This window comes from Dromaius novaehollandiae, chromosome 1 (assembly GCF_036370855.1).
Source record: "Dromaius novaehollandiae isolate bDroNov1 chromosome 1, bDroNov1.hap1, whole genome shotgun sequence".
Taxonomy (NCBI): Eukaryota; Metazoa; Chordata; class Aves; order Casuariiformes; family Dromaiidae; genus Dromaius; species Dromaius novaehollandiae.
The window spans coordinates 48,518,007-48,639,775 of record NC_088098.1 but is presented as its reverse complement, the minus strand read 5'-3'; the positions used below and the strand labels follow the sequence as shown (position 1 = coordinate 48,639,775).

At 40.5% G+C, this 121,769-nt stretch overlaps 1 protein-coding gene, 2 long non-coding RNA genes and 3 other non-coding genes across 9 annotated transcripts; 3 read left to right on the top strand and 3 right to left on the bottom strand.

The window, feature by feature from the left end:
- Positions 1 to 893: 893 nt before the first annotated feature.
- On the bottom strand, positions 894 to 23,819 carry TMPO (thymopoietin). 3 transcript variants are annotated; one of them, XM_064510547.1, is made up of 11 exons: positions 23,414 to 23,818; positions 13,509 to 13,635; positions 11,907 to 12,065; positions 10,653 to 10,753; positions 6,273 to 6,392; positions 6,075 to 6,170; positions 5,403 to 5,513; positions 4,462 to 4,551; positions 4,312 to 4,377; positions 4,057 to 4,151; positions 894 to 2,719 (listed from the first exon to the last, which is right to left on the bottom strand). In XM_064510547.1, exons 1-11 carry the CDS (start codon positions 23,657 to 23,659, stop codon positions 2,416 to 2,418), a joined length of 1,515 nt encoding a protein of 504 aa, XP_064366617.1. In that variant the 5' UTR covers positions 23,660 to 23,818; the 3' UTR covers positions 894 to 2,415. The 3 variants fall into 3 exon arrangements, with proteins under 3 accessions (XP_064366617.1, XP_064366630.1, XP_064366622.1); XM_064510560.1 differs by lacking the exons at positions 6,075 to 6,170; positions 6,273 to 6,392 and having other exon boundaries at positions 23,414 to 23,819; XM_064510552.1 differs by lacking the exons at positions 4,312 to 4,377; positions 4,462 to 4,551 and having other exon boundaries at positions 23,414 to 23,817.
- Positions 23,820 to 23,901: 82 nt separating this feature from the next.
- Positions 23,902 to 35,651, top strand: LOC112997213 (uncharacterized). 2 transcript variants are annotated; one of them, XR_010388923.1, is made up of 5 exons: positions 23,902 to 24,488; positions 26,538 to 26,678; positions 32,993 to 33,433; positions 34,955 to 35,091; positions 35,174 to 35,651. It is a non-coding gene; the product is annotated as an uncharacterized LOC112997213 (long non-coding RNA). The 2 variants fall into 2 exon arrangements; XR_010388922.1 differs by having other exon boundaries at positions 32,993 to 33,494.
- Positions 33,238 to 33,309, bottom strand: TRNAW-CCA (transfer RNA tryptophan (anticodon CCA)). Its single transcript has one exon. It is a non-coding gene; the product is annotated as a tRNA-Trp (tRNA).
- Positions 33,757 to 33,828, top strand: TRNAD-GUC (transfer RNA aspartic acid (anticodon GUC)). Its single transcript has one exon. It is a non-coding gene; the product is annotated as a tRNA-Asp (tRNA).
- TRNAD-GUC (transfer RNA aspartic acid (anticodon GUC)) lies at positions 34,009 to 34,080 on the bottom strand. The gene has a single exon. It is a non-coding gene; the product is annotated as a tRNA-Asp (tRNA).
- A 6,945-nt stretch (positions 35,652 to 42,596) lies between the features above and the next one.
- On the top strand, positions 42,597 to 106,567 carry LOC112997208 (uncharacterized). The gene is made up of 4 exons (XR_003262641.2): positions 42,597 to 42,664; positions 72,755 to 72,858; positions 73,478 to 73,654; positions 104,143 to 106,567. It is a non-coding gene; the product is annotated as an uncharacterized LOC112997208 (long non-coding RNA).
- The last annotated feature ends 15,202 nt before the right edge of the window (positions 106,568 to 121,769 follow it).

Sequence of the window (121,769 nt, the reverse complement as noted above, 5' to 3'; positions counted from 1 at the left end):
AGACTTTTTAAAAAGAAATACCGGTTCCTATAGATTCATCACCTTGACACAAAAACTACAGTACTCTTCAGCAGAATTAAGAGAGCAGTATTTAGAAGACTTTAATCACATGCACTCTTTAAATATCATCTAGTAGTACTATTACATGTGTTGTTCCTTTAAAGTAATTTGAGTAGCTTCAGAAATGTTGATAAATCCACACTGGGTGGGTAAGGGGAAGAGATTACTCTCAGGGCTAGCTCCCAACATTAAATGATTCAAGTACAAGAAGCTCATTCATTTTTTGTAATTACACTGTCTCCAACTACAACTGAACTGTATGTAGATTACTTTGAGGACTTATGTGGAAAAAGTCTTTACCTTAAGTGAAGTAACACTGAAGTTGAGAAGTTTCTGTAGGAGAATCTCCAAAACAGTGCATAAATGAAAGAATGTTGACATTTAATTGCATTGTAGTTCTGTTTTTTGCTTAAGATGCAAAATAGTATTCCTGAAGGAAGTCAATAGAAAGTATTTCATGTAACTAGAAGAGAAAAATATACATTATATTAATATAGCAATGGAAGTGGAATGAAAATAACTTAAGATGAAAAGAAAAAGCCTTAAGCACAGAAAAGCTAATGAAGACTAGCTTCTCTCCCCACTCAAAATAAAGACCTGATATATGTTAAAGGATTACAGGGCAAAGGTATTATTTTTATTATAGTGCATGTATAATAAATATTTTTCCCCTACAAGCTTTGATTAGATGAACCACTTTTTTTTTTAAACTATCAGATTCCCCCCCCATCACGTTAGATTATAGTAGCACAAAAAAGACACCACTGATCCATCAGTTGTCCTGCTTTTACTGTTTTTCAGCAAAGTGTTTATTTTAATAAGGAAAGCCCACACACATTAATATCACTTTTATTTTTCTGCATTTTGACAACAAAAGTGAATGTCGTTACAATTTTCTACAGGATGGACACAGATTTTAGCTATTTAGATTACTCAAAAGACAGGTTTAAAAGAGGGAAAAAAAGTTTCTTAACAGAAAGAAAAACTATTGCTTTGCTACCAGTTACCATGTTAGCCCCAAAGTTCACGGAAAGGAAAGCTTCCCCATGGCTATGGTCTAAGCATTAATGTTGCACCTAGAGCAAAAAGGTACAGACTATGTTAACTAATGTCCTCAGCTTTTCATAAGTAGCACTTTAAGAGTAAAAAGTGTGATTTATTGCAATTTTGTACTAAGCAATGAGACCAAATATCTGTATGCTGCAGACTTAAGCACATTGAAATGTATACATTCACTTTAAGTTGTGGCTTATCACTCTTCATTGGTAGTAGTAAAGCCAACTGCTCACTCAACTAATTATACAGTGTAGAGTATTTCAGCATGCTTCCACTGAGGAAAAATATTCAACTGCATGAAAGAGTAGTAAATCTCACCTCAAAAGATGAAACTGCAGCAGAAAATGCAGCAATGCCCTCTTCATATAAGAATAAGACTTCATATGGAATTTTCACACTTTGACAAATACCTCTCTACATGTCAAAGATAATCATATAAAGCTGTGATGGAAAGACCTTGCTTTTAAACAAAAACTGCTAAATTCAGAATTTAGAATTATTTCAGACAACAACCTTGACCCAAAAAGTATTTTAGTAGCAAATTATATTTGATGCAAAATTTATTTTCCACACATATTGCTAATAAATAAGTTCCTCTAAGACATCTCTTGCCAATTAGATTTGTTTTCAGCTCCTACAACACTATATAAGCACTAAAATGAAGTGATACATTTAAAAAAATGTTACGCTTAAACAGAGTTACTCATATGATACTAAGACTTTTACAGAAATGCAAACAGGTTTACAGTTACATTTACTAAAAAGTTACAGTAATCTACAGAAAGGGTTATCGCTGTACTCTCCCTACATGCTAAAAGAGATCAAATGCAGTTATACTGTTGCTGCAAAAATGTATTTCCCTTTATTACCTGCATTAAGATGATCCTCCACTATACTCTATAGAGACAAAAGTACAACCTCTTTTCTGTACAAAGAAAAAGCTTTAAAAAAACAGCTTCACATTTTACTACAATTTTGCCCTTCTCAGCTTCAAAGTTCTTGCAAAAACAAATATACAGTTTCTCAAAAATGAATTTAAAGGATGTCCACATTAAAAAAATAAAGCCTACAAAAAGTTCAAGATCTAAAAAAGTGTTACTCCTATGGCAAAGTGATCTCCTACTAGTCCAAAGTCCAGAAAGTTACTGATGTCCATTCATATTATCTTGCTTCATTTATCCAATTTATCAGGGTCCAATCATATTATCTGTAAGTAGTCCTTGAGCCGATGAGAGGGCAGAAGAGTTCTCTACAATTAAAAACAGGAGATCAAATCGGGCGTGCCTTTCTGAAAGATACTCATTTGGCATCTTTGGCATCTTCCCCAGAGACAATATTCAGATATTTAGAGAAAGGATTTCCTTGATTAGTTTCCATAGACTGATAGACTGAAAACAAGAAGACTGAAACAACAACAAACAGAAGAATTTTTATCCACAGGGGAATGGAGTGTTCCTTTTTTACTGGCGGCTTCTCTGACTTGATGTCTGTTGAGGTACCATATTTTGGAACATACTTTGAAGAGAAACTTTCCTCCATTCTGAAGTCACTGAGCTCTATAGGCCGGCTAGCAGCTCCTTTGATTGGTCTACGGCAGCTAGCACTGTTAATTAAAAAAAATAATTAATTGCATATATAAGGAAGCAAACTAAGATATATAGGAAAATCTTAGTATTGCCATTTCCAGCAACTGGAGTGCCTGAAATATGTTTCTTAATAACCTATCAGTTGTAATGGCATACATGTTGAAATTAATCATTTAGTGCCCACCTCCTTCCTTCCCCCCCCCCCCCCAACCCAACACACCACACCTAGAAGATGCCCCAAACCCCATCATCTTTAAAAGCCTCAGGTGCCACTTTACTTCATCCTGTCCACATACTTACTGGATCACGAACGGGAATAAACTCTCAAATGTCTGCATTTTTACTCATTACAGACCTAGTCATTTCAGGATTTCTGAACTTGTTTATATTGGCCCAGGCCCTTAAAAACACTTATCTATCAATAATCAAGTCAGTATACAAACCCAGAAGACAAAGCAATAAGGGTTAAGAATTCCATATAAGTTGCCTAGTCCTTATGTGCAAAGAACACACATGTACGATTATTAGATACAAAAAAGTGGCATGGATTTAACTACTGATAAACCTAAGACAAAAGAGAAAGCTGAGTGGTGAGAAGATACTCCACAGAAGCAGTAACTGTTTCCATATATTCTTATTGTTAACACTTTATGCAATTGCAGATTACATTGAAAGAAGAATGCTAACTAGCATGCCAGAAGTGACTTAGAGTTGATTTCCCATTATCTAACCATTGGGAAGTGACAAGTCAAGGCTTTGTGAAACAAGCTACAGTAGAAAAATAAAATGCTTAACTATCCAGAGGGTCATCAATCGAGTGCTGTTTCGTTTTTTGTTTAAATACAAAGGTGTAAAGAGCAACTTAATAGCCCTTCCTATGTGCCATCCTTATTCACATTAAGAGTAGTCCTTAACTGGAATAGGACTATTACTTAGAGAAGAAAGGTACTTGAAAAATCCTGAAATCCATGCTGGAAGACACTTCCTTAATCGATGAGTAGGTGTAAAGCAGTTGTGTCTAGCTTGAAAACTTAAATATTGTGAAACATTACTACATAGAAAACCCCTTTCCATTCAACTTCCAGCATCCAGAAGTTCCAGTAATTACTACTAGAATACTACCCTGCTTCTCCCTGCCCCAAATTTAAATAAAGTGCTGTTTTGGCTAACAAAACTACATGCCTAAAACAAAACAGAAGAGCTAGGTGGTTGTCTCAACTGTAGCTGAGCCAGAATGCAAAAACGGTTACTTATAAATCTAGCAAGATAATCAAAAACACTTTCCAGCTTAAATAGGTTTACAAGAACTGATCAAATAACTCCAACCCCCCACCCTGAAAAGTCTCATTAATACCTAATCCCTGTAGGTGTTGATACTTCATAAGGGAACATTTCCTTAAGAATATCCCTTTCAACTCTTCTTTCTTCTGTATGAGTTCTCTCCAGCACCTAGAAAGACAAAGAGTTACAGGCATAATAAACCTCAAAACAAAAAGCTCCTGCATAGCTATCTCAGTAACCTTAACCAGGTGCAATTTGTAAAGAAGAAATTGAGTCACCCAGTGGTATTTAGTAAGTTTATTACTTGGGTTTTAAAAGTGGGTTTAACCTTTGTTACTGGCAGCTGTCTGGTCACTTTTGGTATCATAATGCATTCAGTGCTCTCCTCAGTTTCCTTTAAGATAAAGAATATTTTGTATAAATAATGAATACACCTGACAGCCAATGATCTAGATGATCAAAAAAACTTAACCATCACCTCTATCATGGCTGTGTTGAGCAGATCACAGGATTGTTTGTGGCCAACATGATTAAAAAAACATTGATGGTGGCAGTCTCTCTCTTCTTGCTGTAATAAATAATGCTGCAGTAAAATACTAACTGAAAAGACTTATGCATTGTAAAATAGAACACCAAGTTTTCCCACACGCTTTTGTCTGACAGCTAAGTCACAACTGCAGTCGCTCACTTTTTAAATGAATGTAGCCCATTTCATAAGGCTGTAAGATCTACTAGTAAAGTGGCCTTCACAAATGTTTTATCTATCATAACTATATGAAGCACTGAACTCCATTTAAATTCAGCCAAGCATGGTTTTGCATAATGCCATAATACTATAGTATTACATGTAATACAATTACATATATTTGCAAGTGTTTTAGACAGTTTTCCAGGGGATGAATAATTTTGAGAGCTTGAAGAAGAATTATTCTACTTTCTTGATAACTGACAGGAATCTACTTGCATGCTTTTTAAATTCAGGCTTTTAGTCTAAAGTAATCCTGTTATTTGATTCCCTAAATTAAGCCAGATTACAGTTTTTCAGGATAGGCTGATTTACAAGATCAAAGCCATACAACCTAGTTCTGCTCTGTCTTTGAACTATTTAAACAATTTAAAAGAAAACATGGCATTCTGTATAGAAAAAGAGCAGCACAAGCAGACAAAACACTCCAAAACATACTTGGCTTGAAACAAAGCAAGACCCCCCCACCCCTTCACAAGTTATAAAATCTGAAAGTTTAAAAATAAAGTTTACACTCTCCATTTATGCCATATGATAACATAGTTCAGCTTGACTACCATGCCACCTGGCCAGTGACACCCTCCACCCCTTCTGTTCTAATCAGTAAAAGCATACACACAAAAACCTTGATCACAGAGAGTAAGCAACAGCAATCTAAGTTTTAGTTTATTTACTTCAGCTGTCATCAGTGGTTTCTTTGGTGTTCTTCTGGGCATGTCTGAGAACTCACTGATTGATAGTGTAGGAGCTGCATGCTTGAAATTTCCGGACACCCTATTGACAACCTGCCGAGATTCAAAATTGTTCAGACTCAGAATTAGCCAAAACACAAAATGGGGGAGAGGGGGGAAGGAGGGAGAAGAACCAAACAACAAGACCTTTATGTGCATTGAATATATGCATGTTAGGAGCTAACTCAAGAACATTCTGTAATAGATACTCCGAAATAAACACAGTAAGCACATTGCTTGTCATTCCAAACAGTTTCTTTTAAGCCATTTAGAACCGCAAAAGCTATTTAGTTCACAAGAAAGCCAAGCTTAAAAGCAGATGTTTGGCACATAATTAAACAAAAAGATCTAAGCTTTTACAATAGTTCTCCTCAACCCTCCCCCCCAAAAGGAGACACTAGATAAACACCTAGGTCCCATCTAGTCCCTTATCTCAAAGTGAGCAACATTAGGCACTAATATGGATACTGAATAAGTAGGTTCAAAGACTAATGAATACAAGAGTGTTTTAAAGAAAGACTTTATCTGTTTAAAACAGAACGATTCTGTCAGTAGATGTGTACTACAGAAGAATACCATTTGCATACTTTAAGTATATTTACTAAGCATATTTACTAGGGTCTCGTTGCTTGCAGTCAGTATAGTTTCAGCTATGGGAGTACTCTCTGACATTACAGCATCATCTACAGGCAATTGTGCTGTAGCGTCCACCTGTTTATTTAAAAAAAACAGAAGAAAATAATTGAATAAAATAGCCACTCGGACCGAATAGTGAGGGGGGGAAAGTGTCTATTATAATAAGCCTCTCATCACCCTTTTCCTTGGTGTTCTTCTTGATACTCTTGTAGACTCCCTAGAAAATGCCTGCAGAGGTCCACTTTTTGAAGATCCACTTGTCCAGATAGTCTCAGTAACTCCATCTTGAGAATAGGTCTATTCAAGCATCAAACACATTATCAAACACATGAAAGCCACGTCTCAACATCTTATACCCATAACCAAAAGCGAAGTAGCATGCATATTCCAGCAGTGTATGCAAGCCAAAAAAAAAACTTGGATCCTAATGCATTCAGTAGTGTACAGCTACCTAGATCAGTACTGTTGAGCACAATACTTGAGAGCATTATTTTCCTCAATACAAAATTGAGCTGATAATGCCCAACAGTAAAAACAGAACTGACAGTCTGCTCATAGGAGTAGAATGAAATAACTTGTGTTACAAGTAGTTGCATCAAAATCTTGGATAGTGGATATGCCAACTTTCAGTCCCATTACATCACCTGTCTACACATACACACACACACACACACAAAGTAAATCTATAAGCATGCGCTGAAAGCATCAACACATTCCCTACCCAGATAAGAGTCTATTCTCACAAGCAGAGATGGGAATGGTTTAGATGGCTTAGGTACAGCCATCTGCATTTCAACAGGACCTAATTTCCAGTCGGCTTAGGGGGAGGAAAGGAGAAGACACATGGCATGGACACCTTTTATAGTCTTAAAAGTTTCCACACAGAGTTAAGATCATACAAGTTTCACTTCACTGTGGGTTTTCACAAGTGATCAAGTCAAAAAACAGATCACTATAAATCTAAAAACCAATATGAACTGTGAAATTAGAATGAAAGAAACATCTAATAGAGCCTTGTTTTGAGTTCCTCACTTGTATCTTCCAGTTTATTCTGATTAAACTAGAAGTTGAGCAACTAAGATTCTATACACAAATTCCAGATCACAGCTGCTACATATCCAGCAGAGGGAGCACAAGTGTTTTGCTTTGCTTTCAAGTCACTGAAATATCTTGAAAACCAAATGATATACATTTATACACAGACCACAATTCCAAACAGATTCTGATGTTTCATACAGAATTTTAGACATCAACCTAGGCCTCCAGTATTTCTTTAAAGAGACTTCTGGTGAAAAGCCTCCCATTCCCAATTTACATTTTCAGACATTGGCTTCTCAACCTTCCCTGTTAAAAAAAGCTTTACCTGCAACCTCAAAACACACCCCACTTCCCCAATTTCTGTTGGCAGGCACTTAACCTTAGAGACTTAGAAAAACCACTAACTTCAGAATAGTTCCACTCAAACATTCTGAAGTGTCAAACAAGTAGTAAGGCAATTCCTTCATTCTACTAACAGGGAATTCTCCTGCCCAAAGCTGTTTGACTAAGAATCAATTTTCTTTTAGCTAAAATCACTTCAGTAAATCAGCTCCTATATCCTTCGTTCTCTAGATGTTTGTCAGTCATATTTTAAGTCCCAGGGAAATCTTGCATGAGAAGTCTAGAAACACAGAATCCACTGCATGAGACTCATCCAAACTTCAGTAGGGTGCATTTAAGGGACAAAAGTATTGCAGTCTTCTACTGTGGTTATCTTCACTTTCAACTGAGCAGACATTTTCTGCCTATCCCAGAAACATCCAAACTAAATAAACCCCATTAAAATGCAATACTCAGGTTTAGATACACCAGCAGCACTGTATATAATCAGAGCAAAAGCTACAATGGCGTGCTACAAAAGTATTATTCTGCATGTGCTTTTAACTGTCACATTACTCATGAGCAGTGAGGCTATGGATTATGACATTACCTCAGCTATCATCTACCATTTCCGTTCTATGCTTTTATCAGGTGTATGTCACAGAACATTTATATTTCAAAAGCCATAACGCTCCATGTTTTAATACCCGTAAGTCCAGTTTATATAGGTAGCCAGAAAAACAGGTGAGAGAATGGGAATATAGAACATCTAGAAAGTATGCCTGCATTGCAGGACTCTCTAGCATTTAAGTAGTTTAGCCCTCCTCTTTCCCCCACATGCCATCTATCATGAGACCGTAAGCTCATGGTTTTGCTCTCTTAATTTATATTCACCTGCATGATTTGAAGGGGACATTCAAATAAAGTTTTCATTCCAGCTTTTCCAGTTCACTCTGAGGCAGCAACTAATGCACAAACAGCTGAGCTCACACTCATCCAGCCCTCTACCGCTACCTGACTGATAAGACCAATACAACTGTTCAGTCTCCCAAGCCCCCAGGCACCAGCCTGTTTAAAGCCTTTCTATCTGCACTCTTAAGAGAACAGCAATATTCATCAGTGCCAAATCTATAGTTAAGAACCAGGTGACATGGACAGAATCCTTTCAGCTATGTGTGTCCAGACTAAGGAGCAACACGCTGGTCTGCCCACACCACAGTACCAACCAAGTCAGCCCCGCCACTGTTCAGAGCCTTATAACCTTTCAGCCGATGCCGCACAGTGGAACAGCATACAATAGAGAAATGTAGAACGAGTACAGTCACCTGACACATTAGGTGTCATCTTAAGATCTGATGACACACACAGAGAGACACACACACACACACAGAGACACACAGTATTGTCTTCCCCATCTTTCACCTTTCATCTCAGCAAAATATATGTATATTAATATATGTATATTATATACAAAATATATATATAACAAATAAGCCAATTTTGGCACATTTGTTAGACAAAAACGTTTGAGGTTTGTGCTTTCTAGGTCCATGCAGTTGTAAAATTTACACAGTGATCGGGGTTGAAAAGTAGGTTTTGCAAGCTGGGGAATTCTTGAAGAATTTGACATTAATCTGATAAGTTCTTATTTCAGAGTGAACAACTGACACTCCTTTAATTAACTACTTGCGTATTACAGATGTAATATTTTGGAACTTATGTATTCTAATTACATGTAAAATGTTGCAAGAGAAAAATAGAATAATGACTTAATGTTATTACAGTGAAATCAGATAAAAGAGAAATTGACTAATCATTGATCACTTAAAAACACCACAAAAATACCACAGAGAGGGGGGCACATGGAAGGAGTGGCTGTGGTGATCTAAGTATGTACCTGAAGATTAGGAAGCCTAATTTATTGATGTCTAAATTAAATACCTCTATCATACTGTTGACAGGGACTTCTGGATGAATGGTAATTTAGAAAAAAGTAATCCTTAAACTATGAGACTCTTAAGATTCAGCTGCCCATTATAAAGACTATCTTGGACAGAAGTTGCTTCAATAAGTTAAAGAATACAATGTGTTCTATGAACCATGCCTTTTGGTAGAAGTGAAATCAGTTCAGTTTGTACTGCTAAGAATTCAATTAAAAATAAGCAGAACCACTGAGAGTTCCATAACTTTGTGTTTATTACTCAAACTCACACAGCAGAATGCTGCCAGCTTTAAGAGACATTCATAGCATGTGCAGGCTTGTACAAACACACCTCCTAAGTAGGAAGGATTTAGCATTTACCATACTACAAAGTAGTGACAAAAGTTGCTGAGCTGCTGAGATACCTCAAACTATTAGCAGGTCAGATTTTGTGTCCCTCAAAGGCTTTCTAGGCAAGTCCGTACTGCAGCACAATTCCACAACTTATTTGTCAGATTGTGAAAAATACTGTAGCGATATTAGTAATCTAAGCTGAGCAATGTGATATTTAGTGACACTGTTACATCATAAGGACAGATCAACAACCAACTGCTGAATACAATATTCAGTCAGCACTTCAAATATTTGAGGTGCTTCTGCAAGATTCCTCCTTCACCAGGACAAGGCAACTAATAACATTATTTATAAGTTAAAGGCAAAGGGTACAGAGAGTGAGACTCTTATTTTTCATCTAAGAGCAACCTTTCCAACAGCTTAAAAGGTCTACTCCAAGTACCATTGCTACCAGTGTGATTGGGGATGAAGGACACAGGGGAAGGGGAGAGATGCTGATTTTTCTCCAGCCTTGCTTTGAGAAACTCTTGAGTTACTTCTGCTGAATTAACTTGTTTACAAACATATAACAGGACATCAGTTCTCTTGGCTTAAAAATCTGCCAGATTTCCAAAACTTAAGGTGTTAAGTTTACCTAGAGTTTTCCTGTAGGAGCTGCTACAGAGGCTAGCAAGCCAGACAATTTTCAACATTCAGAGAGTTATGGTCTGCTATCATACAGGCAACATTAGACAAACAGCAGCTACAGAGTTAGTTCACAAATTTTTCATGCTGCATTAAAACAAGCTTTCTGAAAAAAAAAAAAACTTGTTATGAACAGCATAGCCCACTTAGTCAAATTTGATTATATTAAAAGAGGTAAGGTTCTTAGCAAGTATACCTGCAGTTACTAGCTGTTCTGGAAGCCACTAAAATAAACATACCTGGTTGTGTTCAACAACTCTTCTCTGTTTGAGTCCTACTGGAGCCTTTGTCTTGGCTTTTAGTGGTTCTCTCCTCTCAAGCCTCAGTTCAGTCTTTGGATCTGGGAAGAAAATAACCATTATTCGGACAGCTGAAAATACCAAAATAACCCCAGGAAGAGAACCTGCTTGCCTTTTTATCCTAAGCTTTCATGTAATTCATTTTAATATAACTGGTTTCTACGATACTACTGGTGGTTGTATTAATGTAAACCAACCTGTACTTTAATAAAATTCATTTTAAAAGCCAACATTACTTTGGTATGAGTAAGTGTTTCTTTAAAAAAAGAATGTGAAATACAGGTGAGTTCTTCCACTGAATGGGCAAAAATAAAGTCTTCTGAAGAATAATCTTAAGAATTACTTTAAAATACTGACTTAAATATTTCAGTTTTGTCCTAAAAAACAAAAAAGTCAGAACACCCCCATACATTTCTGATAAGTTTTGACCAACCCAGCAGCCACATTTAGAAATTGTTATCAAGTTGTAATTACTTTAACCAAAGTGCCATTACACTATTTAATTTTGGTAATAGGAGTAAAAGCTTCCAACATCATGCATCTAGGCTTTCAGTTTCCTTTCCTTCTAACATAGGTGCTTACACATTAAACTCCTTTTTAAATCAAAGGAAGAGCAAGTGGTCAGCAGTCATATTACCAGTAAGAAGATACATTATTGCCACCACCCCCTTCTAAAACTCTAATAGCATTACACCAAGAGATTTAAACTTTAGTTATTAAGGTCTCTTAGCTTCTTAAACACTGTTATATAGAACCTGTTCCTGTTTTTTCCTTCAGTATTTGAATAGTTTGATAATTAGCTGAAGCATGCTTCATTCATTCTGGGATAGTATATGAATAACTACTGTAGACATTAGACAAAATTCACTAAAAGATGAAATGCAAAGAACATTCAAACACTTATGGATTGGAGAACTGTCTTATCTGTTCAGATTTACAGGCTCAAGTCTATGGGGAAAAACAGTCAAAATAAGGAAATTTTTTACTAGTGTTTCCTTTCACAGAACAGGTTCCTGATGGATCACTGTGCCAACACTCTGAAGTGAAGCATATGAACATGTGGTCTACTGCAATATTTTCTGAAAGTCTCAACTAACAGTAGCTTATGTCCCCTTTAGATTTTAGAATCCCTTCTACTCCAAATACTACTGATATATCAACTTGAATAGCTCACATTCACCACTTCAGTCTTACCTTCTTCATTGTCACTGTACTGGTCAGAATCATTATTTCCATTCTGTCCAGTGTTCTCAGCAGATGAAGTGATTGTTGGGAGAGGCACAGTGGACTTCAGCTCTGGACCATGCTCCATCAGTTTCAACAGCTTCTTCTCATAAAGTTTCCTGGTAGTAGCTGCAAAAAGGAAGGATATACACTAAAGATACACACTAAAGCCATCCTTCCTGACTTAACTGCTTGATCTTTGCTTTTTTTTCTTGGGGAATCTCCAAGAGCCATCACCTATGCTATGTTTCCAGGCAGATTCCACTGCTGTTCTCTTATATTCTCTATCCTTTATCCTGGAATTACCTTCTCCTCCACCCCCCACTGCCCCCATTAGTTCAACCTTTGCCATGTTAGCAAATTCAGTCCAACAAACAGAGTTAGTGCAAGTGAGCAGCAATAACAGAACTTTATGTCTGCAGCAACTAGCTGTTACATTGCTTCACTTGATCTAATGGGACACCTGTTTAAGGTTAGAAGGTATGAGGTCTAGCACATAATTCCACCTGAGGACTACTCTAGTAACTTCTACAGATTTTTGCTAATGTCTGAATTATCTACAAAGAAGTCTAACCTTATCTGAAATATTCCAAGAGGAAATCTTCCTTTAAAAGGAGTGCCAGTCTCTCAAGAAAGACTCCATACCCTGTAAGAACTAGGTCTTTTACTTATCCCCAAATTTGGGCATCTTTCCAGTGATCTGTATAGGTGTTTGAATTTTTCAGAAGACTTATTCAAACGCTATCCAAGAGAACCTGGCTGAATGGGAAGACATACAGAAACAGCTAACAGAAAATATTATGCATAAGTCTATCATAGGACTCCAGACTCCACCACTGGCACTTTCATCCACTCAGGATTTGGAGTACACTCCACAGAAGGTTCAGCATGCTACAGGAAACCATCATCTGCTGAAGAGTTGCGAAAGCAACGTATCTTGCCATCAGGTTACTGCACAATCTGAAAGGTGAGGAGCTCTGATCCCACATTACAGGAGAGTGCCTAAGGCAAGAGGCTAAGCTGGAGGCAGGTCTTCTCCCTACCCCACCTGCTAAAGTTGGCCAGTATGTAAGACGGAGCACAAGATTCAGTAGGCCAGAAAGAATAAGTAAAGGAAAACATTACTGCACAGTGTAGCAAGTAAGCGACATTCCAGGAAAGTTCCCAATCTATTCTCAATGCTATTAAGTTATTAGGTAAGATTTATTTTCTACTTAGGCAGGCCCCAGATCTCAAACTCTGTATCAGAAGGCCATATTGCCACAGCACTGAACTTCAACAGCTATACAGCTTCAGAACAGAAGTCGGAACACGTCCAGCTGGCCCAGAACACAAGAGGAACAAACTGTGCACTTGCCTACACAGCAATGCTTCAAGTCTTTTCAGTGTAAATAGTCCAATGAAAAAAATATAAGTGGGAAATAAAACTGCAATGGTATTGATTCTAAACTTAATAAGCAACCATATCAGAGAAGCTCAGAGTACTCAGAGCTGAAGTTTAGAGATATATATATACAATATATATACACAATATATTGAAGTGATGAACATCTGCTAGTTCAGTTGACCTACCTACAACTGGGCCAGGATTTATCCCATACTTCACAAGTTGCTCTTGAAGATCTTCATTACTGAGCTCTGTTACATCTAGGTTATCCTTCTCCTCTGGCCTGGGTTTGTCAGTTTTCTTTGTGGCTTTCTGTGTGGGAGGGAGGAGAAACAAAACAAAAAACACAAAATACAAAACTGTTTCTCATTAATACAGAACCCTTATATGTCTCTTCTGAGGTCACAGGAAGGAATGAAAGTCCTAACCATAGAAGAATAACAGAAGAAAAGTTACTTTCTCCCCCTGCTGCACCATAGTGAAGCCTATGTGAAACAATGCAAATATTTATATCTAATATGCAAATATGCACAAGTTTCATACTTCTAAAAAAGAAGCACCTATTACAAGCCTCCTCTATAGCAAAAGTCTCACCGATTATTCTGATCCTATGTTTAAATTTAAACTTCAAGCGTGCAACAGGAGAGGATTTCTTTCCTCTGACTGGAGAGAGAGAAGGTTTTAGAAGTTTCTCTAGAAATTTTCTGAGGACCACACCTGAAGTCCAAACAAAGCATCATGCCTGTACTCTGAGCCAGTAATGGCAAATCCCTTGCCACAACTGCCAAGTTTGACACCAGCAGATTTGGACTGACACCGATTAAATACATTTTTCCAAACACCAGAAAGGTTTACCATTGCTACTCTGAACTATAAAATATGTTCTATTTGCATTTCTTCATCTACCTAGTAGGTCAACACTTCTTCCTCCAACACTACTGAACAGTATCCGCATCCTCACAAGTTCCCATTGTTCCCTCTTTTACCCTAGCGTTCTCTGCAAGATTATGTGAAACTACAAATGGGGTACAGAAAAGGCAAAAACCAAAACCATCCTCAAATACTCACAATCCTGTCTGTTTGCTCAGGCCACTGCTACTGTAGCTCTACAAATCCTAAACCCAACTGGCAACACTACTAGAACAGTTGGCAACACACCACCACCATCTACAGACTGTCATCAACAGGATCTGCCAAGATGCTATTCCTGAATTAGCAGTTTCCGCTACATCTGAACAGAGTGATCATAACATTTGTTCAACTTGGGAAGGCTTTGTTACTACAATAGACATTTCCAAGCTCCAAAGTCTGCAAGAGAATGAGGAAAGACAGAAGAAATATGCTTAGGGAACTGCTTGTTCCCAGCCAAGAACAATCTTGATACAGATATGACTTATTTCAAAGCCGTATCTCACAGTTGTAGGATATAAACAGATACAAGGTATACACCTAATTACACCTCAGCTTGGTTGCCCAGAAGAGTGGTAGGGTCTTCTGCTACTTACTGAAGATACTTATAGAAGTTTCAGATACCTTACCACAGTCCCTCACTACTAACAGTTTTTTATGGTTCTGTTTAGCACTAAAAGACTATTAGAAGACTGGCTGATGCAAGTCAACAGTAGCTAGCCACAGTGACAGGTCAATATTTAATTGATATGCAAGCTTGGTCTTGCCTTGAATGTCTTGGTAATTTTAAAGCTAAACAAGGATTATACAAGGATCTCTCAAAATTGGCTGTTATATAGTTCAAATAAAATAGATTTTCTTGAACTCTTGGACTGAGAAAACTCCAGAATAATGGACTTAAAGAAAATTAGCTGTTGAAAAAGCAAGAGTCTCCAAGAGTTCATGCCACTTATTAAGAAACAGACTCCAAGCAGTCCAAAGAAAGGATATGATCACTAAAGTGTCTTATTTACACCTCACCTAATCATTCTATTGCTTTATCATAAGAATCTAATTAGTTTTTGAAACAACTGAAACCAAGTATCTAGTATACAAAAATCAACCAACCTGTAGCTATATAGAAGACTTTTACACTGTGTTTACTTTTGAATCTGTTGGTCATTCTTAGCTTTAAATAGACATATTCATTTTAACATACCTTTCATATTCTGTGCATTTTTTCTGGACTACTAAACCATCCAAACAGTGGAAAAAAATTCTAAAACATATGCTAGGTTTTCTTGTTTGGATCTGTTGAGGCTATTGACAGCTCCACAGTGTGTATATATATAGATCACCAATCAGATCAACTAAGATACTTCCATATTTCAGAAGAAAATAACTTGCAGGGTGTGGGAAATCAACATTCCAATGACACTTTTAAGTAACTGGAAACCTGATTTAATATATTGTTGCACTGGTATCACTTACAGACCACAGAAGAGGCTATACTCTAACAGCATGTGCCAGAAAAACTACTCAGCATTTTACTGGATGTTTTACAGGAATCTTACTAACTGCACCTAATGAGTAACATGGTCCTCCAACGTAAATGAGCTCTAACATCTCATATCTTTTCTTCTTTCAAGCACTGCCTTACTTTTCCCTACAGTCTTACCAGAAATAGAGATCATGAGAACAGTCAGTTTCAGCAGAGTGAGAGAGGAGGGATGAAAAGTTGAAGATAATCCATGTTTTTCAATAATACAGCCAGATGCATTGATTACCTAGTGTTCTGTGAGACCTTCAGTTTCTACTTTTGAACACCTGTTCTCCTTAAAGTTGAAGCAAATTACTTCATCTGTGCAAGCAGTAAGCAACTATTTAAAACACTCACTGGAGCACAGGATCAGTCTCTAGCAGCACAAGGAAAGAAGAAATTCATACCTTGGTTGTGGTATGACAGCATTAAGCTCTGCAGTAACACTAGCTCAAAAAGTTCCTACTATTATGCTATAAAGCACCACCACACTTTCTGTGCATCATCACAGCTTATCCATGGGACTACACTGTGAATCAGATCGAAGATCTGGCTTTAAAATTCATCTTTGCAAATTAAGACAAAAACAGTTTCCTGTTCTAGTCACAATGCAGAACGAGGAACACTTCTGTTAGTGCAACTAAAGTTGTCATATTACGGTGCAGAGGTGAAGCATTTAAAATTGAAGCAAATGCTAGGGTTTGCCAAGTGGTGTAGCTGGTCACCTTGCCTATAATCTTATAAGTATTCTTGCAACACTATCCCTAGACCAACAAAATCCTATCTGAGTATCTTGCAATCCCAACCAGAACTAGCAGAATAAGTATGCATGTATATATCCATATTTCCATAATCATTGCCATTTGCTAGAAAACAGGAGATGAAAGAGATCTGCATACACTTGAGAGATTTGTTCATATTACATCAGTGGCAATTTTGTAGTGACATCTGTCAGGTTCAGTCTCAGATAATGAGGACCCAATCTTTCAAACAACTATTGAACTGAATTACAAGCACAGGCCTCCCACTCAGCATTCTCAGTTTTAAAGCAATAGAAAAACCAAGAACACAGGAGTTCTCCTCGGCCATGGAACACCAACGTTGCTCCACAGCAAAAAAAGCTTTCACCTCTCACTAATAGAAAGAGAAGATGCAAGTCATGAGAACTCAGACCTGGAAGCTATCCTTCACCTCATCTTTGATCTTCCTGCTGAATAGGAATCCAAAAGCCACAGAGCAGGTTATCAGAGACTTTCTGCTGCTGCGTTTACTAGTTCAGCACTACTCCACCAAACCCAAATAGAACTGAAGTAACACCTTGAAGAAGCCATTAAATAATATAACAGACAACTACAGAACATCATACAAAAGAAGCATTTTCAAAACCCAACAGTCAAACAGCACCTAAACTAGGATACTTGAGGGTTTTAATCCTAAGCAGGTGCAGCTTCATCACTAGGAGCAGATAGGCTCAGGGCTTCTTTACTATTTCTCTGAATGAGGTTAAGACAGGCTAAGAAAGCCCAAATTGTGTCAACAGAAGGCACTTCAGTTCTGCAGAGTGTACAGTGTCAACAAATATCTGTATTTCTAAGAAGGCAGGGGAAGAGATAAGGAACTGCACATGCCAAGTATCAATAGACTTATCCTTTGAAGTATAAGGGTCTGTATTTTTTACTCTCTCATACACAAACATTTTCTGTAGGAGAATAATCTTTTACCAAGTCTGCCGAACCTTTTGACCTCAAATGCTTTGAAAAAAACATTTATGAAAAGCTTCATGACAGACAAAATAAACAATGGAAAGAAAACTATGGATCGATAATTCGGAGATGCTAATACACTGAACTTCAAGAATTTTACCTTCCCCCCCATTTCCATTCCCCCCACCCCCAATTCTGCTTTATCTAGCGAAGGGAATGTATCTGCTCCGGAAACAGATGAATGGTGCATGGGTGAAAAGTTGTTTCCAGAGAATGTGGTGAAACAGTGAAAATTCAGAACAAAAAGCAAAACAAGAAACCAAATCAACAGATGGTCCTGTGGTTCAATCAACCAAACGCTGACATGGAGATCTGGCTTGTGTATGCATCCTTGATGAACAGCTGACATGCAGTGCTTGACTAAATTACTTCAACAGGACATTTGGGTCTACCTTATTAGAATATGACTGCTGTTATACCAGCACATTAATGAGGAGCATTGTAAGCTCAAGAGTCTAGAACTGCAGAAAGTCTGACATCGCAGTGAGAAGTTCTGCCACACAAAAGCTATCCTGCAATGGGAATTACTCAGTCACCTCACCCCTACTGACCACAGCCGACAATGCTGTCAAGCACTGAAACAGCAGATGATCACCATTTAAAAGCCCACAAAGGTGTTAATTTATGTTCCACATTGTGTTTGAACAGTTGACCATAATTAAGAGACATAACCACACAGCCCACATTGAACATTCTCTTCCTTCATTGGGTAATACATATATTTTACATTCTCTCACCTATCTCAGCATCCAGTTTCACCTTCTGCACACTCAATCTTCGTAAGCTTCTAGTCTTACTATTATCTTCCCTCCTCCAACATGGAAGCAGTTCAGACCATACAGTTACAGTAGCTACAGATATCACTCCTATCACACTACTCTGACCATGAAGAACTGAGGCTAGCTTTTCATTTACTTTGCTGTTTGATTTTTAAAAAAGCCATCTTTAGCTGGTAAGTCTAGCCATCTTTAGCTGGTAAGTCTCTCCTGTAAAGTTTCAAATAGGCCTTTCAATTCCAGGTGTCCTCATTACACTTTCATGAAAAGAAGTGAGATGGAGACTTCTGATGGATCCTTTTCAAATCACAAGTCTAAAGGTCCAAAATATCACAATTTTTCAGGAAAGATTCTTCCAGAAGTACATGAAAAGCACTGGTAAGCTAGGTCATATGAAGCTAAGCATTTTGAGCTCTGTTTGGTAACAGTATGAAGATGACAACATTTTTGGTGTCTGCTGTAAAACAACACTTTTAAAGAGGCAAAAGTGCCCTTTGAGCTATTTGTCCTGAAATGAAAAAGCTGGCACTGCAGACAGTATTATCAGGGCAAGGCCCAAGCAAGCAGAACTTGAAAAGGCTCTCCCTCTCCCAGTAAATGTTATAGACACAATGAGAGTCTTTTTTGGTAACTGAGACCACTAATATCACATTTAAGCATTTCAGCATCCAGGAAAGTGTCCATATTTAAAAGGATACTTTTAAATACTTCACAGGAAAGCTCTCTTAAAAAAATGTATTTGTAAAAACACTTAATTTTACTTTAAATTAGGGGACTTTACATATTTGACAGCATTTGAAGTCAAGTCATCTCATGCTGATCAGTCTGCACCTTATATAAAAGGAGGGCTTTATTTTTTCTTGTTATATCACACCACAAAACAAAGACTGAGTTTCAGAGGGGGGAGAGAGGATATTACTACATTCAAGAGTTTACTTTTGAACGCCAAGTGTCAAAAAAATGCTAACTGCTAAAGACGTTGTTGTTCCAAAGCATGATACTTTTGAGGCCTGAAACCAGTATCTCAACAGGAACAAAACCCCTTTGAGGTCTGCTCTGCTCATACATGCATGTTAATCATCTGTACATTCGTCACTATATCAGAACAAAAACAGAGGTCAAAGTAAGCCCAAATCAATAAAAATTAAACACTAACAGCATCACTAGGAAAGCATGACACTTGCCATTATCCCATAATACATCAACTTTACATCACTAGCATATTGCTTTTCTCATTTGTCTTGAGACTGATAGGTTGGATGCAGTATTGACAGAACTGTGCGGGAACAGTGTAAGTACTTAAAGATCTACCCATTTGTGATAAAAGAATGAAAATTAAGGAGGGTTTTTTTTTTTTTTTTTTGCCTCATTGCTGCACAGATCTTTCATCTGTAAAAATAAGTGCCCATTTGATAATGCACTTATGGGCATTATTAAATGCCCAGAACTGAAAGAAAAAGAACCTTAATTTTAAACTGTCTACACTGTCATTTGAATGACTGCAACAGTGTCAAAATAGCAACTTTTAGTGTCAAGAGACCCAGTTTAGCTTTAGTCCCCTTTCAGCAATTGCAACATGGACATATTCAGAGTATTCCTTTGAACTTGTTTCTCATACCTATTTTAAGAAAAACACTTTTCTTCCCTCAGCGTTCGCAAGTCAGCCGACAGATCAAGTAACGTACCGATTCAAACACGGCACAAGCACCCGCCACTTCCCCCGGGGCGGGGCCGGGGCAGCAGCGGCCCCGGCGGCGCTCCCTGGCGGCCGCCCAAGCCGCGGCGCGGCCCTTCCCCCGCGCGGCGCTCCTCCTCGGGCCGCCAGCAGGGCCGTAACCCCCCTCTCCCACGCTGGTCTAAACTCGGACCACCCTTACCGCGGACGCAATCAGTGCAACTTCGACAGGCCGCATGTTCAGGGAGCATCACATGGGTTTGCACCCACCGAAGGGGGAAAAAAAAAAAGTGAGTGGGCCCAGCAAGGTGGGGGGAGGCACAGTGACCAGCAATTTCCTCCAGGATTTCAGTTTGAACCATCCTTACTCAGGCCAATATAGAGTCTTGATTGTATTCAATTTTCTGGGTTAAAAAACATATTAAACAATGTATTTCATACCTCTTTGATTGCTTATTCCCATAAAGAACAAGCTGATTTATGACTACGATCCCAACCCTTTCAAAGCGCTCAAGTAACAGATACATCATTGCTCACTCAAAAGAATTGGGACTTCAGCAGCAAGACTCATAGACACAGGAAAAGGCAAGTACTCACAACTACTGGGTTGGCATTACTAAGGAATAAGCACAAAGTTCAGAAGAAAGTTAAGGTCTCTGCTGTGCTGCTCTCCTGTAGTTACAGGAGAGCAAAGTTTGGTCATCTCTTTGCTCCCAGAGCAATTCTGGCCCTTTTCTACCTCTCCCTCTATGCATCAGGCATCCATCCCAAATAATGGGGGATGAGCCTTCTTTCCTGAGGACTTTTTTTTTTTTTTTAATGAGTGCACAAAATTAAGCTATGTCCAAAGAAATACCAAAAATTAGAATCACAGAAAGCACAGTGGGCCAGAACCCTCTGAAACTGAAAGCTACACAAGTGTTCTTTCAAATGCTTTTACAAGTTAATACTAGCCTGGATTGAGTCATCTTGATTGAAGAGACTCTTGCAATTTTCTAATTAAACAGCATTCAAATTTAAGAATGATATGGGAACCACAGAACAGAGCAGACCAATTTAAAAAAAAAAATCCTACAGAAGATTTTAGTAGTTTGTTTCTATAACACCAAAATACTTGATTATATTAAATGGCTGATTGCCTTAAAATTTAAAACAGCTGGTTTCATTTTCCTCTCAATATACACAAGTCAGTGCTATCACTTTTCATTTAGGTATGTAATATAGATAAAAATGGAGCTAATAAAGCATTGCAATTTTGTTACTCATATCTTAGCCTAATAACAAAAAAAGCAATCTTATTACACCTATGCAAGTTACAAAGCATAGGTAGTTCCATATGTACCCACTGCAAGACTCTTCTAGTCTTAAAAAAAAGCATAAGACAAATACCCAAGATAAAAAAAGAAGTTACACAGAGGAATATATGTCCCAGTTTCCTTTTCCCTATATTCTTAGTTTCCTCTCAGAGAGGTTTAAACAGGGACAGGAGGGAAAGCAATCAATCATAACAACATCTTTCATTTTGTCTCCATACCAGAGTCCTACTCCTCTGCATGTCAGACCTTCTTCACTCTTCTACCTCCCAAACATTTTGGGGACATATCACTCTGGAGGCCTGTATGTTATTCTATTGGAAGGACAGCAAATCAAAGCAGCACTGTTATGCAAGAAGGCATTAACAGGTACAACAGCTAATCAAGCTACAAGCAGGTTCAGAACTGCCTAAGCTGTACTATACATACAATTAAGCTATGGGGGGGGAGGAGGAGACAAGAGAAGCAAAACCCACCAAATTTCAACTGTTGCCACTACAGTAGTCTCTGAAGTTTAATATCAAGGTGCAGTGCTCAAAAATTAATACACAAGACTAGCACAACTAGCATTGTAATTTAGTAATGCAGACATTACTAAAAGTGCAAGAGTACCACCCATTCTGTAAACAATAAAAAAAGTCACCTATAATTGTTTAAGTTAAAGCACTGGGGAAAGGAGAGGGAAAAAATTTTCAAAAATCAAGTACAGGGACTTCAGAAGGTGAGACTTCCCTTCTCCTACAAGCCCAAATTCAAGCTCATTCCCTTTTACTTGAAAGCACCTTAAAATGCTACAGGCAGACACCTCTGAGTTAAAGAAATGCCTAATCCACAGTAAATTTTCCTCCAGTGAATATCAATTAAGTCTTTGAATTAGGCATACATTAAAAAGAGGTAAGTAATTTAGCAAAAAAATCTCTTCCTCTTTTAGTTACAATTTTCAGTTTCTTAATTTAAGAACTGTCAGTTGTTTGGGTTTTAATATGGTGGAAGTATGAAAAACCTCTGAGAAAGTCTGGTTCTCTGCACCCTCTTTACAGACAAGCTTTGAAAAATAATTTTTTTTCAGATAAGTCTTCTATATGAATTACAGCTTTAGTAGCTGGCAATCACTGTACAAACCTTTACATGAAATGAGTCAGTGTATTCAGCTTTGGACTGTGAAAAGATTGCTTTTTTAATATATGCAGATTTACAGTGCACTTACTAAAATAAAATTTTAAGAAAATCTTATTATACCTTTTCTGTATGGAATAAGTGTCATGAGCTACCCCTTTTGTTCTTGCACACGTGCTAGTAGAAAGTCTAGGAGCGCAAGTAACAGTCAACCAGCTGAAGCCTTGCAGCAGAGGCATTTTGCTTTAAAACACGTGCTCAGAGGTATGAGAAAGCCAACTATATTAAGCAGACACTCTTTACACTAAAACAGTCCACTTCATTAAACAAAACAAACAAGCTGTTCCACCACGGTTTCATCCTCTCATCTGGGAGAGACACAGACCAGGGTCATTTCAGTGCGACTGAGCCAGTTTACGGGAGGCTTCTAATGCCAGCGAGGGGAAGCCCCGTGCACGGTTTCTCTTGCTTTGTTTCTCCAGCCCCTCTCCACGAGTATTTTAGCAACGAGACCCCCCCCCCTCCCCCGTCGAAGCGACGTCGGGGCGCCCCACATTAACCGCCCGGGGACCTCATGCCCCGCATGCTGGGCGCCAGCGGCCTGCCCCTCCGCTGCCGCTGGGTCCCCGCAGCCGAGGGGCGCACACGCGGGACACGACGCGCGGGAGAAGCCGGCGGGCTGCCGGCAGCGCCACCGCAGGCCCCGCTTAGCGGTTACGCCGGGAAGAAACCCGCCGGCACGACACGGCGTGGCGCGGCCGCCTGGCAGCGCGCCCCGGCCCCGCTCCCTGCCGCGACGGGCACCGTCCCCGCCGGGCACGATCACGCCCTCGGCCCGGCCGCGCCTCGCCGGAACCGCCCCGGCGGGAGGCGCGCGGGGGGCCGGGGCGCCGCGCGGCAGCCCCCGAGCCGCGGGGCCGGTGGGGAGCGGCAGGGGCCGGCGGCCCCGCTCGGGCGGGAAACCGGGCCAGGGCCGCGGCGAAGCGCGGGGAGCGCGGGAGGGGGACGGCTGCGCTCACCCGGCCGGCGGCGGCGGCGCCCCGGTTCCTGGCCGCGACGGGCGTGGGCTCCCGCTCCTCGTCGCTGGAGAAGTCGGGCTGCGCGGCGGCGGCGGGCGGGTTGCGGGCGGTGAGGTGCTGCAGGTAGAGCTGCACGTAGACGTCCTTGCGCTGCTCGCCGCCCGGCAGGCTCACATTGTTAGCGATCAGCTCGCTCTTCAGCTTCTCCTTGGTCAGCACCGACGGGTCCGCCAGGAACTCGGGCATCGCCGCCGGCTGCCGCCCGCCCGGGAGAGGCACCAACAAAGCGCGGTGGAGGGGGCGGGGAGGGGGAGGACTCGCCTGCCCCGCGCCAGCGACCCAGCTCCACTGCGGGCGGGCGCGCGCACCGAGCGCTTCTCCCAGCCGGCAACAAGGCGCGCCCCGATTGGCGGACAGGGGAACGAAACGGCCCCGCTATTGGCTGCCGGACGGAAAGGGGCAGCGGTGCGCGGATTCTCTCGGCGTTAGTGCTTTGCGCGAGGAATGGTAACGCAGTTTAAATTCGGCTCAGGCGGGAGAGGCGCGCGAGGCGACGCTGCCGCGGGGGGAGGGGGCGCTGCCCGCCGCCGCCCTGCCCCCCTGCCCACCCCCCCCCCCGCGGGGGCGGACCCGCTCCGCCCGGGCTCCCCTGTGGCGAGGGGGGAGCAGGTTTCTCCCTCCCCCGTGGCCGCTGCCGTGGCGCCTCGGGACCGGCCCCGCGGGGGAGGCCTGGCGCGGTGCCCACCGCCTGCTGTTGTAGGGACCGGGCAGCTGGCAGCGTCCCTGCCGCGGCTCCCCCGGCACCGGCTTCCCCGGCGCGATCGGCTTGCAGGGCTTGTCACACGCTCGTCCGCAGTTGGCTCAAGCGGCTGCCTTACAAATACATTTAAAGCGTCTTCTCCCACAGGAAGCGAATTTTTTGTTACCGGTAGCGAAGTGCTCAACTTCACCAGCCTGGAGAAGAAACCCAGCCAGGACAGCGTAGCGAACCTCTTACTGTAACTGCTGCGCTTGCGATGAATGTTAGGTTAAAAAAATGCTGGAATCCTTTCTAACGTATTGAAAAATGTGAAAGGTGCGTAGTCGCTGCATCGAGCTGACTTCAAAAATTTCACAATAGTCTCTCCCTGCTGAGGAAGTGGTAGGACTGAAGCCTAAGACTCAAAGTCGTGAGGATGAGTGATTTAAATCTTTCTGCATTTACGTAGTGCTTGCTGGCAACATACACTGCTATAAACCTTTAATGAATTGTACGGCGTGAGGTTTAAAATGTAGATCTGAATATACATCTTATGTTCGTGAGAACTATTTTGCAGTATCATAGCTAAGAAGAATTGAAATGTGAATCTATTTTAATTTGTCCATAAAACATGGATGTGAAACCAGATGGGTAGCGGTAGCGCCCCCTCCTTTATGTCCCCAAAAGTGAATGGTTTTAAACTGCCGCTGAAAAAAAGAACTTCCTCTATTATTTGGTTTGTTCAATCACTTACAACAGTGGTTGTCATTTGTGTTTAGCTAGCCATTGCTAACCTCTTGGCTAGATGAAGCTGCTGAGGGTCATTTTTGTGAAAGGGAATTTGCAGGAGAATCAGGGACTCATCCACAGAAAGTCTGATGCTACTGATGAATCAGTGTAGTTTAAGAAAGCCATTAATGCAAGGGAGAAGCTTAGCTTGGGGAATTTAATTTACCTCCTAGTGCAAATAATGATACACTGTGGCCATTGTCTACATTCTTAATAATATATATATAAAATGAAGAAACCATTTAGTCCTTACTATTCTATATATTTAATCTGTTCAGTTTGTTAGACAATGAGTCTGAGCTGTGGGTAGGAACATTTTCCTTCCATTAATAGCATACATGGAGCAAATGCTCCTACACCAATGTGTTTTGACTACTATCACTTATTTTTAAGCCCAAATGGAACAAATTAGATGGCCCTATTTATTTTTCAGCATATCTTACCCAAACTTTTTCCTGGAACATGAGCATCGCATAAGAAGTGTTTTGGAAATGCTCTGTGAAAGTTGAATTCCTCTCCAAATCCGACAGTAGTAATGTGTAGATCATATGTTTCATCTTGAAAAGCCTCTTTGGTCTTTTGGAAAACAGATCCTTCCCTCATCTCTAAGTATTTGCATCCAATTCAGATAATAAGCCAGTTGCAGACTAATACAGAGCACACTTCAGACAGGTAGTAGGTGAGAGATTCTTCAGCTATCACCCTATTGTAAACCAAAAAACTCCATTGGCGTGAAGTCACAAATGTTTTAAAGCAGTGTAAGGGGGAACTGGATCTGGGAAATTTTAACCAAAGTTAGCAGTGAAAATGCAATCTAAAAAAATGGTGTGGGTACCACCTAACAACCCCACAGATAACAGATCATTCTATATTTTAGACCTGAAGCTTGTTTTCTGCTGGTGCTTCTTAGTGGAGTTCAGCCACTGTTGGCAACTTACTGTACAGTTCAGAATATGCAATACAGTTGGTGCTCACTTTTATTATGAGTGACCCTCAGCAGTGGAAGGAATGAAAAATGTTGATCTTCAGGTCACTTCACACCTTTCAATCTAAGTATTTTGATGGTAAGCCTGCTTTTAAAGCATTTAGTGTAGCATAAAAAATGCAATAATAAGATATGGAGCAGTAAATCACTACAAAGCTACACTCCCAGTTCAGATTTGTTCAAAATAAATAGATGGGTTAACTGGCTTTATGCTGGATCTGTATTTTTGTCCTTCTAGAATCAGGCAACGCTGGCTTAGGAGAATAAAACTAGCAGAAACTCAGCCTCATATGCTTTGGCTAATTGTTCAAAAACCAGTATTAGTGATTACAGAACCACAGCCTCACGTTAACATTACTTACAGTTCATATCTATATTCCATTTATGTTTTGAAAGTTATTTCCTCAACCATAGAAATAGGTATTTTTCATGAATGATTTTCTTAGTTATAGTGTTAAACTTATGTTGACGCAACTCCCTTGCATGGACGCTGGACTCTTTTATTGGCTCACTGTTAGCTGCTTCCAAAGTGACATAAGCTAAATGGGAGATGGGCACCTGTTTCCTCCTCATAGAAAGTTATATTACATTTTAATTTTACTCTATTTCAGACCAGCAGATTTCTGTGAAGCAGGGTCCATAAAAAATCCTTCGCACAAAACTGTCCTTTATTCCCTGGATGGTATGAAGTTGGCGTACCCAGCTCTACACTTTTCATTTTTGCTCCTTGGGAACAGCATTCTCCAGACAAGGTAAAGATAAAGTATTGGAGAGGTAGCCAAAATGTGTACTTACATTATGGTTAACACTGGAAACTGCAAACTTGCAGCTATCCCCACAACTAAATCTCAGTACATTTGAGCATCTGCACTTTTCTTGTTCCGTGTGAATGAAAGGAATATTAAATTTTGTAGCATAAGATAGCAGCCAGAAGGAAAAAGGGAATTAGTTCATTACGAACCAGCTCAAAAGATCTTCCTAATGTTCTTACAGAAAAAGAAAAAGAAACCCTAAGTGATCTGTATGCCATTTAGCTGATTTGCATCTTAAAGGTTGAAATACAAAACTATTGCTTTGTGAAACATTCCAGTACTTTAAATTAATGTGTATGCCTGACATCAAATTCTGCTTTTCAAAGGCTGGAACACCTGCTTCTACCTGAGAAACATATAGTCAAGTGTTACCTCCTATCAGTATAAATGCAGATGACAAAAAGGTTTAGGAGAAAAGTGAAAATTAGAAGTGCAAGACTTTGACTATTTTCATTGGTTGAAAAATTACTGTAGGCTTGCCTAAAAATGTGAAATATGCTGAAAGTGAAAGCCAAAAATACTTCCTATGTAGGACCCTCCCAAATGTCTGGAATTTTTTGCTTTTCTGAGCATGAGAAAGAGATTTTCAGTCATTCAGACTTTTTTGATATGAAAAGACTGAATGCCTTCTAAATTACCACAGGTTTTTAGCTTAGAGTTTTGCCTGCTTTACCGTTCTTAACCTCTAATGCCACATGTAAATATGAGACACGTTATGTCGCACTACACTATAAATTTTAATTTTCTATGTCTGTGTGTTCAAAGATTATCCTGAGTTCAGTAGTTTTTGGATAACATTTAATCCATAATAAAATATACCTTTATAATTTGCATTCATGTTTAATCTTTGCCTCATAATACATGATAAAATTGTAAAAACTGTAAATCCATTAATGACAAAGACATTTAATGAAGTGCTGGAGACCTGCTCTTGTCTTAAACTGAGTTGATACAGAAATCTTCCTATCTAAAGGAAATTTAAATCCCTGTTTGAAATATTAATTCAGTCTGGGTGCACAGCAAGTTTGACAATGAAAATAATAGTCCCTTTCAGAAAGGCAATAGAAACTGGAAAACACATTACTATAAATAAAAGAACTAGTTCCTAATCATTAAGGCATAGTGTAACTATACTTTCTAGAATTACTCACTGCTTTTCCACATTCTTGATCAATTTAGAAAACTGAGACTAAATAAGTGGCTTTTTTAAAGAACTCTACCTTTCTTATTAGAAGTGTCTTTTTAAGCATAATTCCAGCGTGAATGGCAAAGCGATAAGAAAAAAGCATGCCTTATTATAATGGAGCAAAGGACTTACAGAGTAACTCTCTTGGTGAAAAAGTTACACCTGTTGCTGAATTTGCCAGTGGACATAGTTTTTACCAGGCAGATAGGACAGGCTACCCTCATTAGCACTCACAGGGGAATACACTTGGTGGTAAACAGGCAGGTGTTTGCTCATGTTTTCAATACAGAGGAATCCAGCTCTGTGGGTGTTCTGTAGGACTCTGTCCCCGTGCAGGGAAACAAATGTGTACAACTGAACGGTAAGACAGTTTTAAAGCTTCATGCTACTGACGTTGTGATAGACAAAGGCTTATATGAATGAAGACTTCAAGTATACTGAGAAATGAAGTAAAAATGACAAGTTACAGTTTCCCACACTGAATTATTTCCAAACAAGAAATATTCACATATATATTTTTATCATGTATCAGCAGAGATAGTGCAGACACTGTATTTACCATATATAAGCCATTATCTCAGCTCCAAGATTCTTGAACCTGGCGTGGATTTAAGTTATTGTCTATATTTAACTAGTAGTAATTTCATTACAAAAAACCCGAGTGCCTCAAAAATATTAATAGGTTCAACTCAACAATACAGCTATGAGATTAAAGAGATCTTATAGATAGCAAATTGAGAGGGAAAAACAACTATCATAAAAGCTCAAACATTTCAGAATTTGCACAGAGCTAAGGTTCATTTAATTCTTTCATTTAATTCTGAAACATCACTAGGTTATTTTAATTTAGGGAGAGTAGGTTCTCCCTCCAAAGAGCAACTGACAAAAAATTAAGCCTAATTACTGGTAATTGTGGGTTGTTGTTGAAAGGGATGATCCTGCTTTCTGTCCTGGCCCAGGTCATAAACTCCTGACACTCTCCTTTGTTGGATCCTGCAATTGTGCAGCCAGATCTGTGTGATGGACAGTGGGAGCTGTACAGTTGCAAAATTTGATGCACACGGAAAGGGCAAGGATGGACAGGACAGGGCAGAGCAAGACCAACAGTTTTGTAACAACCTGCAGTCACACTAGATTAGGTAGAATATGAAACCACACCATGAAAGCAGCGACTCTAACAGATTTTCTGTATGTCATTAGATGAACTCCTTATTGCAAGCCAGAGGATATTATCTGGTGATAATCTGGAACACTTAGAACAGCACACCTGTTTTCACAGTGGTAAAGGGATGCGAGCAGATCGCCCCTACTTCTGACATCTGCCTCCTTCTGACTGCTAAAGTGGAGGCGTAGGACATTTTGTAGACAGGGAAACATGTGACAGACCATGCATCCAATCTAGTTTTCCTCACCTTTTCTGAAGCAGATCTCTCTATCTTAAAATGTTTATGAAAAACCTGCATAGTTATTTTCAAGGGATACATGGACTGGTTTAATGAGATGCATTCAAGTAGCTTAATTTTTGAATTACCTTTTAACTGATGCGGATTTAGATTCAAGCTTTTCTAAATTATTTGATAGCAGTTTACCCTTTAACACAGCTAGCCCCAAAAGAGAAAGAACCCAGGCTCCTATGGGGAAAGAACAAGTCAGAAAGTAGTCAGGTAAGTTAGGTTTTTCCAGACTGGCAAATTCGCCATATGGTGCTGAGAAACTAAGCAGCTGCAACATTTTTAGTGGTTATCTTCAGAAACTTGGAAAGAACAGGGAACATTCTGGAAAAAAGGTAAATAAAAAATGCTCATCTTTAAAACAGAGTTCATCTTTCATTCCTGGGAAAAAATATTGCTAGAAATAATCAAAGAATTTGTAAGCATTTAGAAGGTAAGATGATGATTAACAGTGTACCCAGAAGAAATGATGTAAAGCCAATTGCATTCTGTGATTAAGGGCCTTGTAGATTGTGGAGAAAGAACAGGAGTCATATACCCTGACTGTACCAATGTCTTTCAAATGATGTCACATAATATTCTCAAAAGCAAGTCAGGAGAACATGGAAGAGATTAAATTGGTAAGGGGTAGGTACATAGTTTCTGCAGAAACTATCAATGATTAACTAACAAACTGGAATAATATGGAGAGCAGGATTCCCCATAAAGATGTATGGGGTCTCATTCTATTCTGTACGGTATTTCCATTTAAAATCTGGGCGGTGGAATAGAGCACATACTTCTTATATTTGCAGATGCTATGAAGCTAGCAGGGACTGCAAGTATATTAGAGAACAGAATTCAAATCCCAATTAACTCTAACAAACTGGGAAGTGATCTGGAAAAAGCAGAATGAAATTAAGTAGGGTCAAGCACAAAATACTGAGGCAGGAGTAATCAAGTGAACAAACATAAAATGGGGAACAGCTGGTGAGGTATCAGCCCTGCAGAAGAGGTGCTGGCTGCCATGGTGAATCACAAGCTGACCCTTAGTAACAATGTCATGTTATGCGAAAAAAAAGTACTAATTATACTCAGCAAGGCATGTGAAGCAGTTCTATTCTATTCAGAATGGGTAAAATCTGAGTCAGCTGAAATACTGTGTCCAGCTCTGGGCACTTAAAAATGCAACTCATTTGGAAAGACTCCAGAGGTAAGCAATACAAATAATCAGAGACCTAGCAAACACAGTCTATTACTCTAGAACGGAAAGCAATGGATAGACATAATGAATTTCAAATATGTAAGAAGTAGCTATAAACAGGAAGGGAATAAACTGTTCTCCATAGCCGCTGGCAATAGCACAAGGAGTACTGGCCTTAAGTTACAACAAAAGAGACATCAGGGTCAGACTACGTATATTACCTTCCTAACAGTAAGAATAGCAAAGCAATGGAATAGCACAGTTAAGGAGGCACTTCTATATTTGAAATGTTTTAAAGATATATGGAACAAGTATTACCTGTAAAAAAACAATGACATTTATCTTCAAAAAATGTATTTTGATTCTGCTGGCTCTAGTTTTCTAAGACTTCTTTATTTTCTTCATTCTCTGCTATGTTTTACAACTCTAATAAATGATTCTTATAAACTTAGAATGTTATCTGTGACATGTTTCTCTCTTTCCCTAAATTCAGGCCCTTGACAAACTTTTCTGTTTCCTTCTTAATGAAATGTCATTAATCTAAAAGTTTCCAGTCCACCTGAATCACTAACATACTGGTTCTTGGACTTGCTATCTTATATCTAGATCAATGTAATGTATTTTCTGTGGCCTTTTGGTTTCGGCACTTCAGTCTGTGGCTACTTTGAGAACATTCTTCTATTCTATGGCTTGAAACCATCATCTTCTGAAATACTTTTTCTGGCACCCCCCTCTCCATTCCCACCAAATCAGGTTTTTGTTTGCCTTCAGAGTTTTTAACACAAAACCTTTCCTAGCTCGTGGTTTGTCTTGTACTGCTTGCTTCCCCTGCCTTTACTTTCATCCTTTTCATATGAGCTTTTGTACTGAAAATAGGGTCTTCCTGCCAAACTTTCTGCTTCTCTCCTATTTAAAATTTAAATCTACCTACTCCTTTTGCCTTTTTCTCACCACTTCCACATACTTGTATAGTGTTTTTTCAGTTGTCTTTGTAAAATTAAAGGTGTAAAATCTTTGGCACATTTTTAGCTTTTAAGTGTGATATTAGAAAGTCTGATATACACAAACATTCTAAATTAAAAAATGGCTTTTTTATACAACAGGATCTTTATTATGTTGACATGGTAATAATCATGCACCATGAGTCCAGTTTAGCTACATACTTAAACTTACTTTTAGTTGCAGCACTTGTGCTGTATTCCTTAAGGAACAGATGCATGTATTTAAATGGTTAATTACGAATGTTCCTAACTGTTTTGGTAAATCAGAATGCTGTTAGTGGTTTCCGAAATTCAAGTTAGCTGCAAGAAAATTCTCTGAGTCATTCATGCATCCCAATTGTGTTATGCTCCAGAACCTGAGAAACCTGAAAGGTTTATTTTTTTTAAAAAAAGATAATATGCAGGTTTAAATAATTGCTTGTCTCCTTATTGCTTTGCTGTCAAGTTCAATTTTTATATCATGCCTGCTGTCCAGGGATGCTGAAATCTAGCAATAACAATGACTGCACATATTTATTATTCTTTCTGTACAAGGAACAATTCTGGACCTTCCCACTTCTCTTTATTAAGAAATGAAAAGACAAATAATCTGAAATCATGATGTTGACCTGAACAGTGTATCATGAGCCAATATATTTGAGGACTCACTGATGAGTTTATTATATAAGTAGCAGATGTATTGCATACAGAAACAAATAATTAAATACATGTATTTTGAACAATGTTTATTTGTGGTTCAGCAAAACCTTTATGATACTGAAATGGCTAATGCAGCATAGCATTTACAGATATCACTCTCCACCAGATGGTTTGCACAGAAAAAGTATTAGGGCAGCCTGAACTTTTTCTAGGTTATTTTAGGAATTTTCTGAACAGACTTTTGCAATTTAGGCCTTCAAAGTACTGAATAGAAATCAGCTATGAATCATAAAAGTTTATTCCCTTCATTTTTCCCATTCTATCTAGGCGTTCTGCAATAAAGTCTTGGAAGATCTGACTTCAAGTACATATGAAAAGCTAAGTTAGCTAACTATGCAAATTGTAAAATGTGCTTCACTATTTTAATGGACTAAATAAGATAATGAAAATTAATATTTAGACAATGGAACAAACATTTTTAATCTTGTCGCTTACGCTTGATACTAGCCTAGTCCTTGCAAAAGGGTCCATGGAAAAATGGGATTTGCACTCCCTGAGATCCCAGTTCTTCCTGGGCTCTTTGAAGGCAGGCCTCACCCTTTCAATTCGGAGCAGCCTGTGGTGCCCTACTGCCCTAATATCTGGGAAGGAAAAACAGTTTCCTTGTTTCCTTTCTCCCCTTTATACTTTCTGGCTGAAACAGACCCACCATTCCTCCCAAATCCTTGTTGAAGACATCCTGAATGCCAGATGTTTTCCAAACACCTGTTTCTTGTGTTTGTTTCTCTCTTCAGGCTGCCTGGTCAGTACTGCTGGCACACTTTCACCCATTTGGAGAGCCCCCATTTTACACTTCCGCTCTCCTTGTCTGACTCGAGCAAAAGGACAAGCCCCTGAAAGTCTTACCTATTTAAAGCAATTAGGCCCCCCTTTAAAATTAAAAAAAAAAAAAATTCACGTCCTCCGTTTCCTCCGAGATAACAAGTTAAGGCAAAGGAAGAAGAAAAAAGAGAAAACGAAGGGAAAACAAAAAAAAAAATGACCCCGACGTGATTCGAACACGCAGCCTTCTGATCTGGAGTCAGACGCGCTACCGTTGCGCCACGAGGTCCTGCTGGGCAGGGGCGCGCAGAGCCTTAGAACGCGCCCATCACAGACCGCCAGCGGGACACGGGCCGGGCGGGCCTCGGGGGCCGGCGAAGACCCTTTCTCACCCACCTGTGGCGACCTCACAGGTAACAACCGCAGGGCCTCTGCGGCCCCTCTCCTCCGCCACTGCTTCCGTTCCCGCCGCAGGTACGTTAACGCCCCTCGCCCTCACAGCCGCTCCCGGCCCCTAGCAGCAAGGGCCTCTCGCTCCCTCGGTTGTGCCGCGCTCACCTGCCGCCATCCACAGGCGCGCGGGGTCCCGGCTCCCCCTCCACAGTCCTTGGCCCGGTTCCCGCCGCCCAGACCTTGCTCCCCCGATGAGTCCCCGCCGCCGCGACCGTTACCCCCCAGCAGGGAGCGGTTGTTGTTTGCATAAAGAGTGCTCGGCGAAAAGGCCGAATAAGGTAGCTCCTCGTTAGTATAGTGGTGAGTATCCCCGCCTGTCACGCGGGAGACCGGGGTTCGATTCCCCGACGGGGAGATGCAACCGCGCTTTTTGCTGACTGCGCCGCGTCATTCGCTGCGAGCAGCGCGCGGCCCGGCCGTTAGCCCTCCCCCACCTCCCCCCGAGGCGAAGTTTTCTTTCGCGCGCTTTTTTGGCGGGGGGAGGGGGAGCTAAAGCGGTAGAGAGGGAAAGAAAAAAAAAAAACCGCATCGTGGCCTCCCCGTCGGGGAATCGAACCCCGGTCTCCCGCGTGACAGGCGGGGATACTCACCACTATACTAACGAGGAACTGCGGAGCACTCCATTGACTCCCGCGCTGCCGAGGCGGCTCCGCCCGCCGCGGGCCCGAGCTGCCCCCCGGGCGGGGCGGGAGCGGGGATGGAGGCGCCCATAGGGCTCTTGTTTTCCTGGCTCGGTTAGGCTCGTGTTTGCTGGGGCGGGGAGGCAGATGTACGGCGGTGTCCTGCCCCTAGCTCGTCTTCCTTCCTGTCCCATGACTGAATGCTCTGGGGACCTACAGGCACAAATCCATGAGAACAACTGTGGAAGGAAACTAGCAGGCTCAAGGCACTGAGGAGTGAAGCAGCAGCTCGGATATCTTTGCATTTGTATTTTTGCGTCTGATTCATGTAGACCATCTTTTTTTTTTTTTGTTTTTTTCTGGGAACTTGAGAAGCCCTCGGGTCAGCAGTCCTTGGGGTGAAAGGACTCAAGCACCTACTTCTTACCTACCCAAAAAGGGAATGAGAGAAATGGAAACCAATTACTCTGGGATTTGAGAGTAAAAGGCTGAAGGACACATACTGACTATATGGCCTGATACTGATTCAGTCAGCAGTAACATGACTGGAAGTTTGCATCATGGTGACATTATACAGGGAACTATATTTAATTTACCAGCTTGTTAGATGAAGAATTAACCCCATGCATAAAGGGGTGATGAGAACAGCCAGTGTTCTTGTTTGATGGTCTCTGCTACTGCTAGGATTTCTTTGGGTAAAAAGACCCCGGGCTAGCTTTTTCAGATGAACATGGCTAAAGAAAAAAATTCAATCTATATGTAGATGTCTAAATATAAGTGACCTGTAGCTGAAGCATTTCTAAAAATTGGGCTACTCATTTAAGTTTCTGGGTATAAATATGTGTTCCTCACTGCATGCAGCAAATTTGAAACGTACAAGAGGACTCTGCAGAGCCAAAGCCAAGGATCTGAAGAGACTCTAAAAGAAGAACAAGGGGTCTAATGGCCACTGCAGTCCAAGGAGGACATCTTGCAAAACTATGAGGAGCTTAAGCAAGGTATATAGTTCTCATGGCACTGAGAATATAATTCTCATGGCACTGGCAATTCTATACCAGAGCACTAATACCTCTTCTGCAGTTCACCATTTTAGGGAAGCACTAAGATGAATGTAAGTGTGATGGCTACTCTGCACTGATGGAGGAATTTTGCAAGAAGAGAAGCAGAGCTGTTGACAACCAGGACCTCTTCATTTCCCAGGTATCCTCTGCAAGGCCCCAGGATCAAGTGAGACAAAGTTTGCAACAGCCCACTTAAGATGGTCTCTCCCTATATATTCTTTGTTATGTTTTTCCACATTTTCAATTTCTTAACGTATCGCTAAGGGTGTTTTATCAGAAAAGCAGCTTGGTATTGACAGGCCCTGGCCATACCTTAACCCCCTGTCCTGCTCCTGCATGCCCACTCCAGCCTGTCATACTTCCTTCCATGCTGTCCTAGGATTTTTGCCACATATCAGTGGTCTTGCTCACTCCATGGCCTGGCACTTATGTTGTATTAGCTTAAGTTGTTGTAAACATATGCTGGTAATTAAAATAAAGCGCTGATCACAGGCACACCTAATTGATTCTGTCCTTGAAAAAGTGCTTGGTGGAGAGAAGCAGAACTAGGTTCACATGTGCTCCTTCTCTTATATGATCAGTACATGCATGTCCTTAGCTAGCATGTCCTCCACACATCCTACCAACTAGGGCAACCCTCAACCAAGACTGCTAGCCAATATGCAGTCTCACACTCTTTCACAATGTTGTCCCACTCCCTATGTAGTGGAGAACAAGCATATCTACTAAAAGTACCTACCACGACCTGAGCTGGTGATGGTGATCCTTAATTAGCCCTGAAGAAGGGTTAGCCAGCTGTCCTGCTGAAATGTGAAAATGACGACCACCTTTGTTTTCTTACTAAGTTTATAGGCATTTCTGAAGCCAGACTTTCCAAGTCATTATTGTGTGCTCCAAGTTAGAAGATGACATCTACAGCTGTGTAAGAATGGGAATTGGAAGAGACATAGAGGTATGAGTCAGTGAATCAGAAGGATTGTTTTGAAGTGGATTGGCTATTATAGTGCTGCTATGACTCAGAGTTAGGCAGCAAATTCCTTCCCTGTTGATCTGTCACAGAGATATACTAGCATAAAGCAGGACAGGTACTAGGAGCTGGTAGCAATGAGTCTGTGGAGGATCTGCCTCCTTTTCAGGACCTGTATCAGCTATTTGTCCAGTGCTAGCAACCTTGTTCCATGCTTTCCTCATCATTGCACCAGTTTTGTACTCAGAAGTCACTGGAAACCTGCTCAGTGGAGTAACAGGCATCTGCAAGAGGCCTTTTATGACCATTAGCAGGACTTGGGCTGGGATTTAGCTCAGCATTGTGACTGGAAGCTACTTACGTCCTCTTCAGCTTCCTTAGGGCCTCGTGCAGTTGAGTTTTGAATACCATCAAGAACAGGAGATTTCACAACCTGGAACAGGTTGCCCATCCTCATGGTGAAGAGTTTTTTCCTTATATTTACTTGAAATTTCCCATGTTGCAATTTGCATCAGTTTCCCCTTGTCATTTTGCTGTGCAACTCCAAGAAACGTCTGGTGCCATCTTCTCTATACCCTCCCATTAGGTAGTGGAAGACAACAGTTAGATCACCACTGGCAGCCCATTTCTCCAGCCTGTCACGGTCCCACAGAATGGCAGCCCCGCCCTTGAGCATATCGAGTGCCCCCTGTCAGTTCAGTGTCATCCATGTGTCACTTGCTGGTGGTTGTTTGCCATGACAGCAAACATACATTGTTAGTGGCACAAAGAGGTTCAGCACAGCTGACATCAGCTCTAGCAGTGTGATCTGACAAGGATCTATACTGTTAAACTGCTCATACTTTACTGCCATGCAGACCTGGCCCTACTTCTAGCGCTGCGGTTGCCCAAGTGCGACACTGGACTCCTTTTGCAGGTCTGAAACACAAATTGCCAAGTGCAGCACTGCTGCTTTCTAACTGGGGGTGCTGCCTGGACCCCTGGCAGAAGACTGGACTGCCCCAAATATCCTCACAGTGCAATGTGGGATACCAGGCAACATATTCACGGCTAACGCTGGTACAAAATCAAGGTACTCTGTGCTATCACTAATTTGAAGTAGCCATTCAAAATTTGGCCATGCAATGGTATCTTGAACTAGATCAAACCCATTACACCAGGACATTCTCTAGTATAATCTGCTCGTTCAACCACACTCAAAAATGATGCCTTAATTAAATACATTAAGCTTTATACTAACATGGTTTTGTCTCTTCTGCAGTATGTGGAGCTGTGTGGAAAGTTTTTACTAGGGCTGCTCTGTACTAAGGGTAGGACAAAATGTAGTTAGGGCAGCTCCTTGCACCAGCAGTTCTCATCTAGGTGTAGTTCCCACAATGATCCAGGCAGCCTGGAGCAAATAAAGGTAGTCCTCAGATCCAACAGTTGCTGACAACCTAAATTTTGTGAGACAGGGCTTCATCTCCTTGACAGATTGTACAATGACACAAGTAATTTCATCCCATTTACTGTAATTCTATGTTCAATGGGAAAAAAGGGCCTTCTATAGTTGCATAAATTAGTACTTCTAAATCAGTGTAAAACACAAACCCTAGATGAGAAACCAAGCCCTTCACTAATGTGGTCTTTAGGAGTTCCCATCCAGAAGAGCTGCTTTGAACTGAATGCATTAGATTCTGATTACTCTTCACATGCATTTTTATGCTCTTATTGCTGCCCATTCACACCTATCCGTCACTCTGCTCTTTGTGTTCTATTTTCCATTTCATTTTAGCCTGTGCCCTCATTCTGTGAAGTTCACAGCACAGGACTTAATGAGCTTTTTGGTAAGAAATTTTTAGTTGGACAATGGCATATTCAATTATGGGACGTATTTCTGTACAGATTTTGGCCTTAAACAATTTCTGTCTAGTGTAATGCGTGTTTGTTATGCTGTCTCTATGACTTAAGGACCTTTTTCTGTTCTAATGGATTTTGATCAAGCTAAAAAACCAAGGTTTTAGAAATTATTAGAAAAGTTAATTTACATCACTTAGGGGAATGAGTGACCAGACATCCCATGTATAATCAACAGGTGAAGTGCTGAAGAAATTCTAAGTAAAGGGGACTGCCAATGCCAGGTATATCACTGGGAGGAGGGAATTCAGGGGTTTTCCTCTATTAGCATGCCTAGTGTAGTTTGTGCAGTACTAAATGCAGCCACACAGCTGGGCAGCTTCCTCTCTGTTTTGTGCCCTGTAAACTCGCTAATAAATGGAGCCTTTTAAAAACTTGTTGGAAGAATCTCGAGGCTTGAAAATTTATTTCCTAAGAGTTGTGAAATAAAACAGGCAAAAAGTGCCCATGTGGAACTGCGTTTTCTATTTAGGTGAAAAACACTCTGAAGGAAGAGTTGAAATAAGAATCTAGCCATTTATGTTCTTATAACAGGGTTTACATCTAATGGATACTCCCAATAACACCAAACACCTTACCAAAGGCATTCTGTATTCTGATCACTTAGGCTCTCAAAAGGGGTTGCCAAGTAAATGTACTGAAGAGATGCCATAAGGAACCGGAAAATTCAATTAAACAAAGAAAAAGTGGAGGCCAGCTGATAGTAATGAATGAATTTGGCCTTAAAATAGCAAAAAATTGAGAGAAGACCTGCTTAGAAATCAAGGGATAGGACTCAATAATTAAAGGGAAGAAGGTTGATCAAATTTGTGTAGAGAATACACCTAATTTGATTTACAGGTTAAATAGTTTCAGTATCATCCCGAAAGAGCATTTGTGCAGCAAAGCACTGAGGAACAAATCAGGACACTACAAAACCAAAAACTGAATAGTACTAATATTAGTGTATCTTGTGTAATGCAATTTTGGATACTAGAATATCTCTATCGTATGACTACAAGAATAGTCATAACTTTCTAACTATGATATTAAGATGGAAGTCTGCACTGGATCCGAACAATTACACTATTGGTCTGACTTGGTCTGACAGAGGACTTTTTCTTTTGAATAATAGGTGTTCACACCTAGAACAGATACGATGTGACAGCTGGACATGATAATAAATATTACAGTCGCGTATGACAGTATTTGATTTTTTTTCAAATGTTTATCTCTAGAATTTTCCTTCTGAGGCACTACATCATTGGTCTATTTTTGAAGCAAATTACAAGTTTCAAGATCATAAGAAAAGTCCTATGTCAGACCAAGTCAGACCAATAGTGTAATTATTTGGATTGGTTAGTAATACTAAAGGAATCATGAATCTAACAAAGCCAAATAAAGACAGAAAAAGCAAGGGATAGCAAAATTCACAGACAGAAATCCAGTAACAAGCATAATAGATTAAAGAAAGATACCTGAAACAAGTTGTCATGAAATAGAAGCTTCATATGGAGAAATGAGTGGTACTGTGAAGAGGATGGAAAGACATCTGAAGCTCTCAGTTTTACAAATCTGTGAATGAGAGAACATGCAGGGAATGTAACTCTTAGGAAGGTGGTTGTCAGAAACTCCTTTCCTGCATTTTGCTGCTCAGTAGGCATAGACACCATGCAGAAGTGCAGGCCAAATAATTATGATGGGAAAACTGGAAAGTCTAAAACAAAGATGAGCATCTGGAGGAAGTGTTATTAAAACCAAAAGTGCTTCAGCATCTTCATGAAAACTCTGTGCCTGCTTAAGATATAAAATTAGAAATATGCAAAAGACCCTGCAGGAGGCTTGAGAAAGGTCTTCGCTTCCATATCAGAACTTTCTAATGCCACAGACTTTGACTAGCACAGTTTGGCAGGCTATACTGCTATAGTACTGAAAAATCACTAGGTAAAAAATATGTCAACGTATTTATCAGTTTAATGCAGTAGTTGACACAAGGGAAACTGACCTCGCCTTGAAAATACTACAAGAATCTGTATTGGAAGTATAAAGGGAAATGTATATGTGGTTTGCTGATTTTGAGAAGGCTTTGAGAAGTTTCAAAATGACAGCTGTGTACCACTGACAAATGTAACGATGACTCACAGAAGCCAGAGTTTAGAAAACTCAGTATCTTAGAAAAAAAGGAGCCCTGTGAACTGATAAAAAAGCATCAAACTGCATCATCAAGGTACATTTTGTCTGTGAAGACATTTGGTCTAAGTAGAAAGCGTAACATATGAAGGTTTGGAATCATCTTAATGCTATCTGACTTAATAGAGTTTTTGCAAAGAATATAATGCATGCTAGCAATCTTTTTCTATGAGTTCAATTAGAGAAGAACTGCAGATCTGGATGAATGTTTTGAACAAAATTATGATAAATGTTAAGAAAACTTAAATAATAAGAGCAGTCTCAGCAAAGGACAAAGTTGACAACTCTTTTTTTTTTTACCAACGAAGCACTCCATCAAAACTACCAGCACAGTAGCAATTTATTGTAGTACTGGCTTCGCTGTGGGTTCCTGATGCTTCAGATGTCCCCATTTACTACTTCATTGTGTGTTTTGCATGAGGAATAGAAGAGCTTCCTTTCTAGACAAAATCATGGCTTGATTAGGTAATAGATTCCTCCCTTCTCCTTTCCTTAGGATACAGGGGTGACGTGGCGTGGAAAGTGCTCTAATGATTTCCACTAATACATATGCACCCTGAGAGAAACCCTGAGAAACCCCAAGAAGGCCTCATGGCTTACAAAAACCAGTCAGGCTTAAGTGTCATTTCAGTATCTGATTTTTATCTTTTCCATGCACAGTACTATTACTCCTATGTCAAGGTTCTCCACTTTGCAGTCCTTCTTTTTTTTTGCCTTTTCTTCTCCATATCTGCTATTCTTTTTCCCTTTTCTGGTCTTCTGCTCTTTCTCGCCAAGAAAAAAAGAGATGTTCCAGGTCTTGCCTGAGCCACAGGGATGCAAAAGAGTGACCTGGAGGCTGGAGGAAATTGCTGTTCTTGTTCAGCTGGGTCAGGAGAGGATACTGGGACTGGCCTTTTTTGCTGCTGAGGCAATTTTCAGGGGGTGAATGAGCAATAGAAGGAAGTGGTCGGTTTTTAGATTTAGCAGATGGAAGAAGGAAAATTGTATAATATAAAACATTAAAAATTCCTTAGAAAAATTAATCGCCATTTCCAAATGTTAGTCATGATAGGGAAAAGCAAATGTGCACATTCACCAGAGATTGCTTAAGACGTGGTGGATGGTTAACCATCCTGCTCAACTGTAAAAGCCTGACACTTAGGAAAGATGCAGAAATGCATCAGAGTGCGCTTTAATTTTGAAACGAGATGAATAGTTAAAATCAGTTGAATAGCCAAAACCACAAATGAGGAACTGTTGAGAACGATGTACTTAGAGCACAGCTGCTTGAAATGAGTGTACCACTACCGTGTATCTGCTATACACTGCCTGACAATCACCAGGTTACTCTAATTCTAATACAATCGAAGAAAGAGCAACAAGAGCAAAAAAAGATCAGAGGCATTGCTAGGAAGGGTGAAGTTCAGAGAAGATTTGACATTTTGTAGCACTCTCACAGCGGACAAGGATGGGAGATGGTGATCTGCAATAACTGGCTTGGAGATGTCACTTCAGAGAGATGAGAGAAAGGCTGAGGAATTTGTGAGTGGCAATATCTGAAGGGAGACATCATCATGATGACAGTAAACGATTAAAATAATGGGTGTTTGAATTGCAGTGCAATGCAAAATAATCTATTCCTGGAAGAAAAATTTAAGAGAAGTTGTTTGTTTTTTTCATTTACATTAGTGTTCCTCATCATGTGTGATCAGAATGGGGAGGATATTTGTACTTCAAAAAGAACAAACACTGTGTTAAATAGTAATCTTTATTTCTTCCTGCTGTTTCGCAGGATAATAATCTTTCCTTGAGTTTGCTTGGGAAAGACTAGACTTTCAAGTCTGCGGTTGCGTTGGCTCCCTCTGGTGGCATTCAGAGATGCTCTACAGTCTAGTAGAACGATTCAAAATCAGTTAGAAATCAGAAAATGAGGTTATTATTTTATTTTAATTGTTGTATTAAAAATAGAAGACATAAATAAATCTCTCAAATCTAATTGAGCTTACACATAATCAGCTTGTAAAATGAAATTCTAACAGTCTGGGCCAAAAGGGCTCATGAAACATCACTTGTTTCCCTACCTTCACAGTCTCTTTACTGAATTTGTGGACAGCATGTTGCTATTTTGTGTTCGGAAAGGAGAGGAGTTACAATAGTGCCTTTACTTCGGGACTAGCCTGTTTCACTTGGCAGCGAAAAGCAATCGGTCTCTTACAGAAAGTTTTAATGGAAAAATTTTCATTTTGAAATTAATGTGCTTGGCAGTTGTTGCAATTTGCGTCCTAGGAGTTCCTGCCAGAACTAAAACAGATGTGCAGTAAATGCCAGTTTTTGTCCATATGTTTTTAATAATGAATGTAGAGAAGAGAGGAAGGGAAGGATAGAGAGGAGCAGGAAATGAGGAAGTTAGATCATTTCCTCTGCTTATGCACGCAGGAAGGACCCACATTTCTGGATTTTTTAAAGGATGAAAGTAAAAGTTTCATCTAGAGTTAGGTAAGTCCGCAGTTACCCTTTCTCTGCCCAGTAAGACTGACTGAGGGGAACAAAATACGTAAAGTTACATCATCAGTGCATCCCAGTCCCCTACCTCTGCTGTCTAAGCCCTCGTTACTGAACTTGAGGTTTCCCAAATGACTGAAAACTCCTGCCCCTTCTATTTTTTTTTTAATAATACCTGAGAGTTGAAGGAGCACTGCCTGGAGGCCTGGAGAGAATGAGAACAGTTTCTGGTCGAAGTAACTCTGCTTACTACTGCCTGTATTAACATTCTTAGATTGATACACTGATATACTTTTAACAGTAGCATGTTAGAAACTCTGAAAAGAAGACCAGGGAAAAAGTCAAATTTTTCTGGAGAATAGCTGCTCATATTGGAAGAAATGTTGTAGGTTCTTCTGTTTAAATGGATGAGGGGGACACGATCTTTTCTGAGATAGTTTAAGAAAAGTAAAAAGGGAAATGCTCAAAGTAAAATGTTTAAAATTTTTCAGAACAATCTGTTTTGAAATGATGTTAGGACTATGCTTTTTCAAAGCAACTTCAGTGCTAAATAGCAGTAATACTTTGCACTTCTGTCACAGTTCAGCTGAAAACATCAAATCGTCTGATCCTTCAAAGTCCTGATGTTACAAACTCTTAAGCATAAGCAAAACAATTCAAGCAAAGTTATTAAATAAATTTTTAATGAAGTTATTAGGCCAGTGACTCTGAATTTTCAGCTTTTTAGAAGTACTTCAGACAGGTTATTTCAGGTTTCGCCGTCTCCCCCAGAATCTGTACTAACTTTGAGCTGTAAATCTGTGGACAGTATATACGTTTGTCACAGAATGAAGAATTCTCTATGATTCATTTACTAGCATAGTTAAGCATAATAGCTTGGACTTCTTAAGGTTTATTTACATCATCCTGCACACCTGCAAGTTGTTGGGACATTTCTTTAAGCTTTGAGACACACACCATCAGATGAGCAATATATTGCACGTGTCAGCGTGTTATTCCAAAACATCTAATGTGAACTTTACTATTTCTACATGTTATTTCTTAATACAACAAAGTCTCATGTTATTCAGCAAGTTCTTTACCTGACATTTCCACAGTGTGTGTTTGTTTTTCACCTACAAAACTTACTAGCTTTGGACAATGCCTTTGTGTTTTCACCTAACAAAAATCAATTCAATCAGTGATAAGTTATCAAATTTTAAATAAAGTTTGCTTCAGAGCCAAGAAAGAGTAAGAAATTTCAGTCAAAAGGCGCTTGTTTAAAAGGCAGAAATGATTGAAACTGTGCATTAGGAACGGAAAGTCATTCATAACTACATCATATGATTAAAAGCTGAGCTAGACTATTAATAGCTAAGTGCTGTCAAGAGCAATATGTGTTGATGAGAGAACCTGACTGTTAGTACATTCCTAGATTAGGCACATGCTAATGAGGCCTTTACACAGCAGCAAAATAGGTAGAGTAGAGATGATGTTTAGAAGTAGGCAAACATGTTTGGATTGCCTAGATACATAGAATTGATCAGAGCAAAAAAGAGCTAAAGTAGGTAAAATTTTCACTTTCTGTTTTGTAAAGCAACCCTGCTCTCTCTAAAGACTTCACAAAACATACTCACATCTAATTGTAATACTTAATAAATTTGCTTGTAATGAATAATATTAATTTGAAATATTTTATAACAGTAATTAATTACTATTAGTAAATAAAAAAAGTAAATAAATAATTAATACTTTTTTTCCCTGAAGGCATTTTTTTAAAACAAAGGAAAGAAAACAAGCGCTTTCCAAAGGTGCTCAGTTCCAACATGACCGTGAAACCAGGCTTTTTAGTTTTGCTTCTGTCTTAATCTGGCTTGTATGAAGACTGATTTCAGGACAATTGGCAAGCACCAAGGCAGTCCCCTCTTAGGGATGTGTCAGTCCTTAAAACCAGGTACTGAATCACTTCTGTGGTAATCATCGTGTGCTACAGTTTGACAGAAAGATCCAAAGGTAATGGGATGCAGCTTTGCTAGATTATACAGACCAGTCTGGGAATCTGTGCATCTATGTGGAAGACAAATCTTCTGGTCACCACATTTACTCAGAAGAACTCCTTAGCATGCACTGGAAGGAGTTTCTAAATTTTGAGCATCCCTGTGGAATAATACCTTATTTCCATAGAAAGACAGATTAAAATACATACAAAAATGATACTTTTTTTAGGTAAATGGATTCTGGAAATAACAGTATTCTTTGCATATTGCAACAGGCATCCTTATCATACACTACCTCCTGTAACTGCACATTACAGCAATCCATTTAGCCTGTATTTGGGAGTGAAAGAACATCACTACTGAAAAATTGGCACTACAGGGCCAATTAATAATATCATTGTTCTCTTAATTCAAGCCAAGCTTGCCTGCAAACTTTAGATCTAGATCTCAATTTACAATTTAGGGAGGGACAGAAAAGTGTTCTAGTTCTGCAGACCGGATACAGAACTTCAGCTTAGATATCTGGGAGACGGGTGTTGTGGGTAGAGACAAAGTTCACTTTCAGATACCCTTGTGTTCCAGCAGGCATTCAGAATTTGGGCGTTGCCTTGTGCTGGTTTCATTTTTAAACTTCCTCTGTGGGAAAACAATAACTTAGTCTGAGATTTTGGTGAGTGTAATAAAGCGACTGCGTGACTATTGAACAGACAAGGTAGTGAAAGCTGTTTATGGAGAAGAAAACATGCATAGAGTGATGGAAAGAGGATATGAAATTTAGAAGGCTGTTGCTGGAGTTTCTGCAGCCCATAAGCCACAACATTTTCTTCATGTGAAGAAATCATCATTTGTTCGCAAATGGTACAGCCAGGGGACCATCGCTGTGCACTGTTCCCTCCTCCTGAGCCAGGTCGCTTTCTGAAAAACAGCATGAAGTTATGCATCAAGAACCAATAGTTTCATGGCTATATAGAAAAGACTGGGTAAGGTACCAAGAAAGGTGTGCCGTGCCATGCACGTTGTCCAAAGTTTGCAGGCAGGCTTCTGAGCAGCTCAGCGGGCTCTTGTGCCTTGATTCATGCTCTCAGACTGTAGGCATGTAACAGTCATGCCTGATTTAGGACCATGAATCTCTAAGCTCCTTACTGCAAAAGTTATGAGCATACTATGAATGATACTTCCCGTGTAGTTAGTACAGAGAGAGAGACTTTCAGTGCTAGGCCACTAGAGCGTTATTGCAGACTGCCTACAGTATCCAAAGCTGGGTGGGATAAAGACAAGCTTGTTTGACTAGGAAACTATTGTTCCTGCCTGTTTCATATCCCCTTCCTCGTCCCAAGAAGTTAGTTCCCAAGGTTTTCCAATCACTTCAGCAACACAGAAATATTTTTTCCCTTACTCTTTTTTTAAATTTTTTTTCACTAAGTTTGTCTATAGGAAGATGGTGAAGCAAAAAAGCTTTGATTTATAATCCTGATGTTTTATTACTAAAGAGATGGCCCAGTTACACTGGGAATGAAGATTAAAATGTGTTTCATTAGGTGATTTAACTGATAGGTTTAGTGCTACCACAAGGAAACTCGCAAGAAAAGGGAATATCTTAATATACTATATATAAACACTTTCCAAGCCTGATACGGCAATTGCTTGTCTGAAGCAATAGGCTTTTGGCAGAAACTTCGTGATTGTTAGTGATGTGCAGAAGAAAAGGAAATTAGTCGTTCATCTGCTGTATTTCTTAACTGGACAGTTCAATGACAGCAGGACTGTGGAGTCAGCTGAGGGGTAATCCCTGCACCAGAGATCAGCAGCTGTATTTGATGGGATATTGTCAGGGAGCCGCAAGGACCAGCTGAGGGAGGGGAGCTGGGAGCTGCGGGGGCTCCCAGCGGCGGCAGGGCTGGGCCTGGCCGCCAGGGCCATCCCACCGCCCGGAGGGAGCAGGGTGCCGGGGGCAGCCCCAGCCCTGGGGAGGCGGCGGGCACTGCTGCGGGGACGGGGACAGGCCAAGGCCGGGCTGGGTGGGCGCCCACTCATCATGGGGCCCACCGGCTGCGCTGGCTTGGGGCTGACCCTCAGCCCTGGCTGCCGAACCCCCAGGAGAGGGAGGGCGCATTCAAGATCCGCAGAGATATATTCAATAAAGGCACTCTAAAACAAGCAGGGAAATGTAGACTATCAGCAGGAAAAGTAAGGCTATCACAGGATTTATATTAACTGATCATCCTCTACACAGGTTATGAAGGCTCCATCAGAGGTATAAAGCAGGTGAGGAGATATTGTCAGGCCAATGTAAGCACATGCTTCTATGTTGTGAGCATGAATCTGTAACACTTCCCTTCTTCTGTGCAACACAGACATCTGAAACAGAGTTTCTGTTAGCCCATTTGAGCCACTGGAGGAGGGAACACTGAGGCTGCAAAGAAGCAGCAGTGTTAGGGTGGCTGAAGCTAGCACAGGGTTGGTCAAAGTTTGGAGAAAGCAAGGAAGCCAAGACTGGGGTGTAGCATGTTCTGCTCCTCAGACTGTCCAGCCACTCCTCTTTGGTGAATACTGCTGGGTCTGAGCGACTGTGTCATGTTCTGATGTAAATTCTTGGCCATCAGATATAACTGATGACATTCTTCCCATAGGAGGAAGAGATATTAAGGAAGGAGTGATTTAAGAACATGACTGTAAGATTCAATTATTCCTGAACAGCGATATTACAAAATGTTAACTAAATGCAGAGAGACTGAGGAGGTCTGAAACCTGAATGTCAAATGTCAAAGACGTGAGTGAAATACACTTGACTCATCATTAAATACAAACACCTACATCAGGAAACAATGGGGAGTCTTCTGCCTACGCTGTCCTGACAGTTTCACATCTATTGCAGACCGAAAGGCTTGCATGCCTGAAAACTTACCTGTTTTTGCCAGCTGTATGAATTACAAAAATAAAAGATGTTACCTCTTGTTACAAATGATGATACTCTGAGGCCTCACAAGAAAATTCTCCATGGTGTTTGGCTGAAAAATCAGTTAAGTACATTTTGTGAAATGTTTTCTGTTGCTAGTGATTGAAAGCCATTTCCTTTTGGCTGCACTGAGTATCAGATTCTTTTATTAAATGACTAAATTGCTGCATATAGTAAGATAATAGAGAGAATTCCTCTGTTTATTTTTGTAGGCAGAGGAATGTGACCACCTTCCTTTATTTTTTAAATAAGAAAGGGAATTTAGCAATACATCTCTAGACATGGGCATCCTTACATCATCTTCTGTGCACAAGACCCCTTCTTCATGGTTTAGCAACTGGCAGTCTCTTGTTAAGGAATATCTTATAAAGGAATATTGACTCTTGAATAAATGCAGAAAAAAATCAGGCAAATAAAACTGGTGGATCTCAGTAATTCTTGCCTCTTATGAGGCAAAAAGTACAGGAAGGTTACAGTGCTATTCCAATCACTTTCTTTTTTGATTTATAATTGTATTGCCACAATAGTTATGAAATTAAAATGTTAGAGAGAGAGTTCTCTGCAAACATTAATGTCAGCTCCCTGAATCTTGCTATAGCTCCTCACCTTAGAGAAACCAGCAGGTGAGCCTCCATCCCACGCAGAGATCCCCCCTTCTCAGCCTTCTGGCTCCGGCTTGCTAACACAGCGCTCTGCTGCCCTTGTGTACGCTGGGTCTCCTAGCTCTGCAACACGAGGAAATCCAAACGCTACTCTCTCTGCCTTCACCTTTCCATGAAAGCCTTGCGGATATGTATCGGTCCCCACTTTCTTTTTTACTCATTAGAAACCACCACTTGGTTTTAATCATGTCCTAGTAGGAAAGGTCCTGCTCTGCCTTATCTGAAGGGCCTGTGATGCCTTGAAACATCTTGAAACAAAAGTGCAGCCACTGTATCTGAATTTTCCAGACTTCTAATGGCAAATAATGCCTACTAACAAGAACTGAGTGTCTGATCCACCACCTCATAGTCACACCAATATCTTTGCAAGGCGACTCACTATCAATCAGTGTAAAAGGTGCCCAGAGAAGTTGTGCAGTCTCCGTCCTTGGAGGTTTTCAAGATCTGATTGAACAAAGCCCTGAACAACTTGATCTGGTCTCGTAGCTTACCTTGCTGTGAGCAGGAGAGTGGACTAGAGACCTGATGGTCCCTTCCAACCTCCATTATCTTGTGATCCTATGAAATTATTTCTGAAATCTCTCCACTCTCCTACCCTCCTTGAGGTAACTCATGTACGTTTAAGGGGATGCAAAGAGAGCTGTGGCATAGGAAGAAATGGGTATTTTATTTTAGTAAATGACATTAAAATTTTTATTCAGATTAGGAAGAAGAGAAGTAAATAGCAGAAACCACAAAAAAAGAAAGGATGCGACAAAGTATTTTGGAATAGGGCCTGTAAACAGTTATTCATGTGAGCAAAAGCTGACAGATAGCTATGATTAGTGTACACTTTTAATGGGACTTCGTGGTCTACAAGTTCAAAATAGTACAGTGCTACATTATTGCAATTATCTCTCAAAGGGTGAAAGCATAATAGCTGAAGTTGCTAAAATACTTTTGTGTTCATTAGCCTCATAATGTTGCAAATGTGCTATAGGGCACTCTATGCTAATGCTGTACCTGACAAACGATGTTAATGGAAATAATAAAAAAGTTGGATTATGGGGAAGCCGGTCCATGTTCAGCCATTACAAATCTAAGTGCATATTCAGTCTACAATGTCAAATATCTGCCTATACTGTAGCAGTGGGTTTCCAATCACATTCCAAAACACTTTCATCTGTTCAAAGTATGAGGGGATTGAGGTCTCGCAGGATCTTTCTTATGACAAATCAATAAATTTCCACTCAGAGTCAAGACTGAGCAATTTAGATTTTGTAACTTAGTGGAACAGGAATACAGCTCTGCATTTGGCCCTGAAGTTTATTGGAAGGCAAATGAATGATCAGCTTACACTTTGTCAACTGGTCTTTGGTGGAAAGCTCTTTGTAATCAATATCTGTAAACGGAAAGATCAAAATGACTTGGGCCAAACTAAGATGAAGCCTTTTAGCAAGGAAATGAAATAACACCACCTATTTACAGGACTGTAGGTCCTTGCTTTCTATTTTAAGCTTCTGTTAGGGTTTTACGTTTAGTTACTTTTTGATTCTGGTCAGGAAAGAGAAAAGACCTTTAACTCATCAGTGGCCAGCGGATTCAGACATGTTTTAAGAATTTCGGCATTCCCCTGTGAGCCAAAATTTCAATATTTGCCAGTGTATCTGGGGCAGAACAGAGGAGATGTATGGATCTTTATCAGGGAGTAATATATTCATTCCACAGTGGAAGTAGTTAACCAGATAAAGGGAGGGAAGACTATTCCCCTGCTCTTTTTCAGCTCCTTTCAGGCAGGTATGGCCATCCAAAACTTTAAAGAGTCCTTCAACATTTACATTCAGAAGACCTAAGGATTCTAATTATAACCAGTTCTTCAACATTGATATATATGAGGAGAAAATGAGATCTCAGTGTGTTTCTTGTGTTTTTTATTCACCTGCAGCGAGTGTTAGAGAGATAACTGACCTCCGTTGATTACATATGGCACCACTCCCTCTGGATAGTAGGAAAAAGTTGTATGAATGGCTGATTTGTGTAACTCATGCGTTCTAATTTTGGTGCTCATTTCTAGACTGAAGCCTCAGAAGACAAATCTGCATGTGCAAACTCTCTGGAGTTATTACACTTATGTCAAGAATTAAGCCTGTGTATTGCTGGTGCTCAGGAAAAATTACATAGTAGCTGGAGAGGAATAAAAACACAACAGGATAGCAGTGCATAATAACAGGAAAACTGGAGACACAAAAAAGGATTGCTTGTTTGTAAGGTTAAGGGAATGGGGGTTCTATGGCTAAACCCAGCCGGCCTGGGGAAAGAGAAAAATAGGATAAATAAAAATACGTAGAAAAGAAGCATTGCCAATTAACTTTTAATGTGATTTGGGCAAGAAAGTAGAAAGGTTTAATAAGGATCTAATTAAACTTGAGTGTACTAATAGGCAGTGGCAAAGGGGGATTTTTTAAAGAGCTAGCACATACATTTGTTGTTCTCCACAATGTATTTTTCCAGGGGAACTTCAAAACATGACATTGTAGTTCCACCAGCCCTCCCATTTCCTGAACCAGATTTTCTTCCTCTATTTAAATATCTGCATGCTTTAATAGCTTCAAAAATGTTGCAGAGGGATAGTTAAATTGTTCAGTAGTTACACTTGCAGACAGTAGTTAGATTTGCAACCTGGGAGAAAGAGAGAGAAACAGAAAGTTCTGAAAAAAAAACCTAAAGGAAAAATAGTAACAGAAAGAGATCAAAGTGTGCTTCAGGGAAGCATCATGGACTGCCCAGCCATAGCTTACAGGGTTTGGAAGAAGATGGTCTTGTGAGCAACTTGCAGATGATGGGGGCCAGAAAGTAACGCTTATCAAATTTGGTTGTGTTTTCACTAAAGGAAGGATGGCATCAAAGTGACTACTCCAGTCTTCAGACCAGGGCAGATCCTGTGGGTAGGCTGAACTACAGGATGCGTTGGGACAGAAAATTTCTCCTCCAGTCCTTCAGTTAGTTCACCTAGTGCTCAGCTGGGAAGTTGCTCATTAGAGAGTACTGACACTGGCTTAAGCTCCCAAACCTTAATTAATAGCCTTCATCCTGATGTCCACTTGTGATTTTTGAGCTGTGTGCCACTCCTGAGCTATTCAAGTGCAGTTGCTCTGGTGCTAGGTCGTGTGGCCAGCTACGAGGTAGCACTGCCAGCTGATCTGAACCCTCAGCCATGGGATCAATGTGCTGGTGAAGGCAATCCTGGGTCACAGAAGGATTTGGTTGTCCATCTAACCTAGCCTCCACTGAGAGAGGAGCAGTGGGACCTTGTGGCTGCACTGTTACCACCCTTCTATGAAGCAGTCCTGGACATCTCTTCTCTTCAGCTGTTGTGGGGATTGCTGTCTGCAATATGTAGATTTTGGTATACAGCTTGTAGGCTCCAAAAGATTAACCATACTCAATAATGTTGATAATGGATGTTGCATTTGATTAAAAAAACCTAATACAATATTGCCAAACTAAATTTTAATTGCATTCCTTTCAACATTAAAAAAGAAGGTGTTGGATGATTGGATGCACTTTGTAGGGTAGAATTTGGCAGTGAAGACTGGTAAAGCATATCATTGAAGCAGAAAATGCCAGCCCTTGGATATGTAGCCAGTCAACTTAGCTGCACAACTCACAGTGTGGGATCAGAACAGTTCATAAAAATATGTCACAGTTTATAAATCAGTATTGCAACCACTGCCGCAGAAGCAGTGCCCCTATGTTCACAGTCATAGGGCCAGATATACCTAATCTAAAATTTCTGAGACAATACGATGCCAGTGCAGTCTGACACACTGTTAGCACTCACATCTGTTGGAGCCAAGGATTGCAGTGGTTTTGACCATGCCCCCTGTTCTGGGCAGGGTTGCGTAAAGCTGGGGGGATGATGATCAGACCATTCAGCCACTATTGATGCAACGTCTGAGAATTCACATACACAAGGGTAATGTTAGTCCCCTTTGTTTATATTTCTGTCCTTTTTGACTCAGAGGAGCACAGCAATATCTCCCTTGTACTTATCTTACACTGAGGAGGGATTTAGTGTCTTCTGAACAAACTTTTCCTAAGCAATTTGATTCTAAGCCCTTTTTGAGCTGTTTACCTTTCCCATCTTATACTCCTGATGGTAAGAATATAATCCACACCGTGGCCAGCTGGCATGAGCTCTAAACCTTCTAGCTGCCATTTTAACTGTTTTTAAGACAAATAGTTAAGTCGATGTTTCCCATATGACAGCATATGGCATGAAAACTGCTCAGAGAAGGCATAGGAAGAAGCCATTCCGTTTGAAATAGGACAGGAAGATGGCTATGAAAGTTAGAGTTCACTTTTAGGAGGCAAAACAGTGTGAGAAAAGCATTTATAATGTAATTTGTGAAGTGAATGCAAGTGAGGGGATATTCTTTGGGGAAAGAACTCCAAAGCATTGCTCTAGCTTATTACACTGGACACATTGCTAACCTTTTTAGTGTGACATTTTTGCACTGTAACATGTCCTTTGTTATTAGGATACACATGTGCAGGGTATGAACACCTCAGCCTGGGAGATAATTAACAAGAACAGAAAACAACATAAGCAAAAGCTGGTCCCTCTCTGCTCTGTGCTATTGTCCCCTCTGGGAGGCATAGGATGCAGTAATATCAACAAGCAATAGGCTGTGGCTTAAACTCAAGCCTCAAGCTCCTCCAGCCTCTGCATTGTTCTATAAATCATCCTTTCTTCTTAGCAGAGCTTGATTGGCTATCAAGGATGGATTTATATATAAGCTTCAAAGTCAGCACTTGTTGATACAGTTAGCTCATCTACATCTCTCAGAGCTGGAGCTGGTTGTTTATTTTCAGGTAGAACCATTTTTCATCTGAAAGTGCTGATTTATCAACACCAAAATGTTTTGTGGGAAGACGTTTTAGCAAAAATTGAATAGAGCTGTCTGCTGAAGAGGCATCGGTGAGGACCTGCCAGTTTGACTACTCCAGGGACCAATGGCAAGCTGAGATCATGCAGCCCTGGAGTCAGGCATGCGGCTCCTCCTAGCTCGGCTCCTCTGCTACCAGTTTTTAAATAGCTCATCTCAAGGCTGCCAGGAGCCAGGAACTGGGAAATCCTTGGTCTTGAGCCCTAAGCTCCCTGCTACCCCCACGCTGGTTTAGCAAGGCTTGGGGAATATGAGGGAACTCTGTGGGAGGACATTTAGAAAGGTAAAAACACAGGGATGTCTGAACTTCTGAAAATGATGATTTCATAATTTCTTTGCTGTAACTTGAGTTTTTATTCTGATAGGGAAGGGGCTTTTCTACATTCCCTCAGGAGAAAAAAATCCTGTTTCTAGACAATAGTTCCTGCAGAAGTATATATACAGCCTTAGCTTCACATTTCATAAGCTGACTTCACAAGCTTGAGGTTCCTTAAACCCCACCTGTTTCAAACATGAAGGTATAGGCTGTGAGACACACAGCAGCAGTCACCAAAAGAAAAGGCTAAGACAGCAGCATGGTATGTTAGCCAGATAAAAATCCCACACTGCAATTACATTGGTTTGTGAAAGGAGTCTAAGAGTGCATGCATAAGTAAAAGCCATTTTCAGGAATTTGGAGGTAAATATGGGCAGAATTTCCCATCCCACTCTCTCCAGCTCTGGGTTGCTGCATTAAGGACTTACAGTTTCATCTCATTGCATTTGCTTTTGGACAAAGCACAAACAGAGAATCCACTTTGGCCCCCCGAACTGTGGCTGTAAAGATCTAGGGTCAGAAGCTGTGAAATAACTACTCTCAGGTCCCTGAGCAAGCTTGCTATTGAACTGACTTCCTTTGTTCTTACCCAGACAGAGTACTCATCTCTAATTTGCCTGGCAGCCAAACCTCGACCTTCTGCTATTCAATATACTCTGAAAGCATAAAGCATTGGTTTGAATAGTGTTTTACAGTGAGGAGCTGTATAATAGAGGACAGGCACTGACAAAAGGCAAGCTAAGCAATCGTCTACATGTCTAAATTTACCAACTTGATTACACTGGTATAATTATACCGCAAAGGTAATACTTGTATAACTTACCCAGGATGAGTGTCTTTCCTTTCCCCTTTAGCTTTATACCTCTTTTAAAGCAATATGATGATGATGTAAGTCTTGGCTAGACTACAGCATTGTGTTCGCTAGGCCTTGAAGCTTTCAGTATTTAGGTACTCTAATCAGTACAGAATGAAATTTCAATTAATACAGAATGGATCAATGCCTCCATCAAACCTGTCCTCCTGTCTCAGCAGGGATGTCCCATAGCATTCAGTGAAGTGAGCTGTCTTGGTGCTTATATGCAAGATGGTTGAGGGTCTGGCCCCCATTTATCTAAGGGATCCTATGAAGAGCCAGGAGGAAGACCACAGTGGGTAATCTCAGGAGAGGAGCAACAAGAATAGGAGAGAGCTGCTCACTTTCCTAAGGCTTCTGGTCATCAGTTTGCTCCAGCCTCATATTGCTTTCCCAGTCATCACACATAGATATCAAAAAGCCTCCCATGACTATCAGCCATGCCTTGAAGTACACTGGAAAATAACATATGAACCTTCATTCTTGAGTGGCCTAGATATGCTGTTTTTTATGGTGACAAACTGGGTAAGAATGTGAGAAAAGGCCATGTGAAAAACTGTACTGCCTAGTACACACTCCTGGCTTCTGATAACCTACAGTTTTAGGGATATCTAAATCCAGAGTTTGCATGATCACCGTGTTTAAAATGAGCAGTATTCACTTCTGTTTAGGAACCTAAAAGCCTGTTTGGAGGAGCAGAAGAATACATAGGGGTTCGTCATTCACCCTGAGGTAATTTTGAAATCCCATACCTGAATGCCATCATAGTCTAAATTATTCATGATACAGGCGAGATGGGTATAGCTATAATAAATCATCCATAGTCAGCGGTTATTACTGATGTGAATCTGTTTCCCTTATGTCCTTCCTGGAGTGAGATATATCAGAAGGTGATGGCTGTAATGTCAATCTTGCATTATCTTAAAAAAGCTAAATTAGTTCCTTAAAGAATAAACATTGCTTAGAAACCAGGTACCGCCAAGCTGAGCAACGTCTTCAGAGTATTATAAACAGCATTTATGTCCTGGTACAGTTCTATGAATGAAACACATTATTTCAGAATTTTTTACCTGGAAGATTTGCAGTCTCAAGAGGAAGTCCGTAGCAAAACTTGCTCAATATTTGAAAAATAGTTATGAATTTTAAACCATATTGCTGGTACCTTCAACCATCTTGCTTTTATATATCCCTTTTTTCTATTTATTTAAGAAAAAAAATCATAATTCCTTAATTTTTTTGGTAAAATGTATTGTAAGATAGTCTGGTTAAAAGATCAAGAAACAGTTCCTTCCTACTTAAATTATTATGACAAAAATGGAGGATAACTTATGGTAGAGTAGCTGTTGGTTATATTTGTCTTTGGCTGATTTTGGTGAAAATCAAAATCTGCTTCTGTAAGAGATTGGATGATTTTTCATACATATTTTATAAACCTGTCAGCCAACTTACAGTTTTTCAAATGGTGATTGAATTTCTATATTTCAGAATTCCAGCTGCTATAACTTTGCATTGCTCGTTGAGGCTGATAGTAATGCACTTTGTTTTCATTCAGCAAAGATCTGACTTTATTATTGATTGATCCCATTTTGGGCCTAGATTTTGTTTCTTTACTAGGAATCAAAACTTCCAAAGTCCCTATCAGGTCATGAGATTTTGCTCTCAGCCTGGGTTTTGGAGAGCACTTATCTAAGAAATGTCTTGTAGTCCTTTAAGGTTAGTCATACATACATTTGTTTAATGCTGACATAGCAGGAGCTGGAATGAATTTTAAGTTTCTTAACTTCTGTTTGTACCTGTAATTGAATGATTCATTTTTATCTTGTCCAGGGTACTCTTACATCTGTGTAAGCTGTAAAAGTAAGGCTTTTACAGCTGAAATACTGTCAAATTGTATATAAATTTGTGTTTAGATTTGGGATAATGAACCCACCTGTTTCTGCATTTTTCTCAGTGGTGAAAGATATTTGGCTCTGAAATTATAAAGTAGTTGGGAATATTGTACTATGTTATTATCACCTATCTTCCCTCTTCCTTCCTTGAATGCAAATAACTTAAAAAAAAAGAAAGCCAACACCATGAATGTCATGTAACAAAACATGCAGTCTTTGAACTAGAGCTGTAGCCTAATGTGAAGGTAGTTTCGTAGCTGCAGGAGAAGCATCTAAAAAGCTTAGATGGAAGGATCATCCTCTGGGTTTGCATACATAAATTTGATCAGTTCACAGTGAGTTTTGTCCATTTTGGAACTGGACTCCTTGGACCATAGCCAGAAAAAATGCATAAATTGGCACACTGTCTTCCACCCGCTTGTACCTGCCTACCCAAGCAGAAGAGCCAAGCTGCCGAGGTGCCTGGCAGTTTTAGTTTAAAACTCCTCGCCACGAAGAACTGGAAGTTAAAGCAGATGGTGGCCAACTTGAACACCGACCTTCCAACACTCTCTTAATACTTTTCTTGCCACTGCGAGGTTGTGGCTGTGGTATGACCTAGCGTACAGGGCAGTGCGGTTCCTTTGCTGCTTCGCCCTTCCGTGTGCCCGTCACCTGCTGTCTCTCGTTTCATGCCGAGGAGCCGGTGTCCGGGTAGCGCCAGCGCTGTCTGTCAGCGTGGAGGGACCGCGAAGGAGGCAGCGGGTGCAGCGTGCCTGGGACTGCCTGCAGCCTTTGTAGGTGAGCTCTGGGGATGCATGGAAATAGGTTTTAATCCTACAGCTAATTAATGATTAATGTTTTGCTCCAACGCTTGTCCTACAACTACACTGTGTGCTTTTCGTTCTTTTGTTACTTTTAGTATAAAATCCTTTTTTTGTCCCATTAAGTGTTCAAAACCATGTCATACAGTTTAAGTGAAGAGCGATGCATCGGATGTGTGAAGAGCACATAACCCAGAAGAAAGGTCTGCGCGACCTATCCGCTAAAAGTTGCTCGTGTTTTCAGTGTATAAAAACAAACTGGATTCATTCTGAGTGACGGTGTTGGGGAGAAAAATATGAAATCTATTAAACTGAAAAAGTAATCTAACTCTAACTCTGTTTGGAGAGCCCCCACGCCTCTGTGCAACAGCTGCATTCAAACTGTCGCTTTCCGCAGTGGTAGCGGGGCTTGTGTTGGAAGAGGGAGGACATCTTGTGGTCAGTCTGAAAAACTCCCGGGCTCACAGCACACAGCAAATTTTGACTCCTTTGGATGTTTTCAACCAGATTTTACAGAGAGGTAAAGGTTTCAGGGAGGTGGTGATTTGATGGGTTTTGTGTGAGGAAGCCGCTGGGGAGAGGAGAGCGGTCTGAAGAGGAGGCCAAACTGAGCTTGCACCTTCGCCTCGAGTGTCTCCTGGTCCCTGCTGGGGAGCTGCCGGGGCTCAGGACTTCTGAAAATCGTGTTTCTGCGATCATCATTCATTGCTGGGGGATTTATTCTTTCCTTAACACACAGCTGAGAGTCCCATCCCTCCGCGCAAATGAAATATATCCGCGAGGGGAAGGCTTTGTGTCAATAGCAAAGCACAGCGCTGCGGCTGGCAGTGGGAAAGGGGGTAAAAACCTGCCCCGAAAACGCAGCTGGAGCAAGGGAGTGAGACAAAGCCGCTGAAGTTGGACACTGTTAACGTTCATTAATCAAAGTCTAATTAGTGGGTTTATGATCCTGAACCACAAGCGGGGCCGGCAGTGTGGGACTGCAGTAAATACGGGCTTTGTTCCCGGCCTGGGCCTCGCGGGGAGCTGGGGAGGGGGCCGCGAGCCTCGAGCCTGAGCAGGGACCAAGCCGAATGGCGCGCGGCTAAATAGGCCCATTCAAACGCCGGGGGAGCTACCGGGGGCAGGAGGTGGCTTGGATGTGCTGAAAAATAATGCTATTTGGTGGCCTAATCCGGGAGCGTTGCACTGCAGCACACCTGGGAAGGGCTGCGCGGCAAAGCCCTGGGGCTGTCTGGCTGCAAAACGAGATCGGGGCTAATTGTGCCAGCCGTCTTTTGTGTTTTCCCTGCTGGCCTGCAGCAGGCATTTGGCAATGTCAGCAGCAAGAGAAAAAAAACCGCTAATAATATATCAGGGTTAAGTATCAACAATAATATATCAGGGTTAGGGTTGTTGTGTGTCTGCCTGGGAAATGTGCAGAAATATGTTTGCGAGTACTGTTGCTTGTCATGTCAGATGTACCCACCATGTGCTGCACTGACACAGCGTAGGTATAGCCACAGTACAAATACGCTGTGGGAAAGACCGAGATTTCTGTTCACGGCTTTCTTTTCCAACCATGCGCAATAGTGTGCCACCAACTCTGTCTGCCCAGATACACAGAAATCCCCCCAAAATAATCAAAATCCCCAATATTCACCTGGAAAACGTTTGCAACCCAAAAGGAGAATCTGGGGAAAGTCAGATGTCTGGCAGTGTTCATCAGGGCTGTAGAAGGATGGAGGGAAAGAGCCAAATAGAGAGAAAGTAATGAAAAGCATACCGGGCTTTTCTGGGAGTAGACTAGAAAGCCTAGATTTTTGTAGAAGGTGTTTGCTAATCTGCACTTAACTTTCTCTATGCTTTTTCCCCATTCTTGATCTACCCTCTTGGGTCAAGAAGTGTTCATGTTTGCAGAAAGTCTGCCACAAAGAGGATGATTTTTATACATTTCTTAAAATAGATTGAGAATGATCAGCTGCCACAATTTCAAACTCTAGTGTACAGAGGTGAGATCAGCCATGTGGAGGATTTGCCTTCCGAGCTGTGTAAATCCTGCCTTCAATGGATCTGACAAAAACAAGCAGGAGAAGAAAAAACAGAGAATCATGTGTTTTATCTCAGTTTAATTCTGTGTATGGATTACCAGACACACACTTGACTGTTTTAATCACTGCGCTCAAACTTTTGATAAATCAGCTCTTTACAATAGAGGTAAATCTGCTGGGACAATGCTACATTAGGTCATTTGTTGTCCAAAGGTATTTATTTTGTGTCAGCTTCTACCTCATAATCCTGCTTTAAGTTCTAGTAGCAAACCTCAAGACTGGGTGGACATCAACTTGCAGTGCCCACCTTTCATTTCCGCAAGTACTACCATCTCAGTGTTTCCTTGCACTCTCTTGTGCCACCTGCTATATTAACATCTTACACTGTAAATGTCTGACCATCTAATCTTCGTATGCTTATACCTAACGCAATGAATGTCCTGAGGATATTGGTATTTTCACAGTAGGGCAGAGATAATTATGGAATAGTTGCCCACAAATTTTGCTGACATGATGCACCCTCAGCAGCACGTCGAGCTCCTGCTGAATTGTGCAGCAGAGGATTGTGGACAGAAATTGGAAGCCAGACTTCTGATACAGATTGCTTCTGCCTAAGAGACCACCAATCTTCCTCCTTTCTGTTTAAAATAACTTGAGAATTTCTTTAGAGTTCTATGCAATTGTAACTCAGCTGCTGAAGAAATTGGAACAGTTATTAATCTGTCTGGAAGGATATGCACAATAATACACATGAACAGAAAAATTCTGCTCAGCCTACTTCTATCAAAGATTCAGTTTCACTAAATAGATCTAGCTTAAGGGAAACAAGATTTGCCTCTGATATTGGTACGCATGCAGGAACATGGACAGGTTTTTTTCATTATTGCATTTTCTTTTATTTCCTATTTCTGTTCTTTTTTCTGCTTTACCCATCTTCCCGTCTTAGAATTCGTCATATTACACTGAAATGACCATTTTCTTGTTTTCTGTCTTTGATCTTTAATAGTAAGGTTTTTTTTTTTTTTATTAGAATCTTTTTGCTCATTACGCAAGTGGAAAGACTATTCTACTAACAAGCCGTTTGGCCTTATTTCAATTCTAGTCCTCAATATTTATCATTAAGTAGGCTCCTGAAAACCATGTATATTTTCCCCCATAATCAGAAACGATTTAAATTCTGGGATTATTTTAGCTTCTTCTTTTGACATAAATATTGTAAACCATTTTGTTTCAGTCTGCACGGTTTGCTTCTAGAACGGGCTGTATACATATCTTCTTCAGAGTGAGGTGTTGAATATTTCATTATGAGACAAAATAAGAGTAATCCACAGGTAATCTTTTGTCAAGACAAGAAGGGTAAACCACAGTTATTAGAAAAGCAAATGTGAAAACAGAACCAAACTGCAATGAAAACAACATTCTTTCAGGTGAAGGGAACCATAGTGTTTCCAGAAGTCTGTTATTGCTGTACAGAGCATATCTATCAATATCCACGTTTTTAACAAATATTTAATCATATTTGCAACAGAAAACAGACTTATTTTTCCACAGTCTTGGCCCTGACTGCATCTTCAGGTATATCTGATATCCCACTAAGTTCAAGGATAGCTTTCTTTCCATCTTCCAGATTTGCACCAAAGGCAACACATGCATTTTGACAGTTCTGGCACAAGCACTGTATCACACATTCTGTGTATTTTGTAATATATTTTGGCCTATAAATCAAAACTAGACAGTATTCAAATTTCTGCAGTGTTCGATCACATGTGCTTTGAGTCTGTGTGGTTTCACAGAAAAAATGGTGTTTCATACTGTAGTACTAATCCCCTACAGATGAGGAAATAACTACACTGATTTACTTCACCTTTAAACTGATCTCTCTTATTTCCATGCTATAGCTTTTCCCAGCCCTTATGAACCTAATTGTACAAGAGTTTTAAGCATAAAGAAGTATTAATGTTGTGGCAGATGTAGCTGCTGTAGGTGTTTTTGAAGCATTGCCAGTGGCTGTCCACAGTTTTAGCTGAACAAAGGGGATAGTTTAAGCTACTATACCAGACTCTGAACTGCAGCATCTGGGAGCCAGCACACATCTGGTTCTGCTGCCCCTCCTCATGGGCAATGATCTCCAACAAAGCCGTGGGTAAAGATCTGGGAGAACGAAACTCCCCATGCTCTGACTGCAAATCAGAGCCTCTCGTACATCTGGGTCTGCGCAATGATTTTTTGGAAAATGTTTCCCACTGCTGCTGATCCCAGAGTACTGCCTGTATGGGTAATGACAGCTGGAGCTGACCACTGACCAGGCTCTTGTCATCCATTGGTGGGTTAATGATATATCATCAAAACTGTTTGAGACAGTTTTGTAACAAGCCACTGCGCTTTAATGCATTTGTTGTATTTCTCAATCTAAAAATATAGCTTTTTGAAATCAAAGCTTGCAGCCTATTCTCCCATAACGTAAATGAATCACTCTGGCATTCCCTTTTAGATGAATCCAGCAGTTGTGATAATGACATTTTTGCAAGTGGCTGCTGTGTAATGCTGTGTAATTATTTTTAATAACGATTGATCCATAAAATAAAAGTCATACTGTTCTTAATATGCATTCTAACTAGAAAGAAGTGATGGTGTGTGTGCAGAGCATGCATATCAAGCAGTGGCTGAGTCCTAGTTTCATTTGACTGGTGCAGGTGCAAAAATAGGTGTTCTCCTTTGGCTGCAGTGGAATTTCAATTGCCATCATCTGCTTTAGTCTATGAATAAGATTTAGTTTATGAACTTTAGTTTATTTAGTTTATGAATTTAATCTATGAACAAGAGTCAAAGTCCAGGGCATGCTACAGAAAACAAAGAGGAAGATAGTATTATATATGTCCTAGACAGTGAATGGAAGGAGGTCATGAGGAACAGAGATAGTTTTGGGAATGAGAAAATGCTTATACCAGGGATCTTCTCAGCTGTTCTGGACAGTTTATCATTTGTAGGATCTTAGATATTGGCATGTAGCAGAGCAATATATTCAGGCACTGGCAGGCCAGTGTAACACACTGTAAAAGACTTTAAATTGTGACATATTTTGTAACTGAAAGGGAATGTATAATTTTTCATGTCTCTAAGTTGTCTTCACAAAATGCATACTTTACCCACTTGGTCAAACCATATGGCTCAAGTACTTACATACAAGGACATGCCTGAATGTAGCTATTATTAAGACAATACAAAGAGGTTAGGATGAGGTAGAAGAGGAAAAAGACTTCTCTTTGGTCCCAAGGGAACATGGTTCTTATGTAATGAATGCCTAAGTAAGCAAGTATCTTTCTTCCTAGGGGATGGAGGAAAAGAACATTCCTTTTGGGCACAAAGAAATATTCATGTCATCTGCTATGACATGGTATCCAGTTAGGCATCTCTGTTAAGCAGCATCGCTTGGCCACTGGGACATTAATCGAGCCCGTTTCCTGCCTATTACTATATTATTCTAGTTGTGTCTTTCCACAAAGTCCTAGAATATCTTTTCTCTGTTTTTGCTCTTTGATGATAGTTCCATTCTCCTAGGATCCAAAAATGTGCTGAACACAGGCTTAGATATCATTTTTAATTTATCTAGCTGCTGTTTTATACTCCTTTTAAAAGTATCCTAAGTTAACTCTAACATGATATCTACCATCCTTAACAATAGCTGTATTTTTAAAGCACCCCGTGCTATCCAGTACACTAAACTGTGCTTTAGAGAGCTGGCAAATCATTAGATTAAAAAGACTTTCCTGGATTAAAAGACTTTCCTGGATTATAACATTCTCTTGCATTAGTGTATGAACTGATTTCAGACAGCTACTGGTTAAAAGGGAATCGGTTCGTCTGTGACCTCCTGCATATGCACAGGACCCAGCCTTTGTCAGCAGGCAGATGCTAATATTTGAAAGACCAAAGTGCCTGAGGGACATTACCAGTGGAAGAAAGGAGGAGTTTTCTTTTGCTGTTAAAGGTAACAGAAAAGGAAAATGACACAATGGATGGAAAAGGCTGTATCTCTGACATTACTGCTATTTCTCCTCTGCTTGGCTCTGTGGAGGCCTTCCTTAAGCAGGGGCCATAATCCTGGAGAGCTCCACTCCCGTCTTGGTACTGCTTAGCTGGGATGCTTCCTTACCAGCAAAGTCTCTATGGGTGAAAACAGTGCCTGCAACTGTAGTTGGTGGCTTGCTACCTGACTGAAGCCAGCCTGACTTGGGGAAACTAAAATATCTGAAATCAAAATGATGACATTTAGTAGAAATAAACACAGAGGATGATATCAAGGAGAAATGAAGCACAGAATGGCCAATGCCCAGCAAGACAGCAGTCTGTAGAACAGGGTCTGGCTCTTATACAGGTTCACAAACTGAAAAAAATCAGTCAGATGCTGTTGCATAGAAAATCAGTCTCCCTCTGGGATATATTAACAGGAATGCTATAAAACTGAGAGGAACTTACGCTTTACAGAGATGGTGTGACATCATTTGGAAGACTGTATCCAGTTCAGAGCATCACACTTTAAAAAGAAGACATTCCAAAAAGAGAGCAATGAGAATAGTAAGAGATGTGTAAAAAAACATTGTTTGTGATGAAAGAAAGAGAGAAGGATTTGTCTCCTCTAGAAAAGAGAAAAATGCTATTGAGGAGAGGAAGTTACAACAACCTTTCAACCTGTGATATTTAAAATATTATTGTAAAGAGGACAGTGATCAATCATTCTCGCTGCCCATCAGCACAGACCAAGGAAAATATCAGCTGAAGTTTTAGCAAACACTACTTTGCTTAAATGTCAGAAAAAAATGGAAGCTATAAAGATGTTAATGTCCTGGAACAAGATATTTAGGGACGTTACACTTTCTACCAAAATTTTTCAAAGTAGGCTAGCTAAATGCCTGTCTCTTCATAACAGGAGGCTGTACTGAATGAGATCTTCAAATCCTTTCCAAGCCTCCAGTAGGAATGCCGGTAAGAACTGCAGGGTTACCTGTGGGACAAAATCCTCTCCAGACTGTGAAGCGACATCAATGCATGATATTATCAGGTCCTCATGGACCATCGTGTGGGTTGCTGTGCTGGGTGCAGGAATACCTTCTTGTCATGAAACTCTAATATCTTTGGCAGTTGTAAATATTCTTGGAGCTACCAGGGCCGTTCCTGCATTAACACAGCACGACTGGCACAGACCGTACTGTTTGCTTGAAGTCCTACTCCTCTCTCAGACACAGCAATGCTCCCCCATATCATTTTTTCTAGCATCGGGATGCAGGCCTGTGGGATCTGACACAGGCCTGTGAAAACTGGGACTGCTGGTGAGTGTAACCAGTGTTTCTCCAGTGCATCTGCAGCCTGACTCCTTTTGGAAAGCCTGCATCTACTTCCCTACCTGCTGGGTTCTGTCTGAAGTAAATAGAGATGAGCTGAAGGACTTAATGCTGGCAGCCTGGAAGGCAAATAATTCTGTGCCTGGGACTGTAACCAGGCAGCTAGCCAGTATCAACTTCAGTAAATCAGCAACACTCACTGCCCTCAGCAAAAATCACTTCTTTCTGTAAAAGTGCACATTCTTGGAAATGTACTCTCAAAAACCCACTTAGGAACTTTCCAGACAATTAATTCACATCTCTTTGGCTTTTAAAACCCCCCAATTGGTTACAAAGTCTGGGCTGCTCAAATGACTGCTGCAGCAATCTCAGCAGGAAAACTCAGCACCACTAGAAATCTGCACATGTAGCTCTATTTAGATTATTATTTTTTTCTTTTTTTGAGCTGGGGACAGGAGAATATGCAGTAATGTTTTGATGGGACGTAGTTTATATGGGAATAATTTACATGTAGTGACAGAGTCTCAAATCTGTTCTTACTCCTTTGTCTTCGGCAGGCATAAGAGCATGCTGGGTGCTGTACAAGCAAGGATGCCTATTCCAAAGGTGTGTTGAAAATACCAGGAACCCCAAAGCCTTGGTACTGCAGGGGCTCTGCGCAGGCGAAAGCTGATCTTTTAAAAGCACTTGTTCACACTTTTGCTGTTACCTGAGGATCCCAGGGAAACCAAACCCTATAATCTTTGACTGACTCTTTAAAAGATATCTCTAGAAACTGAAACACACTATTTCATGCAAGAAAGGTTTCCTGCATTTTGGATTTACAGAGTTCGATTGCTGAAATACTGCTTTAATGTGGCCTTCTCCTCTAAAAATTGGTTTTCCCAAAATGATCCCGAACTTTCTGAAATAACTTGGCAAATCCTAATTCCTGTTGAACTTTTTTTCTTACTTTGTGGTGTTATCATTGGCAAACATACCTCTAGGCTGGTATTAAGTGGTAAATTTTTGATGTACTTCTAATAACTTTCACACCTGTCCTTTTTAAGAGCAAAGTAAATCCCACTGAAAAAGGATTTGTAATGAGCATCATTTCAGATGCTTTTACAACAAGTCTAGGGGACTTAAAAAAAAGTGTTGATCTTTTCTGTGGGCTGCCGTAACTGCAGTGAAATAAGTCACAGTTCCCAAAGGGACTTTGATTATATAGATTCACATGCAGAGAGAGCAGAGATAAGTCCAGTAGCTGAAAAGCACTGAATCCTGCCTTAAAATTAGCAATCACAAAAGCTTTGCCTATTTAGAGCTTTGATTTGAGTAAGTCCCTCAAAGCACAGATCAATCACACACGGTGTAAAGAAGCCAATCACCATAATGTCGAAGTGATGATGGTTATCCCAGTCTCATTGTTCTCTGCATTAGTCTAGAGATACCATAAGATGAAGCTCTCTTCTTAGACTCTCAGCCTGTCTTCCATTTATATTTATAAATGACAGACAAGGGGCAGAAGCAGACGTGTCTTGCAGTCCACAACAGCATATCAATATCCCAATCTGCATAGCACAGCATAGGGGTCACCTTGCAGATGGATTAGTGTGCATGCTCCCTGTCGCAGCTAGGTACTACAATGAGTTACATAAAAGTCAATTAGCAAAGCAAAGAAAGCTGAGCGCCTAGGAAGGCTCTGACGATTTGTTTAAAGACTGTAATCCCCTGATGTTCTGGAGATTTACAGTAAGGCTCCCAGATTCCTCTTCTTTAAGGCAGCAATAGGGGTTGGGGAGTTGCTTGGTGAATTTGACTCTTCAGGTGTGTGGCTGAATAATCTGTAAGGCATACTTCTAAGACAGGGTAATGCTGCATGAATCAGTCCCAGAGCTACATGCTATTTAGTGTCCCTTTGATTGATTACACAACAATAGCATTTAATAGGACAGTCAGACTGCTCCTCAGTTTGGCTATTCGAGGCAAATCTCCACAAAGAAAAACTTGAAGGAGTTTAGGAGTACAGGACTGTTGCAAAGCCTTCCTTTGTTTTACTTACCTGAGTATTGCAACCCTATAGTTACCTTTATTGTAACAAAACAAACTACATTTTTGTACTAACCCTTCTGTCTTTCATAATAAGTGTGCCCTTTAACTTAGTTGTCACATACAGTTTGTCCTTATCCCACAGATAGAGCAAATCTTTACCCTGGAAGGTCTTGTGTCCTTTGGGATGTCTACCATCCAGTACAAATGATGGAGCTCTCCAGAGCTGGGGGACAAGCCTTAACCTTACACTGCAAGGGTCGCTCCTCAGTTTGGTAAGATGATGGCCATATTTGCGGGCACCAGTTTCCCTTAATAGGGATCAGGACTTTCTTGGTTGGCAGCATGTGAGGGTCTAATTTACTGTGGCATACGATGCACTTGGGTTTGATGGCATGTATGCTCTTGTACAATGGCCAAAGGATAATTCCAACCTTGTCGTCATGGGATTGCAGCCATAACAGCATAATGATTGCCTGTGTGGGATGAGAAACTGGATCTACACAGCCTAGTGGAGGTCAGATGAATGTGGTGATGAGAAGAAAGTAGAACCATATGGCTCATGAACCTGGGAGACAGGCAGAACTTCTGAACTTCTGCCCAAGGTGGGCCATGACTCAAAGGAAATGAGTCATAATAATAGCTAATACAGCTACTCTCAATCTCATTTCCTATGGATTAGCACCTCCATTGCAAAGATGCATCACTGCTGATGCTTTTATTAACAACTGGCAGTGTTCTCAATGGAAATTAAGTCCCAAAGTTGAATTTCTGCAGCTGTACATCTAACCTCCCTTGGCCATCTGAAAATCTCAGTATAGCTTCAGAGAGGGACAGAGGACTTATTAGAGACAGAGATGAAATGTGGTGCCTCCAGATCAGTGCTGAGTCTGGGTGAAAAGGCAGTGAAAGGAAGATCACTATCGCTGCCCATGCTGTAGATATCCTTTGGCAAAACAGAAAAATTAGTTCCCAGGGGCAGCATGTGGTGCTTTTAAAAGTTTCAATCTCCTAAAAGAGTGAAAAATCAGTGGTGGAATGGTTGGGAGGGAGGCAATACCAGAGGACTAGCAGGATGGGATAAGGGGAGTGAGCAGTGACATTCAGCTAGAAAGATGCTGCTGTTTCATTATGACTTTGGGACCCGACCTGCGTAACACTGAGAAGAGATATAAGTTCGCATGGCCTTTGGCTTGCCACTTCCCTCCTTGGTGCTTTCACCCTCCACTGCAAACTCCCCTCCTGGAGGAAACAACCTCAGATCCAGGAGTGAAAATTTTTGTCTGAGAGTTAAATGCTAGTACAATACATTACTATAAGAAACGAATATTTATTTCAAAAACACACAGCTTGAAAGAACTGCAGACCTTCAGTATTTCAGCTTGCTGTCCAGAGATCCTGTGCTAATGCAGAGACCACTATAGTTTCATAAAACAGAAGAGGAGGAATGCCATAATCCCCAGCACTTTTCTCTTCCACCGCTGTTTTTGCGGTAAGGCTGGAAATTGTACAGGCAGCCACTGGGTGGCAATGTTTCACACACAATTTCAATCTCAACAGTTTAATAAGACTTGGAGTGCAGGTGCTCATCTGATTAAAACTTTCATCCAAATACTAGTCGAACACTTATTTCAATTCCGTGTTTATACCTCTGACAAAAATTGAACTGACAGTTGTATTATGGAGAGGCTACTGGCTCTGCATAGCTAAAGTCGAAACTTGCTTTCCATTATAAACTCAATCTTGAGTTTATAGTCTTACCTCTGAAATTCTCAGTAAAGACCAATTCTTTCACATGCCAGGCCCACAATGAGTAGCAAAGAGAGATGTTTTGTTCACATTTCAGGTAACTCAGGCAAGGTATCCATTTAATTCAGGTCTCTAAACACCTGTGTGTTAAAATATCTGTGAGCTTTGCTGCCACTCTTTGCAGGGTGTCCTCTGTGAAACCTGCTGTGAAACCCAAGGCCCCTAGGACATCATGTGCTTGGGCTTAACGACCCACTGGGTAAAACTGGAAGTGAAGTTGCTCCAGCTGAATTCATGCCTCTTTTCTTACGTTTGCCTGCAGTGGATATTCACCTAGCCAAGTTTTCCTGAAAATTTTCAGAAAATGAAAACCTAGTGACAAGTAACACCGTGACAGGTGCAAGTATTCACAGGAAGCAATTTTTTACGCTCATCTCTCAGTATTCATGCTGGAAGCACTCACACCTGGATTCATTTCAGAAACAAGTACAACGCACATCGGCTGCCTTGCTTGGCAAATCACAGCTGACCACCAGGGCTCAAAAAGAAAATGCTGAATCCTTAGAGAACTAACATGGCATCCATCCACTAAGCTTTTTTTCTCTTTTAAAGAAGAACACTATAACACTCAGAAGACAATTTCAAATACGAATGTTAAAGAAGCCTGATCATTAGAAGCAGGTATTGTGAGAAAGTAAAACACTAAAAATCACTGACTATATGATTTACTTTGTTGCACTTACCATATTGCAAAAAGCCTCCTCTCTTTACACCTGCTCTTGTTAGCTATTGCTAACCAGCACATACCTGACAGGTATGCTGTATGCCAGGCAAGAAAACAGGAAATTGCCATTCCCAGAAAATTATTTGCAAATCTTTGCTTATGGTTTCAGTAGGAGTTATGGGAATCATGTTTCCTGTACGTTCCTTCCTGTCTGGGCCTGTTTAACTGCTTACCAGGTCTGAGGAAACCAGCTGCTTTGGAGGACGATTGTCTCTTGAGATATTTCTTGATGCTAAGGTCATTGAGGAATGGATGCACTTTCTGATCTACCACTGATTTTGACCAACAAGCTTTTCATGCTTACCTTGAGAAGTTTTCATATCTACATTCAGAAAATTCACAATTCCTCTAGTTGGGAAAAATTCAGTCGCACTGCTATATTGACATAGCCTTTGAATCCCCTGCTTTACTGCTAAAGTTCATAGCAAATGCTCCTAGCAGATTTTGTGTAGCAGATAAAGCTATACAGAAGGGAGGAATGAAAGCCTGTGGACGAAAGGTAGGGGTAGAACTACACCTAAGCAGCATTTCTACTTTCAAGCATCCCCCGTTTAATCTCATGATGTGTTCCCTAACATTATAATAGCTCTATCAGAGATTGCAATGCTTTTCTGTTTTACTTTCCTGATACTGACAGACACTCTCATGCTGTACACAAGCTTGTGTCTAGGAAGTACATGACTTCACTTGCTTTGTTGCTATGTAGAGCTAAATTCAGCAGGTGAATATGTATCTGATCAAACCATTTCAAACTTGGCACTTCCATCCTTTTTGATCATGAATGATGGCATGACACAAAACTATATAAACTGTTGTAACATAAAACTAGGGTACAGCCAGGCAGTAGCGAAGAAAATAAATTAGTCTTAAATTGCCTATATCTTGCTGAGAAAATGATGAAACTTAGTCTTAGCAGTAGCATGGTGATACCATTTGCACCACGGAAATTCATTTATAAGGTTACCATTTCTCTAACAAAAACTATTCCCTCGGGTGTTAGTAATTCGAGTGTGAATATTTGTTTTAGGAGGAACTTTATCAGTGTGCATTTGTGAGGGTATATTTAAGTCAAGTATTTAAAAAGGGAAATCATGTACTTTTAAAAATAATTATAAGTATTCATTTAATTAAAGCAGATTTTTAAAACCCTGAGCACACTAGCCAAATGAGTTTTACAGGGTCTTGTCATAGAGGAGTTCTTTTTAGCAAGCATCTGTTGATGACCAAGAGCTCAGGTTCTTGGCCAATGCAGTAGGTCAGTCATACAGAAAGGGAAAGTCTCAACAGCACTCAACAGCCATTTGTATGACCTGGTCAAAAACACAGGGCCTGATTTTTTTTGAGAGTATGATTTTATTGAAATGAGTGAGTTCAAGCCATAGGTCTAATATACAGCTGCAGCTATGTGTGCAAATCTGGCCCCAGGAGCTTTGCATTATACTTTCTGTATATGAGAAACATGCAAATAGTGATTATCTATTAACATTTTTGTCTAAATATCTTGTCCAAAATTGGATAGGGTGTCTGGAGAAAGGGCAGGAAATACTTTGTGCTGCTGCAGTGATAGGAGATTTAAGTAATATTTTTCTTTTTTTAAAAAAGCATCAAAGGTCTGCCTATTTGGATCAAATGAAATATTTTATTTTGGCACTTTAAATCATGACAGACTGCATATTTACACACACACACTTGGGTACAAATCATTGTACGAATTTTCCCTGTGTTTCTCTTCAAGCAATCAGTAGTTCTATGCTGAATGAACTATGTGTATGCTTGAACCTAATCATGCAGAAGTAAGTCTTTTTCAGCATCAGACTTATTTGTGGGTGCTGGACTACTTGCAGTATGTTGTGGTGGTCTGAGGTTAAGCATACTTCTGAAATACATTGCATTCAATCTGACATTCTAGCAACCCTCACATTGAAGTCTTCTGGATTTTGCCCAAATAAAGAGTGTAGGATTTTTCTCACTGTCTGTGATAAGGCAGAGAAACCTCAGTAAATTTCCCCTGTTATGAAAGAATGCATCTCTAAGATACCCTCCTTGCAGAAGCACATAATCAACTCTTGGCAAGAAGATGGGAGCACAGAGTACAATGAAGAGCAATACTTTTACAAGTAAAACTCGGAAGTGACATTAGGGCAGGCTGAAACAGCATTTAAAATAACATCAGAATAACATCCGGAAAGCATTTCTACTCACACAGTTATGAGAAGCTTCTGGATATGAGCACTATATTTCCTATGGAATTAAAAAATGTTGCTAGTACTAATAATGCTGGTTTCAAAAATTCAGACTACTTTGGGAAATCAGTGATTAATGTCCCAGTATAAATATTCTAAGAGACAACAATCGTAATTTCTCAGGGGGAACCTCTAGCACATCGTGGCCAAACAAGAGGTGGTCCACGTATATTGCAAAGCATTACTTAAAGTAAGATTAATATTCTTCAGCGTTGCTGCTTTCATTGTGATGCAAAGTCAACCAGATATGAAGGAGATGGTCTGAGTTGAAAAAGCAGTGAAATTGTCATATACAATTGTCATTGTTAACATTTTTGGCAATGTTAATGACACCAAAGTAACCTGAGAGACTTCATGTATTTCCTATTGAACAGCAGAATATCCTGGTACTTGCTCCATGTCATATTTGTTAATTTTTGGTGTGCGTGCCTCTGTTTGGGGAGGTTCCCCTGCTTCCCTTGCTTTTCCTCCCTCTGAGGAGGAGGGAGGCTGTGGGCAGCGAGGGCACAGCAGAAAATGTCCCTTGCCCGCCTTGTGACAGCTGTGAGGGACAAGAAGGCCGTGTTGCAAGGAGATGAGGAGGGCAAAAAAGCTTGTGGACAAAGCAGCGAAAGAGCTCAAACGTGTAAACCCTGGTCCCGCTAAGGTCAGGGCAAATTTTGCAGGAAATCCCAATCCTTACACACCACAAATGGGAGGCAGAAAGATTGAAAGGATTCACAAGGAGGTTAACTTTTCATTTGCTTAGTTGCACTGGAAATTAAACATGAGAAAATATCAAATATTTCAGATCTTGGCAAAAGTTTATTTTCTCCATGGGAAAGAAAAAAAGAGAGAGATTGCTTAGAAAACTTTTAAGCTGAGAGGATATTTTTTGTATCTGAAAACCAAAGACCAAGCATTTTGAAAGCCGAAAGGGAATATTTCAGGGGTTCATTATTCTGTCAGCAGAAGCTCTGTGTTTCACTAGAAAGCAATGTTACTTTATGCACCTCTGTTTTCTAGACAATCTTTTCCTCTGTTTTTTTAACTTCTCCATTCAGCTCTGTTTTCTTTTGCCTCCTCCTGTTTTCATTATTTTGTTCCACACAAAATTTTGCAAGGTGGCATGGTTTTTGGCAGACAACCTATGGACAGAGTTAAAAATATAAGGTGGCTCAATCAGTTTCTCTCTAAAGTGTCGGAGAATCCAAAGCTAAGTGATTGTGTCCCCTCACTCAGTGTTGCTATCCTGCCTATACCAGCAATTTCAGATTCTCATTCAGTTTTCAGAGCAGACAAGATTTCTGGTTGCTATCTTATTTTGCTATAGAACATCTTCAGTAATGGCATGATATCTAGCTGTGCTACCACTTAGCAGTTAGTAGTTTTAGAAGTATCCTTTAATTTTCAATGCACTAACTGTCTTCCCTTAAATATCCAGTCACATTTGTATCATTTTTTAGTTTTGTGTGACAGCACCTTGAAAAATGTTCAGCTGTCTGTAAACCTATAAAAAAAAGTCTAATTTCCACCTTAATTCCAGATGCAACAGAATAAGATTGTATACCTGTTTTACTGATATATGAGAGAGACTTGAAGAAGGTGACCACTGCAGAGATTGAATCAGCATCCTCAGCAACTTTGAAAGTAAGTAGGAGGTTTAAAATCACTAGCTTCAGCATTTTCAGAATTTAAAAAATTGTTGTGAAAGTGAAAAACATCTCTCAGTCTGGAGCTGTGGGAAACAGCATCTGTTAAATTATGACTTATGAATGATGATGAGAGGAGAAAGAACAAGCAAATAAGTTCATACATTTGGGAAGGCTTTATTTCGTATCTGAGGAACTATTCCTTGTATGAAAGAGGGTAAAACTGCTGTAACCTGTCCGAGAAATGTGTTTGTTATAAAAAGTCTGGTTATTTTCATAACAAAATTGTCATTAAAAGGTCCTTTTTTTTTAACCAAAGGGAACACAGCCTATGGAGAGCTTAGTGTTAGACACACTCAGTATACACAATCACAGCCTTGTTTTGGATGTTTAAGTGGCAACAGAATTTGATGCCCAATTGGAGAACTGATGCCTTTGGAGAACCAACAGGATAGCGCTCCAGTGGTTCTTGAAAGCTCCATATTTTGTGTGAGGTGCCACACGTGTGTTGTAATATATAAACAAACAAAACCTGTTCCCTGATCAGCGCAGTGAGAGGTAGAAATGCACATTGATAACACTGAAATGCTAGAAAAAGTTTTCTTTTTCATTACCAGCCTTGACCTGTCAGAGGAGCTGTCAGAGGCAAGACAGAGAGGCAAACACATTGGTTAATCCTACTCTTTTAAGGAATTTGCACCCTGGTTCTTGATAGCAGCTCGGGCTTTTTGTGTGAATTGATGAAGATGATGGATTTGCAAATGGACCTGTGGAAGCCACTGGGAATTGAATAGGTAACTCTATAGGGCAGCTCTGGTAATCCCAATTGTGGGGTTATGGGACTGTTATGGAAATATCATTTAAAAAGTGAGATTATTCTAGCCAAGGAAAGGACAAGCTTGTTCGGTGAGTCCAGACATCTACTACATCTTGCTTTTCCTTTGCATATATTTTTGAGTTTCCCCTTCAAACTACACTTTTTTTCCTCTGTTAGTTTTAGAATCTGCATAAATTGTGTGATGGGCATTGAGAAGGGGGATCAGTAGGCATTTTATTGCCCTGCTAAAATGCTGCCTTTATACCACCCCGTCTGAAGTTTGGTAGGTCTAGGGGAAGGCCGAGCATCGCACGTTTGCACTTCTTGTTAGCGCTTGTGCGAGAGCCCCACAGGAGAGAGAAATGGCTTGAAGGTGTTTCTTATGAGAAAATTAGCAGATCGCTGTGACCGTAGTCACAGCTCCCAAAACCATTCACTGCTCAGACCAGCATGCAGCCCATGCTGGCTTTGCAGCAGGGATGGGACAATCCTGTGATGCCTGTAATCAATAGCTCTCTTTCCCTGCAAAGGGCTGAAGTGACATTCACCTGCCAGCTCTGGGGAGAGGATGGGGGAAAACTACTTATACACAGCACCTTTCCCTTTCACCAACTTTTTTTTTCCTCTTCCCTTCAAAGCTACCAGCTGAAATAGAGCCATACACTCTGGAGCCTAACGGATTGCTTTGCCAAGGGACACTCTTGTTTGCATAATGGGACCAGCTGGTCATGGCAGGTTATGTGATGCTGGCAGCTGCCTCTTTTCAAACAGCTTTAGTGGCTCCTAGCCCCAGCCAGTCATTAGGGTGAGACACAGGGTCCTTGGGGAGCTCAGTCTTTATTAAGCAACCTGGAGAAACCCTGTTGTTCTAAAAATTTGAAGCAAATTAGGATGGTGATTGACTACTGCATGGCTAGTCTCACCAGCCTTTCTGTTAATCTGGAGAAAGATGAGTGAACAAAAGGGACCAAGTGGGCTCTGCTTTTCGTATTTTTTAATAGGTAAGAATTTCTTCCCCAAATCTTTTTTCATGTTGGAATAGCTTGCAAAGAGGTGCTGCAAGCATGGTGTTAATTATGTAAGTCACATATTGTTTCTACTCTCTGATTGAGTGATTTAGGAAATCAACCATGTCAATGAAAATTATAACAATCAAACATAAATACATTTTTTCTTTTGTTTGCTGAATATCTCAGAATTCAAAGGTGAAAATCAATGTTTTGAACATCAGTGGAAGTGAAGCCTGACTGCATGAATATTTACTTCAGCAAAGATGTCAGACTGGCAAATCGTATGAATCAAATTTAGTTTTGTTTGTTATTATTGTTAATAATAACTGGTTGTGTGACAGTATTATTTAATATTCTTTCAGTGTTCAAAATATGATGAAAGCATACAACTAAGTGATAGCCTGAGCTTCAGAGAAATTACAATATAAGCATAAAACAGGGGTTTTACTGGCTTTAGAACAAGTATTTGCAGAATTTCCCTTTTCCCTCCCTCTCTCTCCCTCCCTCTCTCTCCCTCCCTCTCTCTCCCTCCCTCTCTCCCTCTCTCCCTCCCTCCCTCTCTCCCTCTCTCCCTCTCTCCCTCTCTCCCTCTCTCCCTCTCTCCCTCTCTCCCTCTCTCCCTCTCTCCCTCTCTCCCTCTCTCCCTCCCTCCCTCCCTCCCTCCCTCCCTCCCTCCCTCCCTCCCTCCCTCTCTCCCTCCCTCCCTCCCTCCCTCCCTCTCTCCCTCCCTCCCTCTCTCCCTCTCTCCCTCTCTCCCTCTCTCCCTCTCTCCCTCTCTCCCTCTCTCCCTCTCTCCCTCTCTCCCTCTCTCCCTCTCTCCCTCTCTCCCTCTCTCCCTCTCTCCCTCTCTCCCTCTCTCTCTCCCTCTCACACACACACACACACACACTCTTTTCCCAATTATAAGTAAGAACTAGTCTGGAAAAATTTGATTTAATGTTACTACTACATATTCCCCAAGATAGGGCTGCATAAAACTTTTAGTTTCTCTAACTTCTGCAAGTGCTTTATTTTAGACAGAAGACAAAAATCACAGTGATCACATTTCTGTGATGTCAAAGGATTCAGTCATATTGTAGCTGCACTTCTATAATTCGTTCTGCAGAGGGATCTGCTCAGAAAAGAAAGTGTCTTAGAGCTAGCATAGAAATCTATTATCTCCAGGAACAGTTTTTTGTTCTTGGTGCTTCGTATAACTAATGAGGTTGGGTAAACATCTCTAAAACTTTTCTACAAATATTAACATTCCTACTATTCAGCACTTTGATCTCTGTTTGAAACCTTCCAGCTACAATGATCATTGAAAATGGAAATTTCAGGCACTGAAATTACTGCCAAGATTATTTATTGAGAGATCACATTTTAAGTCACTTTTCATACTTTGACTCATAAATTCATAAGCAAAAAAAATACTGGATTTTAAAAGGTGAGCTTTTAAACCAGAAATGTTAATCTAAAAGTTATGGTCTGTAATCAAGGCATAAAAATGTGCCAGGAATACTGTATGTCCAATTAAAAGTGGTAGAATGTAAAATTTCGAACAGTGAATCACTGTTACGGATTACTCGAGGAAAAAACTGCAGAGTGGGAATTCTTTAGGAGGAGTTACTCAATATAGTATTTGAAATAATGCATACATTCAAGAAAACTGTAGTCAAGCAGTAACAGAGGAGAATACTGTAGGTATCTCCTCTACTTGTAAGAGTAGTTTGATACCCAGATGCAGGCTCAGCCTCAGGATTACCAGCAACTTGAAAGAAAGCTTCAGCAGTCTCAGCTAGCACTGGCTAGCAGCGTCCACGCTCCTATGTTACATGACATGGTTGAAGTAACCTCCATTTAAGCCAGGGTTGTTTCCATCCATGCAAGGATCTTTTTTTTTTTTTTTTTGGCCAGGTAGTTGCAGAATCTTGTAACACAGGCATACACAAAATGCAATATTAAAAAAAGAATCAACATAACCCCTAGCAAGATCACAGCAATGAACAGTATGAAATCAGTGTGGGAAGGGACAGATGATGCAGAGCCTGGTCTAACGCCAAAGGAGATCCATGGCAGATCATCTGCAGACTTCAGTGGGGTGGGACTGAAACAGAGCATCTAATTGCAGCTCCGATCCTCTCTTTATCTGTAAATTTGGGCAAGTTATTTCTACAATATAGCCTTCATTTCTTTCTGGAACAGTTGTGAGGCTTCAGTTAGTGTTTCAGAGTGTCAAAATCTTAATGAAAATATGAACAATTCAAAAAGTATAAACCAACAACAGTGACACAAAAATATGGGTTTTTTTGTTTTTTTGTTTTAAATCTCAATTAAGAGCAAGTAGCTGCAAGATGATGATATGTATAAAGTGCACTAGAAGTGCACTTAAACTTCTCACTTACAGTTTCAATTAGAGAAAGAGGTGTTACAGGAATATAGATGAAACATATAAGAATACTGAAAAAAGCAATACATCTGAAGCACACAAATGCCTGCCATATGAAAACTTTCCCCCACATACACAAAAACCCACAGGTACTGAATATATTGTCAAAACAAAGGCAGAAGCATATTTCAAAGCAAGCAGGTGCTTGCAAAAATAAAGCCATTCGGAGGACTCAGTGAATAATAATACGAGTACTTAGCACTTACATAATGAAGGAAACAGTTTTGCTAAGGGCTCAGTACTAGTGCAACTTAGCAAAATTGTGACCAAAGATAAAGGAGCATTGTCAACAGGCCATATCAACAGTTTATTGGATTTCATATCAGAGTATTAAAAGCTTCCGTTTCTGAGTCTGAATCATCCATGTTTCTGGCCCCACAAGATTGCTCTACTAACAGCTTCAGTCCTTCAGGTTGTTCAGTTACATACATAAATGTTAATTTTTGAATAATTTTAGCCTTACCCTTTACGCATATGAGGAATCATTTACTTAACTGATTAAACTGAATGGACATTTTCTTCAAATTGGGATGATGCTTAAAATGGTATTTTACATGTAAACTGATACTGGGCAAAATGTTGTTCTGCACTTTGAGAAAATTCTGTATTATCCAGTACTGATCTCATATCCTGAAACAAGTTTTCTGTCAGTTTTTCTGTGTTCCTGAACCATTCCTTTTCAGGTGTGTTTTTAGGTTCTCTCACTGTCTTTTGTTTACTTATGTCTTTGCAAAATATTGAACTGGTAAGTGCATTTTTCACAAATGTGTTTTTAACCAAATATTTCCACACATGCAAGAATACATGTCCTCTCTTGGCTCTATTGTCCTCAAAGTACAGGATTGTGAAAGTTCAAAGCTGTCTCTATACAGATCCCTGTATATCAATCATTGTACTTTTCTTTTTTTTTTTTTTTTGATACTTTGTCAAAATATCAATGTGAGCTAGGTCTACAAAGTTACAGTGATCTGAGTTAGACCCAGTGTGCTACTTTACCAACATTTTCTGACAGCTACACGAGGAAAAGCATGTTGGACAGTAGCATTTAATTTTTTTAAAAGGCCAAAATTCTCCATACGTTAATGAAATCCTGAAAGGTGTGGCTGATTTATCTGAATTTCACGTGAAAAAGGGCTGGTTTATCCATAATAACTTTGTGATAATGCAAAAGAATTGCATCTTTCAGCTGTTGAATAGCATATGTGAGAGATGGGACATGGGAGTAAAGTCCATTATAACCTATATTGATGCTCCTTTGGCAATTTTACCATAGAAATCAAGACTTAGCATGCCTGGAAATAATTACCTTCTCCTCACTGGAGACGGTCCTTCTGTAGTGGCATGATGCTATGTGGACAATGGGTATGAGACTGCTTCTGTCATGTGCTTCATGCAATCTGTATTTGACTGACAGGACTTCAGCGGCATCAGTTCAGGTTTTTTACAAGTGCTCGTTGTAAACCCAAAAGCTAAAATCCTCTTCTCGTATCTGTCAAGATACTCTGCTCTCCCTCACGTATGAGACATCTCAGAACGTAGATAGAGGAGAATAATGGATATAAGAACTGTTATGTGGCTCTGAGATGAGGCTTTTGCTGTGAGAACACTCAGTTCATTTAAACAGAAAAAGACTCATTATACTGCTGTCTATGACAAAACTTTAAAGGCTAATTTCATTTTGGGCAGTCTTCTTGTCTGCATGTAGAAAACTAACCATTCTAACTCCTATTTGTTCTGGTTTGCCTGAACTGGGTAATTTAAAGCTCTCTGTTTCCTGATTTTAACAGCAATTAGACCTCTTGACAGTGCTGAAGTAGCTTGGATTTTTACAGCTAAACAATCATACATGAAGGATTGCAGGCGTCTAAAAAATAAAAACTACCCTGTGTCTTCTTCCATGTAGAAAAGCTTGCTTAACTTGCTGGTTTTAGAACATAGGTAATTCAACATTCACTTCTTCAGTGCATGTTTTCTGGATCTGCTTTTTCTTTTTCTGCAAGGACAGGCTGTGAGTTTGTAAGGAAAAGTAAGAGTGAGTTTGTTAGGAAAATATAGCACCCAAAACCCCAGTACAGGATTGGAAGGTGCCACTTATTTCCCATAATTGCAGGCACACACAGCCCATCTCTTTTCCTCCCCTGCACACCATAAACCATTCTCCAAGACTCTGTAGCAAACTTTTATTGAAAGAACAAAAGCCTCAGAACCTATTGTTTGCCCCACGAAGGGAATGGAGGAGGCCAAGGGCATTACCATTACCTTAAATTCATCCAAAAACAAGGAATTTGTCAGGTGGGAATGTCTCAGTTAGAGAGACTCTCTGAAATGAGGTCTATCTCTAATATATCTCCCATGTTAATAAAGGAAGTAAAAAAACAAAATATCTGTCATATTTTCTCTCTGCTCCACTTCATCTTTCTCTGGTTTTGGACTGCCACACTCCTCTGATCTTTTCAAGAGTTGAAATATTTTGGTAGTCTCCCTATGGCTCCCAAAAGACACAAAAACTGCAAGTCTTAGCAGGCAGACCTGGGACTGAACAGCCAAAGAGAGCAAATGGTGCTCTCGCTGTGGAGAGGTGCAGGCGTTTGAGCTGATGTCTTCTTCGTGCTGGGGATGTGGGAATGAGATCAGGCACATGTTATGCTACTTAGACTCCCTCTGGCCTCAAGTCACTCTCACTGGAGTCATATTTTCAGAAATGCTTAGCAGCTGTCATTGGGATCTGATTTTTAGATGTGCTTCCAATTAAGCACTGAAATAAGCAGATAGATTTGAAAAGAGCTCAAACTCTTGGGCTGAATCCTTCTGAAATTCTGGCTGCAGTTGTGGGTGATGAGTATTTGCTAATCTTGCTCTGAGCGCTTTTGAAAACTGCCTCCAACTCTTACCGTAGAATAAGAGTTACAGCTGAATTTCATTTTTGCACATCTGAGGAAAAGTACAGGCAGATGCTGCCTGAAATCTTTCTCTTCTTGTCCTATCGATGACTTGGCTCAAAAGTAATATGAAAGTTGATCTACCTGTGATTTATTTTATCCATTAAAGCAAGTCAGATCTAAGGTGGGCTGCTCAGATCAGATCTGAGCAGTGAGCTCAAAGCCTCTTGGGAACTTATGTGCCATTTTTATTCTGTTCTGTAAACACATGCGTGAGAAAGCTCCTGGAGGAACAACTTGTTAGCCACACATGAATTGTCATTTTGGTCTTGTCTGGGTCAATAATAAACTTCTGAGAGATCTGCTAATAAGCTGCAAAACCTGTTAGATGAAGATAGTAATTCTGGAGTCCCCTCTGGGTACTCTTCTGGTTCCTGGAAAGAAGGGAATCATTCACACAAAAAGATACTAACAAAAATGAGAGACCAATAAATGCACCTGTCACTGTTCAGCAACAGCTAAAATTAATTCACAAATCCAAACAATCTGCAGAAAACAGAACACAATTATATAAGAAATTAAGTTATACAGTTGCCATGACCTTTAATCAATCATTCCAGCTGTTAATGTTAATTTTGTGATCTGAAAATCATAGTTCTATTTGCATTTTAATGGCTGTTAAATGAGAGTCATCAGGAAGAAATAGTGGCAGCCTGGCCTTTTGATACCAAATTCTTCCTTCCTAATGTGATTTGGGAGATTTGGAATTCCTGTTCAGAAAGGGTTTTGTTTCCAATTGCAGCAGGCAGTTTAGGGAGCCAACTTTGCAGAGGGAAATACAGACAGTTCCAAGCAAAATCCCATTTTAATCCAGCTGTAGTAACAAACAAATTTTAAAAAAATGGGTAAAAAAGGTGTAATGGCAAATTTATTGCCCTCAAGCTAACAAAAACTCTAGCTCTTAAAAAAACTTTTTTCACAGAAATATGCTATTTTGCTAATTTTTCCAACAGTAGGATGTTTGCACTTAACCGACAGAAATTTTTGTAAAATGGAACAGAAAGTGGAAATAAGCCCCAGAAAATGAAATAAAAATATTAAAAACCCGGGAAATATAGGTTAGGTTCAATTAGTTTCTTTTGTACTGACATGACCAAAGTGTTACATACGGGATTATCTTACATCATTATAACCTATATGCTACTTGCTGGCTTATTTTGCAGAAAATGCCTTTAGTGGTATCACATTAGATCAAAACTCTATTTAAATCAGATTCCCACTCTGGAATAACTGTGAACTTGTTGATTGCTTTAATTTTTAATAAGATCTAAACGTCTGCCAGCCTCTTGTGCTAGTATTTTCCATTTTAACATTAATACATTTTCTTATTAATGTAAGGACCTTCATTGTTACATGACAATTTATTTGTATGCGAAGTGCATAAATCTGATTAAAATGTGATGTTCTGCTTAAATCTTCATCTAAATCTCCTAGGAGACAGTCCCCAGGTGAATCTTTGGTTAAAAAAGGAGATCTTGGAACTACATGTTCAGAAAGGATAGCAGCAAGCTGCAGACAGTTTCAGCAGCTGGAAAGCAAAGTTAGTATTAACAATGACAGAGGAAAATGGTTTAGCTCTTTCCAAAGTTCTTTTTATTTAACACAGGTAAATTATAAGAGGAAGAAACTTTCAGCAGATGTTTTGAGGCTCAGTTTCATAAGGGATTGAATAGCAATGAAAAAGAGGAACATTGATAAATGCCCTGCTTTTTATCACACAAGTAGGGCTCCTGTCCATAAAGGCTGTCTAATTTGAATGCGTTGAACAGCACATCCTCTTCTCTCCCCAAGCAGAGAAACCATGCATTTTCTGTTTCTGCATTACTTGTACAAATAAAACAGGCGCAGGTGGAATGCATGCTAATGGGGCTGAAGTCAGAGCACTGACTTCTGCGGGAAATTGTTGCAGAGCAGAAGGACTCCCATCCTTACTGTGACAAGCCCTGCCCTGGGTTCCTAGGCAGACATGCCCTTGCCCTTCAAGCTTCCCATTTTAAAAAGTTAACCAGGAAACAGCTCTGACTGAAAAGCAAATCAAAAGCAACAGTTTTAGAGGGACAATATTTTGTTTTTGCTGGACTTTGGGAATTTTGTTGCCTTAGGAACCTGAGGATTTTGCATTCTGGCCAGTAGCAGTCTAATGCTGTAGTTTTAATGCTGTAGTGTAGTGTGGCTTCATTGCACAAAGTCAGGGCAGGTGTGTGTGTGTGTGTGCATGTGTACGTAAGAAGCAGTATGTTGTGTGTAAATAGTGAGAGACAGAGACCCCTGGTCTGCAATTCTGGATCCACAGAAGTCAGTAGGAGCTTTGCCACTGACTTCAGTGAGACCAGTCTGAAGTCCTTTAGCCCAGATCGAGAACAGGTACAGTGCAGGTGTCAGTGGGCTTCTCCATTCTGGCCTTGTGACATCTGAGCAGACTGACAATGTTTGGTGTGAAAGTTAAATTATTTGCCAAGATTGACTAATTGATTCTGGTGAATCTTGCCCGATAACTAAAAGTAAGAGCAATTAGTATTAATTGTGGCATTTTTTTCCTTGGTATATGTATTTCCATTACAGGTCTTGTCCTATTTAAACAGGAGTATGCAAATCTCCAAAGGTTTGGTGGTTGCTTTGGTTAAGTGTTCAGAAGGTCTAAGGCTAATTCTAGTCACATAGACTTCTGTGAACCTCTTCAGTCAAGACATCAGTCCAGGGACCTTGTGAGTATAAGCTCTCTCATAAGATTTCTAGTAATTCCAACTCTGATCTGGTTAGAAATATTAGAAGAATTTTTTTTCCAGGTACTTTAGGATTTTTAGACTATTAAACATTCTTCAAGAAGAATGGCATGTGGAAGGGATGCAGTTTGAGTTTTTGTTAAAGAATCAGTCTTCTCCTTTTTTACCCAACCATATTCATCTGCCTGAATTTTCATTGCTGGATTAGAAGCATTATAGTAATCCCAACAGAGTGGTATCTTAACTTATTTTCTACCTGTTGATAATCCTTGGCATTTCAAATGTCGCTATTTTATTTTGAGACAGAGCTTTCTTAGGAAACCCTCTATGTGGTGTTTATCATGCAATATGTATCATGTTCCTCAACAACCTTCAAGAATAAAGCCAGCAGATTAGCTCCAGGAGAACAGACAGATCTCAAAGGTATCTTTGTAGCAGGTCAGAGGCTCAATGCGAATGGGACCCATTTTGTTACTTACAAATTGCTGAGTTGTAGAAACTGTATAGCTTAATATCCTAAACACATATATTCTTCCTATTATTCTTGATCATATCTTGTTTGTATTCCCTTTTTCTTAATCTAGATAATTTAGTATTAAACTGAAATGGTTTTAACAAATCAGACCCCAGGGTGCTGTAGAGTTATGTTTTTCAAGTAGTCAGGGCTTTAACACAGTTTAATTCTCTGATTTCACCATTTTCATTCCGTGATCAGAATTGCTACCTACTCATTTCAGACATATTCAGGAAAACCAATTATTTTTCAAGATAGTTTTATTCTGATTTAAGCAATTTATAACACTTGATATTCAGGTTTTCTGCTCATGATCTAGCCTGGGGACTAAAGCATGATGCTGGCTGAAAAATCTTTATGCCAAAATAAGCCCGTGCCTCCATTTCCTTTCTCAAAGCCTGCCAGAAGCAATGATAGATGATGCATAGTTTGGGTGTCACAGACATTCCTCCTCTTCATGGATATGCTCCTTTTTTCTTCAGAAAATTCCATTCAACCTTGCTCAAGCTGATAGCAGATGTGTCTAAAAGCCTTCTGTCATTAAAACACAGTGACAGGAGCTATTGGAAGGAGTTGCGTTTCAGTCCAGTTCTCCAGATTGCTGACGCTAGTGCTAGACTGCACATAAAAGCCGTCTGGCTCACAGAGGATTGTTTCCATAAAAGTAGACTTATGTCAAAAGTTTATGTATGCAAAGGTAAGAAGAGTGTTGAAACCACAGGAGAAGACTGCTCTTGGCAATTCACTGGCTACTGGAGTCCTTATCATGAAAGCAGAACTGAGTTTCCCCATATCCCCTTTGAAATGACAGGCTAGATGTAGTCTTGATTCCTCCACATTGGCTTGAAGAGAGATTTGGAGCTGGGCTTCTTCCTGCTCAGGCAGCAGTTAGAGAATGGTGATGGGGGCAAGTGATCAGAGCCCTCCACTTGCACTCTGCTTTTACAGCAAAGAGGGGAATCATGGTCAAACACCGCAGACAGCTTTACTGAGATAGGTGACCCTATATACAGAAATAAGAGTCAGAATTTTCCTTTTAGCTGATGGACAGGTGTCTTCAAAACGAGTATGGGAAAGCTCTGTTGCAGAGTCCTTGCTGCATTAATTAACCTTTGGCCTCTCTCTCCCCTCACTTTCCCAAGAAGTCCTCTTGGGATCCCAGCAATGATTATTTTAAAAAGTGAGTAACCTCACCTGTTATGGCAATTATGAGAAAGGGGTAAATGCTGTGTGACAGGTTTAACTTGAACTGTGCTACTGGATCCCAGAAGTGGAGGTACTGTTTCTCTTAATTGTTTGGCAGAAGAGTTTATCGCATCTTTTTCAAGTGATAAGTTTGGAATGGTTCTCAGTGTCCTGATCAGATGATTTCCCAGATCATAGGATTTCTCATTTGCCTCAGGAATGAGTCTTTGAAGTGATTTAGTGTGCTAGACCTTGAAAACTTAATAGAAAAAAAACCTGGAAAACAGTGTAATAAAGTGAAGGAGCAACAAAGTAAATGGCAGTCAAATAAGTGAAATAAATCTCAGCAGTGAAATGATTTCTCAGCAGAGAACCAGATTTAATGGAGAAAAGAAATTTATCAAGAACTTAAATGGAATCTGCAGGAAGGAAGGTTAAGGTGAAGTAATCAATAAACATTTAGAAGTTGCTATTTCCCCAAGTCTCCTAACACTCGCAAAGTCCTAATCCCACCTTCCTAAGCTGTACAGCAGAGCTGAGGTTGCAGGACAAGATAGTGTATCTGGTCTGGTGTTGGCAGGCTTAAACAAAATTCCCTGTATTTCCTTCATCCCTGGGACCTACAAGTAAGCTGATTTATCAGAGCTGAAGTTCTGACTTCTGAATAGCCTTAGAGGCTTTAAAACAAGTTTGAATTTAGCACTGTTGTATAGAATACTGTGTTTAATAATGCAGAAAGCAGATGATTTCACCTAGAGATATATTTTAAATAGTTTTTTTCTGATTTTAGTTTTAGAATAATGCAGAGGAGCATACCACCATTACCAATGGTAATAAATGTAACTCTGCATTATATGGAGCACTATTGATAAGTCAATTCTAATGACAATGTTATGGCTTCTTTCATCAGGGAGTATACTGCATGTGTCCAAGGTAATTTCTGAAAAAGATATTCAGAATATTTTCTGATGAGCCTGATTGGATTGTTCTTCTAGATAGAAAAAATCAGGAATCATCTCTGTTCTAGCTCTTACATGAATGATCATAAAGTGGTTAACAGAAATTCTTCATCAGTGCAGAAATATTTACAGTGATGCGCTGTTTTGTCTACACAAGGATAAGTAAAATCCATTTTAAACTCAGCTAACATACAGCACTGCGTATGTGAGTATTCCTGTTTCAGAAACTTTTGCAGTGTGATTACTCTCCTGTTATACAGTCTGGAACATAAATTGACAGCATTAGCAAGGAGCTTTTCATTCACTGGCATAATGGTTCAACGTGTTATGGAAATAACAGTTCATTTATATTCAAGGGCTTTGGAAGGACTTTTATGTAGAATGGTGCTCAAATGCAAATTTCCAACATATCCAAATTTACTTGACATATTTTTCTCTTAAAAGGAATTATCAGTCTTGAGAATAATATTATAGAAAAAATGCATGTTTTTAACCAACAGTAGTCTTCTTATTGTAGAGTGGTATTTTTATATGTCCTATAACTATGAAAACATCAGATATTTTCTCTATTTATTTTGCATATACCCAAGGAGAAGTGTGCGTTTTGTTGTACATTCATTATTTAAAGCTTCAGTCCTGTGACAGGGCAGTAACAAACAACTCCATAGTAATTTTGAGAATAGCCTGTTAACAGCCAAATTTTGAAAGTGTTCTGAAATCCAGATGCTTACCTGGACTATCCTGAGAGCTGCTGTGCCTCATGAGGACATGGGGCAGATTTCATCCACAGCAGAAATCATAATAGGTTGCTTTGCTGGAAGATGAGTGGACACTAATTCGTGTGTCCTCTGAAGTGTCTTTAATATTGCCATTATCTGATGTCCAGAAAAGGAGAGTGACTAGCCACAAAGTCACTCAGAGTATCAGATCCAGATTGCTGACAGATATAAAAATGAATTCTCAATTCAACCCCTATGCCTCATCACTGTCAAGAAGCAGTGGAGCTCAGGAAACCCAGCTCTCACTGTTCATTGATACAAGGCCACTTTCTTCCATTCAGAAGGCTTAGGGGACATTTACTGCTGGAATATTCCTGCAGTTCCAAGTCAGAGACCACAGAAAACAGCTTCAAAAGTAAAACTGCCTGGAGAGAGTGCCAGGGCCTTCATTTGCTTCGTGGGAAGTTTGAAAGAACTATTGACACATGCACCAAATGAAGATGTTTTCTTTCCCTAATAACAAGCTTCTGTTCACCCAGAATGTCAGAAAGTAAAACCATTGTAGAATACAAAACAATTTCACAGTGGGCTGGAGAATATACCATACTGCTTGCTATAATGCACGCATCCACCATGGCCTCAAATCCATAATCTAGATAATCCAAATTGGCCTCTTTGCTCATTGCCCTAGGGGACTTCCTTGTAGTTACTACCTCTGCATTCACAGAAGACTTCAATATTTCTATGAGGCTAATTAAAGGCAAACGGAGCTCCATTTAAAGAAGTGAAAAATGTAACTGTGAAGTTGGGGAGCTGCTTCAATCAAGTGATCACAGAGAAGAGGGGAGAGAAATGTAATAAGGCCCTGAAGATCCTGCTGAGGAAAAGCCGATTTACAGCCAGGACAAGGAAAATAAATGAATTCTGATTTTTTTTTTCCTGTATGTTGAAATATTTTGAATGTGAATCAAGAATAAACCTTTAAACTCCCAACCTCCATTTCCTGGGGATCTTAGAAGGACTCAGACGCCTAGGAAACTGAATAGACCCTTTTTTTTTTCTGCCTCAGCAGCAAAGAAGCTGTGTGTAGAGACATCAAGTTGTCATCTTTCGTGTTTGTTCTTGCTTCATTCATGCTGTCCAGGCTAAATGTCACCAAGTCTTCTGGGCTCTGCAGACTGGAAGTTCTGAATTGTCACAGGTTTGATGTACATCTGCTGGGGACACAGCCTCTCTGCGTGCTTTTGCACAGGGAGCAGTAGAGCTGGAGAGAAAGTGAGGAAGGGAAAGCTCTCTGAATCCCATAGACTTCCCCTCAGGTCAGTCCAACCATCTGGCTATTTCCCACCATCCTTCACTTCTCATGATTAGTCCCTGATCCCTCTCTACACAGCTGCCTTGGGGCTCTCTACAAGCTCCCCTGTCGCCTGTTTATGTGGGATGCAAGGTATAACATTCTTTCCACAGTTGCTCAAGGGACCCTTCTAACCACAAGTGGCTGATAGCTGAATGTATTTTGATAATTTTGCATCATGTTGCAAGAGGCTGCATAGCCCTGGGCCGTGCTGTGTTAGGAATGACACTAATTCTTCTGTGGACTCCTAAGCAGAAACTACAAAGGCTGGAAGCAGAGTGGGAAAACTGGTGTCCGCAGCCTCCCAGGGAGGTTGTGACAGCCCAGCGCTGCTGAGCGCGGGCTCAGGCGGGCTGGGGCGCTACAGACAGAGCGGCTGTTGCAGACTGAGAGACAGTCCCTTTCTTCCCATTCGCTGTCTAATGGAAGGAAGAGTCTAACCCTTGGGACTGGAATCTCTCCTGGGGACGCAGACAGCCGTGCTACACTCGCATGGCTTTGTCCTCAGGGGAATATCCCATATATGTCATGCACAGCATTCAGCCTCAGAAGGAACGCACAGCTTTGAGCATGGCCCTGCATTGAGGAACAGAATAAGAATATTCACTAGCTTGGCTGTCCTAAAACCTCCTGAAGCCTGCATGTGGGAACACCAGGAGCTCTTCCAGGCCAGCTATAGGGCTGCACACCTGCTCGCTCTCCCACTGGAGCTATTGTAAGCTCAGGACTGCAGCGGTCCATTCCCCTTAGCAAGGAGAATACAGCAAGAAGGGGGAAAGAGAAAGTCTCATCAGGGAAGCAAGTAGGAGGGTGTGAAACAGAAAGGGGGGGCATTACTAGGAAGAATATGTAGTTCAGTCTCAGGAAGTCATATTTGTATCAAACAGTGCTGGAGCTGAGTGGGAAGGAAAGAAATTGAATAGTTCATGCATTAATACTAACTGGCTAGTTATTGTGCAAAAGGAATTGGGAATGCTTGTTGATGAGAAGAAGTCTGATGCAACTGGCATTACAGAAAGTTAACAGAGTGATTCGTGTGAATGAAATCTTATAATCTCAGGGTGCAGTTCTTGTAGGGAGGACTGAGGGGGAGGGATGGCACCCTGCCCTAGCCTACTCTCTTTGAAGTGATCAGTACCTGGAGGAGTGTGAACGCATGCTAGCAATAAACTCCAGAAGGGATGCTGGGGGAGTGAGGGGGACTAATGATGACTGCTACAGAACACTGCATCAAACCAGAAAGCAGGATAAATTACTCCCAAAGCATCTGTCTATACTGCGCAGTGAAAATTGCATCATTATAGGTAACAAGTTTGGGAGAGCTCATGCAGCTGGTAGTAAAACATTAGGAGTTTCAGAGAATCACATCTTTTTATTGCTTTTTTATTTTTTTCTCTCCACAAAAGGTATTATTGCACTTGACAGCCATCTATTTGGAGCCTCATTCCAACAGATAATGATAGATTAATTCCAAGACTACAAGTTGTTGATTGCCTAAGGCTTATATGGTCTGGTTACATTTGTTATGAACAAAGGACAGTCCTAACTAGTAATGTTTATATCTGGAGCTTCACAGAATAGAATTTCTCATCATTAAGGAATATGAAGAGAATCTGACTGGAGGGTGGGTAAAGGCAGAAAATACACCTGAAAACTGGGAGCAGTTTAAAAAGTTTCCTAGGTGGGCAAAAAGCCATGGCTTAGAGTCAAGAATAAGGACAACTCTGGCAGAAAGCTCATGATGGTCGAGAGAGGAAGCCTATGACGACAGGTTTCTTAAGCACAAATGGCTATAAAGGGGCAGTGAACTGTTGCATGGAGAAAAATACAGCATATGGCTTCTAGCACAGTGCATGGATGTCCTTGGATATTGGCAATTTTTCTACAACCCATCAGGCCTTTTGGAATGATCCAATATAGAAGTCTATCCCCTAGAAGGATGACCCTGGCTAAATGACAAGGGTAACCCATGAAACAGCAACTTAGGGCTGGCCTCAAACAGCCTCAAAAAGTTAACATTTGCCCTCAGCCTGACCCCTAATTCTGACACTGGGAAAAACAAATATCTTCTTTGGTGCTCTCAGAGAAAGTACCCTTTCCCCATTGGAAATGGTGACTCTGTGTTTGAGAGAAAAACAATTTTAATGGGAAGAGGAAATAAATAATAATTTAGGGGAAAAAAGTCACCAACAGCAGCAAATCAATGGCTCAGCTGTGCAAATAGCAAGTGAAACATCTGCCTACACAGAAACCTACAGTAGTCTTTTGTCTCCTCCTTCTCAGCTGCCTGACTGCCCTTTCACACACCACTTTCCTCCCACACTTTCCTTTTTGATGCCCCACTCACAGTCTAACATTATTAGCCAACAAAATCCAGTGCCTGGACTCGTGCAGATTCATCTCCAGCCCACGGGAGAAATGGTACCTGGCCTTCTGTGACAGGGCTCCTATGCTGTATTTGTCATTACACCATGCTTTTTTAGATGACCATCACTGCAGAAGCTGTGCTGTGCCTATGTGGTCCTGTCCTACATACTGACTGCTCCCTGTAGTAATAGGGGTTTCAATATTCTGGATCGAGGGTAAAAAGAGAGGACACTCATGACAGTGACCTCAGACCTCTTTGCTGCCTTCTGCAGCTTCACTGCCACCATCCACCTTGACTTGACTGTTTCCATTCCAGCTCTAGAGATAGGAAGAGCTGTTCAGGCCTCAGTTTGACTAGGTTCCTAGGTTGCCCGAGATAGGACCTCAGTTTCCCACAACTGTCTCCACTCAATCTGTTTGTAAAGGCTGCATTTATTTAAAACTACCTTCTAGTCTGATAAGCATGCAAACCAGGCTAGTTATTAAGTCACCTTTTGGAGTCAAGTTTGTGATGGCTATAGGAGGTCCTTATTCAGAAACGGTCTATGTGGGACTGTGTACAACTGGCAGTTAGAAATCTCCTCATTACCACAAACTGAAATCAGGAGTGCAAGTGAAACTCCAAAGCCTAAAGAAGCAGAAATAATCTATTTTGTGTAGTACTTCTCACTGCAAGAAGACCAGAAGAACTGAGAAACCTCAGTTGAATTTGCTAGAGCTCAGCCCCGCTCACGGGTTTGCAAGGAAGAGGCATTTGTAGGCAAAACGCAAATCAAGTTTCATGAGACCCAAATCTGTACTGATGCTCTAAGATTTCTCGTTGGTTCAGCTAGGGAAAGTTGTTCCCATACAATCCTTCTAAACTTGGCTGCTAGCAAAGAAAGGGAACTTTTCTCAGTCACTAGAGGGCACTGCACACTTAATCTAGGGCACACAGCCCTTCCCATGGAGCCAGAAATGATGGCCTAAAGGAACCTATATTAAACAGCGCATTTGTAATGCCTTTGAAAAAAAATGGAAGCAAAATCCCTCACACAACTAAAATGTCCTGCTAATATAATGTGACAACCCTCATCCCCATAAAAACCAACTCCCCTCCCTATCTTCACCAAAGAATCTAGCACATATATGGTTTTCACACTCCGACATGGGAGAGACTTATAGGAAAGAGGCTCAGGTGAGATCTATAAGAGATTTAGAGATCCGAGTTTTTTTATTGTGCTGTTTTGCAAGATTTTTTGCCAAAACAGGATCTCATGCACCAGCTTTTCTCAGGGGATTGCTGCCACCTTGGACTAAAACTTCACAAACACACCTATTTTATTGGAATTTCAGCTATGTTCAGACCAGAACCAGTATTGTCTCCCCCTCCTAGTTTAGGATTTGATCTGGCATTTAAGATAGAATGATTGTTCACGTCTGACTCTGTGCCCTCTTGGATGAAAACTACCGGGTCTGGTTTATATGAATTTCTTTATGTTCATTAATAAATAACCTTATAGATATTCCTTTCTTAGTGAGTTAAAGGGGAAGTTGTTCTTCTCCATATAGAGATTTTTTGGAGACTTATTAAATCCAGAGTTATGAAAACTTGGGACTGTGTATACTGATGTGAGGAAGTTTCTGTTTTAATAGAGGTGAAAAATTCAGCAAATCCATTAGCATTAATCTGTTTTGGATATGTTTCCTTCTTTCTGATTTTCCTTCTTCGAATATCCTATGGCATGTTTTAGTTCGTAAGATTGATAAGTGAAACAAGTGACGTTTTGAATGATTACAAGGGAATTCTCATGGAAAGTAATTTTGGAATTAAAAAGCATTAGTCTTGTCATTGGAAAACTGTTAGTGTAAGAGTGTCATCTAATCAGGGAACAGAAAACTATCACCTGATATATGTTATCAATCAATATTAACTAACACAGCTAAAAAACCATGTTGAATGCTTCTGTAAATTTCTCTTGAACAAATTATAAAGCAAGAATATATGTTTAAATTATATGATAGATAAATTCCAGCAGTGAATTACACTGAGGAGAAAAAACTTCTGTATTGTTTGCTGACAATTCACAAAATAAGAGGTAGAATTAAGTCATGTAATCATGGTGAAAAATAAACCCAGTTTTAATTTTTCATAAAAAATTTTGCAATTAAAAATACATTTTCTGAAACATATTACCCATTTGTGTAGCTGAGTAATTTTAATTCAATGAAGTTCAAGCTTAAAGCTGTCTATTCTTTTAAAAAATGATTGCTATGTGCATGAAAATGTTTCAGAGCTCAGAGAACTGCTCTGCTGTATGCACATTGCATGAATATGAAGGTAACAGTATATACTGATGGTCCTGTGGGCCTGGAAATGATCACCTCCTCATATGGAGTATTCACTGAAGCTGGGAATAACAGTGAACATGGACAACATCGACAAGCTTTCAAAACACCATTTGTAGAAGTACTTTCTACAAAAGGGGAGGCTTGAGGATCACAGCGCAAGTGCCGTCATGCCTCACTTCTAGTCACCTTGTAGCATCCACAACACCCGAGTTAGGCTCCTTGTACAACACGTATAGAGGTGCTTGCCTCAATGTGAAGTCTGAGGAGCTGCTCTGCTGAGAGATGAACATCGAGATAGGCAACAGGAAACACTAACAGAAAGAGTACATTTGTCTTAAACCTGTTCCTGCCTTGGACCTGAGCATCAGATGCTTCAGGAAAGCTGTTCCTTTCTGGTGATAGGTTGTTGAGTCCTTCATTTCAGAAATCAAAGACAAGTTAGCTTTTTTTTGTTTCTACCTCCCTTCTCCACCATCCCACCCCCCCAAAAAAGCTTAAGTAATACTGTTAGGACACATGGTTGTTAGAATATCTAAGATGGATATGGGTAACCAGGTTCAGTCTCCTTTCTACCTGAGGGGACAGAGTGTGGTTTACATAAACCACATTCAAGCAACTGAGTAGCAGGATATCCTCTGTAGCTTGCTCCCAAACTGGTCTTGCATGCTGACTATGAAATACTTCAGCATTAACTGGGACCTCAGACCACATCTTTCTGCTTTCAAAGGAGAGCTGAAGCACAAGCACAGAGTCTCAAATGTCACCTTTTCTCTCTCATTTCCAACAAGTATGTGACTAGTCTGTGCAAAGTGGAACTTCTGCAGAGTTGAGTTAGTCGAAACCCAGCCTAGTCCAAACACATTTGGTGGTTAGGGCAGCCTCACAGGTGTTGGGAAATGCAGTTAGTAATCCCTTCTGGCACTGGTGAGCGATGGCAACATCCCAGCTGAATCCTTGAAAGGGAGCACTAGTGGTGGCAGGGGAAGCACCTCTGGGAACAGCAGCTGCTGCCAGCCCTGAGGAAGAGAAAAGTGCAGCCCCCAGTTTGGGGATCCCCGCTGCCCTCGTGTCTGAGATGGAGCTGAGCTGCTCACCAAGGCAGGTGCAGAGATCGGACCAGAAAAAGTTAATGTTGAAAGTGTAAGAGCTACACACTTTGGGTGCTTCCAGAGTAGAGGGAATAGGGCTTATGAAGACCTGAGTTTTGGAAGCGGCACTGCAATGCTTCCGTGGATCTAGCCCTCTGCCTCTGGTGAAAAAAAAGGATTTTTTTTTCCAAATGCAGGGGTAATCTATTAATCAAAAAATGATTTTGATCTTACAATTAAAAACAAGAAGAAGAAGGAAGAGTTTGATTGTTAGGAGTCTGATCTATACCTGGGCCATTCCCTTTCCTGGCAGAAGTTCTCAGGCCTCAAGACAGGATAAGTGCAGGGAGAACAGACTGAATTCCACTCGAGGTCACAGAGTAGGGGAAAAGGTGTGACACAGAGGTAGCTGCTTGGTGGGTACGTTAAGTGTGTTGTGCTGTTGAAGCCTCTTAGTTTTATTCCCACATAAGGAATCTAAAGATCAGCTATAGGTGACTTCCCTCACCTCCCTCCTTTGGCCCCAATGAAGTTGCTTTAGTGTGTATCAATGATGTTTGCGACACCTCTGCTGCTGTTATGGATGTTTGCTATTCCTAAATATACTAATAAATACGTGAAGCTTTAAAGCTTCCTTAGCTAAGTGGAACAAACTTTTGACTGAACAAACTTTTTCAAAAGTTTTTATCTTCATGACACTAAAACAGAACCTATTTAAAAATCTTCCTAAAACAGAACTAGTAATTAAAAAATGGCTTAGAGATACTATCTTTTAATAGTTTTTCCTGCACAAGTGCTTTAATGTGCATACAAATAGTGAAGGGGCAGGTCCTTAATCTTTAATACAATAAAAATTCACATTGCAGTTGATGGAGATTTTGGCCCTAGTAACCTGAGGAAAAAAAAATACAGGAGAAATTTTAGCCTATGCTAAGGAAGAAATAGGATGTCTCTTCCTCTGCTGTCTGGGTCCTTCATACCACTAGTTATAGCTAGGAGAAAGGGCAGCTTGGTCACTGGGCCTCTGAGGTGCAGGGGCTGGGAAATAAAGGGAACTTGCTCCTTATTGCTGCAATGTGATGAATATCCCTGCTCATCTGGCAAAGGAAACTCTCTTCACTCCTTCCAGGATTAACCCACGTTCTTTCTACATGGAGCAAATGGCAAACAGGGAACCCAGCTAAGATTATTTCAGTTAAAGCATAACCCCTGGGCTATACCACATAACTGAATTAGGACTTAAGGGTCTGGGATGTGAGGTAAATCCTCACCCTTCACACTTCAGAGAATTTGGATACATCAAAAATTACATAAAATAGGTAAAATCTAAATATCTCAGATAAGATACAGCAGATAAAATGGAACCATAGGTATCTGGTTGTGACAATCTGTTTTTCTGTACACACACATGGCAAATTAAAAGTTTTTAAACACATATGTGCTTAAAATGAGTGTTTTCCATGTATTTTAACTAGATTGGAACAAGAAGACATTTGCTGTTAAGACAACACAAGAAAGCTCAGTTGCTAGATGCTGCCCCATCACTTAACCAGGACTTTACTACAGCCTCATTTTCTGATGCAAAGTTCTACCAAAACTACAGATTTGCTTTTTTCAAAAAGGAATAAATGCCTTACTAGCAAGCAGCTTATCAGCTCCCGAGACCAGGGCTATAACACTGGAAATGTTTTATCTTTGCAGCTGAATACTACATCAAGAAGTGCGGGGTGGGGGTGTTTATACACACATCCTTTTCTCTGTTGTCTTTTCCTATTAAGAAAAAAAGCACTGAAGTTTTCAAGTGCACCAGCAGTGTCCAGCACAATGTCCAAGTGAATCCAGACAGTGCTGGTTATTTTAGGCATGGCAGTTTTCTACTCAGGAGCCATCACTGCAGTCATTCACAGCTTTTCTGTCCTCAGACACCTTCAGCAGGACAGAGACTCCTGCATCACTGCTGGTAGATTTGCGTTAGACTTTTTAAACACACAGGTCCCCAGCATGATTATTCAGATGAGCAATCAGGTGATTCATTTCCTGCTTTAAGCATCTGGACTCTGATCAGAGCATCCAGACTATTGCTATTATTTATATTTGTAGCTGCTTTTAATGGTCCCCCTCATTACTGCTTATGCGGTACCATTAGCGTGTAGAGGGTATTACTGACATAAAGATACACTTGCCCTGAGGAGCTTACAGTCAGAAGCAGACACAGTGATAGGGAAGGCTACAAATATACAAAAAGTGCAGGAATGAGAGAATGAGGGCTACAATGCTGAAAGATTATGAGATATGCTTGTTATGTTCACCTCGTGCTAGAGCCTTGTTTTTTCAGTCTATGCTGACACCTAACCTGAACGATCTTGCAAAAGAATCATGTTCTGAATTCATATAGCTTCTTGTGATAAGCTGTTGATGTGCCAGCGGTATTTTTAAGACACAGAGGAGACATGTCAGAGAAACAGTAGCCCGATTTCACTGCAGATAGAATATTCTAATCAGCAAGCAGCTTATCAACACACGTAAGGGCAGCAAATGCTTCACAAATCCTGGGGAACGCCAGCTGAAAATCCCCATCATTATTGACATAACTTTTCAATAAGACTCCTCAACTATATGATCTATTGTTTATACCAGGAAGCATTGCTGAGGTTCAGTGGAAAGGTGTGCAGAGCTTTTTCCCCCAAACAAATGAAGCACTGGATTCATGGGTGAGAAGCAGACCTGCTGGCATTCACAGCTCTTAGTCTATTCAGTGGTCACAGCAAATGACACCCTTTCATTTTCCTTTCCTGCACTTCATAGTACAAAAAGAAAGCTTAAACCTAAACTAGCTATTTTTATTTTTGATTAAATCTTTCTTTCCCCTCTCCAGATGGTACATGCAGGGCTACGACATTAACCCGAAACAAAAATGAGCAACCAGAAGCAAGTGCTCTATTAGCTTAGCTCAGCGTCTGATGTGTTTATTTTCAGTAGATCTGTGAAGCAGGCTGACAAGCAGAATCTTTTGCTTCGCATATCGCTTGCAGAGCTCCGGTGAGCAGGCACCATTTGAAACAGCCAGTAGAAAAAGCTTCAGCAATGCATGACCTCATTTTTTTCTTTTTAGGCACAGACACAATCGATCAAAACCTTGATCGATGGAAGAGGCACATCAGAGACAAAATTAAGATAATTGCGTCGTAAGTACAAATTGTCGTAAGAGACTTTTTATGACACAATTTAGTTGAATTAGATAGTATTGACCTCAGAGTAGTTTGTCTAGGCAGAAAAATAAATTAGCTTAAAGGAGATATGACTACTCCAAATACAAACAGTAAGCTGTGTTTCTCAACTTTTTCAAGATCAGATGGAATGCTTCGATTTAGAGTCATCAAAATGAAAAGTTCAGAATTTCAAGTTACTGTCACATGTGAGCATATTATTCTCCAGAAGGTTCACAAAGCGGTATTATATGGCTTTGTCTATGCCAGTAAAAGAAACCAGGCCAAGACACAGGTCTGTGTGTTGGCTTGGGATCATCCATACTGTAAGCTGTTTAGCAAAGCCCCTAATATGGTTGTGGCCTGTGCCAGCATCCTCTCAGGTTTCAGACATGAGGGTTAGCATGAGCAAAGGACCTTCTCACCACAGGTTACATATGGCCCCTTGTTCTGAAAAAGAAAAGAGTTTAGAATATGGATGAGAGCAGTACTGTGCCAGTGGACCTCAGGGCCAGGGAAAAATCCCTGTTTACTAGCACAGATGTACCTTACAATATTAGACAGAGAAGGAGCAACAAACCCTTCAGCATCAAAAACAATATGCTGTTAAACAGCACTGAAAACTGGGTTTTCTGGCAATTTCCAGTGACTGTGTAACAATGCTCTGCTGTGATAAAGTATCTCAGCAGGCATCACTAATTTGGAAGCACAAAGCAGCAGAAACTGGCTTACTCTGGGCTAATTCCAGAACTGGATATATGGAAGAATGTGACATGCAAAGGAATAAGAGCTCCTCAGCCACGACCCAGCTTGCATCTGGAAGGAACAGAGGTGCTGCTCATGGTGCTGCAGCCCATGAGAAGACCCTCAGCTAGTAAACACTGACAGCATCGCCACATGGAGGTATTAGCTTGGGTCTCTGCTGGTTGGGGGAAATGTCCATTACGGTGCAGCACCCTATCCACACCTCCTTTCCCATGCTTTCTGTGCCAGCTGAGAGGTGTCTTGTCATAGGTGTTTGCACACTGCACAGTACTGGGGGGAGGGAAGGGGGAATGGTGGTGACCAAAGTATTTAGCTGCTATTGAAACACAAGTAATAAATAAGAGCAGTCACTAAAAATGATAATTAACTGAGAATCAGTCAATGTGAAAGTCCCACTCGCCTTGAGGAACAATTAACAGCTTAAACCCAGAAGAAAACTGAGATGTCCTCTGCCACCTGTAACTTCATTAAACCAATGAGGTTTACCATTGAAAATATCTGGCAAGCACACCACAAATCTTTACTGAGTTCTCTCCTGCTTTCAGAAAATGGCACCTCTTGAGACCTGGAATCTGCTGACACAGATGTTATAAAAGACTTTTCATAGGATTGACAGCAAATGAAATATTCTGCTGCTTATTGCAGTCCTTTTTGATGGCATAATTATGGGTATCCTTGCTCCAGGCTTCCTGAACGATTCCCACCTGACAGACAGCCTCACAGATTTTATGCATTCAACAAATGCATTGGCACTCTCCCCCATATTTCAGTGTAAATCCAGGAATGGAAGAGACATCAGGTGACTGTCTATTTTGAATCTCTTTTACAGCTTTTAACACTTCTGTCCCTTGTGTGTTGTCATAGAAAGTCTTGCTCTTGCCTTTCAGCTTTTTGAAACAGAAGTAAAGGGCTATATCGCAAACATCGGAAACAAAAGATGAGAATCAGGCCTAAACCAGGGTTCTGTATATGTATGTGAAATGCATGTTAGAGTGAACAATTCAGCATTATGTTTTATTAAAGGTAGCTTAAAGTGAAGTTGAGAGAAACTAAAAAACCAAAGCCTTCCCTTCATAGGTGTTGAGCATCCGCAACTTCCATTAGCTTTGCAAAGGCCTCCATTTCTTTAAGGTTCAAGGTGCTCTGGGAACAAAAAGCACTTAAGAGAAACATGCTGCTTTTTAAATGGCAGTGGCCATTGACAGACAGTAACAATTTGAGGTAGGACAAGGAGTGCTTTTCTGTACAAAGACCGGAGCACCTCTGAAAAAAACAGGACAACCTGATTTTTCTGTGCTTATTTTAGCAGAATAGTCCAGCACAGACCTGTTAAAAATCTCCACTAAATCTTATTTCCAATGAGGAGTGATATCACCCGTGATCATGGACACCAACTTTAGCTTTGACTTGAAGTGCACTATGCTACTTTTTTATTGTCATTCGTAACTTTAATTCTGTGATATTCTGAACCCTTCTCATGAGGCACTGTTCTAGGAGTCAGCTTTCTACTGCACATGTGTCTTCTTTTATCACACTCTGGGCTTTTCTTCATCTTTCTGTAGCTATTGCACTCATTTAATTATCTTAAAACCACTCACATTTGTGGTAACCTCTAGCCTAGCTTTCAAAAATTCCTCTTATTTCAAAATAAGTTTTTACCTTGTCTAATCATCACTTCCTACGAGTTTCTTTTGGAACAACAAATTTCAGTGCTAATGTAAACACAAAGCACAACACTTAGCTTCCCATTAAACTTGTGCAACCTTTTGAAATCCAAGGAAGTTGTGTTGGTGTAACAAAGGCGAGTTCAGCTCATTATATTTGCAGTCCAAAGCCCCTCCTTGCTGTTTCTCAGGAGTGCATGTCCTCACATGTGCTTCTTGCTCCCACATGCCACGGAGCACGAGGGAGCGATCCCTTTGTGTGGGTGCTGCTTCAAATCAGCAGAGAATGCAATGAAGAGTAAAGGCTTTTTCTTCTGATTATGTGCCTAATATTACTCATACTTCCCTGTTTGTTACTTTCTCCTGGATAATGTAGATACCCACTAACTGACTCCGTAGTCCTGGGACCTTCCAGTGGAAGGTTTCATATTCATAGTTCAACAATAGTGCCATCACACCGGTATTACTCATAATATCGTTGACATACAAAAACCAAAATATTATAATTTTTGCTTCCTAAACCTGCAGAAAGCAGGGCTAGATCCCCTTAAATTACACACCGAGGTTTGTAATATTACTGCAAAGTGGGTAGAAACATTCAGCTTATTTTTCACTTTTCAGAAACCAGTTGGTAACCTAAAGAGCTGCCTGAATATGTGGCCTGAAGGTGACAAGGTACCTGCAATTCACAATTCCTGGTTTATTTCTTTCCACCACACTGTACGATACTGCATAATGCAGCTGACAACTGTCTGCCCATAAAGAACATTATTTAGGAGAGGTGCTGTCTAAGAAGTAGAAGAATTCGTGAACTCATGCCTGTCGATGGCTGTGGAAGAGCTCTTTACCCTTGCTGTTGCACCTACGCTTGTGTAGATGGGGACTATAGCAATTCCTCATTTTTTCTTCATGAAGGTATTTGCAGGGTTCATCATTCTGTGAGAATGAAAAGGGACAAACTATTATTTGAAAATTCTTCTGTTATTCTTCACCTTTTAGTTGAATTCTATATTCTGATTTTACTTCCCTTTCTTACTTCTTAAAAAAGTTTTCTTGAGAATACCATTTCATAAAGAATGGAAATGCACAGGTACAGCAGGAGTACATTTAAGACAATTAAAGTATTCCACTTGGCACAGTGCTTTTGTAATTCTTATTTCCTCTTCAGGATTTGGACATAACAGTGCAGAGCTCTAGATACCCAGCATTTAAATCTGTCTAATCACAGTACTCCCTGTACTGTGCACTCCCTGTGAGACCTTTGCTTTCCTAGGAGGATGTTCCTGACACCGAAAGGTCCAAAAGAAAACCTACATTTCTGAATTTTAAAGAACACTGCAAAAAGACCCATTTAAATAACATTGCCACAGAATGCGTAAAAGGTGGGATGAAAGGGCAGTATCTCTGCTCCAAGGATCTGATATTCCTCTCAAGAGAGGCAACACATCAAACAGTTTAACCTATGTAAGTGTGCTAAGCTGAGAAGAACCCAGCATTGACTAAGGGTGGTGCTGGACTTCACACTGAGTGAAGGAAGGACCAGAGGAGCAGAACAGAAGTCAATCATGGGCAGTGGGGTGCTTGCCAGGCTGTGGTTACCACCAGTACGACATTGAGTGGTAGTCCAATAGACAGAACAAGCAATAGCAATTTTGCCAGCTATCACTGACTGATATAATATAATGAGAAATGATCACAAGCTGTCATCTGAGTGTTAATGCCTTTTAAGACCAGCAGTGAGTGTTTAGCCAGGGCACCAAAGCTCAGTTGTACCGTAGGGCTGCCGTGCAACATCTGGCAAGCAGTGCCAGCACAGGGGTTGGCAGGAGGCCGGCTCCCTCGCACTGGGAGCGCCCAGGTGCTGCGGTGAGAAAAAGCAAAATTAGTTACATCATGGTGTCCACGGGAGCCTTTATTTCACAGGACATCTGATATGACTTGCCCATACTGCTGGCTTCCTCAGCCCCAGCAGGCACCTGCCACGAATGGGGAGTCTCTAGGGCAAAGACTCAGAATTAAAAGGCAAAACAGATATCCGTGCGTCCGGCCTGCCAGAAACACTGGCACTTCTCAAAACTGATGTGACAAGGAGGCAACAGGGAAAAGAGCATAAACGAAGTTCATTTTGGACGGAAGCAGCAAATGACCAGGACATAGTGGCTAGCCCTGAACTCTTTCTTCAAAAGCAGCAGAAGAAAATCACCTGCTGAAGAAGAAAATCACAAATGTTCAATCCTGTTAAGTGCGCTCCCAGTAGGAGTAATTTTTAAAATGAAAAGCATGCCCACTGTTCAGAGATACAAGCAGGAGAATGGCAAGGAAATCTACAAAAGGAGAGAGGTGATGAAGAGAGACAGCAGGAAATCAAACTCCACTCAGAACAGCAACCCATAAAGTTCCAGTGCACTACAGCCTGCAAAATAACAAATAAAACTCTCCCCAAGATGAATAAACCACTAACTGCACTGGTAGAAAAAGAATGAGTTGTACCTACAGGTACCTCATGGCCCTTTTAAATGGTAACAGTTAGTCGTCTGGATGTGAATACAAACCTCCTTTTCTTTCTCTAATTCACATTATACATGCTTTTATACTAGCAACATACAGAATAAGGCCTTTGTCAACTCTGAAAAGGCATTATATTTCAAATGACCTACATCACCAATAGAGTCTTTTCATTTTCTTCTGATATATTAATCCTCCATCAGATGGGGGGGTCAATTATAGGTCCAAATAACTCTAAATCAGATACCCTCACATTAGATTTGTACTTTGGTATAGTGAATGAAGCCAGAAACTAGTGTAATCTCTACCTTAATCGGAAGAAGTCTGATTAAGGAAGTATTTTTGATTTGTAGGTGTCCTCACTCCCCACTTTCATTACTCAGCTGTAGAAATGGCTCCATTGGTTAATCCATGGCATTAGCATTCTTGTAAGGAACCTTGCAATGAGCTGCATATACTTTACCATTGAAATATGTGACATTCATGTTAAGAATATCAGACAATGGTTCAGGCAGATCAACTCAGCACGCTTATTTTAGATTTTTTCAACTTTATTACCTTTAGCAAGTTCAGAGGTAGTTTCTGTGCCCTTTTGAAAAGTTTGAGATAGTCTAAACTCATTAGAGGTAGGAGCTTTGAGTGGTCAGGCACAGTACATGGCTGTAAGGACTCAATTAGGAATTTAAAGGACTGCTCAAAACTAGAAAGATGGGTTTATTTTATTAGTATTGACAGGTAGGTCATTGAGAAGTTCACCACAGGAGGAACTCATTTAGATAATAAATCCTCACTAGTGTTTACAGTGTAAGCTTTAGTTCCTGTCCAAAAGAAAAAGGAAGGATTTCTTCTTTTTCCAATAATGAAGGAATCATTAGCATTTAATGGAAATATATTTGGATTATAGGATGGTCGGTTTCACTGGGGAATTTTGGACAGAGCTATCCAGGCAGTAATTTTCAATAAGTACAGCTCTGTCATTTCACTTCTGCTCCAAATGCTATATATACCAGTACTGTATAGAACATTATCATGGAAAGGCAGGTATGTACTTACTATAGCGATCTGGGAATTCTTCATGGTTTGGCTTCATTCAATAATAAGAAACTGCATTTAATTTATTGCCTCCAATTAACTTATCTTGTCCAAGTTGCTTAGTAATCTTAAATCATTAATATGTTCAGAATAATTGGTTTGGATTTTTATTTTGGTCTATTTTTATTAGTAATGTTTCATTTGCAGCCAGTTAGAGAATTGTAGTGAAGAAATAATTGTTTCAGAGCATGGCATTTTTTCAGTCCCCCAGGTGTGGTACTTTACATTGGTGTACTTCTAAACAGTGTCCTCTTCCACAAAAACAAGGTGGGCAGCTGACCTAGGAGGACCCCTAAGTGTTTGGGGTAGCTGCTGCTGAAATACTTAGCAGCACATTAAGCTGGGTTCTGCAAAGTTGACAAAAGGAGGGTCAAGTGAACACTAAATCCCTCCCCTTCATCTGGTGGAACCCTGGGGTGAAGCCACAGCGGCAGTGACGGTGAGTAACCCACACTTTAATTGGTTTTAGTCAGCGGATCTAGGTGTTTTGGCATCCCTGCACACACTCTTCCTTCTGGCCATTCCTATTCGTGTTGCTGCTGCCTTAGCTACAACAGTTCACCTTTTCCTGAGGCAGATGGCTCATCTTCCACTGCTACCCTGCAACAAAACTACAGAGGAGTTGAAGTTCTACTTAAGATCAATTGTCCATGTAGCTAAAGCAAGCGTCTAAATTTGGGGAATTTTTAGGAGAGTTTCAAACACAACGTATTGAGATGGTTTGACTGTACACAGATGAACTGTCTCTACATCTGAAAGCAATTTGCAATGTGGTCTTAAATGTATTGAAAATAAAGATAGTGTTGAACTTTGAAATTACTGATATAAGCAACTGTACACCGAAGGATATTCATGAAAGTTGCACTAATTCAGTGTGTGAGCTAGATTTTGAGATTGCTATGATAATCAGGTTGGTAAGTATATGCCCAGGCATGTAATTTGTCTGGCTCTGGAAGCAGGCTGAACATGCAAATAGGTACTCTTGTTAATCCCTTACTTTGTTTGAAGCACTGGAGATCACTAGCTGTACTGTTCACGTTAATAGGCTGAGTAGTACCCTCTACTCCTTTCTTTCTTTCTTGTGATAGGACTAACCTGTAGGTAACATTTTTCAAGAATAAGGTGGAAGCCAAGTCAGAGAAGTAAGCGTGCATACCTGCCCATATTTGTACCCATAGCAACGCCTATACATGGATCATGCTCAAAAGTATATTTTGAAAGGATACAATTGTTTAAAAAATCAAGCTCTTAAACATTAGGGAATGTCAGAATTAAGTTTGCCTGTGCACATGTAATTCAATTCTGTTGTGTTTTGGCATTATGATGAGTGTTTGATCATATGGCTACACGTTTTTTGCCCACAGGTGCCTGGGATGGATTAGGATCACTTGCTGGGTGGGTTTTCAATATTCTGTTTTATCATCACAGTTCAGCACGTGGCCCCATGTCTTGGGTACTGCACTCTATTCAAGCTCTGCTCTGGATACATAATTATTAATTTCATCAGCAGCTTTTTGGTGACAGTCACTGCTGTTGTTTTCAAGTGGCTCGCAACTAGCGGTGAATTTTGTTTTTTCTCTCCGAGACGAGCGGACGTTGTTATCTTCATTTTTCAGGTGGACTGGAAAGACGCAGGAAGATTACAGTCCAGAGGTTCCACTAATTTCAGCCACCAAAGATCTCTGCTAATTACCCTTGTGGAAAGCTGATAGCATTAGCAATAGCCTTTATGTGGTCCAGTGCTAGGAAGCTGTGCCAGCAGCCGTCACAGCTATTTGCTGACGGGGGAGGCACCGGAGAAGGGAAACGTGCTGCCGTAGGCAAAGACAGGCTCGTCTCATTCCTCTTTGCAGCAAATGATCTGTGGACAACCAGCTCCCCCACTTTGCACCCTGCCTCCGTCTGAAGCAGGTAGCTTTCTCCTGCGTGCCACTGAGAGCACTGTGGTGGCTCTGCTGCCGGCCCCGGTGACTGGTCCCAGGGAACAGCAGCAGCCCCAGGGGCAGCAGTTGCTGGGCCATCCTGCTGGCCTCAGCAGGGACCGTGCCTGGAAAGGACAGGCTCTCTGAGGACTTTAATTGCTTTCCTGTGCTAAGCATGTTCAAACTGTGATCTCATGAAGGCTTATGATGTGGACAAATTTGGGCTGATTTTCACTGGAGTTGCAAATGACCTGTTATAATTTCAAGAAGATGAAGCAAGGCTATACATTTTTTCCTCAGAGTTGTTCTCAGAAAAAACCAAAACAGTCTGGAGTTGGATTTTCCCTGAATATTTAGCCTGCAGGGAAATCTGCCTAGAAAACTTCAACCCAACAGGTTAAAGTGGGGCAAAATTATTAGCAGATAAGCAGGGAAATTGTGGGCAACTTTACTTTTGAGTAGTACTAATAGTGGCCTTGCTGCTGATAAGAAGGCATATATATGCATGCATCGACACATAGAATATGTGCGCATACAAGAGCACAGTAATTAGCAGGCCACTGAATGCCCTCTCCTTTGTTTTACTTGCTCTCCACTGTCGAGCTTAATCTTGCAGACAGTTTGCTTTAATTCTGAACTGATGGAAACAGCAGGAGTTTGTATAAAATTGGTGTAAGTTTTCAGCTGCTGAGAGCAGAAAGCATCGCAAGGCAATGCTGAATAAATCCAGAAGAATGCCACAATGTTAATTGTGCGTCGTGCTGAGCCCACCTACTGCAGCAGAAGGCGCCTCCCACCCAAGTGATGGATGGGATTCTCAACAGGCTAGGACCTCCGCATGTCTCACCTCTGCAGAATTACTTAAAGCATAGAGTTGTGGCCTAATTTAAATTAATTGCATTTAAATGGTAAACAGAGATCATACAAACAACTAAATATCGACGCGAAAGAAGTCTGTAGTCATTCATCTTTTGGATCTGGGGTAACACCTTCAGAGGAAAAGTCATGAAGCGTGGGGGAAATAATCGTTTGCCTATGTAAAAGAAAAGGTGCTAGACTTTTTAAAAAGTGATCTGCCAGACATTTTGTATATTAATTATATCTTTTAATCTAAATGAGGTCAATGCATGTATCAGTAAGGGCTCAATTTTACAAGGAGTGTGAAACAATAATTTAATATTCCTGAGATATGTTATCCACTCCAGTCCCATGGTTTTATATGTGTGTAAAATTCAATGGAAACCATCTTAACTGTTTTCCTTCTTATTAAACAGTCTTCTAAAATCTATAATTCAGTGAGACATTAAGCAGTTGGCATTTGTTTCTACACAATCCAATTTCACCAAGCCCCACTGTGAATTCAGCAGGGCATTCTGTACTAGCCGGTTCTTGTTATCAGTAACTCTACATGAAAGAACTTGCATTTTCCTACTAACAGAACAAACCAAAGAATAATGAAGTTGTTCATTATTTTAAAACATTCTTCTGGATTGCAGCCTTGAGATTTTAATGAAAAGAACTGTTGAGATGCTCTTGAATCCAAGTATCTCTTACTGGTTGGTGCCTGTATGATTTTATGTCCCACAGATGAACGTACACGAGTTACAGTAACATTTGGATATCAGCAGAATAACAACACAAAATTTCAATAGGGAATCTCAAATATTCAATGAACTGTGTGTATATTAGTAAATTATGAGTTAAAAAGCCAGCATAGACCCATCTTTCTGAAGATGACAAGTAACAGAGGCTGAAAACACAGGGTGAAAAAATCAGATCCTGACACCGCATCTCCCCTTATCTTTCTAGTATGATCTGTGCCTTTTAGGAGCCTTATTTCTCCAGAATGATAACAGTTTTTGCCCTTCACACAGCTTATTGACTGATAAGCTTGTCAGCTGCATTCCTATTACAGATATTTACCTCAAAGGCCTCTTTGGATTTACAATATACCAAGGTCCCTATTGCTCCTTTGTCACCACTTGTGAGTTTGCGTGGTGCATACCACAACCGCCCCTGCTTAAACCCAGTGCTGGGCTTGAAGAACCCTTTTTTGTTAAGTAAAATGAACAGTGTTGCTTTAGAGATGACCAAAGTGTGATGGACATGGTGGGTAGCAGGCTCCTCCGGGGTGGGCAGCGGGTGTGGGGTGACGCAGTAGGGTCAGACCTCGTGGTGTGGGGCTGCAGCCCTCAGGGCTGGTCATCCTGGGCAAGCTCTTATGGCTTCCGGAAAACTCAAACAGGGAGGACAAGAAAATGAATCCAAGCTGTTTTAAACTGTGGTCTCTGACCTAGGCTTAACTCTGTCCCCTGCTCCGTACTGTCGCTATGCCCAAGGGTAGGGTTTCCCTTTCCCCTTTTTCTTTATAATTACTTGTCTGAAGAGCGGAGTGTTAGCCCTCTGTTAGGATACATAATGCCCTGCTTGTTTCTCAGATCATCATCTGTGTGGGGAGGTCCTTTCATGTGAGATCTTCCCCATGCTGTCCTATGTGGCTCTATTAAGCAAAGGTACAACATAGTTTTTAGAAAAGTTCAGACCTGCCCCATTTGCTTGGGTTTCATTGTCCATCTGCCTTGGCTCTATGTGACAGAAAAAAGGAATTCAGCTGGATTTATCAGCATTGTGGGAGTAGCACTAGACTTTACATTAATCTGGAGAAACTCTTTCGAAGGAGAGGAATTTCAGTTAAGCAGATAAAACACTGTCTTTGAGAGTCAAGAGCTCTGAGTTTGGACTCTGTCAGTGGAGGAGAGCACGTTTCCAAATGATCAGCAATATTAGGCTAAGTTTGCACTACTGGAATCAGGAGTTTTGCTGCTGATCTGCAGATTGGCAGGCAAGATACTTGTTTTTCTGGATTTACATTTTTGGGTTTTTTTGACTTGGTGAATTATTGCCAGAATAATATTGCTGGAATCATTGTCAAGAACCAGCTTCAAATCTGCCTTTTCCAGTAAAATGATCTATCTCTCTGCCTTCTGCAGCCACAAATACAGGATATCTCATATGCTCATCTTGTTGATAGACATCACATCAGAGCTAGAAGCATCATTTTGCAGATGGAGGGAAGAGCTAGTGAGTGCAGTTGCAGAAAAGGCAGCATGAGGGATTTTGCCCAGCACAACATTGTGCCAACAGAGAGTTTCCAAGCTGTGCAAAAATATATAACACATTAATGAGCCTGATTTTTAATGAATTTTTAAATGAATTTGTGCTGGTACAATCAGTTTGGTTAACTGCTGAGCAACAGTATTTGTGTTCACAATTAACTGTGGAAGTAAAATGACAGGCATGCAAATAGAAGCTGGATTTAAACCATCATGTTCCAATTAAATACATGACTGCTAACTACATAACTGGAGACTTGTAACAACTATATTGTCAGAAAAGATCAGAGAGGTCTTTGGAGACAATCACTGTAGGAAGGCAACCTAAGGGTTGAAATTCTGTGCTCTGTGATATCTGTTAGGAGACCTGGATCGTTCCACTTCAGAAACCTAAACCATGAGGTGAATGAGAAATAAAGAAGGTGACTGTGAACTTGCAACACTGGCAGGCTACAAGGACTAAATATGACAGGACAGCAAGGTGTCAGGGCTTCTGTTTTGTCCCTTGCACTAGAAAAATAGGGTTTATTCTTATTATGGAATAAACTTTCACTATGGAGAGAGTGTCAGCCCCTGTGCTCACTAATTGCAACTTTAGACTACCCTATTTGGATAAGATTTCTGAGGAGGCAAGCTGTTAAGTGTTTGGATCACTCTGGCTGAGGACAAAGAGCACCGTATTTTAGGATATTTTCCTAGACGTTAGGACTTAGGAGAAGTTGCATCCATTGCCTCAGAGAACAATTCAGGATCACTGTGGCATTATCTGAATCACCGCTATTTATTTATTTATTTATTCATTCATTCATTCATTCATTCATTCATTCATTTATTACTTTGGGACACACAACAATTAAATGTACTTGGAAATTTTTAAACTTCTTCAGGGAAGAAGACCAGAATCTGCTTAACCTTTTAAATACCCTGTTACTACCTGGTAATTTCTAAGAGAAAACATAGAGCAAGATTGTTCATTTACCAACACTCCATTCCTCTGCCAAGCTCTTTTTGCAGATCATTTGGCAATGCATTGATGAGACGTATGTGACATCCCACCAGTTTGGCTTCCAAGGTGCAGGCCAACATGCGATTGTCGGTCAGGAGACAGTCTGTGGTATTCTTTGGGATAGTGGAGAGCTCTTCTGGCCTTCTTTTGAATAACTTTGAATAACTTCAGCTGTGCTATTGTTATTGTGTGTGTTGGAGAAGCATTCCTGAGCTTCCTGAATATGTGGACACGTGGGACGAGCAAAGGGTCTTGTGTTGTAAATTGTAGGCACCCACAGAGATCCTCCTTCACTTCATGTCTCTTAGCCACCAGCAGCAGCACTGAAGGGTGGGTGAGGACCCCTGAGTCATGTCCTGTGATTTCTGCAATTTCAGCACAGGGACTCAGAAACCCTCTGTAAGTCCCTGCTGTTGAAACCCAGCGCAGATTTCCTTAGATCTCTGAGAGTTTTGAAGAACTTGTGGTGGGAGAGAAGATGTTCCCATTCTACCTAGATAGGTAGAAAAAGTTTTTCAAGTTTCTTAAAAATCTTGGGGAAAAAATGGGAAGAGAGCTGAAGAGGTGCCAGACCTGGGGGCTCTCAAGCCTATCCAGCGAGCCAGCTCACTAAAGCAGCCTTAGACTGCGTATAGCTAGCAAGAACATTGCGGGACACTGGGGATACTGAAGACAGAGCAGACACTGGCCAGACTTTTTCTTGGCTGTCTACATTTCATCTGCATGTTACCAGCTGAAGACGCAGACTACATACTCTGCTAGTTTATTGTTTCCTGGCATTTCCTGGCAGCAAAAGTGCAGGCTGGTCTCACTGAGACACATTAAGACACATTCCACATGGGCCAGGAGCAGCAAGGAGATGGGTTTGGAGCAAAGTCCACGTCCAGCAGTGAAAGTCCGTCCTAGCCTCTGGTACAGCAGGACAAGGAGGATAAGTGGAGGAACGGTAAGCAGGCTTAGCACTGGGTAGGACATGTGCCATCTGCAGCCTCTGTGTAGTGATGTCCCAGGCAGCCTGGACCTGCTCCCTGCGTCTGCAAACCTCCAAGTGATGGGAGAAGAGACAACAAAGGAGTCTTGTCCTCTATTATCCTTTGAAACAAGGATTATCAGAGCTAATGATCCACAGCTACTTTTCTGGGCGCATTCACTGTTCCTGAATTATTGCCTCTCCATGGAGAGACTGCTCAGCTCTGACACAGTTGCTGGCCTGCCAACAGTTGTCCTGCTTGTGAATTTTGCCTAGGGCTAAAAGGAATCTGAGCAGAAGAGGTAGGTCACAGGGCTGATGACACAGGCTGGGTGGCATGGAATTAGAATAGAAAAAAATAGAATAGGATATGTATATTTTTAAAGCTGCTTCCCCATCCTATTTCCTGGCCTCCTAACCATGAGGCCTGCTCCTCTGCTGGTATAGGAGGGGCAAGAGAGGTTAACTGTGGAATGAGCCACCCCTTGTACAACCAGCACTGTGGCTGCACAGGAGAAATGTAAACAATCAAATAAGTATTTTTTGAGGAAAAGTGGTAGTGCAGTAGTTCCTGACAGGATGGAGGAGATAAAGGGATTTCAGTCCTTTGGACTTCTGACTCCAGCTAAGCGGCTTTGTGGCACTTGGTTATACAAAAAGAAAAAAGAAAAAAGAAAAAAAACATTACTGAGCAGAGAGAGGGGCGCTCAGGAGGTATTATTTAAATGTCAGGATTGCATGACAGCTAAACAGTGAATTTGTTATTTTTTCAAAAACTTGATTTGAAGAGCATCCTCTGCCTCATGTGGTTAGCCAAAGGGCCATCTTCTTATAATGCTTGTGAAAGCATCATAGAGATTTATTTGTCAAATAATAGTACAACTGACAATGATATCGCAATAGGCAGACTTCTACTGTGCATCGAGCTTCCTCCCCAAGGAACCTGCTATAGGGCATAGGGGAAGTGACTGAGAAGTCACCCATTTTTGCAAAGTTTTCTGTGTTTTTAAAATTTTACTGAATTTTACTGCTGAAGAAAAATGGACCAAGACAGAACTAAATCTCTTCTATATGCACAAGTCTATAAAAATCAGTTCTGTACTGACTTTGCATTGCCTGTCCTTCCCCCTCACACACCTCTTTGTCATTCAAAGTATGCTCACAGGAAACTTCAAGAGAAGCTGCCAACAACATTATCAACATCAAGAGAGACAGACACACCAATGACACAGGATGTTAGTGAAAGGATACCACTGAGAAAAGCTACACAGATGGTTTTATAGATTAAAAAAGCTGGCATTTCTAAAGCTCGGGATTGCTAAAAAGAGAGACAGATAGAGGGGGAGAGAGGAGGGGAGAGAGAAAGAGAGAGAGAGAGAGAGGAGTAACTTACTTATTCAATCCTTCTGGTTTGATATTTCTGTAGGCCCCATCTGTACTACCCAAGAATGGGTTTGTGCTTTTGGTTGTACTCCCAGCCTGTTCTTCTTGGTGTTTATAGACTATCCCAGATGTCAAGTTTTTCTTTGCAAAGCAAATTGATAGCTCCTTGCAGCAAGAGTTGTTCTCTTCTGGGACTGTGCCGAGGCATTTTGCATTTATAAAGTGATTTACAGTCCAGAAAAGTCCTATGAGGAGTGACTCCACTGTTCCTAGGGCAGAGGAGTAGTAAGGTCTCTTTCTTGGCCTGTCTCAGCTTTAACTAGTGAGACAAATTCTTAGTTAAAGCTCTAGTTCATGTAATCCCTCTTTGCCTAAAACTGAATCACTCATTCCTGTAGTTCCCAAACTGGTCTCTTGTACCACATCAAACTGTTTTCTAGGGCACTTTGAATTCAAAGTTACAGGAACTGAATGTGTTCTGAGAAATTCTGATGGTAATAGATTTGTCCAAAAGTTTTGGAAAAACAAACTGACTTTGTCTCTTTCACAAGATTTTTGGTGCAACCAACACTGAGATTTCAACAAGCAGATAGAAAATGTAAGAGGGTCTCCATGATCCTTCCAGAATATGTGACCAAAGTTAATAAGTTTCAGGAATTGTGACTTCTGAACAAGCTACCCGAAACGTGCTGTCTCCTTCCTGATAAGTAATACACATCAAAACCCAACCCTCTGATGTGACAGCCTGTCCCCAGCTCGCTGTTCTCCCAGCCTCTTTCCCATCAGCAAAGGCACCCCTTTTCCTTAGGGCATTGCAGAGCCCCTCTGACTGAGCTGAGGTCACCTCCGAAGCACTCAGCCATGCTGCGGGTGCTACTGCTGGGCAACCAGCCTGCTCCTCCAGGCACCCTCCTGCAGGCTCTTCGGCCGGGTGCTGCACCCAAACGTCCCCCTGCTTCGCTCCGCAGGTCCAGCCTCTGTGCCTTCACCCAACGAGATGGTGACAAAGAGGCCCAGAAATATTTTTTCAGGTCCCAGTCACCTAGCTGGCTTGGGTTGTTGTAGGGTTTCACTTTTCCATCTGTGCAACGTTCATGAAAATGATAAAATTACAGCTGACTCTGGAGGACCCAGACAGTTACTGAAGACACCAACCATCCTTGGGTCACCTGCACCATCTTCTATGAATGAAGCGCTGCTCCAGGCTGCAGTTCATGACACTCTGTATTGTAACCCAAGTCAAGGTAATCCTGAATCACTGCACAAAAGTTTAAGATCATGGCAATTGCTTGACATAAAAAAACCACTTATAAGTGAACAAATGTTATTGGCTTTCCGGGGAACTAGAATGTACAGAAATGACTGTGTGAGAAATAAACTCACGGACAGAAATGTGTAGACAGACAAATGGACAGATGATAAAATTGGTCTTTTATTCTGATCTGATTCTAACATATTGCAAAGTAGCAGCTTTGGAAGATGGCACTTGCTTTTACAGGCCTTTTCAGAGATAATAAGTGTAGTTTGCTAGAATTTTGGTCTAACCGTTTAATCACCAAATTACCTTTTAGCAAAGGTTTGCCTTCCATCATTAAGTAATTCACTCAAGGTAAAAAGTGAAATAAAGACTGAGGGATAGAGTAGTCTCAGATGTAATCTTATTTTACAATAAAGAACAGTGTGGTTGTGGTTTATCCAGTGTTATTTTTATGATTTCTTGCTTTGTTACAGCTTGCAGAAAGCAGGGATTACAATATGTATCTGTTGATCAATATTAAACTAGTAGAGTAAAATGTCAAGGAGAAAAAAAATTGAAATCATACTACACTTCAACACCAACAGAGAAAACCCCAGCATTGTTAAATGGCAGCAATAAAACTAGCAATTGTTATTTAGTTTTAAGTAATGAACCAAATAAAAAATATAGAACTTGCTACATTGCCTCCCAAATGGAGCTTATTACACTGCTGCTTGACTGTTTGTACAATCTTTAATCTAAACATTTTCTCTTCAGGTCTTAATAATAGGCATGGGTGGTTGCAATTTACTTCCTCTTCAAAGGCAAAAAATGAAAGATGAAAACAAAATGCTTTAACAACTCGCACGTGAACAGAAGTGGCTCATTCAGCCAGAGGAGGCTGGTGGGGTTGAAAGTCGGAGAATTTCACCCCACGATTTATCTTTCAGCCAGGTAAGGGCAAGATTAGCATGTGGGCTCTCCAAAGCTGCTCCCCCAGTGAGAAGGAAGAGCCATTCATCACTGTTTACTGGGCCTTTGTTCTGCTGCAAACCCTCACAGAGAAGAAATAAAAAGAGTAATTTGTGTTTCTCAAAAGGAGACCAACACACATTCTCATAGATGCTTCAAGGATTTTTTTATTATATTTTTAATATATAAGCAACCGAGAAAAGCATTTAGAGGTGAATGTTAATATATTCCACTCCTCGTGGCCCACAGGATTCTCAATTCTCGATACAGTTTTTTCATTATGCATCCTTTGTTTCTGGAATTACTGTGATAGTTTACTGGTTTGAAGGATTTTACAGTTGCAGTCATAAATAGGAGCAATCTTAACCTTGAAACTTGAATGACAAAATAATCCTATTTAAAACAACTCCTGAGTGGCACATCGAAGGAGACAGAGAGAAATTAATTCCCTTTTTTCCTATACATGACTACCTCAAGCTCAATTTGCTGTTTAAAACTGATCATCTGATAAAACCCCAGATTTTTAAAGGGCTTGGCTCTGATTATTTTGTGAAGGAATAGAGTCAGGCTGGGGTAGTTATTCCCAGCCTTGGGACCTGTGCATCCCAGACCCTCTGTTCTCCCCTTCCCTTTGGGGCGCTGATGCTTACGCCTCCACATGCAGACAGAAATCATTATGAAAACCATGGATTCAGATGCTCACCTGTTGGGTAAATAAGCAGCTTTCCCTCTTGGGCTAAATTTGATTTCTCTAAATATTTTGTGCATTGGCTTCTGGTGTGCTTGCTGCAGTGAAGCATCGCTCGTTACTCAGGCTGCCAGGCCTGGAGGCAGGAGTCTGACGGAGGGGCTGCGGCTCTGCAGCGGTGCACAGCCTCCTTCCAGGTGCCAGCCCGCTCCGCCGGGCAGCCGCGACGGCCTGGTCAGAGTATTTCACGGAGACTGGAGTGGTGGGGGCTCCCCTTTACAACCCTGGACACAGTTCAGCCACTGCCACAGGTGAGGGTTTTTCTCCGAAACCCTCCCTTGCCCTTGTCAATCTTGGGAAGCCGGGACGTCTCGGTCTCTTCTATCTGTGACCCACTGGATGGCTTTCTGAGGGATGTGTAAAGCTAGAGACTTTGATCTTTAAACAGACTATTGGAGTGATATTTAATAGGTCACAATGTGCAGAGGGCCAGATTAGAGAGCCTAGTGCACCCTTTAGAGTTAATTTCTATATCTCTAACCCTTATCCTACCTTATAGAAAACTCCCTCCTGATGGTCAAATCTGTATTAGAAGAAAAAGTAAAACCATCCTTATCACCATAAAGTAAAATAGACAATAAAACACAATACCATGAGAGAGAATATTCCAAATAATGAGTCCTTCAGTTACTACACTTGTACCCATGTACAGAGACAAGGTCTTGCTCACCCTTCAGCAGAGCAGCAGCAGAAGGCCTGCAGACACCCTGCTGTCACGCAGGCTGGAGATCCTGCTAAGACTTCCAGAGCTTTTGAATATGAGCAAATGTAGTCCTCTTGAGCACACTGGAACAATTTCTATACTTCGAATCAAGCACCTCTACCTTTACAAGCTCAGGGGCCTTTGATCTCTTCTTCCAGGTGAATAGGTACCTTCAAAGCGGGACAAATTTCCCCCTTAGCTGAGAGAGCTCATAGGAGAAACTGGCAGCACATGACAATCACATCTGGAAAATGTATATCAAAATGAAGTTCAGAAGAATTTGATTTTGGCTTGTTTTTGCAAGGGAAAATGATACAGAACATGCTTTTAGTAATGGGATATTCTGCCAAGGAGGGTATTAGAGGTCCAGAATATGTATATAGTAGCTGAGAGAAAGGAATATTGCTGGATTATTATTAAAACTTGCACCTACAGAATGTCTTTCATCCTCTAGGATCTGTTTCAGATAGATCCATACAGCCACTGTGAAACATATCTACATTACACTTTTTTTCCAGGTTAATCTGGGGAACAGCTGGGAACTGAGTATACATTTTTCTGACTTTCACATTCCCTGCTATGAAAATTTCTAATACATTCAGACTACTGGTCAACTCCTTATACTCTGTAAGCCTCAAGAGGCTGGCCATAAGAAATTAGGATAGGAATTTATTTTCCAAATTACGCCACAGACTTTTTTCAATCAAAGTTAAGTTAAAGGAAAAAAGCAATTAGAAAGATATTATTTAAGCCTGAATATATACCAGGCAAAAAGACAGTTCTTGCTGCCAGCGACAAGGCTCTTGGGATCTATCAAATATCCAATGTTGAATATAGACTCTTTAAAATGTAGGACCAATTAAATACTCAGACAGACTACAATTTAAAAGAGACTAGAAATTTCAATTAGGTAGAAAAATTTAAAAAAGGTTATCTATAGCTAAAAGGATATAATTCATTGCTGCTTATGCTGGGAGATGGAAGTGTTGAAGAAACAATGCCAGGTCTGTATAGTGCATAGAGAAAAGTTCAGAGGTATTATGTGAGTGTAGATAGGCAGGCAGGAGTGTTATTATAGAAGTAAACCTTAAGTGCTTACTGTTCTGAGGGACGATCTATCATAGGGAAAAAATAACACATGCACACACATACACACGCACACAGATGTATAAATATACATATATATGTAGCTGGTGCTGTTAGTCATAATGCCATAGCAGTGGTGAAGAGGAAATGAAAGAAGCTAGTGAAATGGAACATCTTTCTTGCTTCTTGCACAAAACATAGGAAGCTGTAATATCTTTTTTTTTCTAGTTTAATTAAGTCTGAAAGACATTATGTTCTTCTTGGCATAATCCAGCATCAACATTAACGGGGAAGATTTGTAGCCACATCAAGTAGCCAGGACTTTGTGTGACAGCTGGTCATACTAGACCAGGCTGCAGTCCCCATAACTCTCCTAGTAATTCAATGCTTCTTTTTGGCCATGGACTATTGCATAGCTTTCAGAAACCTGGGGACAAGCCTTGTATTTTTCCAATCAGCCAGGTCAATGCCAGTACCATGAGCCATGGAATTTCAGCCATTAATTCCTACATCATACCTCATGGCTTGGAGCAGAGGACATCCTTGGGGCCTCTAGCCCACTGAGTAGTCGCTTGGTTATATAAGAATTTCATGACAACTTCAAGAAATGTTAGCATCTTCCTCCAAAGGGGGACAAAGTTAATTTGTCTCATCAGTAACTATATAATCAAAAAAAAAAAAAAACAAAAAAAAAACTATTAGGAGAGTCTCAGTATAGCTATAGCTGATAAAAAATGCAGAGACTTTCACCTCTTGGGAAGTGTTTTTGAATCTGGCTCTGATTAACAGTGATCAAAATACATTTTTATCCTCTGAAGGCAAGAGAGTGCTTTTGTCTCAGGCCGTCACTATGATGATGAAGATTAAGTTCTTGCATCTACAGATCTGACCCTAGGCTGCAGGGCAGCCAGGAGTGCTCAAACAGGAGAATGAGGAGAGCAAGGAGGAATTATCTGTGGCTAAAGGGCAAGCCTCCCAACACAGCTTAAAGCTTTTTTGCTTTCAGCTGCTGCCTCTCATCTCATGTTGTCTGATCTGGCATTCAACTGACTGTCGGATACACCCTGCAAAATGAGGCACAACAAAGCCAGGAGACAGACGGGAATCGCCTTCCTCTAAGTCGGTAGCTTACGCTTAGTGCTGAGGAGGAGAGGAAGACATGGGTGTGCGGTCTGAAGGTTTCATCCCTTACTAGGCGAAAGAGCAAGACTCTGAAGATGGGGGAGGATTTTTCTTGAGGAAAAATCCGGTACCGATAGGGACCACAGAAGAGCAAGGGAAATTTTTTACAGTGAAGGAAACGGCCCCATTTGAGACAGGCAAAAGGCAGAAACATAATCTTGAATGAAGGATTGGATAAAACACTTCCTTGGAAGGAAAGAGCAGGAGAGGATGGTATCCTTGCTTAGAAGATGAGAAGTCCAAAAGGAAAGACAGATCAGGAAAGAGCTGTTCCTTTAGGGATGGAAAAATAATCATCACAGTAGAAATGATGTACTTTGCACCATAATGGCAAGTGGCAAAAACATAGAAGGCAAATGAAACTCTTAAGGGAGATAATGGGACTCAGTGTTTGTTACAGCTAATGCCAGGCAATAGTCATTCGCCCCACCAGGTATTAGTGAATATTAATATTATGTCATTAGCAAGCTTTCAATGCCACTGGCAATATGTTACGCCTTTTCTGGGGCAAAATAAAAGAACTCAGTTTCTAGTCCTACTGATTTTATATCTTTTATGAGCAACATATTCACTTTTAAAAATAAAATACAGCTTGTAAAAGTAGTAATTTACAGCTAAAGGCTGGTGTTCTCATTAAGCCTATTTTATGCACCTGTCTTCTATTCACTCTTTTGAAATTGTAGACCACAGATAAGTGTACTGGGAGTGAGTAATTAGCCATAATTATTGTTTCTTTGTAATATTTTGGGATGTTGAGAAGATTTCTTACGTGACGGTGCCCTTTGTGAGGAGGGGAATATTCATAGCAATTCTGAAGCTTACGACTCAAACCGGCATATCGACAGAAGTCTGCAGTGAGGAGAGGAGAAATGAATGTAAGGGGATGCTTGTGACAGCAGGTTTCACCAAGGACAAATCACTGCTAGGTTTTAAATAATTTTCATGAAATATTTGCATTTTCATATCTGCTAAAGGCTTCAATAGTCACAAGCTCTTTGATGTCCCAAATTTGCCATAATGGTGTGTATGTTTAAATACACCTGCATGTATAATGCTCTTTAACATTGCTGATCCTCTGTGTAATGAATTAGAATTTTCACTGTTGTAAATAGAACTGATGTGAGATTAATAAACTAAGCCAAAGAGTATTAATACATGGAATTGATGTAAAGCAGGTTAGAGAAGATGCTAATTACCATGCTTGGGTGATTTACAGTCTAATCCTATCAAACACATTTGAAAACAAACTTGTGAACACTGAAACAATGGGTCCCAACTGAAGTATTAAAAGCAGTAGTTCAAATTATGCCATGGTTTGTCCCCTCAACAGTCCTTAATATTATGCTAGAAATGATTTTGTTGACTAAATATAAGCATTTGTATTTATTTTAAAATTGGATTTAATGTAAAATCTGCTCTTCACAAGGATTTTCTTTAAAGAAATGAATAAATTTCTCCATCAATTTGCAAATCTAAACTATTCAATTCAAATAGTAACTGCGACAGTGTGAAAAGCTATTTACAGGTCTGCAGCCATCTCTGGTTTCATCAATTTGTTTTTCGGTCTTTGTTGTTATTTCTTGTTTCTTATGGATCTCCTGGGACAGCTTCTTGCTTGAGAAGAGAATGTCAATAGCTCATTCGTCCTCCAGGATGTTTCCTCGCAACAATGAGAATATTTCCCAAATTTAATCTAGTTCTTTTGACTGTTTTCTGTAAAATAATAATAAAAAAAAGTTATTTCAAGAAACATGAACATGATCTGAATACGGTTGCTGTGTAATAACAGTCTGGTTTTGCTTGGCTTGTATAATATGAAGGATATTAAAATAACTACAACTTTCAAAAATCCATTACTGAAATTCAGGACCATTTTATGCACTGACTAAATTCACAGTACTGTAGATATGAGACAAAGTTCATCAGTGAAGGGCTTTTTGCTTTGTTTTGTCTTTGAATTCACCATATTCATTAAACTTGTAATTAAACCTTGTGTGTCTGTAGGCTAGTCTTCTGGAATATTTATTTTAGGAAATAACTTGCATTTTCCTGGGCCATAGGATGTTTCTCATACTGTACGTTACCAAGACACTCTGTGATGTTCATACTATTGTTACAAAAACAAAGAAAAAGAAGTAAGAGCATGAATATAGACAAGTATTTCTATTCCAGATGGGCTCTAGAAAGAAATGATCTTGAATTAGATGGAGGTCTAAAGTTTTCTATGATATAGTATATGGAAAAAATTCCTGTCCTTTGCAACTTATAAGATAAGACGATTCCTCTCATTTGGGGCATGTCTACCAGGGGAAATTAATTACCATGGCTGTTCTGGATTAACTCGCCACACAGATGCTGCGTTAATATAAATCACAAAAAGGGCATTCTTCTTCCAGAATTAGAGTGTATACATAAGGGAAATAGTCTTGCAAAACTGTTCTACATCTTGTTCATGCCTGAATTTCATCTAGATTCATTTCTTATATAAACAGGTAAACTGGAAATTTTATTCCTTTGTTGTTAGGTAAAGCACTTCATAGTGGATCCTCTAAACTCAGGTGAGGGCTGTGAGAATAGGAGAATTGTCTGTGTAGTGATTTTAAACTTTTTTCCTTATATTTGCTACCTCAGTTCCTATCTGGTTATACTTCTGGAGTCACAGCGCATCAGCACGCTTGGAGCTGCCTATAACAGACCTAAGCTCTACACTAAACCCAACCAAAAGAAAATCCCCTGGAACAGATCTGTAACAAAAGATAATATTAAAATCAGAACTGAAGTTTGGCATTATACTAACGTATAGCAGCTGCAGCCGTGGCTCCCCGTCCACATCTGGACCCATCTGCAGAATCAGTGACGTCTCTGAACCTTTCATCTTCTGCGATTCTGGCAGGTTCTTTCCCTCTTTGTTAGCATAAATGACTACTTAGCAGGGGGACCAGATTCTCATATTAGTAACATGGTTTTTGTCTGGCATACTGGAGCTCTACCCAGCTCTCCCTCCCCCTTTTCTCCCAAACAAAAAGCCTCTAAAAACCTCTGGGAAATCAGGTGAGAAACTGTATTAGAGAAAATCAGTTCATATATATACAGACCAATAACCTTTTGACCTATCTTGCCAGAATACACACGATAAGGGTAATTGCCAGCACTGTTATTTGTTCTCATTTTATTAAGCCTGTTTTTACAATAGGTGTTAGAGATAAGTACTCTGATGGCTATTTCTTCAGTTGTCTGGTTTAAATGTACCATAAAACATACTAGATGGTGTATCCATTAACACCATATAGCGAAGAGAATAGCAGATTAACATTAAACACTGTGTTAAAGGGGAAAATGTTTCTAAATTGCGTTTGCTTGGGTTAGTCACAGCAACTTGAAATAATTAAAACTGAAACAATTAAAAAAAGATTTCCTTCTATGCGCAATTTATTTTTTTCCTTTCCTTTTTTTTTTTTTTTTTTTTTTTTTTAACTTCAGGAAGCTTTCAGAGTCCGAGTAGTCAGTTTTGGTTCTTCTGGAGCTCTTCAACAAAGCTATTATGTTTGTGCTTCCAGAGCTGAACGGCAATCACAGATATCCTGTCTATATGCACTCGCTGCTCCCTCAGCATGCACAGGCACTTGCTGCCTTTGCCTTTTAAGTTACTTTATCTACCAGGTAGATGCACAACTACATGATGGGTGTACGCAGTTATTCGAAAATTAACAGTTCTTCTGTGTTTTCAGTCTTACTGCTCTGAATTTTCACCTTTAAAAGTCTCCTATATATCTCAAACCTGTTTGACCTACACTGCAGAGAAACAACTCATCCATTTAGCCTCTGGAAACAGTCAATAGTCTTTAATTCTAAGAAACCGTGCTGGTTTTTAAGCAGCACATTTTCATACGTTCTTCCAGACATTCTCTCTCCTCTTCTGCCCTCCCCACCTCCCCGAACAAAACACTGAATGTTTTCTGTGTTCATCGCTTTGTTGCCACCACCACCATCTTGGTTATGCTTTTCAGCTTTGGTGTTCTGCTCTGCCTTTTTCTGTAACTCCTAAAGAATAGTCTCCAGCTACTTACTCCTTCCCTCTCCCCCCTCTTTTTTTCCTCTTTCTTGGATCATTTCTCCTTTCTATCTCTTCCATGAAGTATTTTCAACAACAACAGTTTCTGATTGGTCCCTGTGATTTCCTTTCCTAGTAACTTGTATAGAGAAAACATACTTTGACAGATACTTCAGGCAGATAATGAGGATTTTGGAGATGGGTGGTCATGTGGTGCTCGAAATCCCTGCTGTAATGAATAACAGCCTTTCCCGGACTGGATGTGTTCCATTTCACTTTGTTTAAATGTCTGTCTCAGCTTTGCAAACTATAGAGTAGGACTGAATTCATCTGAAAGGTTTTCAATTAGCACTGTGTTCCCAAACTATCAAAGCAAAAATGTATCAGAAAGAAGAAAAAAAAAAGCAAACAATTAACAATTTTATTTCAAAAGCCTTAAACCACTTTGGTTGCTTAGCATAGCAAGAAACATCATTTGAATGGAGCCCTAATGAACTAATTTTGACAGTCCTGTGCTTGTCAAGCATTTTTTTTTCAAATCGATACAACACATTCCTTTTATTTCTAAGTAGTGAGCAGAAATAAGTGAAACATTTTAATTGAAAACTGAGCTTGAATATTCAGGATGAGGGAAAAAAAGAGAGGCAGCAGGAAATATTTCCTTTGCATCAGCAGATGATAAAACTTTTCTCCTCTTCTGTTAGAATGTGACTTGATTTTTAATTCCTCAGTGTCAGCATGTTACATCTACTCACAATGCTCCAGAAATTAGTCTTTGTCATTTTTGGAAGTTTAGCTTCTTTTTAAAGACAACCACAGGGCATGGGATGACTTAGACAGCAGCACAATATCTGCCATGCAGGAGGCTGG

Bases quoted from the DNA above. Each gene is read 5' to 3' on its own strand.
- TMPO (XM_064510547.1), bottom strand. From the start codon at position 23,659: ATGCCCGAGTTCCTGGCGGACCCGTCGGTGCTGACCAAGGAGAAGCTG. The intron at 6,171-6,272 runs GTGATGAGAGGC...TTAAATAAACAG, and splicing joins GAAGAACACCAAGGAAAAGG to GTGGACGCTACAGCACAATT. The intron at 4,378-4,461 runs GTGATGGTTAAG...TTTATCTTAAAG, and splicing joins TCAACACAGCCATGATAGAG to GAAACTGAGGAGAGCACTGA.